The sequence below is a fragment of the Magallana gigas genome, chromosome 4, assembly GCF_963853765.1.
Source record: "Magallana gigas chromosome 4, xbMagGiga1.1, whole genome shotgun sequence".
Lineage (NCBI taxonomy): Eukaryota > Metazoa > Mollusca > Bivalvia > Ostreida > Ostreidae > Magallana > Magallana gigas.
In genome coordinates this window covers 45,624,223-45,746,118 of record NC_088856.1, presented here as the reverse complement: position 1 = coordinate 45,746,118, position 121,896 = coordinate 45,624,223, and the positions used below count along the sequence as shown (strand labels likewise).

General features: G+C 33.6%; 10 protein-coding genes across 13 annotated transcripts in view; 6 read left to right on the top strand and 4 right to left on the bottom strand.

Annotated features, from left to right (window-relative positions):
* Nucleotides 1–835: 835 nt before the first annotated feature.
* LOC105333331 (muskelin) lies at nt 836–15,064 on the bottom strand. The gene is made up of 21 exons (XM_034451677.2): nt 14,917–15,064; nt 13,153–13,222; nt 12,642–12,784; nt 12,364–12,452; nt 11,933–12,045; nt 11,410–11,547; nt 11,010–11,064; nt 10,709–10,783; nt 9,943–10,011; nt 9,185–9,297; nt 8,844–8,957; nt 7,829–7,986; nt 6,965–7,103; nt 6,585–6,711; nt 5,501–5,568; nt 4,950–5,026; nt 4,377–4,488; nt 3,341–3,418; nt 2,830–2,994; nt 1,932–1,992; nt 836–1,537 (listed from the first exon to the last, which is right to left on the bottom strand). The coding sequence occupies exons 1-21, from the start codon at nt 14,997–14,999 to the stop codon at nt 1,407–1,409; spliced, it is 2,178 nt and encodes a 725-aa protein (XP_034307568.2). The 5' UTR covers nt 15,000–15,064; the 3' UTR covers nt 836–1,406.
* Nucleotides 15,065–15,132: 68 nt separating this feature from the next.
* On the top strand, nt 15,133–25,858 carry LOC105333323 (carnitine O-palmitoyltransferase 2, mitochondrial). Its single transcript, XM_011436231.4, has 15 exons — nt 15,133–15,380; nt 15,471–15,511; nt 15,657–15,859; nt 16,354–16,413; nt 16,731–16,834; nt 17,505–17,638; nt 17,904–18,008; nt 20,163–20,260; nt 20,871–21,017; nt 21,549–21,669; nt 22,415–22,605; nt 22,872–23,041; nt 23,413–23,641; nt 23,977–24,168; nt 24,845–25,858. Exons 1-15 carry the CDS (start codon nt 15,324–15,326, stop codon nt 24,988–24,990), a joined length of 1,998 nt encoding a protein of 665 aa, XP_011434533.3. The 5' UTR covers nt 15,133–15,323; the 3' UTR covers nt 24,991–25,858.
* Nucleotides 25,859–26,941: 1,083 nt separating this feature from the next.
* LOC105343772 (histone-lysine N-methyltransferase SUV39H2) lies at nt 26,942–36,196 on the bottom strand. Its single transcript, XM_011451242.4, has 6 exons — nt 35,900–36,196; nt 34,311–34,390; nt 33,060–33,920; nt 32,550–32,702; nt 29,604–29,733; nt 26,942–29,100 (listed from the first exon to the last, which is right to left on the bottom strand). Exons 1-6 carry the CDS (start codon nt 36,072–36,074, stop codon nt 28,580–28,582), a joined length of 1,920 nt encoding a protein of 639 aa, XP_011449544.3. The 5' UTR covers nt 36,075–36,196; the 3' UTR covers nt 26,942–28,579.
* A 137-nt stretch (nt 36,197–36,333) lies between these two features.
* On the top strand, nt 36,334–43,563 carry LOC105340994 (kelch-like protein 24). 2 transcript variants are annotated; one of them, XM_011447268.4, is made up of 2 exons: nt 36,334–36,479; nt 38,207–43,563. In XM_011447268.4, the coding sequence occupies exon 2, from the start codon at nt 38,221–38,223 to the stop codon at nt 39,985–39,987; it is 1,767 nt and encodes a 588-aa protein (XP_011445570.3). In that variant the 5' UTR covers nt 36,334–36,479; nt 38,207–38,220; the 3' UTR covers nt 39,988–43,563. The 2 variants fall into 2 exon arrangements, with proteins under 2 accessions (XP_011445570.3, XP_019928029.3); XM_020072470.3 differs by having other exon boundaries at nt 36,437–36,558.
* Nucleotides 43,564–46,069: 2,506 nt separating this feature from the next.
* On the bottom strand, nt 46,070–47,140 carry LOC117682365 (uncharacterized). The gene has a single exon (XM_034449720.2). The coding sequence runs from the start codon at nt 47,138–47,140 to the stop codon at nt 46,070–46,072; it is 1,071 nt and encodes a 356-aa protein (XP_034305611.2).
* A 672-nt stretch (nt 47,141–47,812) lies between these two features.
* LOC105340992 (uncharacterized) lies at nt 47,813–69,110 on the top strand. Of its 3 annotated transcripts, none has more exons than XM_034451681.2 (18): nt 47,813–47,960; nt 48,654–48,862; nt 49,270–49,417; nt 49,680–49,772; nt 49,908–49,938; nt 50,950–51,004; nt 51,496–52,371; nt 55,403–55,643; nt 56,010–56,194; nt 57,451–57,525; nt 57,919–57,975; nt 58,624–58,682; nt 60,122–60,152; nt 62,520–62,595; nt 63,060–63,997; nt 64,218–65,572; nt 66,672–66,727; nt 67,441–69,110. In XM_034451681.2, exons 2-18 carry the CDS (start codon nt 48,743–48,745, stop codon nt 67,506–67,508), a joined length of 4,464 nt encoding a protein of 1,487 aa, XP_034307572.2. In that variant the 5' UTR covers nt 47,813–47,960; nt 48,654–48,742; the 3' UTR covers nt 67,509–69,110. The 3 variants fall into 3 exon arrangements, with proteins under 3 accessions (XP_034307572.2, XP_034307571.2, XP_065938648.1); XM_034451680.2 differs by having other exon boundaries at nt 47,824–47,972; XM_066082576.1 differs by lacking the exon at nt 47,813–47,960 and adding an exon at nt 48,139–48,243.
* An 8,018-nt stretch (nt 69,111–77,128) lies between these two features.
* On the bottom strand, nt 77,129–79,590 carry LOC109620319 (uncharacterized). The gene is made up of 3 exons (XM_020072462.3): nt 79,107–79,590; nt 78,760–78,900; nt 77,129–77,364 (listed from the first exon to the last, which is right to left on the bottom strand). The coding sequence occupies exons 1-3, from the start codon at nt 79,519–79,521 to the stop codon at nt 77,198–77,200; spliced, it is 723 nt and encodes a 240-aa protein (XP_019928021.3). The 5' UTR covers nt 79,522–79,590; the 3' UTR covers nt 77,129–77,197.
* Nucleotides 79,591–99,070: 19,480 nt separating this feature from the next.
* LOC105340991 (EGF-like repeat and discoidin I-like domain-containing protein 3) lies at nt 99,071–101,451 on the top strand. Its single transcript, XM_066082575.1, has 3 exons — nt 99,071–99,367; nt 100,251–100,391; nt 101,216–101,451. The coding sequence occupies exons 1-3, from the start codon at nt 99,145–99,147 to the stop codon at nt 101,368–101,370; spliced, it is 519 nt and encodes a 172-aa protein (XP_065938647.1). The 5' UTR covers nt 99,071–99,144; the 3' UTR covers nt 101,371–101,451.
* A 2,648-nt stretch (nt 101,452–104,099) lies between these two features.
* Nucleotides 104,100–106,921, top strand: LOC105323605 (transmembrane matrix receptor MUP-4-like). Its single transcript, XM_066082573.1, has 3 exons — nt 104,100–104,405; nt 105,294–105,428; nt 106,668–106,921. The coding sequence occupies exons 1-3, from the start codon at nt 104,183–104,185 to the stop codon at nt 106,829–106,831; spliced, it is 522 nt and encodes a 173-aa protein (XP_065938645.1). The 5' UTR covers nt 104,100–104,182; the 3' UTR covers nt 106,832–106,921.
* A 12,316-nt stretch (nt 106,922–119,237) lies between these two features.
* The window catches only part of LOC117682989 (uncharacterized), a 2,979-nt gene continuing 320 nt past the window's right edge, over nt 119,238–121,896 (top strand). The window contains exons 1-2 of the mRNA XM_066082574.1: nt 119,238–119,538; nt 120,998–121,135. Of these exons, the coding sequence (XP_065938646.1) occupies nt 119,316–119,538; nt 120,998–121,135 (361 nt within the window). The 5' untranslated portion in view covers nt 119,238–119,315. The remainder of the gene's footprint in view (nt 119,539–120,997; nt 121,136–121,896) is intronic.

Below are 121,896 nucleotides of genomic sequence, written 5' to 3'. Positions count from 1 at the left end.
TTGCCACTTACAAGCTGTGGTTGAACAAAACGACAATTTTTTTCTCTCAATATACAGTTGCCTTCATTGAACAATATGAATCAGTTGATGAGGGGGTGGGAAGGGTAATCGGGTGGATCCACCCCGCCCCCGGAAACAACTAGATCCTCGCATGCTATCTGGAGACCTTGAAATTTTTTCATTTTTTCCTGAATTTTAATGCACAAATCCAACTCATTCAAAATGAAGGTACACGCGAGCGTGACTCCAACAGCATTTAAAAGTTAAAAAAAAAATCAACTTCATTTAAAATACCATACATGTTAGTAGCAATTTTACCCCTAAAACGTGGGGAGTCATGAAGGTTAACTCAAAGACCTTAGTACCAGCACATTATCATACTAATGGGAAGAAAGTTGAACAAACACTTTATCACATGGATGTCATATTGTTATCATAATTATGTGATGAATTCCTCAGACCTGCATCTGTAAACGAGACATATAGGTACACTTCACATGGAATAATTGCATACATTGGAATGGCCAACTTGACCTTGAACTTCATGACCTTGAATTTGACGACATTTCTTTGCGATGTTAAAAAAAACAGGAAATAGTAGAGAAAGGACAAAAAAACATACTTTACATAGTGACATAATTTCCATGAGAAGGAATGCCCTGTATAAAGATATAGTCGAAACTTTCAAATCTTAAAAGTGAAATATTTGGAAATTCAGGGCTTAAAATACATGCCTTAAATTTTAAAGTAGCTCTGAGGGGGGAATATTGGTTGATTATCCAGCCTCCTTAATTAACTATAGTCATACTGAAAAATAAAATAATACAATGGTGTAGACATTTTTACTCATTTATTCGTGACATTAAGACACAGACACACATTACTGAAATCATCAGTAAACATTGTAATAAATAAAGCAGGACCAGCAAGTACAAGTACCTTATTGTAACAGTACATAGTACTTATTATATCGATGCAATGCCATCTAAGGGTCACTGATCAAATGTAACACTTAGTCATATGTACACATTTACATATATACATAATATTTAGATCAATGTCAATCAGCTGATTAAAGGAACACAACTATCCTCTCCCTTTACTTTTACCAGGGACAGGGAGTACTTAGCAATAAACTTCATAGCTTACTGTGATTTTACTGCCATTAAAATCTATACTATTTTTTTTAATTAATACTTCAACAAGACCTTTCATAATAAATTCATTTCAAAAATATTCATGCATGTCCATTTACAAGTCAATTTTTTTGGCACTTGCAAGCTGTAGTTGAACAAAATGACAATTTTTTTCTCTCAATTTACAGTTGCCTTCATTGAACAATATGAATCACTTGATGAGGGGGTGGGATGGGGTGGGGTGGGGTGAGGAGAGGGTGAGGGCTTTATTCATGTGAGTGGGATAAGGTCCACGAGGTTCCCCTTGGGCTGTGACATGTGTTCCGGGAAGAATGCGACCAGTTGATCAAAGAGTTCCGTCCGGGCCATGTGATGGGTACTGGTGTCCGCTAGTATGGTCTCTGTAAAGGAGTCGTATTTGAGTACTAAGCCTCTATGTTATAAATGATTAACAATAATTATGTACATGAAAAAAAAACCATGCATCTAGGCTTTTAAGCTTCCAGGATTTTTTTTATGGATTTAATGAACTTAAGATTAATTTTATTTACATCTGAAGTGTCATAAAAGTATCAAAATAATAGATTTATTCACAAATTTCATAGAATTACTAAATTCCATGTTTTTAAATAATTATACAATATTAAATGTAAAAAATTTACAAGTACATTATTATCATATTCTCAGCTAAAGTTTTTATTACCAATTAAATCTCAGCTTTTTATCGATTTATTTGCCAACAACATGTTGCAGCAATTGATTCAAAATCTAAGACTAACTTATACATGTATTTACCTTCTGTTCCTTCCGCTTCGTCTCCTGGAGATCGGAACAAAGTGGATGCTAGAGATTCAAACTAAAAGAAACAAAAAACAAGTGAAAAGCTGTCAATGTGACAGCAAACCGGGTTTTTTTTTATGTGAACTGAATCCTAATCCATGTCAACCCAGAAAGCTAGTTTTTTTTTCATAAATAATCAGAAATCAAAATCCTAGCAATATGCACACCTCTGATATATGTAAAATTAATCTGCAAAAGAACAACTTCCTATCTTGAAAACTGTAGGAGGAGTTATCCGTACAATGAGGGTACCCTACATGCAATATTTTGCCAAAAAATGACTAAGTTCAAAAGCTGGTATTTTTTCGATAAATTATCGGAAATCAAAATTCTAACAATATGCACACCTCTAATATAAGTACAATTGATCTGCAAAAGAACAACTTCCTATCTTGAAAACTGTAGGAGGAGTTATCCGTACAATGAGGGTACCCTTTTGGCAGCCGCCTACCCACCCGCCATTTTCACCATTTTAATAACCGGATTTTTCCGTTGGAAAACCCAGTTAATAAAAATTTTTATTTATTTCATCATCTAATATCATTTTAATCTTTTTCACCTCTGAGGTTCAAACGTAAACACACAAAAAAGAAAAGAATATCTCAAGTTTTTTTTTTTCATCTGTTAAAGTTTGAATAGTTTTGTCAATATATTTTATAGAATGACAAATTTTTGGATGCAGTTGTTTATAAACTGTAAACGTGTTTAGTTACACATGGAAGAAATTTATTTACATTAGTTAAATCTTACAGCTTAATAAATATGTAAAAAATACCAATGAGATTATCTATTTTTTTATTTAACTATCAAAAGTTACAATCAGAAAAAGAGCAGGCAGACACAATGTACTGACCTCTTCCCGTTCCTGAATATTTTTATGGTCAACAATACTGGCCAGGTCGTTCTGTAGATATAACATGGCGGCATGGGGGTCGCGCTCCGCTAACTCCTGGAACTTGTACTTCCTGAGAAGGTACTTGCACTGACGCAGCAGGTGCTCCGTAGACAGGCGACAAAGCTGTGAGAAAAGGGCAAAAAATATCATTAGGGGAAACAGCTGAAAAGAGATTTTTACATCAATTCATGGGTGCGGCGATCCCACTTCTGATTAATCAATACAAGTTTATCTCCAGATATAAAAAATTCATAACAATTCTCATATTTCTATTTAAAGTCATCAATACAAGGATTATCTTCAGTGGAAAACAAAAACAATACCAAATTATTTTAAACTTTTAATTTGAATGTTCACTGTTAGATAGCTTTGTAGGATTAAGTTTAATCTACCGTATAAGATTTTCAAAATCAGAGGCTACAAAAAATTTAAATTTCCTTGACAAGATACAATATGTATATTAACACACCTTGAGAACCCAGAAATCATCCAATCGGATCTTTGGTAAACTCTCCTTACCCGGGTTGCCACCAAACAAATAATGAACCTAAAAGGTTCATAGCTCATGAATTTCAAAGTTATAATTTTTTAGTTTTGATGTCTTGAATGATTAATTTGTGTATTTTTAATGCTTTATCAAAATCTGAACGTCAAATATCAAGTTACAAGCAAGATGCAGAGTAACATAGATCAAGTCTTGTTATTGTGTACATAAGCATTGCATTGCTATAACTTTTAATCATGACAAATGTTGCTTTCTTTTGTTAATAATAGAGGTTGAGATTTAAAACGTGTATGGGTACGCTTACGTGTGTTATAACTACACGTACAAGTACACGTTTTTGTAATTCATCAGTTGGGATTTCATAACTTGTAGGATATAATCGGGTTCATAAATTTCGACGCAGTTATTTTTACATGAATTTACTCAATTAACTCTAAATAAATGGTTTAATTTCTTATCAATTTGCATGCAAATGAAGTTTACAAATCTATGTAATGTATCACAAGAATATATTCACCCATCAATTAGATTATATTTGTTGTAAAAGTTACAAATTTGTACTACAGTCTACAAGTTTAGAGAATGTGTAGAAACTTTGTTGTTACAAAAACTTATGACGTAATAAGCAATGAATTTAGGTGATTCCCCTAGTACACGTACACGTACCAGTTTGAAATCTCAACCTCTCTAATATTAATTAAGAACACATTGAATCACTTTATCTTGTTTGCCACGAGTCATTTTGGCAGAGAAATGATATTGTAATTTCTTTACACTATTGGTATTTGTAAACAAATATAAGACTCGAGCTTTGTTTAGTACATACATATAACAATAATTATGAATTCTCGCTTGTAACTTGATTCTAAATCTTGATCTCAAATTGTGTCCAAGTCTCTTTTTAAAAAGAAATGATCTTTCATGAATATTCATACATGTGTGCTTAAGTAATATTAACTGCTCATACATAAACATTGACTTTTCATGAATAAACATTAACCTTTCTAATGTGATCGTACACCAGCTGATGGGCAAACCTAGGCACCGGTTCCAGGTTCTGCATCTTTGTCCAGTACTGCTGCCCTGTGTTCTCATTTCTATACACACACGACCTGAATAGATACCAAGCTAATTAACATATCATTATCATAACTCTAGCTATCAATGAATGAATATTAAAGAAAGGTGTCTTACAAGATTTTTGCCATGAAAGTACGAATACACTACTAAGAATAGGAGTCCAATAGTTTTGCAACACTCTTCCATGAATATTAAAGAAATCATATAACTGGTTTAAAAACCTTCTTTTGATACCTTTTCATTATAAAATAAATTTAGGCACATTGGATAAAAGATGCCAAATATAAATCAAGGTAATAAAAAAACCAAAATTACCAACTATTAGAGTAGGGTGTTCTGTACAGCCATGTACATTGATACTGCCCATGTATCAAGCATTTTTAAAGAACCAAATACTTTAACACAAAACTAACTCAATATGAATACAGGTACAGATGATATATGATTTATTGAAGAAGTCCCTAACAACTATTTCTATAGGTACACTACTCACCATCGGTTCTTTTTAATGCTGTATACCCAGAAAGAATTCTTGACGTTTTCTCTCTTCTCCTTTTCTTTATTAAGGCCCTATTTTTTAGTAAGAAATCATTTAAACATTCATGTTCTACAGTTCATTTTATAATACTGGTACATGTATTTACATTTACAAATATGTTTTCTAATATGAACCAATAGAATAGCAAAAATGTTCAATTCTGTGTGAACTTTTTAATGATGTCACATTGATAAACGCATACCCTCATCGTTGATAGTTGCATTATTGTTGCCATAAAAATACAGTGATGTTAATAATTCTGAATGAATGACCTTTCTTAAACGTAGTCATAAGTAAAGGACACAAATGTTAAAAAGTTCACCGGGATATGAATTTGGTTGGTACATGATAAAATCTTGATTGTTTTTTCTTTTTCATGCAATTAAAGTTACAAATAATTCAAAAATTTATAAGAATTAATTACAAAATGGCTGTTACTTGCAAAAACACAATAGAATGTATTGTTGAAGAATTTGAGAATTTTCAAGTTTCTTGTATATACTCACCGATAACACATGAATCTCGTCTTTATTAGGGTCTATCGTTGCTCTTTGAGTAAAACCAGCAGAAGGAACTAAAAATAAAACAACAAAACATGGCCGATTCTAATTTTCTTGGATAGTGTGGTGTGCCATGGATCAATTTGTCATAGCATCATATACCAAGAATCAAGATTGAAATCATATTGACTCTATCGAAGTCAATGTGAACAATGGAAATAAAATCCCAAACTGAATCGAGATAGAGTAACAGAGAAAACGGACCATTCTTTAACCAACATGGAAGCCATGCAAATTCTAATCAAAGAATAGGATGAAAGAAGTTCATGTCATTGATTAATTTTCCAGGAAACCTAAAGTAACTATTGTAAAGTGTAAAATTAAACTACCAAGGTTTTTTTTCATTTGAATTATAATTAAAACACATTTAAATTTCTTAAATAAATGTAATTAAAAAAATAAAGGAGAAAATTCATGCCAAAGAGTAAAAGTTGTCATTTTTGACACTAAATGCATTTAACACACATAAGCTAGCCTTCTTCTACTATCTTCATACCATAGTAAAAAGATAATACAATGTAGAAGCAAAGTTTTTTGACACATTCAAGTTATGAGGTCTGGGCGGTTCTTGCCATTTTTAAAACTTATTATTAAAGGAAGCTGGATGGTTAACAAATGAACCATCATATCTTCTTAAAATTTTAAGATGAGAATTGTTTAGCTATAAAATCTAAGTAAGCAAAGAAATAATCCATATCATTTACCTTTCAAATTTGGTATTTTCCTATATTTTTAAGTGGAGCTCTTTCTTAAAGGAGATAAATAAAGTTTAAAAACAGCCAACACCATTGAGCCCTCTTAATCTCATTAAGAACAAAATCTCTGCATAAAGAAATATTGAAATTTCAAAACTGAAATGTACAGAATTTTTCTTCTTTTTTTTACTAAATACATGTATTTAAATAGGTCATGGTTAAAAAAAAAATCAAATATGAAATTTAACGAGATCTGATGGGTAATTTGTAGACCACCCAGCATCTATAAATCTGTTCTACCTTACCCTATCATCTGTACAACACAAATACTCTACCTCCTGAATCCTTTTTGGTTCCATCTGTAATAATGTCTATCTGTCCTGTGTCTACATTATAGGTGAAAAAATCATTTAGATACTCTTTTGACCTCTGACCCGCAAACACATACAATAACCGTCTTTTCTGCAAGTAAAATTCACTGAAAATTTTAAAGATGCTGCCAAAAGTAAAAAGTTTGTTTCTTTTGCTAACTGTATATAAAGTGTTCATTTTACGATAACTTCTTTGATTCATATTTGAGAAAAACGGCTTGAATAAAGGTGATATGGGACCCCTCAATTTTGTGGTTACAGAAATGTCTAAAACTAATGATTTTCTTGAAATTTTGAAATAAATCATGTAAATAAAAACTTTCAATATTGAGAAACAAACTCACTGAGTGGAAGAGCATAGAGTGGCCTATCCTTGATTTTAAGGTAGGGCTGTCCTCCATGATACAGGACCAGGTGTTGGTGGGAATGTGGTAAGCATACAGTCCACTGAACGAAGGTTCTCCACTTCTGTCTGATCCTACACTGTTGGAGATAATTAAAAAGCTAACTGTATTTAAATTCCTGAATTCTACTGAGGCATGTTCAGAAATACTGTACTTAAAATTCCTGCATTCTATTGAACCTCTGAGACATGTTCAGCAGAGAAGGTGCTCGCGAGCGCTCGCCAAAATGTGTTGCAGGTACAGAAAATTTTGGCGAGCACTTGCGAACTCCTGCTCTAGCGATCATGCCTCAGGTACAATACCTTTATCATATCCTTCACTGTCACAAATATTTCAAAATCAGCACTAATAAACATCTCCATATGATCTCCACTTAAAAAAAAACTTTTTTGTATTTTTTTAAAAGATTTTCTCATGAAGAAGTTTGAGATTGCTTCTTTTTTCTTTGATTTCACATTCAGTATTGACATTAATTAATTTTCACTTGAAACAAAAATTGGGATCATGTTAGAAAACTCTGATATGTTGTTCTCAACTAAATCTGTACTATTATTTTTTTTACATCTATATTTATCTTCTTGAAATGTATATGTGTGCAAAATATACAAAGCGTGTACAGCAGTACTGAAAACCTGTACTTGCCAGGCATATTCAGAAAGTTTACACTCTAAGAAAGAAAAACTTTTGATTTCTAAAAGCAAAAAGAGACCAAAATTTATTTATAAGCACACATACATAAATGTACACTGTGTGGACTCCCCCCCCCCCCCCCCCCCCCCCCCAAACTAAGATTATATTAAATACCTGCTTAGTACCCGGCCACCAAAAAGGTAAAGTGTCTGTTTCTGGATGTCGATGACCATCTGGTGGTCGTAGATAAGTCGCGGTCCACCCATAGTATGCGTGTCCTCAGTAATCAGTGTCCACCGGCCAGACGTGATGTCGTACATGTAAAAGTCACTCTGTAAAAGAATAGCGACTTAAGAGGGCTCGGTGTTGATGGACATTTTTATACTGTATAAATCTCCTTTAAATTAGAAGAATTAAGGGCTCTGTATAATTTTAAAGGAAAATATTCATATTTCAAAGTTAGTTTATATGGAATGTTTTTTTAGTTTACTAAATAATAGTGAAGAGCTAAACAAATCATTATTTTTTTTTTAAAACTTCAAGGTAGATCTGATGGTTAATTCTTTGTCTTCTTGATGATGTACATGTTAAACTCCCTCTGTAAGATATTGGTGTCTGAAGAACATATTTTTTAAGTCACTTTGTAAAAGAAAAGTGAGGCAATGTCATATATAAAGATGTCACATTGAAGTTACCAGTACTCTGAAAAGGAAGTCAAAAGTGAGGTTATGTGGTACTGTGGTTTTATTAATATTCAAGGGTATCAATTTTTGGGTATAAAGTGAATATCACAGTTTCAAGGATATGTAAGTTCGTGGCTAATGACCCTACAAAAAGTAAATAGAAATTGCACTTCAATGAACATTTAATTTTGTTGATCAACTGAACAACATAATCCACGAAAATTGGTATTCAACGAATATTGATGAAACCACAGTACTTAAAAGAAACATTCTTGGTGATGTTGTTCTGTGATATTTTGTCCTTCATCAAAATATCAAAATTATAATGTCACTCCCCCCCACCCCCGGGAAAACAATTCTGGATCTGTTATGTGGCAACAAAGTAACAATAAAACAACAGTGCACAAAACAGAAAAACAGCTAGTATAAGCATATCATACAGAAATAAATATGTGCATGTATGGATATGTACTTTTGCTATGAAGGTACTCCAATGTTTTATATACCTTGAGATTTTCAGCAGTTCTCATAGAAGCATCTAGATATCTACCCAAGATGAAAATTTGTTTCCTTTCATAATCTAAACACATTTTGTGGCAGGATCTTGCATTCGGACCACCCTGAAAAAAGAAATTTTTGTAGACACCCAATTGCATCATGAGACTATCATAGAGATCGAAAAACCACTGTTACTTCTTGACAATTTGATTATTTTTAAGGGCTACTGTCAAGTTTAATGAATCAAAATAATACATAAACTTCCATCTCACAACTAAAAAAATTCCTTTAAGATTTTATAATATTTTGGTAATCATACTTTGATGGCATAAAGTCCCTTCATTCTTACCTCTTTGTGTGTATCACTGCTTAAACACATCCATTCTTTGGACGGGACAGAAAAGACCCAGAAATCGGACAGGTCTCGATTCCCGTCCCACCCCCCAAACAGGTATAGACTCTCTGAAACAAGACACAGAAAATTACTGTTACTGTACAGTCATGTATATTAGAACCATTTTCATAAGAGCTTCCACTATGGGCAGTCTGTATCAAACTCTGATTTGATGAATGCAGAGTCTACTCATGGTTAAATGTGCAGTCATTAGCTACAGATATGAATACATAGAACATAATGACACTTGTCCGACTTCATCCAGGGCTGTATATTTCAGTAGAAACAGCGCCAATTTCATGCAATTCATATTGCAGAGCTTCAGATTTTAATGGTCTATGAATATTTATGAGCTTCTCTAAGCGAATCAGAAAGAACGTACTTAAATTTTGACAGCTTGTTTTGATGAGTAAACTAGACTGTTCCATTTCACCAAAAGTCCAAGCTTTTGATAAAATGGATCTAACACATTATTATGTACATGTAATACTATTAGGTGAAGTACATGTAAAATACCTGTTTTGGAACCTATTTGCATATTTGTGATTTTTGTTGATTTTAAGTCTCAAATAAATTCCCAAACATTTTCCTCATGCAAACATTTCTTCAAGTTGACAATCATTAATATTCTTCACATACAATTTGTTTGTATGAGAAAAAATAATGAATCTTAACAATGGATTTGAATTTGGCGTGAGAGAGCTAATCATTACCAGTCTGTAGATCCAGACACATCTGGTGCCCCCCTCTCATCCCTGGCTGGTAGGTGCTGGGATTATCTCCTTTGAATTAAATAAAATTTGTGTATTTTTAAAATCATTAAAGAAAAAAAATGTATGTATATTGCTAAACCAAAAACTGTCATAAATGCCATTTAAAACCAACTGATTATAATAGCTAGTGAGGCTGCAGGATGCTTAACAAATTACCCATCTGATCTACCTTTGAATTTTAAATATGACACTTTTCATTGTAAAGGTAAAATAATATACAGTCAAACTTCGTTATCTTGAACCTGATGGGACTGTTTAAAAACTTCGAGATATCCGCGTGTTTGAGATATCAAAAATAAAATGCTTAAAAAATAAGTAGTTGGGACTTACAAATCACATCAACATATCCATTGTATTTGAGATATCAGTGTTCGAGATATTGAAGTTCAACTGTAAATATTTATGTTTAAATTTTGTATTTTTTTTATGCAGAACTCTTCATCTCAATGAGATCAATATAGTCTAAGAATGGCTTTGAACATCCAGCTCCCTTAAAGCCAAAACAGTATCAAGTATGCATGTTTACATTGCATATTTTGAAACAATAAATTTTTAATATGCATAATCAGCAAATGTTACCACTGGGCTCAAGAATGGACACAAACATTCAGCTCTCTTATAGTCTTTACAAAATCTATGTTTTTGACACTGAATATTTTGAAACTGGAAATTTTTGAAATCATTATGTATGATCTACAAACTTTACCATTAGGCAGTGGTTCTATCGGGGTCCATTTGGGTGTATAGTCTTGGTCGCAGATATACTGGTCAAACAGTCCCTCTGGAAGGAATATTCAATTGTACTTGTATTGAACATTGTACAGTACATATATAAGGAACAAAATAAATGTACAGAGTAAAACATTGGGAAAACATCACAGCTATGTTAAGAACAATTTGATGAATAGCTGAGAAAGTAGAGAATGCCACATAAAAAAAAATTGTTAAGCTTGGATTTGACTAAGGGGCAGTTTTGTTTGAGATATTTGAGGGTATATTAAACATACCCTCTGCAGCTTGCCATAATAAATCTTCACTTTTCTCAAAATCTCCGTGTTTTACCTTGAAAACAACAATTTGTGGACAAAATATATCTACAAATATCTACAATCTTCTTCCGTTAACAAAAAAAGATCCATTAAAATTATATATTTTTTTAATATCTCAATTAGATTTAAATGTTGAATCCAAAATTACCTTCATATTATCTGATCAAAAATCACAAAACTAAAATCTTTTAATTTAATATAAAACTAAAAACCACAAAGAGTAGTACTTTTATATATCTCTCCCTCCCCCCCCCCCCCCCCCCCCCCACCCCCATTATGCACTATATGTATCAGTTGAATTATTTGATTTCATCTACTAATATTTTAATTTTCCACATGATCAGCCAATAGACCTCACCAGCATGGAGTGTAGCTCGGTGAGAATGGGGTGTTCCAGGGACACCTTGGTCCTCTTCTGGAGCGCCTCATACGCCTCGGTAAACTGCCTCTGTCGGAAGTGCTTCAGACACAGCCGAATGGCCTCCTTCTCCCGGAACTGCAATAGGAAAATTAATTAAAATCCCTATAATTAAACATGATAAAAAGTTTAATCCTAAAAAAAAAGTAACAGAAATCTTAGAATGCACTGGCATTTGACAGGTAAGATAAAAAAGGTACATAAGTAACAAATACAATGTATATTATAGTACAGATATCAGAATGTAGTTGTTAAGAACCTTGAATGTTCATCACACTTGAAGTTTCAAACCTGCCATGCTTCAAAAAATATATAAAAATGAACACAATTGATATGGGGCTATTGCAGCAATTTTGCATTTCAAAATTTGTAAAGTTGAACAGACATATTACATGATTGTATGATTGCTTTACATTTACAGTTTAATTTAACAGTTTACTAAGGCAGATGTAACGTAACTTACTGTAACCAGCCACTGTAAACATGGTTGTACAACATCCCAGTTACTCTCTCCTCGTAACTTTACATACCAGATACTGAAGTTAAAACAGGAGGGGCCCCAAGCTTGGAGAGGGACTGTAATCATAGAAATGCAATACAAATGTAATAAAAATGTAAAACAATTTTTTTTTAATTTTTCATTTTTTTAAAAAATTTATGAATACATGTACATGTATTACTTCATTGCTGCCCCATCTCAAAGATTAATTACAATCAAACCCTGATACCTCAAACACGATGGGACAGTAATTACAAGTATGAGAACTCAAGATATCAAAGTTACAATACATAAACATTTGTTGAGACTTTAAACTCACTTTGACAAATCCCTGATATTCAAGATATTTTATTTTGACATTATTTTTCATTTTCACAATCTGTGATTGCACATACCTATCTTGATATATCTGCAGGGGAATAAATTATCATGAATTTCTTTTTTAAGTGTAAAAGATTCTGCTATATGGTCGTTTTTCAAACCCCTGAAAAAACCAAAAGGATTTGTAAATGAAATATATAGCTATTAAACATCAAACATTCTGAGAGTATTGCATAAGAAAAATTCACAGGTGGATTCAAACTCACGATCTGCGGTTCACAAGCATGACACTTTAACCACTGATCTATGATGAAATTCAACCACATCAATTGAATATTTAAAGTGAACTGACCCTTCAAATAACTCAATCATGTGTTCATCATTCAGACCTCCCAGGACTTTGAACTTCTTTAGGTTACACACGTGAGCCTTCTCATATTTCCCAAATGTGATGTTCTCCACAATGGCCGGTCGATCAAGCTTCAGGGTCAAGAACTATACAGAAACAAGATCATGTACGTTTAATTAAAACAAGAGTCACAGAAGCAATGCATACTATATATATATAATTGTTCTCTGGTAACAACATTACATTGTTTTATCATTTACAGTAAATTCCCTATTTTACACAAATAATTAATTCCACGATTTTACTGTTTTGTTTCAAATCGCAGAAATGTAAAATTGCAAGCACTAAATTTGACTTTTGTGTTTCGTATATGAGCTGACTTTTTGTGTACGAGATGACCTGTATACAATATGGTCTTTTTACGACTTGACCAATGTGGGTATATGAGTTGACTTTTTGTGTACGAGATGACCTCTTTTTACACCTTGACTGGACACCAATGTGGGTAACGTACCTGGGGAGGTTGGTTAGAGTCTGAGGACCAGCGTGAAGATTGATCCTTGGAATTGTCACTGTAAATGTTCCTGGAATATAGAAATGTTCAAATCCAAACATTTTGATTGCTAATTGATCAGAGTCAAAAGATTATCATTCACAAACATAGCAAGAATGTTAATATTAATATGTTTTACAGTGTGACTGCTGGGAGGGCAAATTTTATCCTTTAGCATATTAACTATTTTCTCACTATCAAATTCATTGGAAAACATACACAGTTGGTGCCATCGATGATAACTGTTTATTCATTACGCTAACTGTGGCCTGCTCAATCCACATAGTGAAGTCAACCTTACAAAAGCAGACTTGATTCAACAATAAATTGTCAAAGTACATGTAACAATGCTCTGCACAATTTGCCCACCTTGAAAAGAGAGGCTTAATGGCAATACAAATATTTAAGAAAATCACTGAAAAATAAAAGTTAAATCAAAGGCACTATGAGCTGAAAAAATTTCTTCCAGTTCAAATGGTTCATGGGCATTGCCATAGAGCACGCTTGCCATATTGGCCACTATTTTGTTTAACAAAGTTAACTCATGCATTAAATGGCCGGTGCTATTCAATATTTATTGCAGGGCTCAAAGACTATTAAAACTCCAGAATTTATTGTTTTGAGTGGATACGTAAAAGGAATATCTTGTCTGAAGTTCTTTCACATTGGCGTAACAAAATAAGTTTACCTTTTTGTTATGTTAAAGTGTTACATGTGACATTACTAAACATATTTATCTCATGCAGTTTTGCATATTAAACTTCCATTGGATGAAGTCATTTCTTCGTATATATATTAATATAGGACTGAAACATGCCATGCTGTTTAAATAGTCTGCCATTTTGTTTATTTTGAAAGATTTTTGACCCGATGTAAATTTTTTGAAAATGAATCGGGCGGATATTTTTGGTAACCAAATGGCGACTGGCTTTTGATTTATTAATAAGTCACAAAACCTGTATTTAAGTCACATATGCGACCTATTTAGTCGCAACTTCGAGCCCTGTATTGTCCATTAACTCTATTAAAATTTTTCCAAGGTTTCAACTAAAAGTAATCTAAATAAAATAATTAGACTATGCAAACTAGATAAGTTTCAACAGTGCTTTAATCAGGAGATAAGACTAGTTTCATGTACGTGTCTCTTATCAAAATTATTAGATGGAAAAGAGGAACCACTTTTAAATACTGAATAAAGTAATGATAGAAAAAAATTGTCAACTTATGAAATGGATTAACCATGTTAACATTAATAGAAAAAAATGAAAAATTCACAGAATTGTTTTTCTTCTGCTATTCTGAAAAACTTTTACATTTTATGCATGAAACATGACCTCATCATGTAGAGTGAGCCCGCAACATTTAGTTTACTTCTGGCTTATGGTTTGAGAAGGCAGGTGAATACCACTGTTTGCGTTTCAAACCATAAAAATCTGTTCTCCGCCCAATGGTCTCAATGTTTACAAATTACAGGACTGGTCTGATTTTTCTTTACATAAAATGAAAAATTCTTTACGTCTTCAAGAGTTTTAAGACTATATCCTATCCTGTTAAATAAATATTTATATCGACTAGAAAATCCTTAATACATCCATCTTCAAATGATGCAGATACACATACATCTGCATCATGTTCGTCCTAAAAACTCCTAATTCAATTTCAACAATACAAATTCCATTTAGCCGCTATGAGGAGAATTCATTGATGAGAATAAAAAACACTTACTCTGGGACATAGTTGTATGAAAAACTTGAATATTTGCAGATGGAATACGACAAAATATCCTTTTCTTCGCAGTTTTCTGCCATCTCTGGTGCTCAGTTTGTTTTTATTTTTAAAATATTTGACTCCCGAGCCCGATCGAGAGAAAGTTCACGAAGATTATTCGCATGGCCTGGTGAAGCTTACGTGGTTTTTATTTATGACCAAGACCTTTCCCGTCAAGAAAACCTGATTTTATGAGAAATAGCAAAACAGCGCGATGAATTACGTAATCTTGTTTAGAAGAAAAAAAATTATTTTCCCTACACTGCCTTTGTTTGCCGGAAAAATAGTAACGACAATTCGCGCTTTTGGTTTTTCTCGGCAAAGGCGATTTCCTGTGTGAGGTTTCCACCGGTCGACAGTTCAGAATGTTGAAACTTCACAGGCTAAACGCGTTGAGGAAAACAAAATTACAACTTTTACAGGTTCTTCATTGTTTTCCGGTTGGATTTTGCTATTTGATTTTATTTAATGCATTCAGTTGATTATACTTTAACTTTCGCTTATCTTTTCAGCATCTCACTGCTAATCAAGAAAACCTATCACTAAATTACAGGTACTATGTCAAGCATTTGTTGACTATATCAAAACTGATGGGTGTCAAGACTCAAAGAAAAACTTTTTTTGATTGTTTCTGAATTTTTCTCCTTAATGATCTAACTGGCATTTACTTTTATATGATTTTTTTTCTATTTGGACAGCACTGCCCCAGATGATAAAGATTTTCTACACAGAAGCATTCTGCGCACAGACCATTTTCAGGCCAGCCTTCCCAGGCTCCCAGTTCCAGAGTTGGAGGATACCTTAAAGAAATACCTGGAGAGTCAGCGACAAATCCTGACAGATGCTGAATATGACCAAACAGTCGACATTGTGAACAAATTTAAGGCCACAGATGGTCCAGGTACAATTGTCTGCTAACTAAAGAAAACAAGCAAAAATCTGATGAAGTAGAGCATGTACCTGTTTTTAATTTGAAAGTTGTACATGAATACTCAAGGCCAAAATGAGTGCATTCAGTTACATCATTTTATCAATGGTACTCGGCGAGAACTGGGATGCCAGTATCTAAATTATGTTTTTGTATTAATAATACTGAGTTTGTGTAGCTTTCTCATGGGAAAAAAGTTTGATTATCAGATTATTGTTATTAATGTTCAAGAAAATAAAAAAAAATGCTGTCTTACAGAGTACATCAAACATAGTTATATAAAATTATTAATGCTTGCCCTATATATGGAATGTACAAAAATTATAATTCATGTCTGAGAGGTCATAAAATTAAAAAAAATGGCCGTTTCTATTAAAAACACTTTTGCAGTGTTTTATAAACAAAGTTTTCTTTTCTTTTTAAGATACTGAATAACCATTAGTTTGTTCTTTTTCCTCCACTAACAGATCTTCAGAGGAGATTGGTTGCAAAAGATAAACAAAACAAACACACAAGTTACGTAACAAGTAGGTACCAGAAGTGAGACATATTATCAAAGTTATCTCCCTTCTAATTGTGTGCTGCAAAAATGCATAAACAATTCATAAATTCTTTCTACAAGCTTAATTTAATTTACAGTAATTCAGAATACAATTCCTTGGTTATACTTTGTGAAAAAATATATATATTCCAGGTTTGTTTTGTTTGTGGCCAGATGTTACTTATATCTCTTTATATCAAACAAACATTCCCATTTTTATACATCGCAACCAAATGAATCAAATTGAATCAAAAACTAATACATGTTCGTCTTCAAGACATGTTTTCTATCTTTGTCTTTTAGAACCATGGTTTGACATGTATCTAAAGTCTCGGCTGCCCATAGTCCTGAATTACAATCCCTTCATCTCTTTCCAAGATGACCCCCGTCCAGAATACCAGAACCAGGTATCAAATTAAGACACCTGTCCATGTGAATTAAGCTCTCTATAAATATGTATATCTATCAGTGAAAAAATCTTTTGGCTGTTTGTGTGCAAATAAAAACTCCTTTTATAATTATAATGGAAGGTTTGCCATTAAGATAAGAACAAACTTATCTGGAAAATTTAAAAATATCTTCTTTTACATTTTCTCCTCTTTGTGACTTATCGATAACAGTCTGAAGGAAGATGTTGCAAGTTTTGTGTATAGAAATATTGTATTTTACAAAGGATATTTATTAAGTGCTTAATGTTGAATAATTTAAATTCGTTGGGGTCAATTTTCGTGGTTTGTGGGTTCTTTGCTTATTGGTGGGGATGTAATTTTGTGGATTTTCAGCTTCAGTAAGAAAACGTACTCTTTCAAAATTCGTTTTCGTTGAGGATGTAAATTCGTGGCTATACCCCTGAATACCACGAAAATTGAGCCACCAAGAATTCTAATGATTCCACAGTACTTGAAGATGTCAAAAGAAAATTGACATATTTAACGATAGAGATAAGTTGGGTTTTTTGTTATAAGTTGATGTATGTTATACAGTGCGTGTGCATACAGGTCTCAATAATTTTGCAATAATATTATATAGAATTAAATATAATATAAATAGAAAGTTGTATGTTGTTGTTGATTACAGCTGATTCGTTCAACAAACATGATCGTATCATCTCTGAAGTTCATGAAGACCCTCCGTGCCAACATTCTAGAACCTGATATCTTTCATCTAAATCCGGCGAAATCCGACAACATGAGATTCAGAAAAGTCATGAGGTAAACAGATACTTGTATGTCCATCTTTTTTTTTGTTACAAAGGATACATGACTAAGTGTATAACAAGTAGGGATTTTTAAAAAGAAAAACATTATCTTTGTAACATCTGTGCACTGCATAATGACAATTTGTTTTATAAAAGTAGCTTTCTTTATAAAAAAAAATCTCCATGGCTGAAGCAGGAGAAGTTAAATGCATCATGTAAAATGCACAAGTCAGCCAATGCTAGTCATGCATAAGATAATTGATTCTTTTCTCTGACAGAATGATTCCCTCCTCCATTGCTTTCTATGGAGCCTACATGTATAAGGCTTTCCCCTTGGACATGAGTCAGTACAAAAACCTCTTTAATTCAACGCGCATTCCAAGGTAAGTAATACATGTACTCAGCATCAGGCTTGGGGTAATGCCAAATGTAATGGTAATGCATTGCAATGCATTACATGTTTTCAAAGTAATGCTAGTAATGTGTAATGCCACAAAATTAGCATTACAAGTAATGGTAATGTAATTCATTACTTTCCAAAATCTAGTGTAATGCTGGCATTACATGGCATTACTTTGCATTACTATGCTTATTTATGCATGTTCACTTTAAAAAAATGTGGTGAAAAAATGAATAGCTGAAATTGAATTTGATTAACTTTATTATAAAGAAGAATGAAATAATTCTTGAAATAAAAATGTTTTAGTTGTATTAAATTTTTTTTTATAAAATTTCATTTTTAAATTGTTCATATTACTAGATATAACAACACAGTTCATACCATTTTTAGAGTGTTGTTTTTAAGAGTTTTAAATCATTTAAACAATTTACTCCAATCAGTTTGCACTTCAATAAAGATGTGTCAACAACACACTATGCCCCCAGGATAACCTAAGTATAAAAACAATCTATTGTTATAAGAAGTGCTAAACACCCCAATCCCCTTCCCTATGCCATGTCCCAATAGAATAGGGGACAGACATGCACCTTTAAGGGCAAAATGAATGCACTGTCCATCCATGATGAAAATCAAAATCACTTCCAATATCATAACCCATTTGAAAATAATTTTACTCTCTGTCTGTCTCTCTCTCTCTCTCTCTGTTATACATGTATATTAAGTGCATTGGTTTGGACTGATAGAAAATACAAGATTCATGTATTTTTTTCTATTTTTTCACTTAATATATCCTAAGATAAAGATTGTCAAACAATCTTTCAGTCCCAGCTTCCACTGCACCTGTAGAACGTTTATTTATAGTATAGCTGGGAAGATTTTCAAACTAATAGGATGCAGTTAAAAGATGAAACCTTTGAAACTTTGATCATAAAATGCAACAGAAATCTTTTGTCTTAAAGTGTCGTCAGCATAAAGAAATCTGATTAAAATATATTAAGAAATATAACTGGGAAAAACCCTCTGTCTATAAATTAATATAATTAAGTGTCCAAAATTATAAAGATTTGTGTTATGTGGGAAAATATCTCGATTTAGCTTTTTAATACTTGCAACATTATTCCATAAATTGTTTTCTGTTATGCATGAATTTTGTGTCTCTATATCATATCTGATATTGTATCATGCTAAATGTCTGGAAATATCTTTTTACTTAATATGTAATATTTTGTTCATAATGCCACAAGATTATTATATTGAGCAAATAAAGAATGACTCTTGTATATATAGTCATTAAATTTGAACCCGATACTGAACATTTAACCTGTAGATATGATAAAGAGTGTTTTATATTTGAAACCTTTGCAAAAACTCTTTATTAGCTTTACTTTTTTAAAACAAAGTAATGGTAATGGTAATGCATTACTTTACTCATGTAATGGTAATGTAATGCATTACAGTTACTTCAAGAAAATCAAGTAATGGTAATGGTAATTTAATGCCCAAATTCATAAAGTAATGGTAATGTAATGCATTACTTTACAATGTAATTCACCCCAAGCCTGCTCAGCATAGGTCATATGCATGGAGAATTTTTCTGGACATTGTATGTTTATGTGAATCGCAAATTACCACATTTTAGAGTCATTTAATAAATGCACATTTTTACATGTTTGTACACATTAAGTGAATGCTGTAGTGTTCATAGTTTTTGAGTGAATTCACTTTGTATAATATTATACTCTGTGTTTGTTTTGTCAAACTGCAAACATTCGTGAATAAGTGAATTCAAAATCTAGACCAATCTTCCTATCCCTTGAGTAAAATAGTATCAAAATAAATTAGCACACTCCTATCCAATCTTCTGTATGTTTATCCATTGAATTCATTTTAAACTTATACATGTACCCATGTTTTTGTATACTTGAATCAGCTTACAAAAAGTAGGTTGGAAGCCACAAGAGGTAGATTGCAATTATTATTAGTACCATATGTTTCACAGATACAAATTCCTGGTACAGCAACATGGGCTTTATACATTATTGATATTATTATATATATTAGGAGCATAGATTTGATAAAAAAGGAGAAGTATAACCATAATTCTTGATGTCGTGTTTCGGTGTTTATATCTGTACAGACCAGGCAAGGATGAACTGGTGGTGGACAAAGACGCCAAACATCTCCTGGTCATGAGGAATGGAAACTTCTACATGTTCGATGTCTTGGACTCCAAAGGTAATTTTTATCAAAATTTCTTCTTAAAAAATAATTTCCTCTCATTTTTACTAATTTTCAAATTGATGTAGTTGTTGTATTGATAATGTGTATAAAGAAATTGGTGATTCATGTACATGTGCTTTATATATATGTATTATATCTTTTTAAAGTCAAAGTCACAGAGTAATTTGGGTATATTCATGCATACATGTATGTATTATGAGGTATGATATTATCCAATGTGTACATTTTCACATTAATCTATAATAAACAAAGCATTCTTTTTAGTCATTATTTTTAAAGTAAGGTTGTTTTTGAAAAATGACATTTTTGACCAGTACAGCAGTAGGAAATTTCAGTTTTTTTTCTGAGCACATTTCACTTACTGAAATAAATTTCAGTACATGTACTACAGTATTCAGCAAAATAAGTATTGATTTAAATTTTGCTGAGTAAGTTGCAACCACAAATTTAAGACATATATTGTAAATGTACATGTAGCAAGATTTGCTATATCGTTGCAGGCCACAGGATTTTTTTCCACTCTACTAAATCCCAAATTTAAAGTAAAAGTAAAAAAAAACATGGACCTTGCTACGATGGATTAACCTTGATATTGACATTGTAGGGAACATTCTGGAGCCGGAGGTCATCATGTCCTGTGTCCACCAGGTCATGAAGGACTCCAGCCCCCCGTCCCCTCACCCTGTGGGGGTATTCACAGCAGAGAACCGTGACACATGGGCCACCTACAGAGACAAACTCATTGCTCTGGGTAAGGTTCACGGAGCAACAGGCTGGTTCCATTATATAATGATCCTTGATAAACAAAATGAAAAACGTTACTGGTATGCACTTATACTTCTCTATACTAAAGAATACTCAGGAAGCTTTAGACTTCATACATACATTGTCCCTCATACCATATACTGTAGATTCCTAATTAAATGCGAATCTTAAAATCACACTTTCATTTTTCTGACAGGTGTAAACTATATGAAACTATGGAAAAAATTTGGCATTCGTGATTTTAAATTTTCATGATTTGATGGAAAACAGTTAAATCGTGGAATTAAGTACATGCACGTAAAATAAGGAATCTACAGTGTACATGTACATTGCATAAAATTGCTTTTTTTTTTTCTGATTGAGTATTGTATAATCTAAAGCCAATCTCGTTTTGTTTTCCTCCAATCGGTTACAGTATTACAAAGCAAGTTAAGAATTAAGGAGGTAGATTGGTTTCTTCAATAGTTCTTGAATGAAATGAATTTATATTTACATTATCCTCATATTGTGCTGACAGGGAATGAGGAGACACTCAAGCTGATAGACTCAGCAGTGTTCTCCCTCTGTCTGGAGGACGATCAGCCGACCGATCCTAATGATGTCACCAGGAAGTTCCTCCACGGAGAGGCAGGAAGAATGTAAGGCGGATTTATTTATTTATATACATGTATCTATTAAAGGTTATTATAGACATTTTAATAATATACAGATGAGAGAGAGAGAGAGAGAGAGATGGAGAAAATTTGGAGAGGGAAGAAAGAAACTATGAATAGATTCTTCTGCATGGTAGCAGTAAGCAGGCTACATGTATGTCAAATTGTATATTTGTACCGGTACTTGCAAAGGTTTGAAATAACAGTCTGTCCAACTGCCCAAGAAGACTTAATTTTCAGTTGGGCTGGGACAAAATTACATATAATTAAAAAAATAAAATTAAAGATATCAGAAGAAAAACTTACCAGAAAATTTAGTTAATGGGCGATTGATATCATTTAAATATGAAAAGTTATGATTGATATGGTTGAGAGTTAATGGTCAGAGGTTTTGGAACTCAGATTAAAAGTACAGCAGTAATTTATTTCTTTCCCAATAAATCTGGATATTGAAGCTTAGGGAGTCAATGGTGTCAATATGTCTTTATAACACATTTTTAATTTAATTTTATGAAATTTAATTGATTTATCAGAATGGCATCAAGGCATTTTATAGTAGAAACCACTTGCATTTTGTTTAACACATGCTTACATATAAAACCAATCAAAATCTTTATTATCAATCTTCATTAGGAAAATATTGAAAAACAGCCTAGACCATCAAACCTTTTTAGGTGTCTGTGACATGATCACAAAGTCTCACTGGGTAATATTTCTTGCTATTTTTCAGATGGTTTGACAAAAGCTTATCCCTGATCCTGACAGGAAGTGGCAACGCCTGCGTTAATTTTGAGCATGCTTGGGGAGACGGTGTTGCAGTTTTGCGTTACTTTAACGAGGTTTTCGCCAACTCCATAGACAAATCCGTAGTTCATCCATCCACTGATGTACCAGCCAATGCTGGAAATGTCAGGAAACTGGGTCAGTTATCCACACAGATAATTCTGGAAGTAAAGGTGTCTGTCTGTACATGTATTTGAAATGTGACAGATCTTGATCATCTAAAGTATGTGTTTTTCCTCCCAGCCAAATATGTCTAATAAATTATTGAATAAATCAGAGAAACATCTGCATATATAATGACCGATTCTTCTGTTTTAAAACTATGAAAATTTTGTTGCATAGATGAATAAATATTGGCCCAAAATTGCATCATATACATTTGAGAACATGTTATGTGTGTTTAGAATTCAAACTGGACCAAGAGATGAAGGATAATGTAGAACAGTCTTTGAAGAAGTTCAATGCGACCGTGCAGAGTTTAGATGTGGACCACTTAGAGTACCAGAAGTACACCAAGTCTTACGTCAAGAAGAGTGGGATGGGCCCAGACTCGCTGATGCAACTAGCTATCCAGGTAACTACATTTTATACATTTAGAGGTGAAAAAAAACTCAAAATTTTTCAAATACTTGAGTTATATGTAATACATGTACAGATTTGATTTCCAGGAAAGATGTACATTTTAATAAATATTTAAGGGTGTCCAAGCAATAAATATACATGTATTGACAGATATCTTACTTTGATGAACACTTAAATTCCTAAATCAGCTCAACAATGAAATCCACTAAAATTGGGTTTTAAATGAATTATGATGAAATGACAGAACTATTTGAATATTATAATAGTGTATAAACACATAAACGTAGAGATATAAATTTGCATTTGGCAATTCCATGTAAATTTGTTTTTTAACAAGTTAATTTACATCTCTTCCTGAAACAGATGGCCTACTACAGACAATATAAAGGAACAGTAGCCACCTACGAGTCCTGTAGCACCTCCGCCTTTAAACATGGAAGGACGGAAACAATCCGCCCCGCGACTGCGGAAACCAAGCGGGCGTGCATGCTGTTTGTGGATGATCATCCAATCCCATCCACGGAGGAGCTGAAGAACGCCATGCTGGCATGCTCCAAGAAGCATGGCACCCTCACCAGGAATGCTGCAATGGGTATTGATTCTATCAATCACTGCTGTCCATTTAAAACTTGAAATACTTATTTGTTGTTTAATTTTATACTTGTACTTTCTGTTCTTGGTCCGTCTTAATGTCTGATTGTTGCTCTGTCAAGTCCATGCAAACATTTTTTTCAATGTTTGAATTTTACATGAGAGGTCAAAGGTGAATAAAAGGTTATGATTTCAAATTTGAGGTCAGATTTATTAAACTGTTTCTATATGGTGAGGCTTTGTACTAAGTCTTTAATAAAAACCATTTGAAAATATATTAAGGACTTTATATACACTACCAGTTCATACATGTTCGGATTTTTGTCATTAACACAGGTAAGGGCTTTGACAGACACCTGTTCGGTCTGAAGACCCTGGTGGAGGAGGAGGGTGGGCGGGTCCCCGAGCTGTTCACTGACCCCGCCTACCAGAAACTGAACCACATCATCCTGTCTACCTCCACGGTGTCTAGTCCGGCCATTCTGATTGGAGGATTCGCCCCAGTCACCCCCGACGGGTTTGGAGTGGGTGAGTTTTCCCAACTTTCCATGTGCTCATTCTTATTTATAGTATGGTACATGTGTATACATGTATCCATAGAAACAACACAACAGCAGTACAGCATAGTGGGAGTCATAATAGCATAAGAAATAAGAGATGGAAAAAAGGAAGTTGAGAGAGAGAGAGAGAGAGAGAGAGAGAGAGAGAGAGAGAGAGAGAGAGAGAGAGAGAGAGAGAGAGAGAGAGAGAGAGAGAGAGAGAGAGAGGGGAGAGAGAGAGAGAGAGAGAGAGGAGAGAGAGAGAGAGAGAGAGAGGAGAGAGAGAGAGAGAGAGAGAGAGAGAGAGAGAGAGAGAGAGAGAATTACGGCAACAGCTAATAAAAGAATACTGGTCAAAAGTATTACTTATTCCATGTACCAGTATATACCTGCCTTTGATGCAAATTACTTTGAATGTGTGGTTGAAGTTCATCAATGTGAAATTTGCTCATGTCGTTTATAGGCTCATAACTGCACAGTATTAACCCCACTCCCCTCAGTCTTGGCAAACAGAACATTCCATTACAGATTGTATAGAATTTTATGTTACCTCTCAGCGTAAATACATATGCAATGATTAAGCTGCATTTTTAGCAAGAAATATTTAAAATAAGATAATAATTGTTTATACCCAAGTAAGAATCTCCCCCTTTTCATTTTGGCAGGTTACTCTATAGAAGACAGCAGAATAGGATTCAACGTGACCAGCTACCCTCCCGCGAGGAACGCGCCAGGATTCATCGAGTGTGTCACAAAGTCGTTAGATGACATGTATGAAGTTCTAGAAGGGCGAAATCCCAGGAAACCATAGTGATCAAATCAGGGACATAGATAGTCACTTGTTATTGTCATACATGAATTAATTTACTTGACTTTATTTATGTGATTGTTTTAATGTGATATATATTGAAGTGATTGTTTTTCTCTTCTTTGTCTGCAAATTATTCACTGTCAGACTTATTGAATTTTTTCTCAGATTTCCTTTAAAAGACCTGGAAAAAATGATCTTAAGTCTCTAATTGCTTTGGTTTGACTTTACACGAGATTTGAAGATGGGTCCATTCTGACCAAAACATGTGATTCATAAAAATGTTGAACAATGAGTAAATGAATAAATGTATTTACATGTAGCAAATGAAAGACGTTACATGTATTCCAATGTTATATTGTGGTAATATGATCAAGTTCTATATATATATATATATACATCTAAACAGAATTGTGCATGAGTATTATGGAATTCAAGATGTATTTTACACAGTTTAAAAGTAATAATGTTATTCTTTGATGAGATGCAATGTTTAGCATATAAAATGTGTACAACAGAGATTGTGAATTGTGATTTTTCCCCCAAAGTGAGATATTTTGTCGAAGAATAAAAATGTGATAATTTAAAAAATGAAACATATTTGTATATGTACATACTTCATTAGTGACCATTAAACTTCAGAATTCATGTACATGTACTTATATGTACTACCACAGTCTTATCCTTATGCAATCTTGAAAATTCCATTAACCATCAGTCGAATTCCTTTAATTTGGAAGACTGTTGTACATGTATATATCCTACATTTGTAACAAGATTGTGTCCATTACCCTTCAATCTGTGATTAAAAAGGACCTTAGATTCCAATACATTAATTTATGTGATTATTAAACATATTTTCTTTTTACAACATTTTCTTTGAGATTCTTATTTTCATGGGGACACAAGGGTTCAATTCAGGTCAATGATCTATAGCTCTGAAATTTGTACAACTACACGTATCAATCAATTTTACACGTCAACCAGGATTGACCTCACTGGCCAACATAGAAAAGCATATTGATAGTAGGTATCTATATACTTACGGTATTTATAATCTTAGTACTCACAGTTATAAAAACAGGTAAATTTCTAAAAAAAAAAATGCAAAATATAAATGCACAATGTCAAGGCAAAGTAAAAAGTCAAGGTCAGAAAAAATACTGTTGAATGTTTACGAAAAATCTTACGCAAGGTGTTTGAAACTTGCTATAATTCAAAATAAGTAGAGGTCAAGGACATGTGTAAAGGAAGAAAATGAATGTGACTGCTGAAATGCTCTTATCTTAATATCTAGTATCTGAAGGCTTAAAGTTTAATGGAAAATCTTCTTTGGTATCTTTGAAACTGATTTCAGCTCAAAATAAGAAATAATAACATCTGGTAATAAGAAAGGTCAAGGTCAGAAAATGATAAAGTTAAACTGATCTCATCCATGTGTGGAACTTGATGAATATCTTTCACAATGTCCTTGTGTTGAACACAAAGTGTGACTAATGAAAGAATTAAGGTAAAACAGACATGACAAATACAACATGTCCTTATCATATGTGTACAAAGCAGAGAAAATCCAGTTTCAAACCTTTCATTAGATCTTTATTTTTGTAGGCAAATTGAATTGATTGTATCACCAGAATTTGAAGATAATTCACCTAGCTACCATTAAGACCTTGCAAACCATACTTACGGTACTTGGCTGCAAATGTAGAGTGTTCAAGAATCCATTTTCTTGTGTAAAAACAATTCAAAAATACCATCTCACAATTTTCATTGCATCTTATACAAAATATATGGATCTTATTGCATATTTAAGTTTGCTGCGTTTATACTGTAGCGTTATACGCATACATTGTACATGTATGAACGAATCAATTTTTCTTCTCATTAAGTTACAGAAAGAATCCTTTCCAAGTGATCAAATTTATTCCCACCGAAATACCAATAGCACGACATCTCAAAGTTAAACAAGTTTTTATTTTAGAAACGTCATTCAAACATAATACATTTGGAATTGCCATTTAAAATAAGTTAACAGTCCATGTGTTCTTTTAAATACTTTCAATCTGTTGGTATTCTCAAAAACATTCCCATCATGTTATTATAATTGAAGCAACAAAAATACATGGGTGGGCCCGCAAGCTGTTACAAATATTACCCGGCATCAGAGATTGAAAAATAAAATTGTTATGCACAATAAAATGAGCCCAGTATCGAGCAGTTTTCACAACATTACATTATTACTTCTACCACATATACAATCAAACGTATATATGACTATCTAAGGCTATTTTTCATTCCAGGAAAATTGTGTGTACATGTTTACATTTACTTATCTACCTTTTACATGCAATTGCTCTGACACTTTCCTTTTGAAACATGCTTACAATATAATATGTTACAAGTACACAAATATCTCATATTAATTATAACTTTAATGAGAAAACTATATATAATATAATGAGCAAACATACATGTATTTCTTTAAATTCCCTGCCAATAAAAAAAATCCAACAAAGATTTTTCTCAAGATAGACGATACACAAGAGATGATGAATCTACGCAACAAGCAACATAAAACTGTGCTGTTTTCCCCTCTATGACATGACATTCTCAAATTACTAATAAACTACTTACACTAGAAATTGACACATTCTTTTAATGTGTTTTATCATGCAAACTTCTAAACTTCAAGACATGTTCTTTATTACAATATTCCAATATGCAGAGAGAAATAGAAAACACACTAAACACTTATTTACAAATATCAGTTATGGTAAACTTGCATCTTCATGTTTCACCTGTATTACATTTCCATGCACTTTACATCCACTTTACATCCATATGACAATCATATTTATAGTTGTATTAAACTTGCGTAATGTCTTCATGAATCTATCAAATTCATTTAAATTAATCTTGGAGGCTTTACAGTATCAGAACACAAATAGACAGTGATTGCAGCTACAAATGATTATTCACTATACATATAATTACATATCGATCAGACTGATGCTAGCAAATTTCATAATAAAATACAAAATAAATTTTACAACAGAATTTAGCCTTGAGCCATGATAAGAATTCCTTAATCCTCTGTTATAAAATTAACAAAAGGTTTCTTTTGAAATAAATTGTAAAATATATTTCTCATTAACAGTAATTTATTCTTAAAAGATCCTGTTAATTATGAACAAATTCCTCTTTTACTTTTAAGTCTCTTTAAATTCCATTCTTACAAATTTCTACCTTCAGATCACATATAACAGAAAAAATCTAATTTCAATTCTACAGGCACAGCTAAGTTCATTTCATCTTATCATTTGGTAAATATCTGTTATTGAATTGGCACACATTCTAGATCTCTCAACCCCTAGGACAATTATTTTACTTTTAAAAAATCTGACATTGAAACAACCATTCATCTCATAAGATCAAACAAAGATGTCTTTTTTTTTTTTTTTTTAGATCAAACGATTTCTCCGACAAAGACGTCTTTTTTCATTATTACATTGAAACCTTCTATGAAAATAATTAAATGCCACAATGAAAATTGACTAAAAAAAAGATGACTGCTACATTAGATAGTGGTCCATTAGAACAGGTACTTCCTACAGTTCTTGGCCCCACACTGACACACTATCTTATACTGGTCGGTAACAGACTTAGGGAGCAGTTTCTCGGGGGTCTTCTTTGGAGCGTTTTCCACGCTTTTCCCCACGCTTCCACTCGGAGCATCACCAGTGGCAACCATTTCTGGTCTACTAGTTTCACTTTCCCTTTCATCGTGGTTCTTTTGGCTTTCACTTTCCCTTTCATCGCGGTTCTTTTGGCTTTCACTTTCCCTTTCATCGCGGTTCTTTTGGCTGCTACCTTCGTCTTTTTCAACATCAGTGTCGGCGGTATCACATTCAGTTTCTGTTTCCACCGCGGTGTCGGTCTCCCCCTGAGTGTCGTCTGCGGTGTCTTCGTCCTCTGTGGCAGTGTTGTCGTCGCTGACCAGGTTGTTGGGGTCGTTTGACATCTCCACTGACTGGGCACTGGAAGCCTGCAGAAGTTTGGCCTGTTTTGTGATGTCCACATTGTCCAGAGTAGGGGCTGCATTTGTGGTGTCCCCTAAAACAAAGAATGTACAAGGGTACAATGAAATTGAGGTGTTTAACATTGTCCTGTTTGTAATTGCAAACTTATACAGCATCAACTATGGCTTAAAATAGCAATACTTAATATTCTGGTTATTATCTTCAATACTCTGTCAAAAATATGGAATAAAGAAAACCGATATTTTTCTGAAAAAACAAAAGGAATCAAATCTTGTGAATTTATTAATGGGACATGGTTAATTGCAATATTTAATTTAGTAACATTAACTTTCAAGTTTTTTAAACGAGAAAAAACACCCAGACGGTCACAGAATTTTCCATCAGATGTTTCTTAAGAAATTAGAGATGATATCTTTGGTCATCAAACTATCATTAAGTAAAGGAAAAATTCAAACTATTTTAGCTTTAAAACTTGACTATTTCCCATATCTTTATGTAGAACTCTTCTTCTTACGAAGATAAAAATATTATAAAAACCATCGAGCCCTCTTAAGCTAACAAATCTGTTACACTTACCTGTCATCATGTAGTCAAAAGTCAGCTCCTCTCCTTTCTCAATGTCTCTCTTGGAGAACAATGCTATACGAGGTAAGCGGGGGTCTAGAGTATTGATCCACACAGCAAACACTTCTAAGTTGGGGTCACACTATAAAATGGAAACCTTCGTATAAACCATATTAATAAAATTTGGCCAAGTTACATGTACCTTTTAATGAGTCATTAGACCTTGGGTGTTGAGACCCAAAACTGGTCAGGTTTTTTTATTTCATTAGGCCTAACCAAAAAAAATAGGTTTGTTTCCGCTTTCCCGACCGACCCTAACTTAAACCCACCGACCCCAAATTTTTTTTCGAGTTTTTTTCATAAATTTCCTTTTTTATCTGATTTTTGTTAAAATTTTGTTTTTATCCGATTAAAAAATTTATTGTGTCCTCTGAATTTAAGTCGTAAAAACGCTTATAGAACTTATGTAGATGTTTGTTATTTACAAATGGCAGCACATGTCGTGCCAGTTGAGCTCGAGAAATGTTCCAACCAGCCTTGGAAAAAGTTCATCAGATCATTTAAACAATGGCAACAAATATTTGGGTTGTTTTTTTTTTTATCTTACCCAGTTTAATAGATAAATGGTTTAATATGCACAATTGAACAGATGGAGAGGGAAAAAAAAAAAAAAAAAAAAAAGCCGACCTACCGACCCTATTTTTTTTTCAGCCTGAAAGCGGTAACAAACCTAGTTTTTTGTTAGGCCTTAGCAAGGACAAATAATTTAAGCACAAACAAATAATGCTTTAAACTTGACTTAGCACACTAATCTCATGCTTCCCTCATGATTACTGGCCATATTGTATTTTGTTTTTTGCCTAATTCAAATGATTTTGTTCAAAACCTATATACTCGTACATATATATGCTCATGAATTTAAGTTTGTTGATACATGTGTAAATATATTTGACAAATTCTTAGCTGAGGTTTCCATTTTTATTATGTGATTCTAGATATAATGGCATGTGGTGAAATCTAACTTTTTTTCCTACTTGTCCATTTGGACAAGTGACCAAGATATTTACTTGTCCGAACTTCAACTTCACTTGTCCAAAAATTTTTCAATATTAAAGATCATATATTGTTAACTTGAAAACTACAGTTCTGTATTACTAAAATAAAGTCATTTATTGATTATTCTTGCCATAATTAATAACCTGACTTCTTAAATGGAAACTTAAAGTGTCTTTCCTAAATGTATTGGTTCCATATAACATTAAACATGATTTGTCAGCTGTAGCTTTGTCATGGGAAATTACAAGACATTTTAAATTTAGCATCAGGTTTTAAAATACGTTACTCTTATATTGATTTCTCATCTGTTTTTAACCGGGTTTTCCAACGGAAAAATCCGGTTATTAAAATGGTGAAAATGGCGGGCGGGCGGCTGCCAAAAGGGTACCCTCATTGTACGGATAACTCCTCCTACAGTTCTCAAGATAGGAAGTTGTTCTTTTGCAGATCAATTGTACATATATCAGAGGTGTGCATATTGCTAGGATTTTGATTTCCGATAATTAATCGAAAAAATACCAGCTTTTGAACTTAGTCATTTTTTGGCAAAATATTGTATATACGGTACCCTCATTGTACGGATAACTCCTCCTACAGTTCTCAAGATAGGAAGTTGTTCTTTTGCAGATCAATTGTACATATATCAGAGGTGTGCATATTGCTAGGATTTTGATTTCTGAAAATTTATCGAAAAAATACCAGCTTTTGAACTTAGTCATTTTTTGGCAAAATATTGCATATAGGGTACCCTCATTGTACGGATAACTCCTCCTACAGTTCTCAAGATAGGAAGTTGTTCTTTTGCAGATCAATTGTACATATATTAGAGGTGTGCATATTGCTAGGATTTTGATTTCCAATAATTAATCGAAAAAATACCAGCTTTTGAACTTAGTCATTTTTTGGCAAAATATTGCATATAGGGTACCCTCATTGTACGGATAACTCCTCCTACAGTTCTCAAGATAGGAAGTTGTTCTTTTGCAGATCAATTGTACATATATCAGAGGTGTGCATATTGCTAGGATTTTGATTTCCGATAATTTATGAAAAAAATACTAGCTTTTGAACTTAGTCATTTTTTGGCAAAATGTTGCATATACATGTAGGGTACTCCATTTCACTGGATAAGGGTTGACATGGATTAAGGATACAGTTTACATAAAAGAAAACCTGGTTTGCTGTCACATTGACAGCTTTTCACTTGTTTAAACTAAACATGGAAAGTCATCATAGTCTATCAATGATGAATCAAACCTAATATAAATTACATTTCTTTCCATAATCTTTAAGTTTATCTTTGCTACCTGTTCTTCCTTTCTTTTTGATAACGTGTGTTTGGTACTGTGTAAGAACTAAGATCCACACCTTTACAGTTCAATATTGAAAGTTGTTTGTAATTAGTGAACTTCAATCCCGATCAAGAGTAACTCAATTGCATTTCAATTTGAAGTCGGGATCGAAATTCAAAATAACTAATCGATAAACTTATAACGGGACTACGGAAAAACTTATCACAAAACTTTCTTTACTTTTTAAAATGTTGGAGACTTCTTTACATAAAAATGCACTTGTCCAGTCGGACAAGTGGCCAGCAATATTCACTTGTCCGTATATTTTTTTAACTGGTACCGGACAAGCGTTAATGTCGAGCCCTGATGGCAAGAGGGTCGGGGAATAACTCAATGTTTTTTCAAATGAAAATGGGGTTATTCCCCTTTGCAATAAGGAATGAAGCAGCATTCTGAACATATTCTTCAATGCCTGAGAAATTTACATCAATTTTATTTTTTTTTACTAGAAATTCATCTGTGAAGAAGCAACCTGGTGCTAAATTAAACAATGTTACGCAGAGAGATTAAGGCAAACTAGGTCTCAAAAGGTGAACAAAAAAATCCTTACTGAATGATTAATGAAGTGAGACACATTGCCATAGTACCCGGCATCGACCGTGAAAGGGCAGTCCCCGGGGTTGTAATCTAGGTCAAAGAGGTAGGTTCTGCCCACAGCGTCGTACTGCTTCCCTCGCCGCTCGGCCTCCTTGTCAGTGATTACCTGTACAACACCCAACAAGTCTGTTACCAACATATTCTTGGAAGATAATATATTTGTAATCATATTCCTCAAACACCTACCAGTATGCAACATGAATACATGAAAAACATCACTAAGAGGTTTACTAATTGTCAAGTAAACCATTTTCAACAGGTGCAGTTTGTTTAAAATGATTTTTTAAAAGAATTTCATCAATTAAAAATGACTTGTTTTTTTTAATTCTTATCTTAAAGAATGCTAAATTCAAGACATCCAAATCATAAAAATGAAATTCTATTCATATTATTCAATTAATTTTCTGAAATGCAAATCACAAAATCTGGAAAACTTATTTAGCCAAAAAAAAAAGTTCCTTACTTCTCCTACATATTCCACCACAAAGGAGCCCTCCTTGATCTTCTGTAGCGTCTTGACACCCCAGCCCCGTCCGTTGGCCGTGCGGAACAGACACACCTTGAATTTCCTCCCCTGCTGGACGACGCGGTTCGGACACTCGGGCCCACACTTACACCTTTTGTTACATTCATAGATTGGGGTACCCCTGATGACCCGGAGTCTCTTTTTCTTGTAATACGCAAAAGTGGATCCGCATTGGGCCGGACAGCACGTCTTCTGGTTACTGTGGCAGTCTTCGCACTCACATCCAACAATCGGGTCGTCCGGGATGGTGATCCCCTCCCCGGAGCGGTAGTCATTTATGTACACAAAGTTCTCAGGGGGACCCTCCAAGTCGACCAAGTTTTCAACCACAATCCCCGCAGGATCAGAATTAATTCCATTCAAATGTCTCTCCCAGTCTTTCAGGGCTTTCTGCACCTCCACTCGCTTCTGTTTGTAGAATTTGGATCTTGGGTTTAGCTGCTTCATGCCCGGGGCAGAGGCCTTTCGGAGCACGTTCCTGGGTTCTCCGTAATTTCCGTTAATTCCCCTGTACACCGGACGCTTTCCTTTCTTGGTGGGACTAGACAAGGACATGAGACCCAGCGGAGACAAAGTATCTCGCACTGGAGCGAGTTTGTGGAAAATCTCATCTACTCTGTTGCGCTTGGGATGACGGGCCAGGTCATCTTCATTATCCACCATCCTGCGCTTTTTGCCTTTAGCTTGATACTCTTTGAACTCTGATAAAAGGTCTTCACAGGACAGATTGTCTTTGGGCTCCCAAGAATTGTAAGCATTGCTCCAACCTTTCCACTTTATGAGGTAGAAATCTTTACCCTTAAAAGAGGCATATTTGGTTGATAAATCAATGGATTGACACGAGTTTTCATAACACATACAACAGATAAATCTATTCTCTAGTCTACCATCAATAATTTTGAGGTTGCTATAATAATATCGATTTTCAGTATTGTCTTTTTAAGTTTGATATCAAAATAGATTTTAAAGTAAATGAATTCAACTGACTTTGATTTGCCAGCACTCAATACTGATAACTTAAAATCTGATGATATGAAACATGTGCAAAATATGTTAGAGACACATTGTGTACAGCAATTACTTCAATGCAACATCTGTACACTTAGGCAGATCAATATTTTAATTGAGCATGATGAGAAATTTCAGTATTCATTTTATTCAACAGGTGTCAGCTTGTAGAAATCTCACCTCCTCTTCTACATGATCCAGGATCTGTTCTACTTCCCAGTTATCATCATCATCCCACTTAATTTCACCTTTTTCCACCACTGCATGGAAAAGAAGAAAGATTTATTTTATTTTTAAAATACTGGTACACAAACATGAGGATGTGTAAGAAGGGGTCAGCTGAGTTTAAAGCGTACGGTACCTGTATATCTTCCTGCCTTACACTTCAATAGTTTACATGCTCACCAAAATGGGGGGGGGGGGGGGGGGGGGGGGGGGCAACTCCATGTTAGTTCACTTTAGGGTTGGATACCGGTACACGGTACCAATACCGTACCGAATACTTGCTTTAAAAATACCGGTAAAATACCGTTTCAGTTAATACCGGTACTAATAACGGTATTTCTGTATCTTTGAAACCTTTTCATACAATTAAAATGATTTTAAAAAACGATTACAGACTCGCTAAATTCGAATTCTCCGCGCATTAAAAGGATAGGCTAATTAACGAAATATGCGCTTTATCATTCTTAGTACGATCCTTGATTCGACTGCCTATACTTTAATAAATCAATGCATAAATTTAAAAAAAACAAACTAAAATACATTTACAATGATAGTGTATAATTTTATTCTGACAATAAATGTAAATTAAAAAAAGACAAACTAGCGCAAAAGTTTTTTATTTATTTCCGTTCTATTTTCTGATGTTTCGTCAATTAGTGCGACCAAACAATGGCTGACAACCGGGTAAACCGCTCGGCTGTTTAGTCTCATTTCAGTAGGAAATCAGATGGTGGTGTTTGCAACAATTGCCAGTTATTTTGCCTGGGAATAAGGGAAAACTCAAGGAACTTTACTAAACATTTGAGAATCAGATTCAATTTATTTGTCTGTTGATCTTTTATTAAACGATTGAAGCTTATACATGCATAAACATAGTTTGTAAACTCATATGTTATTGTATATATATTATACTATCTTTATAAATTATAACACTGAAAGATCAAAATCACATTTATTGAAAAAAATAATTATCATTCTCATTTATTGAGGTCTAGTACCGTATCGTTAAAAATACCGTATCATTTCAAAGATACCGGTATGGTATCGTACCGTTTCATCCTTAACGGTATCCAACCCTAGTTCACTTTTTTATATAGTCAATTTAAGAAAAATGTTGGCTGCAGAAAAAAGTGGGGGGGGGGGGGGGGGGCTCCTACTCCTGCTATTTGCCTGAGACATTATAATTTACTTGAACTGGTTGAAGGTTGTGCATGACAAAAGAGTAAAGCATGGTTTGTAATTCTTATCATTCAATATAAAAAAAAGAACAATGTTTAAATGATAATATAAAGACTCACTTGGAGCTGAAAAAGAAATCTGCATTGATTCATGGTTGTGAGGGTATGAAAATTCTTAATCAAAACAACTTGCTTTCTTTTAGAAACATTTTGTCTATACCACATACATTTCTTCTCAAGTGTGAACTGAATGTACAGTAAAACAGGTAGAAAGATACCTTTCAATGTTAATAATTAAATATTAATGAAACTAAACAAATGTCTATAATATATACAAATGCTACATTCAAATAGCACTGAACTCACATTTGCTAACTAATTTTTGTGCAACAAATGGCCCCACTTTTTTCAGGGTTAAATACAGCAAGTATCGGTTGGTGTCCGTGGAAAACTTCAACTGGTTCTTCTGACAAGTTCGCTGCAGATCCAGGATGTCCGACAAGCATGGTACACGAGATTCAAAGATTTCTATTATTCCCATTTTCTTTCCTTAACAATCATCGACAATACTGCATTCTATTGGGGGAAATATAACGAGAACATGTCTTGTGTTTTCCTCAATGCAAAAAATGGCGCGCATTTGAATGTTGTGGCTAATATCCGGTTTGTTATTTGATTGGCCAAATATTTCTACGAAAAAAATGTAGGGTCCCGCATAGTATTCGTTTTTCCACAATAGTATGAAAATGTTTTAGTAATCCTTTTTAATATTTTTAAACATTGTACAAAATAATCAGTCCATCTAATTTAATTTATTAATTATTATTCCTCATATTTCATCGGGCTCGATAATTGTTCTTATTTGTATGCACGAATCGGGATCGAAATGATATTGAACAGGGAAAGAAATATTCCACTGACAGTGACAGACTATTGACGTTACTTTGTAAGTAAGAAAATAATATCATCCCCTCGTGCAACTTGTTTCGAAGGTGATATAGCATCGCTGCTGTGCGCGTGTGTGTGTATGTATGTTCAGCTTATTGGCAAGATTTAAAAAAAAAACCCTCGCACGAATGTTAATCAAACTTATAGTACTTATAGTACACTTCTTTGGCATGGTAATTTACCGTAAAAGGACAAACACTATATGTTTTCGAGTATATTGGTTGACTATTTATGAAAATATCGTTAAAATAACACGTGTTAAACATTAATTTTATGTAGGACCTAACAACACTGATTTTCGGTTTCACTATTGTGAAAATAAAGTGAAAACAAGTAATAGCTTTCCAAAAAGCTTGCCTGACTAAACAAAATTATTTAATGGAAGCATGCATGTATCAATTAGGCTATCTAATTAGAAATGAATTTTAATTTTCGCTGCATAGATTTATAAACGGAACGTGCAAATTGAACATGTACATATATCACTTGAAATTCATTCATTTTATTAATTCAATTTTTTAGGAATGTACACATATCATATATGTGTGTGTAAGCTTGAAAGCTGGAGATTAAATAGTCATTCTTTTCTAAATTGTATTTGTTATATTAAGATGCAAAATCAACTAAAAGGCATTTTTTAAAATTTCCAACCATATGAAATATGATGGTATACAAACTCGTATTGTTTTTGAATGTGTTTGGGCAGTTTCATCAAAATCATCTTGACAGGCAAATCCATGATATTTCCATTTATCATATAAAGTTAAGAAAAGTGCCAGCTGCAAAAAAGTGGGGAGGGGGAAGCAGCCCCCCTCACCCCAACCCCCGATGCTACGTGCCTGTGATGTAAACACATGGTGTGCTCTGGGGTATTCGCATGATCTCAACAGACTCGTCAACTAATTGGTGCGCAAAAACTATGAATGAGACATTATGGCGCGAAATCCTGCTATTACCGTTCACGCAACGAATGAACTCATCCATTGGCAGAGATCCATGGGGAGGGGGTCAGATGAATGTTTTGACATTTGTCTTGTAACAGCTACATACATGTATATTATACTTTGGATCGGATGTTTTGGAAGAAATCTAACGAATTAAGAAACACACTTGATTAGTAATTGTTAAATGTAATAATGTACATTTAGTAAGACACGCGAGTTATGATCCCTTTTGAAGATGAATGAAATCGCCCAACTGAACGAAAATCGGGTCACACCCCGCTTTGGCGATTTAGTTCCTCCAGTAAACATTCCAGCTGTGTAAATATATATTTGTTTTAATCCAAACTGTCCTGAGCATGCTGAGATTATAGATTTGAGATTATAAATCATTTTTGCCAATAAGATTTACACCCAGGCAGATAAAATCTTACTATTGAAAAACCACAATCATTTAAGATACCAGTGAATAAAATTTATTGAAAAGTGTTCATATTTATAAATTGAGGCAATTCATCTAAAAGGAACTATAAACATATGCATTGGGATAAAACTACATGTATGTAATGATTTCCTTGTCTATAGGTCTATACATTCATTCAGTCATTGGATGTGTACATTTATAAGAACAATGAGAGATCAGACAACAATTGTTTAAATTGCATGTATGCGTATTAAACTGTTCAAAGTAACATTTTTCCTGACAACTTGAAACCATTAAAAGAATAAGAGATGAACTGTACTGACATACATTTTTACACCATTAGAAATTTATATATTGTAGATTAATTCTGGACCATGGATCGGTCGGAATCCCGGTGTTCGATGAATTCCGAAGAAGAGGAGGAAGTCTCTTCGTCTTATTCCAGTGAAAAACATTCCGGGAACCTCATCAAAAACTTTGAGTACTTCAGGCGCGAGGGAGGCTACAGTGATGTCATGCTCAAAGTCGGCCAGAAGTCGTTTCCCTGTCACAAAATCATTCTAGCCGCTGGCTCACCTTACTTCAAATCCATGTTCGAGTCCGGAATGGAGGAGAGCAGGAAATCTTGTATTGAGATGAAGGAGGTGGACGAAAACGTGTTTGAGAAGATTCTTCATTTCATTTACACTGGGAAGGTGGAAATCACATCCTGTATTTTACAGGAACTTTTCGGCCAGTCCTGCATGTTTCAGGTCACGGCGCTGGTTGACTTGTGCGTGAGGCATTTCCGCCTGCACATGACTGAAAATAATTGTTTGGCTGCGCTTACTCTAGCCGATTCTCATGCTCATAAAGATCTGTACAATTACGCGAAGGAGTACGTCTGTATGAATTTTGGTGTTGTGTCTCAAGAGGAAGACATCTGTAGACTTTCAGCCGATTGTATCAAAGACATTCTCTCCTACCCAAAGCTGGACTGTGAAGGAGAGGAGCAAGTGTTTGAGTTTGCTGTGAGATGGCTAGATTTTGAAGAAGAGAGAGAGAAGAGGAAACATCACATCTACAAGATTCTCAGCTGTGTGAAGTTCCCCCAGATGAAGACAAGCTATCTCACAAGTGTGGTAGCCAAATCTGCCTATCTGGCTGATGACGAGGGGAAAGAGTTACTAGAAAATGCCATGATTTACCACCTCCTGCCTTCCAGAAGGCCATTGCTGCCTTCCTACCAAATCACTCCGAGGTCCTCCAAACACATGGAGGTTGCAGTGCTTTTGGGAGGTCGCCTCGCCGATGGCTTGAGCAATGATGTGGAGTGCTACAAGCCAGACACCAGGGAATTCTTTGCACTGAAGCAGCTTCCGTTTAAGAAGAGAAACGAATTTGCAGCTTGTGTGGTTGGAAACGATATTTACGTTTCTGGGGGACTAAGGAGTGGAGAGTTCTGGAAATTTGATTACGACTTTGCGACCTGGATCCGTGGAATCACTCTTTTGCAGCCCAGACGACGCCACGCAATGGCCGCTGTGGATGAGAGCATCTACGTGCTTGGGGGCTTCGATGAAGACAGTGTCTTGGACTCAATTGAGGTCTGGAAACCTGGAAATAACCAATGGAAATTGTATGGAAATCTCGCAAATCCTGTGGAAAACATGGGGTATGTCGCCTATGGAACATGCATTTATCTCTTTGGCGGTAAAAACCAGGAAGAGGTTGTGACAAACACGGTCCAGTGCTTCGATACGCGGACCGGCCAAGCCACCATTCTGGAACAGTCCTTGCCGGCGTCGGACATGTGCGTAAGTGCAGCCGTACTCAATAACCTCATCTACGTAGTTGGACTGGAAGGATCGTTCAAATTCCACCCAGACAACAAGACGTGGGATGTTCTCCCGGACATGACGTGTCCGCGGGACTTTGTCAGTCTGACGGTTCTCGATGAGAAACTGTACGCCTTCGGGGGGAGGCGTAGGGGGGCCCAGTCTGACCTGTACACAGACATCATCGAGTTCTATGATCCCGTGAAAAGTGAGTGGAAGAGGTGTGGAACTATCCCGGTCCCCATGTATTCCTATGGGTGTGTCCGGGTCATCCTAGGGGAGAAATATCTGAATGCCAATTCAAGCAATCTTGCCGCAAGCTGAATTTGTTAAAAGAATTTTTGAATGTTGCTTGTTACTTAATGATATGAATGTTTACACAAAATTTTATGTACTTAACAAATCCTTAACTACAAATTTTCCTTATGATAAAAGAATGATATGATCTTACTATTTTTACATTTTACTAAATAATGTACATGATGTATACATCTACATTTATATGCATATAATTGTATATATGTGGCTAATGGTGGAACCAGTTCATATAGACACATGGGGTAATGCATTGTCAAAATATAAAAATAATGTAACTTGTAACAGCTGTAATAATACATTAGGGCTGCATGGTGACAGACGATGCTTTAAATATATTATCACCAAATGAAACTAATTCAAGCATCATTTGTTACCAGACAATGTGGGCTTATTATACACTCATGTAATTTTAGCAAAAATCCAAAGCTTTAAATAACAGTGTTCTTAATCACCATGATTTTGTTAACATGCTTCTACTTTGATTGAAAAAATTGAAATTATCATTATTAGTAAAATATATGTTATATGTTTATTACAGAAATTTACTCACTCATTTTTGTGTTCTATAGTAGTAAAATGTTCATGTATTGAGCATGTTGAATTTTGAAATTATGATATGTTAGGTGAAGTTGCTTTTACCATCAAGCCAGTAATTTTTGGGGCTGTAAAATAAAATTTGATTAACCCATTAGTTTTGACAAGTGAACAGAAGTTTAATTCCAGCAACTTAAATTTGGCAATCTGGTCTTTTCTTCTAAAATAAGACAAAATTTGTGCTCCATCAAATAACCTGCAGCTATTACAGGTAGATATATTGTTGATGAAAGTATTGTAAATGTAATTGTCTTAATCTACATCAGGAAATTGTTCAAGCATGTGCAGTATTTTTACAGCAAGGTTATTTTTTACTTAGTCTTCCAGTTACGTTGGTTACTATCCAAGCATTAGATTCACTTGAGGTGTATTTTATTTGCAAATTACATCCAAAGTTCCCTTCAAAAAAGAAAAAATCTACCTACGCTGAGGGATTAAATGAGATAAGTTACACATATCTTTGCTGTCAATTAAGTAAGCAATTATGTTCCTTTTACCCAGGGTCAAGGTTACCAAAGAAAGAATTTCATCGCTATTCTAAGATTTATACAAGATCGCATGTAATATGGAGAATTCAGTCATATTTTACTGCTAAATGACCGGTATTATATAAGTTACCAAAGATAAAATGTTTATGCAGTTCTAAATTCAACTAGGCAAATCAAGTTAATGATAATCTTCTAAAGATACATCTCAGAAAAAGTCCTGGCCTATGGATTGATATACCAATTTGTTACATGTATGAATAATTGTGTAGTGAAAATTTGAATTTTTTAAATTTAATATCCTGGGCATTGTATTGATAACTTATACTTGCTTGACAGTATTGATTTTGAATATGGTGTGTTGTATATCTGGAGCTCACAGTGTACATTCAGTTCTAGGTACCGTAGTCAGTTTTAAATGTCATTTACAAGGAATATGTCTGTTAAACGGGCACAATATACAGCTGTGATCCAAATTATTGGTGCAACATCCACTGGAATTAGATGTATATATGGAATTTTTTAATATTTGTTGAATGATGTAAAACTATAGTGAACCAGTTTAGATAAGTGTGTCATTGTGTCATGTAATCATGCATAAATTCCAGGTCGAATTTTTCATTAACAAATGCTAACAGACTTTTTGATCCATGCTATAAATCTTCCGTATTTTGAGTAGAGGTAATTTTAGGGGGGAGGGGGTGCTCGAGTAAGGGAGAAGTGCCACTTTCTTTTTAACAAATAGGCGTGCCGGATTGAAAGAAGACTCGCTGTTTATTCAAAACTTATATGGTTACAACTGTTAGATTGTACAGTTATCGTTAATGTTTCTACAGTCTCTCTATTTTTGGATGAACAATTTCTAATTTATGAATATACATGTAAGGTTATGTGAATATTCAACAGATTCAGCAGGGAGACTTTGGAGACTTTCATTTTTCATAAAGGGAATAGTGAATTCTTGTACCAAAGATTTTATTCCACTTGACTCCAAAATTATTCCATTAAAAGAGGTTTTACTGTAGATTGCCATAAAAAAAAATCAAAACTTATATCATGTGGGCAGTGCTATGAATTCACCTAATGTCCTTTTGTCATCTTCCTCTGTTATTTTCTTCAAACTTTAATGGTCAACATGCAATGTACATGTATCTATACATTGCCACAGTGTATTAAATTTACGTAATTTGTTTAATATTCATTATGTGTCATTAATTGTCAAATGTTCATCTTGTTACATGTACAATTGCAAATAAGACAATGTTTTTAAAATAAGAAGTCAGGGGAAAGTTTTTTATTTTTTGATAACAGTGTTAATAATTTCAATTTTATGATATTGATTATATTTCATTGGATATAATATGGATATGTTATAAACTTCTTGTTTTGTGATTTGTGCAATGAATGGTGCATTTTTAAAAAAAAGAAATCTAACAAAGTCATGTCATGAATTCTGGTATATGACCTTAGTTATATTCAATTTGGTCAAATGAGATCAATAATTAAAATAATTGATTATGATAATTTTATTCTTGCTAGCCAAGGGCCACAACCCTTACTCTCAGAAAGATGTTGCTATTATACATGCATAATGTATTTTCTCTTGGTGTTCGTATGTATTACATGTAATTGCATTCACCCTTTAGCTTCCTTTCTTAGTTTAAGCCAGTATCTAATATAGTTATTTTTGCCTCGTATTATTTTCGCCCTCCTACACTTCCAAATGATTTTGACCCTCTTGAATTCGCCTGGGCTCAGTAAGAAATATATACTCTTTGCTAATTAACACAGTGGTCCAAAAATTGTTTTGATTTTGCCCAGTCTAAAGTTTGCCCACTAACAGTAAGGGGTGCATTAAAAAAAAAAAAAACGAGCGATTATTTCCCTGCATGTATACAGTATCTATGAGATCTTTTTAGTTGTTTGTCTAGTCGTTTATTGTTGCTATATTTATATGTTTACATAGTGCTTGTATTTTTTATCAACACAGGAACCTGTTTAATTTTTCTCTGTTTCCCTACTTTTAAATGCAGTGTTACAGAGAAAAATTGCATGGATCCTGGAAATAGTATTTTAAAACATGGCTTATGAAGTCTTTTGGAATAAAATTCAAATTACAAGGCAAGAAAACAAATGCCTAAAAATCTAAATATATCATTGCTTTTATAAATACTAAATCATTTTATTGAATGATGAGATAAGTGAGAGGAAAGCATTCAGTTGAAAGTTAATAATGATAAATGCTCTAATGAATTTATATTACATTGTAATTTTTTTAAGTGATTTGCTCAAAACATTGATATTTCTTGTCTATAACTTATAATGCTTGCTTTGTATCTATTTACATGTTCTGTATACCTCTTGTAATGGTTCTATAATGTATTGTGACCTGTTGATGCGGCAATGAATAATTTACTATTTTCTTTGTATGATTTTGTCTTTTATGTAATAATTTATTATTTTTTCTCTATTGCATGTACCAAAATAAATCTTTGGTAGAAAAGTATAAAAATATATTTTGTGTTCCAAAATTTAGAGATAGCCAGAGTATAGGTGTGGTAACTCCCCTCTCACGATCTGCATTCTGCATTTCTTTTGATGGATTTTTTTTAAATGATTAACAAAAGAATACAAACTTTCTGTATTATTTTGGAAATAGAACATAAAAAAAAATTACTTGTGAAAGTCACTATCAATGTCTTAGAAATTGAAAAGTGTAATTTTACAGTATTGTATATTAACAATTGAATGAAATCTATATCCGTTACCAACATTTATAAATCGCTCAACTTGGTTCTCAACTCTCGACTCAAATCCTAAAAGCCAGTTGCAAAAATTTGAGGCCAATACACAGATTTATGGCTGAATATTTAACATGAGGAGAATTAGTGATTAGAGTGGGGATAGAGTGACTAATAATACTTGTAAATTTGGAAGGGGATACGTGTTCAACTCAGGATAATGTTATTCGGGTGAGTGATGTGGCCCACGGGCCTCTTGGCTTTTCATTTCTCTTAGATGTTGAACTCTGGTTTAAAAATGTGTTGAGTTTATTTAAGTTAATTTTTAGATAAAAATTCTAAAACAGAATGGGTTGAAAATAAGCTATCTTTGACACCATTATAACACCCCCCCCCCCCCCCGGGTAAATCTGGATTTTTTGGTAAATTGTTTATATTCTATATTTATCAATATTTATGTCCTGATTGTTAGACTTAAATTCTTTTATAGGAATTTCCTTTTATTTCATAGGAAATAATATTCCGCATTCGATATTCCGCATTCGAATTCGACAGGGTTTTCTACTCATTATACATGTACATCATAGAGGAAATTAACCCACCTTTGGAATCAGATTTTCCCCCATGAATTGTCCGATGAAGTTAAAATGTGTATTATAAATGTTTATCATATAAATGATTTAATCTTTTTTTCAATGCATAGGAAACTACACCAAAATAAATCTTGTATCATGCGCGGACCCCATTTTTTTTTTTTGGGGGGGGGGGGGGGGGGTCAGAGGGATATATGAGTTTGCCGGGGGTGTCAGAGGCATATCAAGAAATTTGAATTTCCCGCGCATGTATATGACTGTACAATTTTGTTGACCAACATTCGCAATGTGCAGGATAGATGTACACATTTCTACAAAGTTTCTTCTTCTGTGTTGTGCAATTACAGCCAAAAAGAAAAGTTAATGCAAGTGACTGGTAACAGTCTAGCCCCCCCCCCCCCCCAAAAAAAATATATATATCTGATTTATCAAAAGATAGATACAAACGCATGAAGGTGTTATATACTGGTTGATGTTTATGCATAACCCCAAAATTAATGTCAATTTTGAGGACCCCCCCCCCCCCCCCCCCCCAAACAAAAAAACACACTAAACAAACCAATAAAAAACCCTGCTTATCGATATAATCGTGTATTTCTCAAGAAAAACTTGAAAATCAAAGGCATATATTCAGCATTTTTCTCCTCCATATACACATGATACATGACTGTATATGTATATATACCATTAGACGTTTGATATGAATTTGTGTTGTCTCACAAATTAATTTTTCCCACGTGATGTGCAAATTGATTTTTCCGTGAAATTCGCGTGAGCGCTGTGTTTCTTCTCGTTCAATATTCACGTACATGATTGACTGCATGCGTGGCAATAAGAGGTACGTAATTAAGTCGAATCTCCATTGATTCGGGTACCTATAAAAGACTGAGTCAAATTTGACATCGATAAAGATTCACACAGATCTATCTCATATTGTATAGAGATTGTTATGTATAAAAATGTTAGTGATGTTCATATAATTTTAAGAATATCGGACGGAAGTTGTCGGGCCGGAATTTCTTAAAGAAAAACCAAAACAGAATATACATATCTGCTGTAGTTTATTCTTATCGTTATAAAATACATAAATCTTTTTACCAAGAAAAAAAAATAAATAAAAGGGCATGGCAATTTTTTTCTTCAAATTTTACTTTTTTCAAATTTCAATATTTACAATGCTTAATTGTCAATGCTCCGCCAAACTTATAGCGTCAGCTGTCGAGCGAGACACATGCATGTAGCTTACAATTCTTCATTATGTTTACAAACAATTAAGGCTCATGTCCTGTTTTTATTTTGTTCACATCTAGGTTGGTAAATAGAAAAAGCATTATTCAAAGCAGAATAAGAAGCAAAAACACATGAAACGGTTAAATTATGTTCATAAATAACTTACAGATAGAAAAATTTAAATGAACATCTTATAAAAACATAAAATATGGCACGAACTTTGTTTAGACAACAAAGAAATCTGAGCTTTGTATTTTGCACCTAACCTGAAAGCTGAAGGTAAACTTTTGGCCGACATTACTAAGTTAAGCATTAAAAAAATTGTAATTTGGAAAGTAAAATTAGACAAAAAATCGTGACCATGTCCCTTTAAAACTTTAAAATAAGATAATTTGGAGTTATTGAATGATTTGTGTTTGACAACTCGTGTAAAACTGAGATTGCCCTAACACACAAGCTGTAAATACTGGCTTAGGTGGTCCGTAAGACCAGGAAGTTTGGAAAATCCTGAAGGCAACTGGTCATTTTTCAGGAGATTATCTCGAATTTCACATCGACACAGTTGTTTCAGCTTCCGAGGCGATTTATAGTAGTCACTTGGCAGATATCTAGCGGCACTCTCCCGCATGTAGTAAATATGGGGGGACTTATTCTTCAAATCCGCTACGGTTTGACCATCGAAGTTTATGTGAAGGTTTTTGACCGCTCTCAGCAGGTATTCTAAACATTTTTCTAACATTACCATAGGATTATCGGATATGCCTTGCCCCATCGCTTCCTCGATAATCTGTTGGGATCCGAGGTTTCGGAGCACGTGTTCGAGTGGTTTTCCGTGTGGAGAGGCGCCATATTGGAGCAGAAGTAGAACTACTTCCGGTTTCAAATTTTCGCACGCCAAAGTAAGACACTGTGTTCCGATATGGTTATCGGATGAGGTATTGCTGGTCATCAGAAGAGTTGGGTGGCCGATAGGGACATCCATATAATACGCCCGACGCTGCTGAATCAGTTCCTTATACGCAGTCTTAGCCGGGCCCTTGAATAGTTTCTCACCTAACTCGTTGTTCGTGAAATCCACAACAAAACCAGCAGCCATTTTAATGACGTAGTAAGCTTTGTCCAGGGCTTCGTTAGACACCGCCAGATTATCATAGTACATGAAATCTCTCATGAACAGGCCCATGTCGATCCCGCGACTGTACTGAAGAAGCTCCAACAAAAATCGACGAATGGGTTTACTGTCCGTTACTTTAAGCTGGAAACACAAACCAAGTCCCAGATGAAGGGATAGCCAACAGTATTGGACCTCCTTAGGATTCATGTTGTGTGAACGTGTATAAGCCATGATATCATCAAGAGCTTGGTACAGAGTTAATTGTTCTTTGGTAATCATATCGTAGTATTTAAATCCAATCATTTCACACTTGCCTTCCAGCGTTCCATAGCCTGTTGCTGTCTGTTTCGTTAATCTCTCAAACGAATTGACCACTTTCTTCTTCGAAATTGCAACCCCCATTTTTAAAACTCCGAAATGATATGTTTTGAAATTGACGCGCTGCTATTTACTTTGCCTGTAAGTTTCTATGGTGTTGTTGTATGTTTATCGTGACGTCAATAATTTGTTTACTTATATTGTGATGTCATAATCGTTCCTTTCCCCCGCATCACGTTTTCTGCCGGTTTTCTAAAAGTCATGAAGCAGGAATGCTAAAAAAAGAAATAGATGTATAGATTTAAAAATATATATCTATCAAGAAAAAAATACGCAGAAACTAGGCCTTAAAGACATTTACATTGAGATTTACATTGAGACGGTTTGAATCACGTAATCTACATGTACTTGTAATTACCCCCCCCCCCCCCCCCCCCCCGAAACATAGGCGCTCCATCTAATCGAGTGTATAAAAAGTAATCCATACACTATAAGAACAATAAAGGAAGATATTTTTAGATGGGAATTTTATAGTTAGAGATGAAAATTTTTTGTACATCGATTTAGATTGGAAGTGCCTAATATATATACATGTACGTAAGTGTGTGTTAAAAATGGAATACATATTTTATTTTTAGAAAAAGATCCAACAGGCTTGTGTGATTTTTCAATATATCTGTGCATAAAATGACAATGTTAATGTTGCGTTTCCGTTCATAAACTTAAATTGCATTAAGTTTTGCACTTTGAAACCACAAATAGCAATAAAACACCGGAAATGAAATTCTTTCCTTTACGGTTCTTCATTTAGGAGAACTTCCGGGTCATACTGGAAATCCCCAAACCCAGTCTTAGAGACACAAAATGAAAATAAAGAAAGTGTAGACCACGGCAAGGAGGACAGGTAAATTAAACTGTATGTCACACGCTGAGATATTATAAAGATTTATATTTTAATATGTTAGCTAATTAATTTAAATGCGATTTCTTGTTAGAAGATTGGCGAACACGTGCGTTACATGTTTTAGTCAGTTCTAGGAATTAAAGACTCAAATAAAAAAATCAATAGTAGAAAAAAATGAACTATCGATTCAATTTTTTTGATCATTGTATGAAATTTTTATGGGCTTTTATATTGATCTGCAAGCCCGGATACAAGTCCGTTTCTGGAACTGAAGAAGGTTGAGGTGAATAGATTCTCCCCTTTCCCACAGCAATGTATACAATTATATTAAATTCCTTTCTCTGTAAGAAAATGGGGAAGGTGACATTTCTTTTGCAAATTAGTTTTACATTCATCATTTAATTTTCATTTTAAGATGCAACATTTCAATGCAGGGATAAAAATTGGTACTTGATAATAATTGGTCCTTACGGCCAGGAATTTTCTCTATCCCGAGTTTTTGCTTCCAACACTTTTAGCTTGATATTTTGATAATAATAAATACCTTTATGCTCAAACTACGTTCATTCACTTATATGAAAAATGTCCAGATTATCTGTCTTGAAATGCAATAACTTGGGACAGAGTCACAGACTATAGATTTCAAGGTAGCGTTATCAACATTTCAAGAAGAAGATTATTTTCATCTTACAGGTGCATGTATTAAGACCCTTTGTATACATAGTGATTGTAAGAAGAACCTAGTAAGTGACCTTCAGTCTGTGTAGCGAGTGAGGTCAACCATGAAGAAGATACGCTTGTCGGACACCGACTTTGACCTCTTTGATATGGAGATATCTCCGGGGGAGTTCATATTCTTCAGTAAGCACAAAGAAGCCTTCAGATGTATGTGGAAAGAACAGGTAAGGAATGCTATAATGGTACTTTTGAATAACTTTAATTTATTTGCGATGACTTTACTTTGTGGATAAATGGTGATGAATTGCTTTAATTACTATGATTAAGTCAATATATTTTTAAGCTTAAAAACAAGAGACAAAAGAAAACTGGTTCATAGTTTGAATTACTTGCAACAACAATGTTCTTTTGATCCCTGCATAGTTTGCTGGAATGCAAATAAAGTCCATTCAAATTGGTTTTCACTACTCATATGTTGGTGGTGTGTAAGCAGCTAAATAATCTTTAATGAATTTTTTACAGACCTGCCAAAGGTGTGCAGTCTTCACTGTAAAATTCATGGCTTGAAATTCTTTAACATGTTTAATATTACAAGTAATAAGTAATAAAACTGCTGGATTTCTAATTTCAGGGAGTGACATTTTGGAAAAAGTTTACCATAACCTTTCGCAGTTTTACCAATCGGCATGGCGTGATCAAGGAAATCTCCAACAACTCTCCTAAGTTCGAGGATTTCATAGACCAAGCATTCATTTTTATTCATGAAAACTTTGTAGAAGGTTAGTTTGATTGATTGATTTCAGTTTGTATTCTTTTTATTAGCTCACCTGAGCTGAAAGCTCAAGTGACCGATGTGGCCGATGGGCCTCTTATTATTATTTCATTCAGCATATCCAGTTCTGTTAGAGGAAGGTGAGCAGCTTATTTTAAGTTTCTGATAATGTGTTTATATTAAGGATGGTTTGGAAGGGGGGAGATTGTGATGTACTAAGTTTTTTTTAAAAAGATTTAATGGAACATTTTCATCTGTGTAATTTTCAGGCAGAGAGGGAAAAGCCAGAAGCTTCATTGATGACATCGCTAAACTGGCCCAGAATCGAGAAAGATTCAAAGATTTAGATTCAAAATCATTTGGCAAGTGTATATCCTTTATACTTAGAAAAGTTAAGCCTCTTTTCAAGAGGTCTACTTGGTGAATAGTGTTTTTGTGGTTTAATTTTTTCTGATAGCCAGTCATACGAATATTTGACTTTTATTTTATTTTTTTAGCCAAAGATCCATTCTACTTGAGAGATACAAGGTATGTAATGTGTTATTGAAATGAATGATTCAAATACAGTTACGAATTTCTTTTAAGGGGATTGGATGGTTGTGGCCATATTTAGACTACTGTAAAATCCTAATTAAATGCAAGGAATATATCTCGCTTCAAGCTTGTCTCACGAATTTTAAAATCTCGCTTTTAATTTTCGAACATATGTAAACTACATGAAACTATGATAAAATTTTGGCATTTGCAATTTTATGTTCTCGCGATTTGATGGGAAATGGTTGAATTTCGGAATTAAGTACTCGCATAAAATAAGGAATCTACAGTATTTTGAAAAGAAGAGCTTTGTGTAAAGATTTAAGAAAACAATAAAGTTAAAAATTTATGAAACTTAAAACTTATAATTACTAAATAAGGCAAAAATATAATTATTATTTTTTTGGAATTGCCTCCCGCCTCATTGAAATATCCCCTGCTGAAAAACTTTTATTAGCAAAAAATAAAGAATTTTGTTTTTATTTGGAGATTTTTATTTTTTACAAGTTTTTAATTAGTTAAATTTTTGAAAAAATTGGAAAAAAAAATCCCTATATTTCTCCTGGGTCTAGAAACCCCAGGCGGCAATTCCAAACAAACATTTTTTAAGGGTGGCCCAATACTTGATAGCTAAAAATATCAGGTCTAAAAGAGTTAAGGTTGATCTGTTTTATAGGGTCATATGTTGACCACTCCATCCTTTCAATTCTACCACAGATATGGTATTGTGGTTTCATTAATTTTCGTGGGTATCAATTTTCGTGGATTTTCTGAAAACCAATAGTTTCAAGGATACGTAATTTCGTGGCCAATGATCCTATCAATACAAAATGTTAGTTGAAATTGAACTTCAATGAACATTAAATTTCGTGGATCAACTTAACAACGAAATCCGCGAAAATTGGTATTCAACGAAAATTGATGAAAGCAGAGTATTGTGACATTCTCTGAGGAAATAATAAGCATGGACCTTTTTCTCCATCTGAGTTCTAATTTTATTTTCAGGGATCTATTCAGGAGATTCTTTGGTCCACCAGATCAAAAAAGTTCCTATCTAAAGGTATGAGTTTCATTAATTCCTATCTCAGCTATATAGGTCTCAAAGTTGACTCGGAAATGTGAATTATAAATGATATATTCGTCATAAAGACGGTTCCACTTTGTCTTTTCAACATCCCCAATATTTTGAATTTAAAACATACATGCTTATATGTATCTGGATATGAAGAATCTTGGCTATAAAGAAATAATGAATTTCAAGTCCCAAGGAGTTACCTTTTTAACATTTTTAACAGATTTATGTAAAAGTGAAAATAAGATTTTTAATGATTATTGTTATTATAACCAGTGCTGTTATTATAGCATCTTCTATATCATCATGGGGATTCCTACCTCAGAATTTTACACCTGCACATGCCTTGAAAAATGAAAAATGAATATCCTTACATGTTCTTTTTTAAGTTTACCATGTATCTTTTATATGAAGAAATTTATCAGAGAATTTTCCAAGTACAGGTATTGCTAAACTAAGCACTTTTTGTTGCTTTGAAGGTTTATGTGGTCAGCCCCATTTATTTACGATTTGGTGGATCGGCAATTCGATGTTTGAGGCGATGGTTGGATGCTCCAACTTTGGACGAGGGCGACGAGTCTTATTGGGTTCCGTCGGAAATCCTAATTAATGGAAACGGTAACAAATGCAGCAATGTGATCATGTGTGAAAAATGCCTGGACGATTGCAGCACCAAATATTTTCATGAAAAATTTAACGGCAAAAGAAACGGTCCAAGTTTTGTTAGCTACTGGAGACTAGGGGATCCGCGTTTTAATGACGAAAAAAATCCTCTTTATGCCCCCTTCATGGACGAGTTGTCGGATTGGAGAGATTCACTGACTGGGGATAATTTTCGAGACTTTTTGCATTACGCTAAGTTTGCATATGGCTCAGATTCAGACAAGTGTCAGGAGTGCTTGATCTTGAGTAGCCGGAAAGGTGACCCTATGGACAGCATTTCAGTTGCAGAGTGCAAAGCCGAGGGGCATAAAAAGAAGAAAAAGCGCAAGAAGAAAAACAAGGCAAAACTGGCAGGTATTGATGTGGATAATGAGATCGATGATCTGGTGGCGCACATCGAGGGTGAAAAAGAACTGGTCCACATGCCACAGTCTACGGTGGCCGGAGCAAGATGGCCGCAATCAGTAGTGCCACTTCAACAAGAGGAAGAGAGTGTTAATAACAGCCCCAGCCCGAAAAAGAAAAAAAATTCAGCCGATACGATCAAGTCCCTTGAAGACTATAGGGCTGGTATGATGCAGGCCAGAGAGGATTTACCAAAAAATAGCCGGTTTGGTGGATATAGAGCTCGTTTAATTGAAAACGAGGCTACAGGAGAACGAGAGCTGACAATAACTGTTCAAGCCTTAAAGGTAAGTTAATTAGTGTCATTTATGTACCACATGTAATCTGTAAGTTATAACCTAATTGCTTCACCTCCACAGATACAGTACTGACTGTTCATTTCATTTTCCATATTTGTAATTCTTTTAATGACAAGATATGGGCTTTACGAGGCCGTTTATTTGTTTGACTGAAATTGTAGGGTCAAGGGCATTGGTAGGGTCAAAGTTAATTTATGGAGCCAAGGTCATGGATGAGGTCAAAAGCAATTATATAGTGTCAAGGTCGTTGATGAGTTCAAAGTTAAAATAATATTTTCCTCCCTTGAATTTATTATTTTTTAACAAACATCTTGTTTCTACAGCATTTATAAGTTGTTTTTTTTTGTTGCTATAAAAACCATATGAATGAGAGCATTGATAAATAGAAGCCAAGAAACCTTTATTGATTATCTGGTATTCTATCAAAACTTAATCATGATGGCACATTGAAAATTCAGTACATATCAAACCATCAGTTCAATATCTTATGATCATGACCAATCTCAAAGTTGTAGGTTTATTGATTTTCAACAAGATGAATTTCATCAAAAATTAGTTAGTTCAGATTGATTGAAAAAGTTATGCAGGTTTAATTCGGTGCTGAAATAATTAATTTTTTTCTGTGAAGCTTTGCATTGACCTTGATCAATACAGCTGGTGACTATGAATGATTTATTATTTAAGTTTGAAGTTAATTTCCGCCATTACCAGTACACCAGTACTCAAATGAAGCCCTGTGCAATCAGTTCAAGCAATATTTTCAAATAAATCTGCTGAACAGTAATATTTACTTTCTATAGAGCAGTGAAATTTCTTTAAATAGTGTTAGCAGTATATATTCAACTTTAAAATTTATGGTTGTATAACTACTAGGTAATTTCAAGGCTATTTTACAACATGAAAATAACCATTACAACAACAAAAAATTTATATTAATTTCATGAAAATTTCAAAAAGAGATTTTTTTTACCAAACCTGAGAGATGATCTCTTTGAATCTGCCCACAGAATCTGTTCTCTGAATTATCCATAGAATAAGATTCTGTATCTGACAGTATCAGTCTGTAATCACGATCTCATGCTGTTGGTAATCGTTGCTTCTTAACTGACAACTGAAGGAGTCCATTGCCTTTGAAGCCTGAAATATTAGAATCATGGCACAGAGTTCATGTAAGGTCTGCAGCATGTTCTAGAAAATCCTGATTAATTGATTATAATGGGTACCGGTAATAATCCTAGTGGATTATGGCTTAATTCAAATTATCATATTGTACAGTCTACAAACCAGCCTCTATCTTTGAATTTTTCATGATTTTTAAGATTTAATGATAACTGATTAGGGAGGCAGGGCTTTTTAATTCTCTGTAGTAATCGGGGTCCGCTGTTTGTTTACATATTCCTAAAATCTAAGAAGAATGTCCATGGTTTTTCTCTGCATGCATGGTGATAATTGCATGAAGTTCATTACTGTAAGGAATCGGGGACACCTGCTCACTGCTTACGTGGGAGCCAATGTTGATTCATAAATACTAGTAGCCATTCGCAATGATATTAGTTTTCTTATTACCAATATATCGGCATAAGGGCATGTAATCCCTTTCTCATTTGTTACTCTCGATTGCACTCCTAGCACCCATGATCGATGTGTAGTATTTCTTATGTTGCCATAGTATTTACCAGTATGTTTTACTGGTTTGGTACATTTTGAGTTCATTTGTGTACATAATGCATTAACCGGTGTAATTCATGTTCCTTTTCTTTTTTTGTCAGGACATTCACAACCTTAATCATGTTCATAGGACTTTGCATACTGTGGAATCATTAGATTTCGTGGTGGCTCAATTTGAAATTCATGGAATTTGTGGTTACATTTCGATCATCCACGAATTAACATCCTCCACGAATTAATAAATTAAGGCAATGAAGTCATATTTCCTTGTGAAGGTATACGAGAATACACGAAATTACGTCCCCACGAACCTGTAAAATTAAAGCAATCCACGAAAATTGGCCCCCACAAATTTTAATGATTCCATCGTTTTATACATTTTAAATTTCATTGCAACTTAGTAAATGATAACAATGTAGGTTGTGTGTCCATACTAGCTGCAAGTGGGGTCTGTACTGCAAATTACTTTGAACTGTAAAGAGATCAGAGGCTTTCATAAGGGCTAAAGTAATAGGGGTGGATCCAAGAGAAATATGATGGACAACAAGGATGAATCTCCTCCTTAAAGGAGGCATGTTCAGCAGAAAATCAGCCTTTAAGTTTTATTTAGGGTCATGTAGGACATATAGCTTAAATATGGAAAAATAACATCTAAGAAACAGTACAGAACAAAAATAAAGCCCAGAAACCGATTAACCAATATATTTCTTGATTTTTTTTTAAATACATGTACTAATAGTACTTTGAGCCATCTGATTTTCCAAGTTTTCCCAACACATGTTTATTTTTCCAACATTGATTGTAACCACCCTGGACATAGTCCTAAAATTGGATTTATGGAGGAAAATTGTTTCAACTCTTGAATAGACAGTCATGTAATAATGTAACATTGCAGTTAGTTTATTTTGACCAACAAAAAAACTGAACTTTATTTATTTTACAACGATTATTTATTCTACAACTTATATAAATATCTCTCGTTGGCACGGGTGTTAGCGCGAGGGGGTCATTGGTGTGGGAAGAAGCCAGAGTACCCGGAGAGAACCCACGTGTCCAAGCGGGCGACCGCTATACCTTATCACATACAACCACTGTCGATCACGGGGATCAAACTCGGGTCGCAGCGGTGACAAGCGAGTGCATTGTCCACTACGCTACTTGGACACCCCTGACCAACAGTTGAAGTTGTTTATAAAATTAAAAAAAAAAACCCTGGGTATTAATAAATAACTGATTTAGGGTATCTGTAACAACTGCTTGTGTCATAATGTTTCTTGATTAAAAAAAATGATGTAATGAATTTCTGGCTTGATCAAAAATTAATATTATCAATTAATGAATTTAATCTCAGGGTGAGGAGGGCCGATCTCCAAGACCAAGGGTGGTCATTTCTCAGAACTGCTTCCCCCTTAGCGCTCAGATGATCCGGAAACATCTGGATAACCTTCCGGACCATATGGAGTGGTACGAGGGGGACTGCTGGTGTGCCAGTGTGCTGAACTACTCCGCGGAGGAGAAGGAAAATCCCAGTAATTTCACCATCAAAGTTACGGGCCCTGACGAAGACATCGCGAAGAGAACCATGTTTAAACGTAGGTGTCGTCATGCTAATTACTAGTATTTTTACTGTGTATACATGATGTTGGACTGCAAAGTCACCACAAAAAAATTTGTAAAATGTGCTCTAACTTTAGAACCCATTTTCAGTGCGATGCCTCTTTGTAAAATGCTTTAAGACATATTTTCAGTGCTGTTCTGTGAAGCTGCCATTTTGTACAATGCCCTATGACACAATACAGCGCTGTTCTACATGTACAAGATTTCCATTTTGTTATATACTATCCGATACGTTACAGTGCTGTTTTACATGATTTCCATTTTGTTAAATACTATCCGATACGTTACAGCGCTGTTTCACATGATTTCCATTTTGTTCAATACTCTCCGATACCTTACAGTGCTGTTTTATGTGGGGAGGCGTAAGACCCGCCCGTGCCCGGGCTGGGTGATGGAGGAGGATGATGTGGTCGCCTGTATCCTCCCAGACGACTGTCCCCCCCAGGTCGGGCTGACCATTGTCATCATCAAGGGCTTCAACTTCCAGGACAGACTCACAGACCAAGAGAAACAATCCATGATTAAGGCAAGATTTTACAGGCATTCATTGTTGGGTTTTCCCTCTATCAAAATTATTTATTTACAGTTTTCAGTGTAAGGTTTGATTTTGAAATGCACAGTATAATAAATTCTAGAGATGGGACGATCCACCAATGCACCAGTGCATCACGGTATTTATTTTGACGATATTTGGATCGATACATTTACCATTAATACAATGATACCTAAGCAAACTTTTTTTTACTTTCCAAAAATATCCAAGCTTCATATATCGGCTATTTTTAGTCGCGCGCCTAATATGAAAGTACAAAGATGGCGGAAAACCTCACAAAATTGTCAAAACTGTTAGGAAGCTAAATCTGGAGTGTGGAAACTTTTTGGATTACTTGTGTATGAAAAAGTAGTGTATATCAGACTAAAGTACTTTGTAAATTGTGCAACGCTCATTTTAAATATATCAAAATAACTTTGGACATGCGGTACTACATCAACAGATTGAATACATTTTTAACCCTTATTCATGTTTTCATTTAGTTGCAATGTATCGTGATATATATCATACCGCATCTCATGTATCATGATATATGTACCGAATCGAAAGTACAGTATCGTCCCAGCCCTAATAAATTCAAGTGACATATTGTTTTGGTGCAAGAGGAGTTTGCATAATTAAAAGAATTGAGAATCGATATTTAAACTATGTCAGTATTCTCACATTTATTTAATTGTACAATTGCTGAAAATTATGTAAAATTAATTAATAAGGAGTTTCTCTTTGAATATTATGACATGATTTTAAATTTCCATCGAGGCGTGATCAAATTTATGATAAAGCCCTTTGGGCTTTATTGGGTTTGACCACACCCTAACCAAAATTATCACCTCATAATACTCAAAGAATGATTCCTTATTCCGTAAGAAATACTGACCAATAACAGGGCTTTTGTCTGTTCACTTGTGTAACTGATGAGTTTCTGTTAAGTTAAAAGAATGCTGACTTGAAGTATCAACTCATATACAACATGAAGATTTTCCAATTTAAGGATAGGTTTTTCCAGTAAGGAGAAGTTCAGGTTTCTTCTGTAGTTTTTTTTTTGCAGGTTTTATTTTTTCCTTTTTACATTGTTTAAAAAAAAGAAATTAACCACAGTAATCATATTTTATGGATTCAGCAATTCCCTTCAAAGCACCCAAAAATGCTGAATAATTCAGAATTAACTTGATGTATTAAAAAAATCTTGACTTATGACATAACCTGAAGAGATTGTAATGAACTTTCAGGGAGAAGATGTCGCTAAACAGCCAGAGAGAGTGTTGATGACCATCAAAGGCGAAAACATCAAACGACTGATGAATGTTGGTAGTTTAAGGACAATTTTGTTTGTTGTTTAATAATACAGTGAAACTCATTTTCAAATTGTATAAACATTGATATTATAGTGAAATCTCAGATACAGCGAAATTTTGTGGCATTCCCAGGCAAAACTTTAAAGTTAACAAATTCTTGCAAAAATTTACGGTTACAACAAATCATGTTGCAAATTTTAAAATTTAAAAGAGAATTGCTCTACTAGACATTGAATATAGGCTAAGTAAGATGGCAAATTATGTAAAAAGCCATGAGAAGAATTACAGTATCTTGTAATAGAAATTTTGTTCTATAGAACTTTATTAACAAATAGTAAGCATATTATGGATTGGATTTTCATGCTATACATAATATATAATTTCTGTTTTTTCTCTCCACAGGATGAAAATGGAAGGGAAGTCTTCAGAATGTTACTGGACTTATCTAATTATGGCAATGTAAGCTTTGATTCAGATTATATTGTAACAGATCGAGGCTCTGTAAATTGGATAAAGACCTCAGATGGGAGCAGGCTAAAAGGGCTGGGTTGTTAAAGAGATATGGCATTTGAATTCATTCCATAACTTCCCAATCAATATGAATAATACTGGGCTGGGGCAGTTTATGTTTTATAAACTTTAAAATGTTTTATTAAAAAGCTTATTAATAAACTGCCCCAACCCAGTTTATATAAGATTAGTGTAGATTTAGTAGCTATTGAATTCATTCCTTATAATTTATTTCTCTGATATTGATTGTAGAAAAAAACCTCATTTAACCTTTAATTTAATTACGTTTAGCAGATTGATACGTTGACAAAGCCACAAACTTAAGGCAACATTCTTTACATGATATAAACTATTTTTTCACCCAATGAAAGAGCACTTTTCTGCCAAAATTAAACTTTATTTTGATAAAAAGAGAGAAAAGGGGTTGAAGATTGTTTTAATGATGAGGATAGTTGGCTGCATAGAGATAATTTTAGGTCCAGTCATATTTTGAGTCTGTTGGGAATTCTTGGGGAATTCTTGGGGATACCTAGCTTGCTCATCAAAATTTAAGGACGAGAATTGGAGGTTGAAATAGATCTTTTGTTTTCTCTACAGGAGTTAGCCAAATCAAATCCGGAGGGAAATCCGAGTTCATTCCAGCCAACATCATACATGTAAGTAGTTAACAAAATCAAGGCAGAAGGAACGGGTTAGCAATGAGAATGAAGTTTGTTGCACTGTAAACGTTTTTTTTGGAATGCCAAAAATTTTTTGCGAAATTTACAACCGCCTCGTCGTGGTGAATCTTTACTGTACAGGTGTTGGTATGATAACAACATGAGTGTGAATAAGGCTTGGTCATGAAAAATAAGTCGCTGTGAACCAGTTTATTTATCTGGTAAATTATGAAATGAAAGTTGTAGCGAATAAAACGTGGTTTACAGTAGTCATAGAAATAGGTTTTGATAGATGCAGTTTTAGGAGATGATTTTAATGTTGTCCAACAGTGTTGAAAATCAACATGCATAGATTTCTTTAGTATTCAACAAATTTGAAATTATCATACTCGGGCACTTCGACGAATTTTAATGAAACGGGTAAAATTGTTTAAGTAGTTTCAAATACTTTGCTTAGCTTTCTTGTGCTTATCATGTGCAATTTTGTCACAAAGTGCAACTGTTTTCCTCGTATTTTGTTCCAACTTTGTCATAGTTGTAGTTATATATTAATTTTACGCTGGAATCATTTTTATTTGTGGGGGCCAATGTTAAGGCAGAGACATCAATAATGTAGATTGGCAACTCCGCCATTAGCGTGTTTTGTTGTTGAAAAATGGTACGGGACCAACCTTACTTTGAGAACTACATTTTAGTGAACTGACATAATGATCTGAAAATCTTTAATGAAAAGTGTGCATATGTTTTAGACATTTTTGAAACAAAAAATTGAAAAATGAGATTGATATATAGAAAATATATTGGCCAGCTATAAAACATCTGCAAAATCTCAGACGACGGGTAGCCAACTGCCTCCTAAAACTCCTCTTTTAATATTGTTTATATGACATAAACTCATGAAAATATAATATTTTGAATGTTTTGGTAATAGGTTCTAGCTGTTTATATTTTGATATAATTGTTTATTAGAAAGATATACTGATTTAAACTGGGAACACTTTACAATAGGGACTGCGGGATTTCGTGAGAATTCGATCAGCTGCCAATCTCTGTTATTTATGTCTCGATCTGGTTAAGGGTAGCCAAAATTTTCCTAATTCGTGAGGACGTGCAAATGCTAGACTAACTATTTGTACGTTCATGGGGATGTAAATTTGTGGGGAAGGGTTTTCCACGAAAGTTACGAACATTGGTCCCCCATGAACAATGATGTTTTTACAGTACAGTAAAACACGGTTATAGCAAACACGCTTAAATTGAAATGACGCTTACAGCGAAGTGAATTTCATTCCCCAAGTCTTTATTTCATGTTGTAAACTTGACGGATATAACGAATTACGCTTATAACGAAGTTAAATTGGCCGTCCCTGGGACTTCGTTATAAGCGTGTTTTACTGTTTCAGTACCTTTAATCTAGGACCTATCTTTTATTGCAGAATTGATCAAAACGTGGTTCGAGCAAGTTCAGTAAGTATTTTTTTTTTTTATTACACATTTTATGACATTTTAAGGAAATATTATATATATCTATAGCAATAAAATTGTTTTGTTTCCCTTTTAAGGAGATAACAAATTAATATTTATAAAATTGATACATTGATTATTTGATACATTATCGAATATCAAGAAATTTTCCGGATAATCCAAGTTTTGCTTATTTTGTGATCACTTTTATTGATGGCAAAATATTTCACACACAAATTATAGCTGCTTTTGACACTATAAAAAAGAATGACAAACACAAATGAAACTAGATACGACCTCGTTACGAGTAACGAGTAGGTCTTCCGTCCGATTTTTTTTTTTTTTTAGATAAAATGATACCATGAGATATCGATACAATTTCAAAATTACCCCCCCCCCCCCCCCCCAAAATTTGAAGATAAAGAATAAAAACCCTAATTACGTCAGACATGGGCCTGATGATGACTCTTTCAAACCGATAATGTAGAGATCAACAACTTTGATTTTTATAATGCATAACAAAATATTTATCGTTTTCAAGTTATTCGTAATAGAATTTACGAGTCTCTTGGTCCCTAATTAAAGGGGCCAGCCCCTTTTTCTTGATTTTATTGGATAGGACTTTTGATTCTCTACTACTTTTGTTCTATATGTCTTGTCAAAATATCAACTGATAAAAAGATACTGATCAAACATATGGAAATTTTGATTCGAAATCTGTACCCCATTTTTGTGCCTAAGCGAGCTCCAAGGAATAGCGCCACTGGTGCAAAACAACTAAATAGTGCACAACTTCAAACCATGCTCTACCTATCCTGAAAATTTCAAAGTCATATCTCTTATAGTTTCTGAGATCAACTCTGCACAAAATTGGTCGTAAAAAATTACAAAATCGACCGTAAATCCGGACCGGAAGTGACGACGACAAAAAATTCAAAAACATATAAAATTCAGATAATTTCCCATCATCTGTGAAAAAATTGTTCAGATCGGTTGAGTAGTTTTCGAGAAATCGCGTGCACAAAATTTGGGAAAAAAAAAAAAAATAAACAGTACGAAAACAATAAGGTCTTCCGTTGGAAACGGAAGACCTTAAAAAGCTACACATTTTCCCAATTTTCCCAAACTTTGTGACAGGCGGAAAAAGTGGATACTGTAAAATGAGAAAATTTGGCGTATACATATTAAAGGTGATAATGATTTAATAAAACAATAAAATTAAACTAATTAATAAGTTTATGGACAGAGCTTAATTGATTACCCTGTAACACTGTTTAACTATGTATATATACACACAGAATCAACTGTCCGATATTAAAGGGGCATGGTCACGATTTTGGTCAAATTTCATTTTTCTGTTTTTATTATTTGCAATGCTTTAGGAATGCATTTCTAATGATCAAATGAAATTTGGGTGCCAGTCTTTGAGTTTTAAGCAAGATACAGGACTCACAATTTTTCGTCATGTAAACAAGGCTCGTGCCCTGTTTTTGTTTACAAAGGTTCAATATACCAGTAAAAAATCTTCTTAAAGCTGGTTTGTCTATCTTATTATTCATTTAAAGCATAAATAAACAGTTCCTAACGATTAATACATTTATTTTAGACATTCCAAATGAAAACAAACCCTTTGTTTACATAGTGAAGAATTGTAAGCTTTGTAACTCGCTTATAACTCATCAAATGACACTCAAATTTTGGTTGCCTATTAAAAATGCCTTACTGAAGCATTGTAAACATTAAAATCGAAAAAATAATTTTTGACCAAAATCGTGACCATGCCCCTTTAAGTAAAAGCACACGTAAGGACTGAAGTTTTCAAAATTGAAAAAAATGAATACAAATGGAATCTGTTGGCGCACTACTAATTTTAGAGCTCAAGAGCTATAGCCCCAAAGCACTAAAATTTGTAGTGTGCCATATTTTCTCGTTTTACAGTATACTGTATATGATACACTTCTGTAACGACACATAATTGTATGGTAGTCCTCTGGTGCCAACTACTGTAGATTCATTATTTTACGCGAGTACTTAATTCCGCGATTCAAAGATTTTCCATCTAATCGCCAGAACATTAAGTCGCAAATGCCAAAAATTTGTCATAGTTTCATGTAGTTTAAATGTGTCCGGAAAATTAAAAGCGAGATTTTAGAATTTGTGAGACAGGCTCCTCATGATTTTACGTGGATATTAATTTCTTGCAATTAATTAGGAATTTACAGTACTGGAAATCTGGTATATGGTGTTATACATCCAAAGTTTTGAGATAGAAAGTTCCTTGTTCTGTGTTCCATAGACGTGTTGTTCATGTAATTCAACAGTCAGCATAGTAATGATTTTATTATTTATAATTGATATGTATATTTATAGGAGCCCCCTGTCTGGAGTCAAATTGAAAAAGAACCAGAAACGTTTGAGCTCTTTTTCAAAATACCCAAGGAAAATGGTAAACTTTTCATTCATTCTTTGTTTTTTTGCAATTGATTCTTTATCAGAAATATTTTTCCCTCGATGTCTCAAATACTCAGATATCTTGAAGGTTTTTAAACAGTATACAGTTGTTGACACGGGTTGAGGGCAACAGTTGTTCTGTCGTACCGGCTAGCAAACTGTTGCTGAAGGCCGCGGGCAACAGTTTGCGAGCTGGTCCGACAGATCAACTGTTGCCCGAGACACAGTCAACAACTGTTTTGTTATACCCCTTCTAATCAATAACATGTTTTCACAGAATGTGACGTCACCGGTCAACAGTCTTTTTTAACAGTCAAAATGCTGGACTTTTTTTCATATAGAGTTATATAGTAACTGTTTTACAGGGGTATAACAATCCCATCTATTTCAAGATAATAAAGTTTGACAGTTTATTGGAAGACAATATCTTGGTTCACTGAAATTTTTTATCCTTAACAGAGGAAGGTCTCCAGTCTATAGGTTTTGAAACTGTTAACCATGGATTCTTTGACAAAGAACCCATGAACAACATAATGCCACGGGAAAGAGTGTTCTGCCTGAGGTGTAAAAAAAACAGGAGACTTTGTCAGTGTCGAGCCTTCAAGAGGTTCATCGAGCTCGACCGATGCGGAATGAAAGCATTTCAGATGTCACAAGGAGAAGACATGGATCTACGAGTCGGGGCCAGCGACAGGAAACCAGTTTTTGAAGAGGTTTTGTTCAAGGAGTTTGAGAATCACGCGAAATTAAAAGAAAAACACAAGCAGAGGCTGAAGGAAATCACAGCCAAAATGCACAGCGTGGAAGAAGTGAACGAGGCAAGGGAGGAATTGTACGATTTAATCAACAACGTTATGATAGAGGAAGATTTACAGGAAATAGTGTTTCAGAATGATGAGGAAGTGACAAGGGATTCAGAAAGAGCTGCTGGGTTTGGAAATGGTTGTAAAGTGAATGGTGTTAATGATATCGCTGCAAAGAAAGGGAAAGTTGAAAAAGAAAGAAATGTTAAAGTGAATGACAAGAATGAAGATAAATTGAAAGGAGATAGACCAAAAGATACGACAACACAGAGGAAGAAAGGAAAGGATTCAGAAAATCAAAAGAATGAATTAAGTCATGATATAAGGAAATCATTAGAGAAATCTGGAAATGAGAGAAAAGTGAAAGAGAAAGAATACAGTGTAGCAAAAGGGAAAATCTGTGGGAAGTCACAGGTGAAAGTTGAGGGCAAAAAATCAAAAGTTAAATTGACTGAAAAGGGTGCTGTGGACAATGCTAAGGCAAAAAGAAATGAAGGAAGGGAGGATTCAGATAAGAGTGGAATATTGGGAATGGAAGGAGTAGGCCTCGATACCATATACAACGATGATGATGATGATGATGACGACGAATGGGTAATTATAGTTATTTCTATTTAAAAAATGCTGAGAATTTTTATCTCTATCTATTTAAAAAAAAAAAGATTCTAAACCTTTTTATTATAATAAATCATCATCAATTTGTGTTTCCTACACAAAATGTGCATAAAATATTTACACTATATTTAATGTTTTCATTGAAAATTATTTCACACCTCTTTACCCTTACATAAATGTAGTTTCGTTTATTGAATAGGAGACTGAGGAAAGCACTGAAACCGAGTCAGCTGATGAGGAACTCGGCCATTGTTTTGTTGAAAAAAAAGCTACATCAAAGACTGATAAGAATCATGACTACAGCATTAAGAACCAAAGCGCTGGACATGAGGGACTGGGTAGGGTTCCTTCTGAAGCAGAAGTGGGAAGTCCTGCTAAATTAATGGAACAATCAGATGTACCAGGGCTTGAGGTCAAGGTCAGTGTTGAAAATGGGGCTACTAGGACAGAGGAGGTCAAGGTTGAAAAAGAGGCTACTAGGACAGAGGAATTCAAGGTCAAGGTTGAAATTGAGGCTACTAAAACAGAGGAGGTCAAGGTCAAGGTTGAAAGTGATGTTGCAAAGACAGATGAGGCCAAAAATCAATGGAATAAGAACATAGGTCAGGGTGAAGGTCATGTAGTAGAACAGTCAAGTCTGCTGATGAATGATAAACCCACCATGTTGGAAAAAAGAAATGAAAACAGGGAGTGCCAAGAGAAGTTGACTGCAGGTCATGAACAGGTTTCCATAGACCAGGATTACAAAGAATCACTCTTATCAGGCCAAGAGAGTTCAGAAGAGATACCAAAAGAAAATGGACTTGTTATAGGGGATCATGGTAAACCATCTTCCACAGAGAATGGAGAATTAGAACAAGGCCAGGAAAAGCTGGAGAAAAATGTACAAAATTTGAGATGTAAGGAGGAGGAAGAAGAGGAGAAATCAAAAATCTCAACTGATATCCAGCAACCTAAAGAGGAGGAGAAATCAGAAACTTCAAATGACAGCAAGCAACCCAAAGAGGAACAAGAGAAATCTGCAACTTCATCTGACATCAAGGATCCTAAAGTAGAAGAAGAATTGACAATCTCAACTGACATCAAGCAACCTGAAGAGAAGGAGGAAGAGAAATCAGATACTTCAAATGACATTCAGCAACCCAGTGGGGAGGAGAAATCAACTGACATCAAGGATCCCAGAGTAGAAGAAGAATCAGCAACAACAAATGACATCAAGCAACCCAAAGAGGAGGAAGAAGAAGAGAAATCAGATACTTCAAATGACAGTAAGGAAAACAAAAGAGAAGAAGAGAAATCAGCAACTTCATCTGACATCAAGGAACCTGAGGCAATAAAAGGAGACAAATCAAACTTTGAACCAGTAAACAGTTCAATTAATGGTGGACCTGACCTTGAAAATAAAAATAAGGAAGACTCCAACAGCAAAGGAGAAATCCCTCACCCTCTGGAACCCAACCCTGAACAATGCGAGAAATCCAACAGGAGCTTAAAAAGGTGTTCATGTTGTGGATCTGAGGAGCCAGCCCCCAAAGCCTACAAAAAGTGCCTCAAGTAAGACCATTATCTGCTTAAGGTGCCTCACTACACCTAGAAATAGTTTCTCAAATCAGCAGAAAATTACTTGATTATGATAGAAAGCATGATGGATAAGAAGTATATATATCAAATAGGCAAAAAAAATGTGCAATTTTACATCTTGTGACGTAGTGTCTTAAAAAGTAAAATTTTGGGTGTAGTGAGTACCTTAAATGTAGCACTCTCCCTTTTTATCTATTTTTTTTTGGTTGAGAAAAGTCAGATAAAACAACCAGAGAGGGCTACATTATTACAGCTATAGTAAGACCAATTGTAAAGTCTCTCAGTCGAATGTTTCTGTACACATACTGTTAAGTGATAAAATGAAATAAAAGATTGTTCAAATTAGAATCCCAATGTAAATTAATACTTACATATACCAATTCATAAGATGAATTGTTTTTTTTGTTGGATTTGCCTAATTAACAGTGCAAAAAAAATTTAAGTATTCATGTATTTAGATATATTTACAGTCATGTAGCTCAAAAAAAGATGTGAAGAAAACTCTGTATATGATACAGTAAAACATGCTTATAAGGAAGTGCCAGGGATGGGCAATTTTCCTTTGTTATAAGCTTAATTCCTTATATCCATTAAAGCAATATGAGCTGTATTTTTTAGACTTTTATTTTGCTGCAAAACCCTGCTAGTATGATAAGTCTGCATATAACTTAAACTTTTATGATAAGATTTGAAAAAATCATTAATTTTTTTTCAAAGGAAATATTTCTCTTCTAAGGAACATAGCAAATCAATTTTTGTACAGGACGACAATAATTCAATTTTGCTCCAACTAAGGCTTCTTAACGGCCTTTTTCACAAAAATATGGCTAACAGAAATTTAAAAACCATTATATTTTTGTCATTTTAGTAGAAAAGAACATTTTAGTAGAAAAAAAAATCAACATGAAAAATGCAGCTCATATTGCTTTAAGTTAACAACATCAAATAAAGTCACGGGGAATAAAAATTCCTTCACTTTAAGCGTCAATTCATTACAAGCGTGTTAGCTATAACACTGTTTTGCTGTACTGACATGGCCCGTCTTTAATCCACGTATTCTGTTCGGTTGTAGGTGTAAGCTGGAAGGAATCTCTAGTGCAAGGTATTACTGTGGGAAAGTGTGTCAGAGTAAGTATAAATACATAATGCTGAATATTCTTATCAAGTTATCAAGGGAGAAAGATTTAGTAAAACTTCGTAACAGCTAACAAACTTATAGAAAAATAACAATTTTAAGATCATAGTGGATTTTTTTTCCTCAATGCTTTAGTTTTTGATCTTCTGTGCATGAAGGTGGATGGTCGAAGTTTTTCACATTAAATCTGTCTAAAGATTTCAGACACCAGTGTTTCTCATTTACCATAATCTATTAGTTGAAATAAATCCTAGCTTTGAGATTTGAAAACTATTCTTTTAATTATTTTAGTACAAAACTCTCCCTCTGAGTCCCTCTGAGTTTTTGTGTGCCATAAATAACTTTTGAAAGTGTAAGGAACTGTTGCTCAGAGGTTGTCAGTCCACATTTTTTCAGACCTGGAGCTACATTGTATAGACCTGCACTTACTTTTTGTTACCCCCAAAATTTTCCGGGGTAGCATCCGACCTAAATGATTGTAGCAAATGACAGTTTCAAGTTTTGTAGGCTTTTTGTAGCAATTGACAGTTGTAGGTTTTGTAGGCTTTTTGTAGCAATTGACAGTTGTAAGTTTTGTAGGCTTTTTGTAGCAATTGACAGTTGTAAGTTTTGTAGACTTTTTCTTCTAGTTCCTCATTTTAACTAATAAAGCAGTTCCATCGGAGTTGCATTGTTTACTAAATAAAAGTGACTTTTTATATTTCAGCTTCTGATTGGAGAGTTCGTCACAAAGAAGAGCACAAGAAAAACTTGTTGGATCGAGTTCTCCAGTGAATTGTGCAGTAGATTTTCTAACACAATACTTAAGACTTACCGTACATGCATCAAAATTTAAGGACAATTTTTTTGCGATTCCAATTTCTTTTTTCAAAAGGAGATCTGGGATGATTTTGGTTTTTACTCCAGAAGTTTGAATTTTAACTATAAACTAGACTTTGACCCGTGCGTGCACGGGTTGACATTGCATATCGGACACTTACGAATAGGTACATCGACACAGTTTATTATTGAAATTTGCATAACAAAGCTATAAGCCTGCAATAATGGTATTAATTTCACTACACTTTCCTTAGTTTGGTAAATCTAACTGTGTCTCGGGAAAGGCACTCCCCACAGTTAGAATGCATCCGTTATACCCGTAATGTAGCAGAAAATTGCAGAATCGCTCCGGAACGATTATGGAGAAAGTTAATGAAGTTGCCTTGAAAATAACAGTCAAATTCATCACAACAAACCTTTTTCAGACTGCAAATACCTTTTATCTAAAAATTTTAATCCACAGAATGGAAGAATTCAACACCTTTTCACCAATGTACACGTATTCTCTTTGTAAAACTGGGTCCGTAGGACATTATTCATTTTTACGATAAAACATATTCTATCTTCACTCTAACAAATATAATGTAACTTTTTCGCATGTAATCAAATATTTTTTGTCATCACGAAGACAAAAGTAATTAAGTAGTTACATGTACTTGAAATGTATATTTGTTATTTTATACTTTCTCTCATAAGAAATCATTAATATATATATGAACAGAATACATAGCAAAAGTCCAATGAAAATTTACCCGTATATGTATTATCATTTCTGCAGATGTGATATTGTGGAAACGTAAACTAAAGATCCCGTTAGCGTGAATGTATTGCGCAAGTGCAAGATTGTAAAATCCGAAAAATCCAAGTGATTTCCGGGAATTTTTGAGGAATTTTCGTTGATTATTAATTAGCGAAGCTTAACTGAGAAAAAATAAAAACAAATTGGTAATCTGCAAGTACCAATTATGTTTAAAATATATAAAACAAAAGACAGTATTCTTCCGATTTCTCGGTATTAAAGACAAAAAATTCGAGTCTATTATTTTAATATAGTAGTATAGATAAGAAGAATTTGAAGTGTTAAACATGTCATTTGATTATAATTATGTATGTTTTAAATGATAAATTTTTTTTATGTTAACCTTAATAATACATTTTGGACATAGGAGATTGCAGTAGCAGTGTTTCTACATGTGTATTGAAATTCATTTGTAGTAACTGTTCTATATTCTATTTTCTGTGTTTTTTTATCAATTATTTGAGTATGATTTTTTTTTATTTACAAGAAAAATATTCCAGTATTAACAACTTTTTGTATTCAAGAGCTGATATAGCAAATGTAAAATACGGTAGATTCACTTGCTCAAAGTGGCTTAATATATGTAACATAAATAATGAAAAAAGTTTTACTAATTTGTCATTTTTGTTGAAGTAAAATATACTGAGATGGTTCTCTACTTGTATATGCCTTTCAGTACTGTACTCACTGTCCTTTCATTACTGTTGACATTCCACTCAATCAGTTTTGAATTTGGAATAAATCATTCTTTGATATCATTTTACGCTTCTGTTTTCTGTACATATAATCGCCAGACACCGATAGTCAGACCACAGGCATCGGACGTTAATATACATTTTTTTTTCATAATAAAAGTGTATCTCTGTATCGGGGGTATAGTATAAATCTTTTATTACTTAAAGAATGTATAACGATGTGCCTGTGGGTCAGACATGGATTTTAAAAAATTACTAATGACCTTTTCCGAATAGCTCTTTTATATTTTTATCCTTGAATAAAAAAAAAATAAATCGTGTAAATGCTTACGCATGCATCTAAATTACGTAATTATGATGATTTATTTGTGTAATATATGCAAAGAAAAGGTTGCGTCCTCTCATAAAATAACGGTAAGAAATTCACGAAAACGAGAAAAATTCAATCAGTTGACCCGCGGTCCGACTCGGCCAATTTCAACTCGGCACAGCATCGTTGGATGAGGGTCTTTCAAGTTTGTTCAAATAGAGGACCAGTCCCCACCTTCACCAACTTTCCTCAAGTCAATACTCAGCCTCAAGTCGTAGTTTTTACCTCAAATGTAAACACTTTTCTGTTAAGGATTTGAGTTGAGAACGTAGTTGAGTGATTTGAAAATTTTGGTGACGGTAGAGCCAGGCCTTCTTTAAAGTGAAATATTGGGGGGAAAGAATTGAAGTAAATGTGGGGTGTTTTTTGCAAATCTCTTAGCAAATAACCTGTAATATCTCTGAAGTTTTACATAATCTACAGTGGCAGATCTGCCACCTCTTGTCAGATGAATATGTCGACTTGTCAGATATTTATGTCAACTTGTCAGATACTTATGTCAACTGATCTTTATGTCAACTTAACCGATCTTTATGTCAACTTAACCGATCTTTATGTTGACTTGTCAGTTATTAATCATATTGGCTCGAAATATTTTGTTGTCAAAGCATGTTGGTGCCACTAACTGCCATTTGCTTGTCATCATAATATCTGACAAGTAGACAAAGATATAACAAGTTAATATGATTATCTGACAAGTCGTCATGAAGATCATACAAGTGAAAATAATTATCTGACAGAAAAAACAAAATGGCCACTATAGTTTGAAGAAAAAAATCATTCATATTATACATCGACTTGTCAAATGTCAGATAATTATGCCAACTTGTCAAATAATGATGTCGACTTTGAAAATGATTATGTCGACTTGTCAGAAAATGTCATGTCAACACGACAGCACAATTTTGGCATGTAAATGTTTTGGTGTTGAATTTTTAAACACGTGAAAAAGTGACAAGTCGGCATAAAGATCTGACAAGTCGATATCAAGATCTGACAATGATGGCAGAACTATGCCACCATAATACTCTTTCCAGTATTTAGTTTTATTAAGTTCAGTGGTAATAGATAGAAAATATACCTTCAACCTTTCTTTTGAATAACAGAGACTTTAATTTGAAAACGATTTTATACAGAATTCTAAAGTTTAATCAGATTCATATATATAAGGGTTGGTTGTTCCAAAATCACGTGGACAGAACACAAAACTTGTCAACCCCCCCCCCCCCCCCCCCCCCCCCACAATGAAAACCAATAAAAACCATGCTATATTTATTTATTTTATTTTATTTTTTTTTTTAGAAAAAAAAAATAAGTAACGAGTTTTGCCATGTATAACATGAGGTGGTAGTGTATTTACAGGGAACTTGTGCACGTACAGATAATAACATTTACTGTTACATATACAGGTTGAGAAAACAAAAGACTACAATTATGATATACAGTTGTCCCTTAATAACATACTTTTTGAGATGAATTTGCCAAGATTACAGAGATCTTTAACATTGTCAGTATTAAAAAGTTGAATTAATTTAAACATACAAGGTTTTTTATAATAATATTCTTTCATGTATAATCTGCGCAATGTTCTGTATAGAGGACAAACAAATAAAAAATGGAATTCATCTTCAACACTAGATTTGCAATGTGGACAAAATCTATTTTCTCTATTTGTGTTATTATATCTACCAGTTTCAATAGCCAGGCGATGTGACGATAGTCGTATTTAGTTATATATTTCTGTAATTTAATGGGAATAGATTTTCTTAAACAGTATTGAAGATGTATACCATCGATAAGATATTTGTAAAAAGAACATTTTTTTGAATTTTCAACATTTGCAAAAATATCTTGTTTTGCCTGATCAAAAATTCTTTGTTTTACAAGTTGTAAAATACCATTGTTTATTTTTTGGTTAGACCATATATAAAAAAAACCGAGGTCAGTGAGATTTTTCTTTACATCGAAAACCCAGTTTTTATAACCGTGTTCTTCACAATTAATATACATAACTTCGTAGCAATGTCTAATTATACAATTGTCACTAATTAAGACATTTTTCCAAAACTTAATAATGTTAAACATTCTATAATGTACAAGGGGCACACGGCCTAATTCAGCATATAAGTAAGCAGTATTTGTACTTTTCTTCACTCCGAGAATTTGTTTACAGAAGTCTGTATGAAGTTTCTCGATATTGCAACCTATATTATTTCCCCATATTTCTGAACAGTAATTAACAATTCCACCAATAAAACAATCAAAAAGCGACAATAAAGTTTCTATATTAAATGACTTTTCCCGTATATTCTTTCTAAGCGCAAACAATGCTTTTCTACCTTGTTCAGATAATTGTTTTTCAGCTTTGGTAAATTTGTTGTTAAAGTTGAAAAGTATTCCTAAGTAAGTGAATTGTTGTACAATTTCTAAAACATCATTACCAATATGCCAACACTCACTATCTTTTACTCTGCCATTGTTTCTAAAAACCACAATTTTTGACTTTTCCGCATTAACATGCATTTTCCAAGTATTACAATAGCTATGTAGTTCATTCAAAAGACATTGTAAACCTTCCACAGATTCAGAGAACAGGACCATATCATCAGCGTACATTAAAAGAAACAGATTTAGGGAAGATAACTCGTAAGCTAAACAACCGGCATTTAAAAAAACTAATTTCGAAATCGTTAACATATAAATTGAATAAATTAGGTGATAACACTTCGCCCTGCATTAATCCTAGGTTATTACAAAAATATTCACTTAAAAATCCATCAACACCAATACAGGATTTCACATGACTATATAACGCTTTAATAACTGACAATAATTTTCCTTCAATGCCAACCTTTGAAAGTTTAAGCCACAAAAGTCGTCTATCAATAGAATCAAACGCTTTTTTAAAATCGATGATTGCACAATATAACCTCTTCTTTTTACATAGACTGTTACTAATAATAGAATGCAAACCAAAAATAGCATCACGTGTTCCACAGCTTGGTTTAAAACCAAATTGCGCATCCGTTATAACATCATTATATTTTGACCATTCCAATAACCTTTTGTTTAAAATTGAAGTAAATAACTTACACATATTACTAACAAGACTTATACCCCTGTAGTTGTTAGGGTCTGTAGAATCACCCTTTTTAAACACTGGAATAATTATTGAGGAAGACCACGTACTGCGAAAAATACCAGTATTTAATATACAATTAAAAAGATTATGTAGTATAGGTAAAAAATAGTCTTGAAATTTAATAAAATATTCGTTCAAAATTCAATCTTCACCGTGGGATTTTCCAGGCTTTAGATTACCGATAGCCTCTTTAATTTCTTCAATACTAATGTTGTTATCTAGCTCTTCAAAAATACAATTAATATCTAAACCTTCATTTCCACTTTCGATGTAACGAATTCGTTATTTAACTTAATTAAATATAAAGGTCTTGAAAAAAAGTAGAATTTATTTTGAAATTGCATGAAAATATACATTTTTTTTTTCTATACGACTAACCGATTACTGATTTGGTAACCGGTTATCGTTGTTCCGACCGGTTAATCGGTTAGAGATTGTCATTCCTAATATTTATTATTTATCATTTTTAGGTCAATTGAGTCACTCGTGTGACCTTTGCAATTGGTCTTTGTGTGCCGTCCGTCGTGCGTTAACAGTTTTATATTTTTAACTTCATGAAAATCACATGGCTTATTGTTACCATTTTGGTGTGAAGCATCGCTATGGTAAGGTGAATCTAAATTGTGAAATTTATGGCTATACCACTCCCGGGCGCCATTTGGGGGGAGGGGGGCAATGTAGAAGAAAAAACAAAAGGACTGGTTATGATAAACACGTAGACCTCTTCCAAAATTGTGAAATTTATGGTCCCAGGGCCAGGGGTTAAGACCGCAGGACGGGGCAAGTATGGTTATATACATGTAGTAAAATGTATTAAATCTTAGAATTTTTTTTCCCTACTCCTATAAATATATCTGAGAAAAACTATATACATGGTTATGATATCCGTGGAGTCCTCTACATAAACTGTGTAATTCATGGTTCCTGTTACACGGACGCATGTCTTAGGACGGGGCCAATGTGGCCACACAGTGAAAATGTATTGATTTAATTTTTTTTGTATGATCATAGTTGCGGGAGATAAAGCCATGCATTGTTATTATGTTCAAAATGTCATGTTCTTTAAATGTGAAATCCACTTCCCAGGCCATGGGGTAGAATTTTTTGTACGAAGGGTAATTGCTGTGTGTTATCCATATTAACAATTTTAGCATCATTTTGCAAACTATATGGTAAATTGTCAATTGGCAGTATGGAATTAAATATGTGTTTTGTTTTAGGAAATCTTTAATATCCTGTACATTATATAAATAGTGCCTGCTTGGGAGGGTAACTGTTGAAATTGACACCCCGAGAAAACCATTGTCAAGCGACGTTCATGTAACAATTCGTTGTGTTACCTGTTGCCAAGTGTGTTGCTAACGCTGAGGGTATTAGAACGGATTTTCAACTGCGTCTAAACCAATCAGATTTCAGTATCTAACATGAAAGTATAATAATATATATTACTTCTAGAAAATAGCTGTATGCGTTTTATGTGAATTATAAATTGAACTGTATATATTTATAAAGACGGACCATTAAAGGTCTGCGGGTCTCTTATTACCAAAAGTTTACATTTTTTGTCCCTAGAGCTAAGTTATATAGATAATCCGAGATTCCTCAGACTCTTTATCCCCCACTCCCCCTTTTCATGAATGAATGTTTTTAAAAGTGGGGTAACAATCGGAGAGCTATAGTCTATCCCAAGTTATTGCTTCCATCGCTTTTTGATGATTTTTAATAAAATTACACATATCTGTGAAAGAAATACAGATGAAATCGTTAAAAGGGAATATATCCAAGATATCTTCATTGATCAATTATCCCTTTCCACTCAGAAAAATTCACAGGAACGAAAACAGATTCCTTACGGAGATTTATAATGGGGAATGTTTACATCTTTTCTCCATTCGGAATACACTCGGAATACATCGCGCAATTTTTTAACGTTATCATCCGGGCTTAGTAATGGCTGTTGCAATGCAAAATCTCCGTAGACTTTCAATTTTGGGCTGTGTATTGAAACCTGAAGCGGTAGAGGGGGCGTTTCAAAACAGATAGTCTGGATATTTTTTATATTAGTGGATGAACGTAGTTTGAGCACAAAGGTATTTACTATTATTGAAATATCAAGCAAAAAGTGGTGGAAGCAAAAACTCGGGACAGAGTATAGAGGAGTCTTAGATTAGGGCTGTGTCTTCTAAATGATGCGAAGCTTAAAATGCAAACAAACTTCTTTGACATGTCGGTGTAAAGGCTATGGTAATCAGGTGACCGTCAATGCCCTTGGGGATCTTGTTTTTGTTTATTTTATTTTTAATAAAATACACTGTACACAGCCTTTTATCTGTTAGTAAAACTACATATTTGGTAACCACACCTTCTGAACTTTTAAAGACTCGCTATTTACTGGGAACTCTTTGTGTTAACTATATGATGATCCACACAGCGGATGCTCATACCAGAGTCCCAGAGTCTGGCTTGATTGGACTGCAATAGCAATTGCTCTTTGCTTTTGTTTTGGATTTTGGCATACGTTTTCCCACTTGAATGTCGTTTATTTGTTGATATCAATCGGGCTTTTCCATGAAAAAAAAAATAATTACATTAGTGTGGTACTGGAATTGTATCAATCGCTTCTTGTTTATCTGAAAAGATATTTTTTTCTGAGCTTGCTATTATTATCTATTAGTATAACTGTAAGGAAAGCTAGGTATTTATCTTTTTTATATCGATGGATATGGGTTTTTTTAAATGCTGGTAGTAGGTAATTTTTCGGAACAAAGGTATAAATTAGTTTAGAAATATATCATAAAAGGATGATTAAATGAGGGAAAAAAATGAGTAAAGGTCGAGCCTGTCCTTAAGCATCTGGGATGTTAGAGAAGATGTTTTAGAATTATTCGTATTTTACCATTTTTAAGGGGTGAAATGGGAGTGCATGTTTCTATATTCACATTATAGAACAATTAATTCAAAAGTAGAATATGTTGAAAGCAAAATGAGGCAGTGAATGGGACATAATTTACCTATATATGTATATGTATAATGCAATTATGGTTTGTTTATTTTTAATCTCAATTTAACTCCTCTTCTTTTCTTCAAAGTTATCGCTGTTCTTTATTTTTTAAACTTTAACAAAATAGAAAAAAAAAAATTGTTCAAAGAAGCTTTTGTTTGCCCACTGGGCATCTATATCATGGCTCTTCACCAATTGTATTAATTTTTCCAGAATGATATTTTAAAAGTGATTTCGAATTGGTTTCCTTTTTTGAAAGTTATGAACTAAATATTGTGATAGTTTACAATCATAGTACAGGTTATTGTGGTATAGATCTCAACCGGTCTTTATACCTGTATTCGGGGCATACCACTTTTCTAGCGCTTCTTTATGTAGATGTAATTGATAAACACTCTCATCCTTTGTGTTTCTTTAAGGAATAAGGAATCATTCAAAGAAACCATTTTACTTTTATTTGTATAATTTTATGCTATTGTACGATTAAGGTGGCTCAGTACACCTTGAAATATTTTCTGATATCAGCAAAACAATTACTTGATTATGATAGATATCATAATGGATACGAAGTATTTAAGTCAAATAGGCAAAAAAAAATGTGCACTTTTGGATGAAAAATTACATTTTCGAAAAACATGAACAAAAGCTCCAGGTGGGTTCGAACTCATGATCTGCGGTTCAAAAAGCCCAAGACTTTAGGCACTGATCTACGACGATATACAACCGAATATAAACAGCTTAACAAAAGATTTAAATCGCCATCTTGTAGCGTAGTGTCTTTAAAAGTATGTCTGGGTGTAGTGAAGTACCTTAATTATTTAAAATATAAATAACCAAACCCCGCTGGTGCATCATTTATACGTCATTTAATGTTATGGGTTTTATAGTACAACATCAGTACATAGTGTTATCACAGGCAAAGACACTGGAAAATGTAAATATTTAGAATCATTGACTTCTTTTAGTGGAAACACAGAAGAAAGCAACGGGACATAACTCTATACTGATAAGAAAATTGATGATTCTTTCACATATACGGATAAGTACTTCTATCAGAAACCGGAAGGAGAACACCACACCGTATGAAATTGGACATGGTAGCTTTTAAAACTTTGATAGATGAATAGAACTGGTCGTGATTGAAGAATTTGTCGACCATATCCTCAAGAATTTCAGAAAATATCGTTTAACCTTTTTTCTGCATGTGTAAATTCGCGTTTTTGATTCCAGTTCCATTAAAATTACATTTGAATTTTCGGCTTTCAATTTTCTTCAAAGATGACTCTATAAGCAATATATAATAAAATAAGCAAAGGTGCATTATAATTATTTTTTATATTATAGATGATACCGGAAAATTAAGCAAAATGTAACATCCAGCAGATTTAATGCATTTCTATCAACATTTTGGAGCTTTGGCCCGTTTGGGGAAATTATTTCCGAAAAACTTTGATTACATAAACCTGTAATTCATGTAATTACATGAACATGTAAATGCACATAACACTACAATTAAGAACAGAACATTTTATATTTTTCATGAGTTTAATTTTCTTTCAGTGACAGAAACAGAAGAAAACAGTCGCGTACATCGTTTGTTGCAATTTTAGCAGAGTGATCTTTCTTGAGTTGGGCATCTAGCCAGTGGAGGAAGCTAGGGCGGCGGCCCCTCCGGCGAGTAGAGCCAGCAGAAGGATTCCCCCTCCAATGGCTGGGATGATGGCCCCGATGTTTGATCCCGGTCTTCTGGTGGTTACAAATGGTCGCCGGGTAGTAAATATAGGGGGCAAAATAGTTGCAGGCCCTGAAAAGTTTGAAAGCAGCTAGTGTTGCATGTTTTATTTTTTTTAAGTATATACAGTATTTAGATATATATTTTCAATTATTGTATATGTGTAATTATTATTATTATTATTATTATATATTTACATCTACCGAGTATGCTTTCCCCTTTTCTTACGGAAAATTATTGTTAATTCATTGCTCTACAGAAACTCAGAGGACTGGAATCTACACGCCCCGTTTATCGATTGGTAGAAACCTACAGCGACTCTAGAAAAATCACGGACTGCACGAAATAAGACCCAAGATTCCCTTAGGAGACGATTTTGCTGTTTCTTTCATCTAACGTACTGTTGTACATTAGCAATAATATAGTTAATTTAATTTACTTTTTTACAATCAATGTATATTTTTTTTTTTTTTTAAAAAGAGAGCAGTAGATTTAAACAATAAAATGCTTTCTTTGATGGTTCATGCGGGTTATGAAGGCGGCAATCATTGCAGAATAACATTAACATAGCCCGCTCACGCGGGTTTTGTATTTTTTTGCAATGCCGATCTTCATATCCCGCATAATTCACAAAAAGCTATTTATTTTGGTTTAGATAAATGTTAGCATGTTATTATTGAATGTTCCTGCAATAAATTGATTATTATACCGAACGACGGGGATTATTTATAATACATCGGGTTCTATAGTCTGTCCCAAGTTATTGCTTCCATCACTTAATGTTGATATTTAATAAAAATACACATACCTGTGAAAGAAATACAGTTGAAATCGATGAAGGGAATATATCCAAGATATCTTCATTGAACAATTATCATTTTTCACTCATAAAGTTCACATGAACGAAAACAAATTTCTTACGGAGATTTATAATGGGAAATGTTTACATCTTTTTTCCATTCGGAAGTTCTCGGGATACCTCGCGCAATTTTTCAACGTTATCATCCGGACTTATTTATGGCTGATGCAATGCAAAATCCCCGCGCGTAGACTTTGTATTTTTGGATGTGTATTGAAACCTGAAGCGGTAGAGGGCCGGGGGCGTTTCAAAACGGATAATCTGGACATTTTTCATGTTAGTGTATGAACGTAGTTTGAGCACAAAGGTATTTAGGATTATTGAAATATCAAGCAAAAAGTGGTGGAAGCAAAAACTCGGGATAGAGTATAGTCGTTTTACGACTATTGTAAAGCAATAACGAGATGCGATGAAAAGTTGATGATGACAGGGAAATAGGAAGTTTTATTGCCCTGACACGTGATTCTCTAGAACCAATCAGATAACGCGTTGAATACATGTAAACTTATTTTTATGAGACATGACAATAAAATATATATTATAATACGAATATAAATGTTTCTAGGGTATTTAGGTCCATGTTTTGACCTTTGACCTGCGATACGTACTTTCGCAATTGATTCCGGTGTAGCCGACTGCACACTTGCATGCGGCCCTGACTACGTTGTTATCATCCGAGTATGTTACACATCGTCCGTTTGTGCCACAGTCTGTCTCTTTGTTGTCATATGGCGAACAAGGCCCAAGGTCTGAAATAAAAAAAGACAGCTTCTTGACTTTATACTAAAACATCCGCAGTTGTACATAATGTATCTTGTTTTACTCCACGTACTTCAGACTATTAAAAAAAATAAAAATAAAAGTTCGTTATTTGCAATTTTATAACATCATGATTTGATACAAAATGGCAGAATCGTAGAAATGTACAGAATGTATAATATGAAATATCAGATACCTCTGCACTCAGTCACAGCATTCCCGACCGAAGTTATTATTCCATCAATAGCATCAAAGCCATCTTCGCATCGGCATTGGTTTCCAACACCGCCAGTATTTTCGCATTGAGCATAATCGGGGCATTCTTCATCGTTAGTACAAGTACCAAAGAATTCTACAACCTGCTGCGAGGAGTAGTACTTCAGCTGTACACATAATATAGCACATACTAAAAGCCACTGGAATCCCCTCATTTTTAATTGCGCGGGTGGCTTATTTTTTGGGTGAATACTTTTTTCACGGTGCAGTTCGCCAACAAAAGATTCACCTCTAAATCTTACGGTACTCCGTTGCATGGTTTTTTGTACATATATATACTTTTCAAGTCTCAGCAGCCAGCCAATTATTCGTGGCCTGTTCCCAATAATTTGCATTTCCTATTCAAAACAGACGCAAAAGATACCTTTCCTTCTTTCTGTGCGGGGCTTTGCCATGCATCCCGATCAAACCGCAAAGATATATGAATTATTCAAAAACTACGCAATTCTTCTATACACGTGAACAATCTACGCACGTTGGTCTAATGTTGTTTCATAAGAAATGTGACAATCGCTTAGATATAAGGGCAGATTGTATTTTCTTTATATTCTTCCCATTTCCCCGACGTAGACTAGAGTTAGGTTTGTACGAATTAAGTTTCTATAAGTTAATTTGCTTTAAAACTCATTTTTACGTTTTTTTAGAGAACAAATTCCAGTGGATGTTTATTTCCCTTAAAGTTCAAATTTGTTAGTCTTTATTTCATCAAAAATTGTGTAAATTTCAGAAGAAATCGTTACTATTTTAATGATATTGTATTGAAAATGCTGTATTTTTCGTGTGTTTGAGTGGGGGTGGGTGCGGTAATTGGGTTAGATTTGGGGTGGGGGGCTAAAATTGGATTTGAAATGCAATGGTTACGTAATAATAGTCTTTTTTTTAAACCCTACTTTCTTATAGTAAATTAAATTAATCGACATTAGGTGAATAAAAATTGAACTGAATAGAGGCCGGGCTGGATGGTTATAGCCACATCTAGAATTTTTCAATATCTAAAATTAAGTTCTGTAAAAAGATATAAGAATATACTAGATACTTAGACACAGAAAGAAGGCTTGGAGAGGCAGTAAAAGTATTGTCTTTATTTCAAATAAAGATTATTATGAATTATGTCAAACTAATTTGTAATAAAAAGTTAAGGTGATAATTTTTAATAAACTTGAATTTTTTCTGTAATTTTCTTCTTTCCAAGGAGTTTTAACATCATTGGGTGTTTGAATTTTGTACTAAATGTAGCCCCTCTCCCCCATCCCATCAATTTGAAATATTTAATAACTAGAGGCGTATAAATATTTCTGGAATATCTTATTTATTAATATTTCATTTAATAACATTTCCAATTTTACTTTTCTATCCCTCTTCCATTTCCTCGGGAGAAAATTAAAATTTCTGGATCCGCACATGTCTGTGGTATGTTTTAATCTGTATGATGATGTATAATGATGTTTATCTAGCTTTTACCTCAACATATATTAAATCAAGTTTATCTATTTCAATGTCCGTGAAGAGAGTTGTCCTGTACATTTTTCCGCCTGTACGAAAACCTCGAGAAGTTCCGATTGAAAGATTCATTGCTCTGGGGGGAGGGGGAGGGAGGGAATACTTTCATTATAAAAGAGATTATAACAGGTTGGGGTAAAATAATATTGGAGGGTAACCAAAAATAGTCTTCCCCATGAAAAACTAAATTATCCCTCGGATCAATCCCCTCCCCCCCCGGGAAAGGTTTTTTTTAATGATTTAGAGGGAAAGGTAGATTTTGAAATATTGACAAGAATGACCCCCCCCCCCAAAAAAAAAATCTTCACAGATTTAACATAGTCCTTGTTTTAAAACTTTCATAATTTTCAAAATTCTTTCAAAAATGCATTTCAAAAACTGAAGGTAAAGTACAGTGAATGTAGACAATGCTTTTTTATTTATATTTTATTTCTAAATCTGCGTCATGTCATTTGGACGATAAGACCGCATTGAATTTTAAATTGTGCTAAATTTCTGGAATTTTAAAAAAAGGAGTATTCACAAAATAGAGGTACCTAATTTTCCTTAAATTCAGTAGAGAGTTTCAAATGTATGTAATTCGTGAAAATTATTGTTTTCTCGTTAATTTGAAAATTTCCTTTCTTTTTTTTCCGTCTGGGTTTCCCTTTATTTTTGAATTTCAAAACTTTTTTTTTTTTATACAAACATTACAGATAATAGATATTGCAAGAATTTTCGAGATATCTTGAATGAAATTACTTAAAGGATACCCAGTCACTTTGAAATACATGTACTTATATATGCACAGGTATCGAATAGCTTGTAAGATCTAAGTCTATTATCAATACTCTAACTAGTATGTATTTACCTGTGCTTTAACATAATCTAAGTCTATTATCAATACACTAACTAATATGTACTGAGTATTTACCTGTGCTTTAACATGATATTCATTATTAAGTGTGTTTGTCGACAATAAAGACACAGCTTTAATAATAATATTACATTTAATATGCATCAAGTGCCGTATTGCGAATATTCATTGTCAACCTTGTTATAATTTTGACATAGTTGATTATTTGTACTATATATAGTTTGAGAATAAACGAGCCATAAAAGTATGACACTATCTATGCTTGAAAAATTGACCAAAAAGTAACAGTTTTTGGTACTTCATTTCGTTATTATGAAATCTTTCTGATTCCTTTGTTTTATTTTCCACTAACTTTGATTTCACGTCAAGATCTATATATATATATATATATATATATATATATATATATATATATATATATATATATATATATATATATATATATATATATATATATATGAAGCAGTCTTAATTTTTTTTTAGTGAAAATCAAAATTCAATATTTTGTAAATAATGGTTCCAAGGCAAAATACAAGTACTATAGTTTGCTGTAAATGATGCACTGATCTAGAGGAAGGAGTCAGTGGGTCCGGACCCCCCTCCCCCTTTGGAAAATTCAAATTCCTTAAATTGTCATATTTAAATTACCGAAATATGCCTCCGACCCCCTCCCCTCCCCCCGTCTGGAGCAAACTTAAATATCCCTCGGAACCCCCTCTTCGGAATTTTTTTTTTCTGAATCCGCGCATGTTAATTGTTAGCTGTTGAAAATCATTGCCTTGTAGATGTTAACCACCAAATCATAAGTTGGGTTGACTTTCAAGATTTTAACATATTTTCATTGGTTTTTTTTTTTTATAAGTGAGGAATTGAAAGCAAGCTTTGGAACTTCTATCGTCCTCTAATTAAATCTAAATTGATGCAATATTATGGTACATGTACGTTTTTTTTTAAATAATCATTATCAATATATCTAGGTGAAAAGTAAAACACGTCATCTAATTCTTAACAAGAGAAATTAAGCGATCATTTTCTTTGCCATTGGTGTTTCATGGCCCCCTTTCCCGAATTACACCTTACAAAATACGTTGACGTTGGTTTAAATGGGTTGGGAACTTTTCAAGATTCCGCAAAGAATATTGTTGAATATAATGGTGCAAATGCGCATTGAATTTATTGTAAAAATCGGCCTAGTAGTATTTATGTTTGTGCTGTTGTTTAATTTGATGGCTTGGGTGCGAAATTTGTGCTGTAATTGTGTATATTTGTTGACATCTGTGATTCACCTAAAAACGGCAAAATGGTCGACAAATTAACCTTCAGATGTACCTAACAGTTTAAGATATGGTTTGTTTATCCTAAACAAATCATTAAGATAAAGTCCGTAAATTTTTCCTTTTAAATCCGGGTATTTACCTATATTTTTATATATATATATAGAGCTTTTCTTCTAAAGCTTGCAGATCAATACAGTCTAAATATGGCCTCGACAATCGAGTCCGCTTAAGGTTGCATAGGACATGCGCCTCGACTTATTCATTTGCCCGATAGTACATCTTGTTCATAATGCTATCACCCGTTTAAAAGTCTCAATTTGTACAATATTTGAACACGAAAAATTAATTCTAAAGGATGTCATAGAGATAAAATTAAAGAAAATAAAAACTTAAAGAATACCATCGAAGTAAATTAAAAAAAAAACCCACAAAAACCCAAAATATGTAAAGTTTTGGTTAACGCCATAAGAACAGAGTAAAGTCATTTTTTAAAGTATAAAAAAAATGTTTTTAGACGAAAAATTTAACGTAACAAATTCACAATACCGTGTCTAGAATCATGCAACATTTTTATTTCCATAATGTACTTTAAAAAAAATCAACATCAACAAAAAACCCAACACACACACACTCTCTCTCTCTAGATAGAAACCATCGCGTATTTATATGTAGTAGGAGGAGCACAAGTGCTGTTATGCAAATCACATTTGCAAGTCCTCGGACCCTCCCACTTGGAACTCGGTCGAGAACTCCCGATCGCGAATTTGCATATGATGTAATACTGTTCCGTGATTTGTTCAGAAGTGTAATAATATCGGTAGATCTGCGCCTTAGAGAATCATTTTACATCACGAAATTCATGTTTACATAAACTAATTTATGGAAATATATACAACCCGCTATATACCCTGTTCTTATTTGTTTATTAACCTAATTATTATTTTACGTATTAACTTATTAATCAAACGCGACCCTTGCACCCAACATACCCCTTTAGTGAATTAGAATAAACAACATTCTTCGAGAAAGGTGTATTAGTACAAACACCTGTATAGGTAAGGTTGTAGAGGAAGAAAAAGGTTGTGTACAATTTTAGGTTCAATATAACTCCATTTATGTTCAATATTTTCAGACGTTCTGACGACAAACTTTCAAGATACCGGAAGCACGAGTCACGTTGTTGAAGCTTGATCCCTCTACCAGGAGGATGACGTCATCATTACTCACCACTTCTACTTTTAATTGATATTATGCAGTGTGATATCAAGCCAACAATACCCCCCCCCCATCCCCCCACCAACACAGGCACTTACACACAGACGCACACACACACATATTAAAGTGACGAGAAAACTTTATGCTAAAACCAAACACTTGTAAATGTATACCAATCAACCGACACCGCTTTTATATGCAGCCAGCCTCAGAGCTAGAAAGTCTTTGACAATTTTTTTTCAGCTCAAAGACCGTCGGCCAACATGGAGGAATTTTTAGCTTAGGATTGTTCTTTATTACCTGTGTACTTGAAGATTTATATACAAACCTTTGTACATTATCTGTTGACCATTGGTTATTTCAAGGGGAAAAATGCACATTTTAATATTAAACTATGTTTGTTCTCACAATGAATTTTTTAAATGGCATCGTCTAAACATACAAAGAAAGATTAAATAATCTTTTGCTTCAATAACACGCATTCAGATTTACAAAAAAAGTCTGTTCACAAAATATGTTATCGTTCTGTCCTTTCTGATATATTTCATTTTATCAAATAAATATATTTTATAAAATGTTATATATTTTATATGAAATATATCAGAAAGGATAGTTCGTTCTCGTCAGTTTAACTCGGTTTTTGTCGTGCCTCTTCGGCAGAACTCGGAGAAACACCGCGAAAGATTTACCTCACCGGATGTTATACACATTTGGAACAAAATGGAGTCTCCACCTGACCTCCAGTTTTGGCAAAGTAAGCTCGACAGGGTCATATGTTTCTTCTGAAGTATATGTTTTATTGCAATAAATAAAGCTTAGCTGAAACATTTACAGGGAGATGGTTCTTCTATCTTGATTTTAACGTTTATAGCAATACGTATGATATCTGAGGTTGTTTTTTTCAAAGTCAGAAAGCCAGTTTGCATTTTATTGACAATTTTTGTCTGTGTCTTTTACTAATTAACAATTTTTAATTACCAATGAGTCCATGACTAATTAATTAGCCAGGAACGTATTGACAATTATAGCTTGTTAATTAGCAAAAGACATTTGTTTAAAAACGTTGGTGTAAAGAAGAAGGAAATGAAATTAAACGTCGAGATTCCACATTTAAACCGACAAAGATTGTTTAGATAATTTTATTATCACTGAGTGATTTTGAGTGGATGGCAAATATTCGATATTCTAGATGAATTGAAGACACAGTTTGCGGTGTTTTTTTTTGCATGTTTGTATATCATATAACTCGAATTTAAGAAATGACGTCGAAACTACTATGTACTTTTTGTTCGTTAAAACAATAGGCAAAGAAATTGATATTCAAGTTAGTATGTGCATTGCTTTCTGTTGGGAAGTGACGTGTTTAGTGGTGAATTAGGCATACTTTGTATGCACACATTGTTTGTTTGGTCAGCAATGCATTTGAGCAATATAAGAAAAAAGATACATTTGTATCTATAACGAAAGGTAGCATCTTCAAACTTGACTTTGATTTTTCTCTCCTATTGAAAATATTCATTAATGTAACTGAAAGAAGAGGATATGAAGTGAAGGATAAAGTGTACACAAGTCTCGGTGGTATATTATGAAGAGATATTATGTGTAATTGGTTGATCTGCTCTGTTAAAAACTAAAGTGTGTAAAAGACTTTATTTGTTTGTTAATACTTTTACCAATTCAATCGAAATTTTTTAGAGCCAGAACTTGACTCGGTCATTATTGCTAGCGTCTTCACATATTGACTGTTTTCGGGCAGCGATGAAGACCAAGGGAAGTTACTCATCAGCGATATTGAGCTTGCATGCGCGGATCTAGAAACCCTCCCCTCCCCCGGGAAATTGGATGGGGGGTGGGTGGGGGTTGTCGTTCCGATGGATAAGTTTGTTTGCGGGAGGTTCTATGCTTATCTTTGGTTACTTTACTATGTAGATTTAAATATTGTGAATTATTCAGGGACAGGAAGTTGGTTCCGGACCACCTGACCCCCTCCTAATCCTCTAGATCTGCGGATGGCTTAGGTGTAAGCTATTGACATCAACCCCCCCCCCCCCCCCCCCACTCAACAGACGTTATATGTGCAGTTTTCTCTGGAAGAGGACTAGTCTACTTATGCTGTTTTAATTTTATTTTTGCAAAATGAGATTAGAAATATGTAACAAATTAAACAAAATACGAGAAAAAAAAAAGAAAGACAAAGTGGCCTTTAGAGAGAGAGAGAGAGAGAGAGAGAGAGAGAGAGACAGAGACAGAGACACACACACACACACCAGTCCTATACGAAGAGGTTAGGACAGTCTGACTACCTTTCATAATGTACCAAGTATAAGGGTATGAGGATGATCTTACGCCGATCAATCACTCGTACACGATTATACAATAAACCAACACGATTTCACATCAATCATCTTTGTGGTGGCCTGCTCGACTCGTTTTTTTTTTCCATTCCTTTGCGTGCACCCCTTTTTCTGCGCAGTCGTTTTCGATGGAAATGTTTTTTTCTGAGTGAGTCAGATAGATGAAGGCAATCGCACCGCCTTACCTTGACGTGATATTGTAGAGTAGGATAGGGACCTGTGGAAAAGAAAAATTTGTAACATCAGATGAATCATTTGCATGTATTTAATGATTACTATTCGACTTCACGACTATTACAATACAGGAAAGCTGGAACATTTGCGAGTACATTGCATTTTCAAGACTATGAAGTGGATAAAATTCCAAAATCTATAGTGAATTCAAACGAAAGTTTAATGTTGATCAATCCCCCGATTTAAAAATATATGACATTGTGTTAATTGTTATGAATACCTGTTCAATCTGACACATATCTATAACTGTGTATGTAATACGTCTCGCATTCTCTTAAGATATGCATTAAAGGTCCGGACCGCCCTGGTAAATTACTGAAAACAGACCACCATACCCTTGTAAACAGTATACTAGCCATCCCCAGGACTACATGTAAATTCCTAACCCCGCGGGGAGAAACCTTTAAGTCCTCGCATACAATTACTGTATTATATATCATATTTGACGTGTATTTAATCACATACACATTTAAACAACAATATTCTTTCTTTGTTGCTTTGTGCGAGTATGTAGGTAACTATAATAAGTTTATTATAATTGTTTATTGAAACGTAACAGAGGAGGAACAACCAACTTTCCCATATTTGTGAAAGTTACCATGGTAACTACAGCCAACCGAAAGCTTATAAAATATAAACTCATGTACATATAATTTTTTGAATGTTTTCGTGATATGTTTTAGCTGTTTATACATGTATTTCGATATAATTGTTAATTATAAAGATATACTGATTTAAACAGGGAATAATTTACAATAAGGACCGCGAGATTTCGCGAGATTTCTATCAGTTTCCAATCTCTGTTATTTATGTCTCTGACCGCACGGACGACAGCGATATTCAAACTTTGCGTTGGTCCCTTTGTAAAAAAAATACTTAGTAATCCCCAGTACTAATTACCTCCCACACTACAAAACATCTGAGTAGAAAATGCCCCGATTATTTATTTTCCCTAAGATTTGCGGAATCTACGGAAGACGTTCAAAATGCCCTCAACGAATTTTACAGTTATTGTACTCGATGGAAGTTTAATGTCAATGTTAATAAAACAAAAATAATGGTTTTCTCCAAAGGTCCATCATCGAAAAAGCTTTTTTATTATAAAGGAGAAGTTATTGAAAAAGTTAAAGAATTCAAATACCTGGGTATCGTTCTGTCAAGAACTGGTTCATTTATTAAAGCAAACAAGCATTTGCGTGAACAGGCTCAAAAGGCTATGTATGGTGTTATAAGAACAATTAGAAATTTTAATTCACCAGTAAATTGTCAATTTGATTTGTTTGATAAGGTTGCTTTACCAGTTTTATTGTACAGCTGCGAAATTTAGGGCTTTGAAAATCTAGATATTATTGAACGTAGATACAGGCAGATGGTATAACATTCCTTTGAATGAGAGGTTATGTCTTTTGTGTAATAAAGGTCTCATTGGTGATGAATTTCATTATATTTTAGAATGTTCGGCACTAGAAGAAATAAGGAAAAATACCTAAACATAAAATATTGGAAAAGACCAAATTTTTTTTAAGTTTTCTGAACTCATGACTAATTGCAATTGTAAATCGCTAAGAAAATTATGTGTATTTATTTCAAATATTTTTGATGCTGTCTGCTCCTCTTAGTTGTTTTCCTATTATGATCCTTTATACGAAAAATCTTACATAAGTATTGATTCTATAGTCTGTCCTTTTTTATTTATATTTTTTCCCTGTATGAAAATGTACCTGTTTGTATGTACCTCTGGCGATTTGTATTTGTGTGTATTATATATATGTTCCTCGTGTACCAAATAATTTGTTTTGAGCGAATAAACTGAACTTGAACTTGAACTTGTTAGAATTTAATTATGGCACTTACAAGGATGAGCATTTATTCGACTGTTTCAAATGTCTGTAACCCAAAGCAAATCGTACATTTTACAAATCAGGCATATTTTGACCACTTGATTACCGGGGATTTAAAATCTGCTAAATATAGTTTCGCAGGGTTTGAGACTACTAGAGGCACTTGGATCTATGATCAACTCAAAGTTTGATTATCGTTGTTTTTGGTATATATGTTTTGAAAATTGTTTTAATACCTACACAAGGCGGGTCCTGAATACCTACAGTCTAAAGGGCGGGGGAAATTGACACCTCTATCACTGGAATCGACTCCCCCATACGTTGGAATTGATTCCCCTATATGCTTCAATCAACTCCCCTAAAAGACGGAATCGACCTCCCCATACATTGAAATCGACTACCCCATACGTTGGTCTCAACTCCCCCATACAAAGAAATCGACTGCCGCATATGCTGGAATCGACTCCCCCATAAGCTGGAATTATCGACTCCTCCATAAGCTGGAATCGAGACCCCCCCCCCCCCCCCCCACGCTGGATTCGACTCCCCCATACGTTGGAACTGACTTCCTCATATGCTGGAATCAAGGATGTAATAATCTATTTGTAACGTCAAAAAAAGTTTAAAATGACGCTGGTTTCAAACGAAATATACACCGACTGTGTAGTCTTATCTCAAAAGCCAGACAAATCTCGTTGATTTCAAAGAGTCATGGCTGAGTGGCCAACAAGGAAATAGACAGGCCTACGTCACAAATACTATTTGACATAGCTACCTAAAGTCCAAGCTCTTGTTAAAATGGTTCTAATATACACAGTTTCTCGGTGTAGGTTTCCGTAATTAATTGCAATTCTGTGATAACTTTCTCCATTATAAAATTGAAAATTAAGAAGCGACAGGTACATGTGTTTGTATCTAATTTTAGTTTAAGGTACTTTCCGTTCAAACACGGTTGCAAGCAAAGTGATGGGAAAATGCGCTTCATCTCTTAAATGTCGCTATTAATACTGTTCTTCTGTCATCTCAATGTGAATACGGAAGTGACGTAAAGTACATGTACACCGTATTCATCACTATCCGAACTGATCAGTATGCAACGCAAAAATAACATTGCTCATTAAAGGACAAGAGCGTACAAGGCATGACAAATCCCCCGTACCCAGGATTTTGAAATGGCATATGAACATATAAAAAATCTTTATATTTGAAACTGTGTATCAGTACATGCACATGTATAATATGTAACTGCATTCTCTTACAAATACATAATATACAATGATGCATGCACTTGTTACTTATCTCCTTTGTTTTATTTGATGCTTTATAAGTATTACAGCATGATCTCACATCAATGCTAGCGCTATTTTTATCCGCCATTATGTGTACAGGTTATGAACATTACGTAATTGTTGTCATTATATAAATGGTATTTAATATTTTCTTTCATAATAATCCAATAAAAAAGCAAAACATGTTTTACTTAAAAGCAAACGAATTAAAAATAAAACGCCGTCTATACGATTCGAACACCCTCTCCATGGAGAAAGATGGACTATGAGCCTCCGCTTATCACTGTGAGCTACGTTGACACACTAGAGTACGTGTGAATAAATTAAACTCTGACAATTATTAATAAAGTAAAACGTTTTTGTGAAAATCACATATTTGACCCATTATGGGTCTAGACTCCATTCTAATAAATCAATAATAAAAATCAATATACACTAATTCTTTGAATAAAAGTACTTTTAGGATGGAGTCAGGACCCATTCATACCTACTTTTGCAATTAAGAACAGTGAATGGTTCAAGATTTAGGCAAAAAGCGATGTGCAGCTTAGTTTTGAAACCTATATACCTGTCGTGTTAATAGAATGAAATCACAATATTGACTTCCATCGTGTAATTCATAATGAAAACAATGCATAGAAGTCAAAAATTAATATTCTAACTTGAATTGAACTTCTGTCGTCTTCATTGCTCCGAGTGGGGGATTTATAACGCCTTGTACGCCCCTGTTCTTTCCAGAACTCACTCAAATCAAATATTAGTATCCACTACAATATGATGTTTATTTGTTTTGGCCTGGTTACCCCCAATTCAGATAAATTTCTATACATTATGTAATTAGTTATATCTACCCGCTGGTGTCAACCCGGGTCCCTGCATTTAAACCTGATGGTGTCAACCCAGGTTCCATTCCTTAAATCCCGATGGTGTCAACCCGGGAACTACTCTTTAAACCCCGATGGTGTCAACCCGGGAACCATTATTATCCCGACGGTGTTAACCCAGGTTTCTTAAGTTACAGCTAATCATTTCCTGATGGTGTCAACCCAGGAGTTTTTCAGTTTTATATGTGAGTAAGCCAATGAAGTCAAAAACAAATAATGTCAATAATAAATAAATTCCTTACAACTAACAGGAATTCATTTAATTAATATTTACATGTAATTGAACGACCCTCATAAATGTAGATAATCTTATCAAGCGGCCATCAAAGATAATATTTGATATTGAAACCCTCACAAATTTTCTTAATGAGCGGCCGCCAATTCCATTCAATTCACGGTACAGGAGGAAGGTGCAAATATACACATATTTGCAAATTTAGATACAGTGTCAGAGGTATATGCACATTACAAATCAGAGGGGGAAAATGAGAAAAAAGTACAAATGTCAAGAAGACTGATTCAAACATTTCATGTATGAATAGAGTTTTAAAATTTTTAAAGTAGACAATAATTCACAAAATTTAAAGGTGTTTGTCCTTTCAAAAAATCTAGATTCCAAGTATTTTTATTTGATACTTGAAAGAGCATAACATTCCAATAAAAATGCATTTTGATTATTATTACATGAGGTACTGCATTAAGAGGAATGCCTAACCATTTATCAATTTCTACTGGAAGTCGGTGATTTTACTTTTATTTTTTGAAGTTTTGATGGTGAAATACACAATCAGTACTTCTCATAATCAAAAGTTAATTTAAAAGTTTTATATATGTGACCTTTGGAAGAATTTGCAATATCAGCCGAACATCTCTACACATCTCTACACAAACTGGCCTTTGAGTCTTTAACACTGTGCCGGATAATTATGCCAGTGCCAAGGTGGCATTTTTGCACCCGCTTAAGCTGCATATATCGAAAAATTCAAATATGCCATATGATAGACCATTGCTTAAAGAGTTAACAACCACCTTTGTTATCAGTGTATCTCACCTGTCAGGTAAGATATTTACCTTTCAAAAATAAATTCCTATAGGAAAATAATTTTTCCCATAGGAAAATCGATATTCCTATAGGTAATTTGAAATTTCCTATCGGAATACAAGAACTTCCTATAGGAATTTTAATTCCGATAGGATTTGATAAAATCCGATAGGAAAACTTAATATCCTATAGGAAAACTACATGTCTGAATCAAATTCCTACAGGAATTACCATTCTCCTATAGGAAATATAATTCCTACAGGACTTTTAAAAAATCCTATAGGATTGTTAATATTTCCTGTAGGAGAGTCAATTCTCCTATGGGATTTATCATTTTCCGATGGGATATTAATCTTTAAAGGTAAATATCTCACCTGTCAGGTAAAACACACTAAAAACAAAAGTGGTTATAGACTCTCTAGACAATGGTCTATCATTTGGTATACAAGGATTTTTCCGAAACTGGATCTAAAGCGGGTGCAAAAATGCCACCTTGGCACTGGCATAATTATCCGGCACAGTGTTCTTTGCTTGAGAGCATTTTGTAATCCAATTCACATTTACAATATATGGTTCATTCTGTATGTTCGAAAACCCCCAGTTATCAAAACTAGAATGTATACAATCAATCCATGGGTTCTTAAAAATTTCATTATTATATTGAGTCAACAAGTCTTTGTACAGTATATGAACACTTTTATTTTCTTAACCGGAGAACAATTTTGCCCAGTATGAAATCATTCTAGAACTAGTAGGCTAATTGTTCTCGAACAATTAGAGGTCTTTCCACCTTATTATTTTTTATGTTTTGTTTCAATATAATTAATAAAACATTTTCTCTGCGTTACTTTTTACAAAAATATCAAAAACTTAAATATGCAATTTTTTTGCTTGACCTTGACCTTTGACCATTATGTCATATTGACTGGTAAAGGTTAACATTTCAATTAAAGGTGGTTTGAAGGCCCTACGATGTAAGGTTCAAAAGTTGTAGCCAGGGGCGATAACTGCTAGAAGGGGGCCTCGGGCCCTTTCGGTATGAATAGATTGAAGAATCTCTAAGTGAACTGAAGACATTGGTAAAATTTATAAGTCTCTACCTCTATTCGTTTATGAGAAGTAGCGATAACAATCATTTTGTACAATAGGGGCAATAACTCTATAATTGATAAAAGGTAGAAGCTGAAGGGTTATATTTGAAATGTCTGAAGAAGTCCTATTACATCCATGAAAAGGTTTTTCTGTACTACCCTAAACTAAAAAGATCTAAAAACTCATTAATTAACGGATTTCCAAATGACATTGACCTTTGACCTTTATGTCATTTTGTTTGGCCAAGGTAGACGCTCCCATTCTAAGTGGACCGAAATTTCAATGACAAATAAAAAAAAAAATTTGAAGTGATTTTATAGAAACTTATTAAATACTTTCAAGGCAATAACTACTAGAAGGGAGCCTCAAATCCTTACGGTATACATAGATTAAAGAATCCTCTAAGTGTAATAAAGACATTGGTAAAAGTTTATTCCTTATGGTTTCAGAGGAGTAGCGATAACAAGCATTTCGTACAATAGGGACAATAACTCTGTATATATTTTCAGGTAGGAGCCAAGGGGCTATATTTTAAAATGTCTTAAGATGTTCTACTACATCCATGAAAAAGTTTTTCTCTACCACCCTAAACATAAGAGATCTTAAACTCATTAATTAACAGATTTTCAAATGACCTTGACCTTTGACCTTTATGTTATTTTGTTCGGCCAAGGAAGACGCTTCTATCCCAAGTAGTCCGAAGTCTCTATGATAAATAATAAAGAAGTTTGAAGCGATTTTATGGAGGGGCAATAACTACTAGAAGGGGGCCTCAGATTCTTTCGGTATGAATAGATTGAAAAACTTGAAATTGAAGAAGAAAGAAATTGAAGTGTACAAAAGACATTGGTAAAAGTTACAAGTCTCTATATCTTATGGTTTCAGAGGAGTAGCGACAACCAGCTTTTCGTACACAAGGGCAATAACTTTGTAAGTTCTGAGAGTTTTCAAGCAGAGGGACATTTGGCATCATAACTTTTAATGGTCAATAACTTAAAGAAAAAATTGTTTCAATATCTCTAGGAATAAAAAAGATGTCCCTGGAAAAAAGAGAAAAAAAAAATAATAAAAACATAAGAAATACAAAAGGTATTTCACCTGAAAGGTGGAAAGACCTAATAAAGGTAAGGCTAGTATCTACATTAGTAGACTAATTGTTTAAGGAACAATTAGAGGCTTTTCCACCTTTTAAAATGGTTTTAAAAATACTTAAAATGTTGATAATTAAAGAGTTATTAGAGAAAAAACAATTTCTGACTCAATTTCAAGAGGAAACAAAAACGGCCACGACGGGTTTCGGACCCGCGACCAATAACTTTCAATACCTGTACACTAACCACGAGGCCCCGGCAATTTTTAACAAATGCGTGTTTTAATTACTATAGGCTGTCAGTTGAATGTGATGCGATGCAAAACAATACACACCCGTATGGTATAGATCCGCAGTGTTGTTTACATTCCGGAAAGTGTTAATACGACATTGAGAAGAGTAATGAATAGATAGGCGCTAAGCGATTGGTTCAGATGCTTATCAAATTGTTAATAAAAATCAGTGCTGCTTGTAAACAATGTGGCCGGATAGCATCGACTAAGAAATCCTTTTTCGAGGTCAAAATCTTGTCGCGAGCGGCTATTTGAAGATGCTGGAAGGCCACGTCGGATTAACTGACACGCATTCTACTGACACGCATTCTCCTGTTGATTTGAAATGCACGTGCTCAGAAATCTATTTACTGTCCTGCATTTGTGGATTAAAAGTACGGAAAATCAGAACTGAATTAAGGCTAGTCATGTATTTCAGCCAAGTCGGGAAATAAACAAACTGAAAGAAAATGTAAACTAAATTCATATATTTACATTTTCCAGTGTCTTTGCCTGTGATAACACTACGTATCGATTTTGTACTATATAACCCATAATACAAATGACGCCAAATTGAGGTGCTAGCGGTGTTTCCTTATTTATATTTAAATATTTAATCGTACGATGGCTTAAAATTATATAAATATAAGTAATAAGGAATCATTCTTTGAATATTATGAGGTGATAATTTCGGTCGGGGCGTGATCAAATCTATCATAAAGCCCTTCGGGCTTTATTGGATTTGATCACGCCCCGACCAAAATAATCACCTCATAATACTCAAAGAATGATTCCTTATTCCTTATATAAAATCGGGGTCTGGGAAGGAAGAGTTATCTTTCGTAGAACTTCAACACATATCGTCACAGGTTGCTGATAAAAAAGTAAACGCAAATTGTCAGTAAAATTTGAGCATGAATTTATTAGATACAAATATAGAAGCGTTGAAATTTCGTTTCCCGGAATAATGGTTTGATGCCGATGGAGTGGATAACTTTCTGAAATATGGTTCATTTCGTTTGAAATTTGGCAGGCACTTAGATTCAGGTGTGCGGAACAATCCCATGGATTTTCGCCAAGTTCTACTTAGAGAATTACTGGAGCTGGAATTTTTATTCGGAGGCGTAGTCTTAAACGTTGTCTGCAGTCAAGTCGCAGTCAGAGTTTCAGACTTTTAAAAAATTCTGTCGAACGGTTGTAACACTTTGTTAGGTGTTATTTCAGAAAGACATATTAAATTTCAAGTTCAATTATCGAGGGTCAAGTTCAAATAAGAATTCAATCCTTGTATAAAAGAAGGGAAGGGGGGAGGGGGCTAATTGTACATATAACTGAATCTGATATATATGTTGCATATACTTATAACACATCAGTTCTAAGTGGTCAAGGTAAAAAATCAAGGTCAGGTCAATGGTCAAGGTCAAACCTAAAAATAAGGGGTGTAGGTTTATGGGTGTTGTTTGAAAGAGCTAATTATTCATACACATCAGTACTTAAAGGTCAAGGTCAAAGTCAGGTCAACGGCAAAGGTCAAACCTAAACTTAAAAGGGGGGGGGGGTTGTGTTTGAAAGAGCTACTTGTACATATAAATGAATCTGATGTGTGTGTGTATATATATAAATATTATATATATATATATATATATATATCTATATATATATATATATATATATGTATATATATATATATATATATATATGTATATATATATATATATATATATATAGATATATATATATATATATCTATATATATATATATATATATATAGATATATATATATATATATATAGATATATATATATATATATATATATAGATATATATATATATATATATATATATATATATATATATATATATATATATATATATATATATATATATATATATATATATATATCTATATATATATATAAATATATATATATCTATATATATATATATATATATATATCTATATATATATATCTATATAAATATATATAAATATATATATATCTATATATATATATATATATATATCTATATATATATATCTATATAAATATATATATATCTATATATATATATATATATATCTATATATATATATATATCTATATATATATATCTATATATATATATATATATATCTATATATATATATATATATATATATATATATATATCTATATATATATATATATATATATATATATATATATCTATATATATATATATATATATATATATCTATATATATATATATATATATATATATATATATATATATATATATATATATATATATATATATATATATTTTGCAGATACCTATAACACACCAGTTCTAAGAGGTCAAAGGTCAAGGTCACACATAAAAAAGGGGGGGTTATTCGTATGTGATTGTGAAATCAATGAAATTTAAAGGGGAATTACTGCCAGAAGGGGACGTTGGACCCTTTTGGGATCAATAGATTGAAGAAACTTCTAAGTGTACTGAAGACATTGGTAAAAGTTTCAAGTCTCTACCTCTTATGGTTTCAGAGGAGTAGCGATAACAAGCATGTCGTACAAAAGGGGCAATAACTCACTAACTATTTCAATGTGGGAGCTGAAGGGCTACATTTTGAAATGTCTTAAGACGTCCTCCTAAATCCTTGATAACATTTCTCTATATCACCCTAAACAAAAGAGATACGAAAACTCATGAATACACAGATTTTTAAGTGACCTTGACCTTTGACCTTTATGTCATTTTGATCGGATAATGTAGACGCTTCCATCCCAAGAGGTCCGAAGTCTCTATGACAAATAGTAAAAAAGTTGGAAGTGATTTTATGGAAATTCAAATTTCAGGGGCAATAGCTGATAGAAGGGGGTCTTTGACCCTTTTGGTATGAACAGATTGAAGGAGCGTCTAAGTGAACTACAGACGTTAGTAAAAGATTCAAGTCTCTATCTCTTACGGTTTCAGAGGGGTAGCGATAACAAGCTTTTCGTACAAAAAGGGCAACAAGCAAAGGGTCACTTGGTACAATAACTTTTAATGGTCAATCACATTAAGTAAAAATTGTTTCAATATCTCTAGAAATAAAAAAGCTGTCCCTGGAAAAAAAGAGATAAAAAAAAATAAAAAACATAAGAAATACAAAAGGTCTTTCACCTGAAAGGTGGAAAGACCTAAGAAATATTTAAAGATAACGGGAACCTTCCGGTTTCTCCACAAACCATGCATGACATCGATGGAGTACAACTTTTTTTAATTCAGTAAGTGTTTCAACAATTTCAAATGAATACGTTCTATATTTTCCATGTTTCGATAGCCGCATACTTCACATCCATATAATAATACAAACATTATTACTTTATCAAAATGGTCTAATTGACAGTCGACAGGTAAATTAAATTGCTTTTCCTGGTGACCCCATACATGGCCTTCTGTGCCAGTTCACATAGATGTGTTCTTGCTTTTTTGAAAAACCCTGAACGTAAAAAAAAAAATCCAAGGAATTGAAACTCTTTCATATTTTCAATTATATTTCATTTCTGAAGTGAAATACCCATTTTATCATTGAACCTCTAGGAAATACCCTTCCATTGCTCACAATATAAATACAATCTTAATTCATTCAGAACATTTCGTAAATCATCAGACGTTTCAGCAAGATTTACAGTGTCGTCAACATAAAAAAGAATACATATTTCAAAATACAAAAACAGTTCATCATCTATAGGTTTAGTGACACTATGTAACCCAATTATATTTTTTACCAATCAAGAATTTTTTCTAAGTAATTAATATATTCTAGATACAAAAATAAAAATGGCGTCAAAATTTCAGCGTGATGTACTCTAACATTACAGCTAAAAGATTCGGAGGATAAGCCATCCATAGTAATTTATGACTTAATTGTCATATACATATTTTTGATATAATTAAAACATTTCCCCATTTTTTCATAGATGATCTTATTAGAAATCTAATCATGCGACTATTATTAGCTATTTGAATAAAATGCCTTCACAAATGATTTAACTGTCGCTTCATGGCTCCAAAAGATTACCTTAATAAACGATCCCCATAAATTATCTTATCTAGTGGCCACCATGGATTATACATTGATCAGCCATCATTGATTATCTTGTAAAACGACCTTATAAATAACCATATTAAGCAGACTTCATAGCTTATCGTATTGAACAGCCGTCATAGAATATCTTATTGAACGACCCTCATGCAATATCTTTTTGAGTGGCCTTCATACTAACTTATTAGTTAGATTAACTTATTGAGCAACCACAACATATTTTCCAACTTTGCGGTCACCATAGATTAACCTGAGGATTATCTTATCAAATTTTTCTAATAGATAATCTTGTTGACTGGTCACCACATATTACCCTTTTGAGCGAACAAATGTATTATCCTATTGAGCAGCCACCACAGATTATCAATTGTACGGCTCCCATGGACTTGCTTGTTAAACGGCTCTAGTAGATTATTTTATTAAGCGACCCTCATATTGATTATTTAATTGAACTTCATATCGCATAATTTCTTTTTCTCTCTTCAAAACTTCTTTATTATACATGTTACAGGAAAAAAATCAATTTTACTCCTATGAGGATTTTTTATTTTTTTTTTTCACAATTTTTTTGCACTTCCAAAAAAAAAAAACAACCCACCCAACCGAAAGACATTTTGGTTGATAAAAACTTTTAATTTTACCCTTTTATCTCTGACATTATAAATGCTACGTATACTCATTGCAAAACAACATAAAGATTACGTTTACATAAGCAGATGAATATGTACTAATACGTAGAAATGTACACTTAATGACAGGTAAAATGGGTTGGTTTATGTGCGTTTGTAAAAATATTGCATGCCCTTTTGGAGAGAAACCGAGTTAATATTTCCCTCCAATTATCGCTGTGGTGACATTTGTATATAAATGCACGTACAGCACAGTGTTACAACAGTGCATCGTGGGGTCTCTTTGAAATTACTAGCAAGGCTGACAAAATGCGAGGATTTCAATGTCTCCTACTCTGCGTTTTGCTTTACTCGGCTTCCGTTGACGCGTTCGGTGAATGTGATAGTGCTGATGATGATGGAAGCTGTCCAGACAATGCCACATGTGAGGATGAAGATGAAGACGAAACTTTTGAATGCGAGTGTAAAGACGGTTTCGATGAGATCGATTCTAGCGTAACTGTTGGTGGAACCGCATTGACAATTTGTGTTGGTATGGAAAATATAAATTTTTTGCTAATATATTTACATTCAATGTACATTTCCTCTTATGTTTGCATTGGATATCTGCGACGTTCTATTTCATTTGAAAAGACTTTAGTAATTCATGCACCACGAGCACAAATATAAACGTCATCACGCGTTTTGAGTATATTTATTATTGTAAGACAAAAGGAAACGTTCCAATTTACATAATCAATTTGATATGTACTAATGGAAAATTATTGCTAAATTTTATTTATTTTTCAGTTAAAAAGATTTTTTTTTTCGATAACGTTTATAGCACCATATTTTCAGTCGCGGAAGCGAACAAAAAAAATGTTAATATGGCTGTTTATATGGATTTCATATTCCTGCCTATGAGCGTATATTATGGCTTTAAAGCGACAATGCACGAAAATTTCATATACGATAGACGTTAGTATGAATATAAATATAAGTATTGCGTGCTTAGTTTTGGATGTCATCGGTCTAAAAACACACCAAGCGGTGCAGACAAATTATCATGACGCGCTTACGCGCGGTGTTTAATTTGTTTGCACTTCTTGTTGTGTTATAGGAGCATTAAATGCCTAAGTAGAAAATTTTGATGAACTAACGTTTTTTAGTAAATATTTTTACATTTATTTATTGACAGTTAACAGTTTATATAATGATATGGAATGAATAGGATATTGAAAGTCAAAAGAAAAACACAAATCAAGTTTTCCTTGCTATCAATATATTCTGACTTTGAATAGGATAAACAATTTTCATTTCCATTCACGATGTATCAGTAACGTTAATTCGCTCTACTGCTTTTCATCGATAAATTATAAAAGAAAGCGATAAAGATAAAATAAATGTATATATTTTTTGTCTTCATTTGTGCGTAGATCTCGGCGTTTGCAGTCCGTTAGACAACGAAGTGGATGACTGTGGTAAGAATGGAACATGTAAAATCTTCCAAAACGAGTTTGGAATAGTTGAAGCTGCCTGTATATGCGACAAGGGATACTACGGAGAAAAATGTGACAGTAAGTAAACATAATAATAAAAAAACCTAACAAATCAAGCAATTCAGAAGTTTAGACTCTTCATCATTCAGAGGACTGGACGGTGGCGACCATTTTAAGCTATATATTGCCTCCAATAAAAAAGAGCTTTATTTTGTATAAAGATTCCGGAAAATGTTCAAAATTGAAATCTAAAACGTTTGGATATTTTGAAAAGTTTAAAACAATATAATGGTTATTTTGTTGATCATTCAGCCAGCTTAAGCTTCTACATCCCAGCTTATAAATTGTTACCTTTAAAAAATTCGACACTCCAGCATGTGCTGTATAAGAACAGATCGCACAGTTGGGTTTTAAAAACATTCTACACATCGTATTAGGTGTTTTTAAACAAGAAATTGCTACAGTAAATTATGATATAAGAATATTCCAAAAGGAAATCCTTTTGCATGTGATGAAAATATTTATTCTTATTAATATAGACCCTTCCTCTGTAAACGTCTTTGAAAAATGGTAATGTTTACGTTTATGTTATATTTAACGAGGAAATGATTCATCATGAACATAGTTTGATTAAAACCATCATTGTTTTCCTGTATACAATTTGACTGCGTATAAATATATTGGCATAAAACACAAGCAATTCACAAGCAATAATTCAATTAAATGATAATCAACTTTCTTTTTCTTTATTCATAATGAAAATAGGAATATATTACTTAATAAAGAATTTTAAAACTTCAAAAAAAATCGAGCAGAAAACAAACAATAAATGCATTTAGAAAAAACTGAAATCTCATTTGATGGTAAGAAATGTAACGATTTAGAATGAATTTTCACTTCAGAACTAATAACAACAACAACAATGCCTACAACTCCTACTACTGGCACGACTAAGCGGTCAGGATATGGACCCCTCATTCCGATCATTGGGGGAGGGGCACTTCTGCTAGCCCTACTGGCTGGAGGAGCTGCAGCGGTGGCGTCCTCATCTGGATAGATGTCCTCAAGATCCTCAAACTACAACAAATGATTCTGATTATGTCACTGAATGGAATTTGAAATAAATGATTAGGCAGTTTTTTGTGTAGATAATTTTTTGTATCGCTTTGAATATCGAATGATAAAGGCATGATGTATGAACACCATTTTTTATTATTGAAATGGCGAAAAGGGTTTAAAATCTTGAGATTCGGCCTAAAACGCCGATAATTGCATTGAGAAGCAACCTTCTAAAAGGTTTTAAGAGGTTTACCCATATACACAAACAAATCTTCAAGCTCTCAAGAACTGTATGCATGGGAGCATATAAGGTAACAAAATGCTGCACATAATATCGGTTTTAATTCGAAAACTTATTGGCCAAAATTCTTTTAAAAAAATTCAGACGCAAACAAAATTGAATTCATGAATATCTAGTAAGAAAGAGATGTTGTTTAGAAATATAATTAAAAGCCGAGACATTTTTCGACATCGTAGGTTATTCTGCAACATTCACGATGACAAGAACTTTTTTCTATTCTACTAACAGCTCCGACTATCAGCTGATCGGTTTATCTATGGAGAGAGGAAGTAGATCATATTTTAAAGCGAGATGAATCTGATTCGTAACCCCAAAGGTTTTGTTTGCAATGTTTCTAACTCATTCCGAAATACGGTAAATTTAACCGGTTACCAAAGAAGCAATAACATATTGCCGAGCAAACGAACGAACAGGCTTATGATTATCTATAATGTGTACCCGTTCTGATTTATAATGAAAACGTTCTCCAACAGGTGGAGGGACAACTTGTTTGTACATCGGCATGTTTGTTTACAAGTACATGGATCGCAGACTATCGATCGGAATCGAATGCAGACGATATATTTTTCGATGAATGAAATATACACTAAAATTATTATTATTATTTTTTTAAAATTTAGATTAAAAAAATTGATAATTAACTAAACATTTTTTTTATTTGGACGAACAAGCAGTGAAATGTGTTGGATGAAGGTCTTGGAACAGCCGCGATTAACTCTTTGAAATAATCACTAAAGGGAATACACATCACCCAACAGGACACTTAAACGTGTTATCAATTTGTTTTATAAAGAGCAAGTTTTTAAGTTTTAAACTCATGATCGACTCAACTTTGGTATTTGTTTAAGATCTGATAATTTATTGATGACGTTCGTGGTACATGGGAGAATAATGTCCGTGGTATCTATTTGATCTCGGCAATAACTGTAGTAAAATTCTATACAGAGTTCTTCGATTACAGAATGAAATAGCTTATGATACTCTATCCACACTATAAACACCTTATATAGCTAAAAATCCAACATTTCATAACCCATTAACTCTCTCCTCCGCGTCAATCCCCTATAAATTACCAAAGAAAACCCATTCGATGTATTCACAAATTGAAATATAACGCCCAGTAGCTTTAAAGTGATGCTTTTTACAGAATAATAACCTTATTTTAAAATACTGATTTCAATTGTTTTTTTGTTTATAACGAAATTAATTTTTGATTATTACGGAATTTTTGTATTGTTTTTACCTCTTTCCCTTTTCTTTTAAACACTAGTAAACAATAGTCCTTCTAATGGAACGATTACCGCATTTCGTGCTATTTTCAAGTTTTGCAATCAATCACTGAATATATATATATCGATAGTAAATGCGATTTGAAAAAAAGAGTGTGACTTATAGCTCTATAGAAATTGACAGGACTGATTTCTGCATGATCCAAGTCAAACAAGTTTATCGAAAGGTTGAAACCTTCAGCAACCATAGAAAAATTACGGACTGTATGAAATAATCATGATGGTGTAGGACTCCAAAATTAATATCCTATAGGAAAATAATAATTTTAACAAACGACCCTCATAGATTATGATTGTCTCATTGAGCGACCCCCATGGATTATGAATTTGAGCAGCCAACATAGATTACATGTATGAAACTGAACGGTCCTCGTGGATTATCTTATTGAACAGCTATCATAGAATATCTTAATAAACGAACCCCATGCAATATCTTTTTGAGTGGCCTTCATATGTTAACTTATTGAGAGACCACAAAAGATTTTTTACTTAGCAAGCACCATAGATTAACCGCAGGATTATCTTATCAAACTTTCGATTTAGATAATTTTGTTGAGTGGCCACCATAGATTACCTTTTTGAGCGAACAAATGCATAATCCTATTGAGCAGCCACCATAGATTATCTTATTTAACGGCCTTATGGATTATCCTGTGGAACATCCGCCACAGATTATCAATTGAACGGCTCCCATAGAGTTGCTTGCTAAATGGCTCTGGTAGATTGTCTTATCAAGCAACATATATACTGTTTATTTAATATTGAACTTCATATTGCATAATTTTTTTATCTCTTCAAAACTCCTTTATTATAACAGGAAAAAAATTATTTTTACTCCTATGAGGATTTTTTGAATTTTTTTGCACTTACATAAAAACCCATCCGACCAAAAGACCTTTGGTTGATAAAAACTTATATTTTTATCCTTTTATCTCTGACATTATAAATGCTACGTATACCCATTGCAAAACTACATAAAGATTACGTTTACATAAGCAGATGAATATGTACTAATACGTAGAAATAAACACTTAATGACAGGTAAAAGGGTTTGGTATATATGCGTTTGTAAAAATATTGCATGCCCTTTGGAGAGAAACCGAGTTAATATTTTCCTCCAATTATCGCTGTGGTGACATGTGTATATAAATGCACGTACAGCACAGTGTTACAACAGTGCACCGTGGGGTCTCTTTGAAATTACTAGCAAGGCTGACAAAATGCGAGGATTTCAATGTCTCCTACTCTGCGTTTTGCTTTACTCGGCTTCCGTTGACGCGTTCGGAACATGTGTGGATGGCGATGATGATGGAAGCTGTCCAGACAATGCCACATGTGAGGATGAAGATGCAGACGAAACTTTTGAATGCGAGTGTAAGGACGGTTTCGATGAGATCGATTCTGGCGTAACTGTTGGTGGAACCGCATTGACAGTTTGTGTTGGTATGGAAAATATAAATTTTTTGCTAATATATTTACATTTAATGTACATTTCCTCTTATGTTTGCATTGGATATCTGCGACGTTCTATTTCATTTGAATAGACTTTAGTAATTCATGCACCACGAACACAAATATAAACGTCATCACGCGTTTTGAGTATATCTATTATTGTAAGACAAAAGGAAACGTTCCAATTTACATAATCAATTTGATATGTACTAATGGAAAATTATCGCTAAATTTTTATTTATTTTTCAGTTAAAAAGATTTTTTTTTTCGATAACGTTTATAGCACCATATTTTCAGTCGCGGAAGCGAACAAAAAAAAAATGTTAATATGGCTGTTTATATGGATTTCATATTCCTGCCTATGAATGTATATTATGGCTTTAAAGCAACAATGCACAAAAATTTCATGATAGACGTTAGTATGAATTTAAATATAAGCATTGAGTGCTTAGTTTTGGATGTCGTCGGTCTTAAAACAAACCAAGCGGTGCAGACAAATTGTCATGACGCGCTTACGCGCGGTGTTTAATTTGTTTGCACTGCTTGTTGTGTTATAGGAGCATTCAATGCCTAAGAAGAAAATTTTGATGAACTATAGTTTTTTAGTAAATATTTTTACATTTATTTATTGACAGTTAACAGTTTATATAATGATATGGAATGAATAGGATATTGTAAGGGGAAAATCAAAAGAAAAACACAAATCAAGTTTTCCTTGCTATCAAATATTCTGACTTTGAATAGGATAAACAATTTTCATTTCCATTCATGAAGTTTCAGTAACGTTAAATGTATTCTACTGCTTTTTCATCGATAAATTATAAAAGAAAGCGATAAAAATAAAATAAATGTATATATTTTTGTTTAATTTGTGCGTAGATCTCGGCGTTTGTAGTCCGTTAGACAACGTGGATGACTGTGGGAATGGACAATGTGTAATCTTCCAAAACGAATTTGGAATATATGAAGCTGCCTGTAAATGCGACAAGGGATACTACGGAGAAAAATGTGACAGTAAGTAAACACAAAGGCGTCGGAAACGGGGGGGGGGGGGGGGGTGGCTAGGGGGGGGGGGGGGGGCTTAGCCCCCCCTCTCACTTTTTTTGCCAAGTTAGACCTAACTATTAGGCACATAGCAGAATAGAGGGGTCAGCCCCCCGACTTTTTTTCGCAGGAAATGTAATTGTTCCTTAATGTACCTTTGAAAGATTGCGAAGTTGGAGTCAAAGTCATACTAGCCCCCCCCCCCTCCCCCCCCCCCATGGATTAGGAATTCCGTTATAGTTGAAAAAGGAGAATTTGGAAGGACAGAATTTTTTTTTATAGGTTTACTTGGGAATTATGTTTTTTTCTCTGAATATTTCTGAGAATCAGTCTAGCCCCCCCACTTTCAATTTGCTTCCGACGCCAGTGAAACATAATAATAAAAAAAACCAAACACATCAAGCAATTCAGAAGTTTAGACTCTTCATCATTCAGAGGACTGGACGGTGGCGACCATTTTAAGCTATATATTACCTCCAATAAAAAAGAGCTTTGTATTGTATTAAGATTCCGGAAAATGTTCAAATTTGAAAGCTAAGATGTTTGGATAATTCTTACTTTATGCAAGTTTATTGGCACAAATATCTTTTGGAAAGGTTAAAACAGATATAATGATTAATTTGTTGATCATTCATGATCAGCCTGCTTAAGCTTCTACACCCCAGTTTATATATTGTTACCCTATAGAAAATGCGACATTCCAGCAAATGATGTATAAGAACAGATTGCACAGTTGAGTTTAAAAAATCTACACATCATATTTATTGTTAGTTGGCTTCAGTTTTAAACAAGAAATTGCTACAGAAAAAATTGTTTTTAGAATATTCTAAAGGGAAGTTCTATTCCATGTGATGAAAATGTTTATTCATATGAATATAGACTCTTCCTCTGTAAACGTCCTTGCCAAATGGGCAAAAGATATATATACGGTATACATTATCTATCGATCGATCGATCGATCGATCGATCGATCGATCTATCTATCTTCTCTTAAAACAAAAACAAATTGTTAGCAATAATTCAAACAAATGCTTATCAACTATTTTTTTATTTTCTTCATAATGAAAATAGAAATATAATGCTTAATAAAGAATTTTAAAACTTCAAAAAAAAATCGAGCAGAAAACAAACAATAAATGCATTTAGAAAAAACTGAAATCTCATTTGTTGGTAAGAAATGTTACGTTTTAGAATGAATTTTTACTTCAGAACTGATGCCACCAACAACGATGTATATAACTACTACTACTCCTACTACTGGCACGACTAAGAGGTCAGGATATGGAGCCATCTTCCCGTTCATTGGGGGAGGGGCACTTCTCCTAGTCCTACTGGCTGTAGTAGCTGCAGTGCTGGCCTCCATATCTGGATAGATGTCCTCAAGGTCCTCAAGATCCTCAAACTACAACAAATGATTCTGATTATGTCACTGAATGGAATTTGAAATAAATGAATAGGCAGTTTTTTGCTTAGATGCTTTTTGTATCGCTTTGAATATCGAATGATAAAGGCCTCATGCAAGAATGCCAGTTTTTATTATTGAGATTGCGAAAAGGGTTTAAAATCTTAAGTTTCGGCTTAAAACGCCGATAATTGCGCTGTGAAGCAAGCTTTCAACGTTTCAAAGGTTAACCTATACACATGTACACATACAAATAACTATTCCTTAAGTTTCAAGTGCTACATTCAGAGGAGCAATGGGAGCAAAATACTGCACATGAAATTGTTTTAACTCAAAACGAATTGACATAAACTGTCACAAAACAGTCCCAGAATCAAACAAAATTGAATACATGAAAAATTACTTTTTAACAGAAAAGCGCACTTTCGCCTTTGGCTCAGATGAGCTAAAAATTAAGCATATGAATTTATACGTTTTTTAATTAACAGGTTGAATTTACTAAATGTTAGATGGCTTGATTCTTATTCAACTGTGTTGAATGCTGGCGCAAAGTCCTCATCTGAGTAAATGTTTTTACTGAAAGCTTCAAAATGTCTAACCAATGCATATAATACATAACCACTGGACATGAGAAGATCAGCGCCATCATTCCAGCTGTTTTGCCAAATAAATAATGCCAGTCGTTGCATAAACGAGAAGGAATTGTTGTAGTGTAGAAGATTAAAACACTCTCTCTCTCTCTCTCTCTCTCTCTCTCTCTCTCTCTGGTCTGCATATTACACGTCATATCAGACTTTAACTTTCTTTTATATAAGACACATTCAGAAATCTAAATATTTTGGTTTTAAATTTTGAATATTTTCTTATATCTACATGCAAAGCTCCTGGTCTAAAAGGAGGTAAATTATTCTTAAAACTCGGCCACAACCATCTAACTCTCTTAAAGATAAATAATTTAATTCTGGTTGTAACGAACTTTCTGATTGGCTAAAAAATTATTTTATATCGTATAAAGAATGTTGCCTACGTCATAGTAAGACTAACGTCAAAAAAGTATCAATACGCCTGACGTTACGTTTGAATTTTGTACAATTTTACCTCATTTTAAAGGTCAAATGACCGTTTTTATCTGCAATTAAGAATAAAAAAAAATTAAATTATAAGGAATGAATTCAATATTTATTAGTTCTTTCCGATATAAAATGGTTTAAAACGTATAAAACAAATAAATATTGAATTCATTCCTTAAATAAACCCAACAAGTTGACCCCCACTTCGCTAAATTACTACAGAAAACCCATCAGATGCAACGATTTTTTTATGTTTTACATATCAATATCTGCAGATGTAGAAGCAACCAGACTATTGGTATATAAGCTAGCTTACATGTTTTCAAAAATTGAGATATAAGAAGCTTTAAATCACACTCACGACAGAAAGATTGACTTCTTATCAAAAAAAAGATTGTTCATTTATTGTTCATTTCCGTTTATTCAAACAATAAAATGCTTTCTTTGGTGATTCATGCGGGATATGAAGGTGGCGACATTGCAGAAAAGTATTTAACCCGGTAAACCTTTTTTCTGCAATGATCACTACCTTCATAACCCGCATGACAATATTACAACACATTACACGCAACATTCAAGGCTTCGAAGCATTCAATTCCATGTTCTGAAGAATGTTCATTTATGAAATTGTTTACTCATACTCAGTCTCAATTACCAATAGTCTTTCGACTTAAAACGCTTGATACAAAACAATTGAAATCGATGAAAAGAATAATAATCTATCAAATTTTTTCGTTGATGGTAACCCTAGATAATTAGCCAACGTATGTCAAAGGGGCAAGGTCATAGCAATGTCAGGTCAAACAAGGTCAAGGTCAAGCAAGTTCAAAGTAAAGCAAAAAACAAGGTAAGGTCCAGATCAGGCAAGATCTTGGTCAGATAGACAAAACCAGTCAATGTTTATTGTGACTTGCGCAGTACAACATGCTTAAAGCACGTCTTTCAAGAAATACACTAGTTTATAGCTCCTGGTATCAAATAGCGCTGCGAAAAAATATAAACATAAAAAAAAAAACATATGCATACTTGTTGATAAAAAACCCGGTAGTATTGAAAAAAAAGTGCGTTTTTTTATCATATATAAATAAATTCACAGAGCTATAAAATACTGAATTTGTTTTTCATCATTTTCGGCAGTGGCTGAATGAAAATTGACATCATGCTATATGCATTTGCAGAATTACGCTGTAACCAGCAATTTTTCTCATACCAACTACCCCAAGAGCATATCCTTCTTTCTCTGAATGCAAAAGCCAGGGATATCAAGAATGAACCCGAAGAAGATGACCATTTGCGAGAAATACTGCAGTCAATATATGAGGAAAAAGAAAGAGACAGCATCAGGAATGCCATTACCTTAAAATTTGAAAGTACAATTTAAATGTATATACATTAGTGTTATATTTTAATGATTGTTGGTTTGTATAGATAAAGTATGTATGTACATGTAACATTCATGGAATCATAAATAATATGGGGCAAAATTTTCATATATTTTTAGATGGATTCTTTCAGATCCTTTGATTTGTCGTGGAAATTACAGTTGTGATAATGCATAGATATGTAAAATGTAATAGTTTTCTAAGTAGGTAATAAACATGCGTGTTATTTTTTTTTTTTAAATTCATCAATTTTAAAGCTATAGAATTTAGATGGAAAAAAAGCTAACATGCAGTTTAATTGCTCATTAGTATAATAACTACCTAAGGGAATTTTTTTTTTGAAATATTCCTATTATAAACATAATTATAAGCACATCATTCTACTTTGATTTACGTAGAAACACCTGTAAAATGTCATTTCTGCTTTAACTATTTATTTGGTCATTATACTGCTATGATAACGGAAATTTACCATTGATCTAACAAAATTGAATTGTGAGGAAAGGCATTATATATCCTGTAAATTTGAAATTAATGAATGTCTCATCATTAATTTTTTAAATATTTGATAAAATATAACTTTAGTCATATACAGAGTGTTGTGATATTTTGTTACTATGATCAGGGATGGGGTAATCATAATCAGTTATCGTAATCAACTGTAATAGATTACAATTTCCTGAGTAATGATAAGTAATCAGTGAGTAATAATAATCAATAATGATCCAGTTTTCTGATTACAAGTAATCGTAATTTAATCGGTTATTATTTTAAGAAAGCCTGTAATCATGATTAATATTAGATTACTTTTATGATAACAAGTCTTTATAGTAAAACTAAAATGCTTGAAATAAACATTCATCAGAGTTTTAAGGTGAATAAGCTAAGATATTGTTTCAGTAAGGAATGGACATCATTAATGTAATATGTTTTTAGCAGCTAAGATAATACAGTGTGTTTTAAGTCAGCTTAGGTACCATTGAAACCTATTATATAATATATCAAAGCATGCTTAGTCAATCATTGTGTTGATTGTAGTAATAACATATGTTAACACATGTCAATATGCTCAATTATGTGTACTAAACGGTTTTCATTTTTGTTATATAATTTAAAAAAAAATTGTGTATCATTTGATAGATAAAGGCACGTCTTTCTTTTTAGACTATAAAATAATTTTGTTTTATACTTTATATGCAAACAAGCAGGATAGTCACTCTGTAAGTAGTTATTTTTAGTTCAGACAGTCCCTAATTATTGCTGATACCTAAATTCCATGTCCAAATTAGGTAATGCATTGCGTAATGGGCAGCTACATCGCTGGTGGTCAGCCACCACGTGATTCTCTTATCTAAGCAGTATTAAGTTTCAGCACCATTCCTTTGTCCGGACCCTAGATAAGCAGACGCATTGTGATTTTAACTATCCCACCAACCATCCCCATGCTTCACCTTTTGTATGCATTAGATAAGACATTTCTATTTTAATTTGTTCTCAATGCAGTCGTTGGGGCTCTCACAATCAATTGTAATAACTTTCTTTTTTAATCTGGCCTGGTTACCCCAAATTCAGATAAATTTCTATGCATTATGTAATTATTTATATCTACCAGCTGGTGTCAACCGGGTCCCTGCATTTAAACCTGATGGTGTCAACCCAGGTTACATTCCATAAATCCCGATGGTGTCAACCCGGAAACTACTCTTTGAATACCGATGGTGTCAACCCGGGATCTTCTCTTTAAATCCCGATGGTGTCAACCCGGGAAACATTATTAACCCGACGGTGTTAACCCGGGTTTCTTAAGTTACAGCTAATCATTTTCTGATGGTGTCAACCCAGGAGTTTTTTAGTTTTATATGTGAGTAAGCCAATGAAGTCAAAAACAAATAATGGCAATAATAAATAAATTCCTTACAACTAACAGGAATTCATTTAATTAATATTTACATGTAATTGAACGGCCCTCATAAATGTAGATAATCTTATCAAGCGGTCATCAAAGATTATATTTGATATTGAAACCCTCACAAATTTTCTTATTGAGCGGCCGCCAATTCAATTCAATTCACGGTACAGGAGGTAGGTGCAAATATACACATATTTGCAAATTAAGATACAGTGTCAGAGGTATATGCACATTACAAATCAGAGGGGGAAAATGAGAAAAAAGTACAAATGTCAAGGAGACTGATTCAAACATTTCATGTATGAATAGAGTTTTTTGAATTTTTAAAGTATACAAAAATTCACAAAATTTAAAGGTGTTTGTTCTTTTAAAAAATCTAGATTCCAAGTATTTTTATTTGATACTTGAAAGAGCATAACATTCCAATAAAAATGCATTTTGATTATCATTACATAAGGTACTGCATTTTTCATTAAGAGGAATGCCTAACCATTTATCAATTTCTACTGGAAGTCGGTGATTTAACGTTCGAAATTTTACTTTTATTTTTTGAAGTTTTGATGGTGAAATACACAAGTACTTCTCATAATCAAAAGTTAATTTAAAAGTTTTATATATGTGACCTTTGGAAGAATTTGCAATATCAGCCGGACATTTCTACACGAACTGGCCTTAGAGTCTTTGCTTGAGAGCATTTTGTAATCCAATTCACATTTACAATATATGGTTTATTCTATATATTAGAAAACCCCAAGTTATCAAAACTAGAATGAATACAATCAATCCATGAGTTCTTAAAAATTTCATTATTATATTGAGTCAACAAGTCTTTGTACAGAATATGAACACTTTTATTTTCTTGGCAGGAGAACAATTTTGCCCAGTATGAAATCATTCTAGAACTAGTAGGCTAATTGTTCTCGAACAATTAGAGGTCTTTCCACCGTATTATTTTTTATGTTATGTTTCAATATATTTAATAAAACATTTTCTCTGCGTTACTTTTTACAAAAATATCAAAAACTTAAATATGAAATTTTTGCTTGACCTTGACCTTTGACCATTATGTCATATTGACTGGTAAAGGTTAACATTTCAATTTAAGGTGGTTTGAAGGAGCTACGATGTAAGGTTCAAAAGTTGTAGGTTTTAAACAAATTTAGGAAACTTCCAGGGGCGATAACTGCTAGAAGGGGGCCTCGGGCCCTTTTGGTATGAATAGATTGAAGAATCTCTAAGTAAACTGAAGACATTGGTAAAATTTATAAGTCTCTACCTCTATCCGTTTATGAGAAGTAGCGATAACAATCATTTTGTACAATAGGGGCAATAACTCTATAATTGATAAAAGGTAGAAGCTGAAGGGTTATATTTGAAATGTCTGAAGAAGTCCTATTACATCCATGAAAAGGTTTTTCTGTACTACCCTAAACTAAAAAGATCTAAAAAATCATTAATTAACGGATTTCCAAATGACATTGACCTTTGACCTTTATGTCATTTTGTTTGGCCAAGGTAGACACTCCCATCCCAAGTGGTCCGAAATTTCAATGACAAATAAAAAACAAATTTGAAGTGATTTTATAGAAACTTAAATACTTTCAAGGCAATAACTACTTTTAAAAATCCTTACAGTATAAATAGATTGGAGAATCCTCAAAGTGTAATAAAGACATTGGTAAAAGTTTCAAGTCTCTATCTCTTATGGTTTCAGAAGAGTAGCGATAACAAGCATTTCGTACAATAGGTGCAATAACTCTGTATATATTTATAGGTTGGAGCCAAGGGGCTATATTTTTAAAATGTCTTAAGATGTCCTACTACATCCATGAAAAAGTTTTTCTCTACCACCCTAAACATAAGAGATCTTAAACTCATTAACTAACAGATTTTCAAAATACCTTGACCTTTCACCTTTATGTTATTTTGTTCGGCCAAGGAAGACGCTTCTATCCCAAGTAATCTGAAGTCTCTATGATAAATAATAAAGAAGTTTGAAGCGATGTTATGGAAATTCAAATACTTCGAGGGGCAATAACTAAATGTATTAGAAGGAGGTCTCAGATTCTTTCGGTATGAATAGATTGAAAAACTTGAAATTGAAAAAGAAAGAAGTTGAAGTGTACAAAAGACATTGGTAAAAGTTACAAGTCTCTATCTCTTATGGTTTCAGAGGAGTAGCGACAACAAGCTTTTCGTACACAAGGGCAATAACTTTGTAAGTTCTGAGAGTTTTCAAGCATAGGGACATTTTGCATCATAATTTTTAATGGTCAATAACATAAAGAAAACATTGTTTCAATATCTCTAGGAATAAAAAAGATGTCCCTGGAAAAAAAGAGAAGAAAAAAATAATAAAAAACATAAGAAATACAAAAGGTCTTTCACCTGAAAGGTGGAAAGACCTTATAAAGGTAAGGCTACATGTAGTTTCTACATTAGTTGACTAATTCTTGAAGGAGCAATTAGAGGCTTTTCTACCTTTAAAAATGGTTTATAAAAATCCTTAAAATGTTGATAATGAAAGAGTAATTAGAGAAAAAACAATTTCTGACTCAATTTAAAGAGGAAACAAAAAACGGCCACGACGGGTTTCGGACCCGCGACCAATAACTTTCAATACCTGTACACTAACCACGAGGCCACGGCGACTTTTAACAAATGCGTGTTTTAAATACTATAGGCTGTCAATTGAATGTGATGCAATGCAAAACAATACACACCCGTATGGTTTAGACCCGCCGTGTTAAAATTGTTTACATTCCGGAAAGTGTTAATACGACATTGAGAAGAGTAATGAATAGATAGGCACTAAGCGATTGGTTCAGTAGCCCTTTTCACAAAAATTCTTACGATTAATTTCTATCGTAAGAGAAAACGTATGATTTTGTCGGGTTTCACAAAGATTCTTACGAGATTCTTAAGTGTGAAATCCATCGTAACTGGGTGCCTGTAAAGTGCGAAACGAAATCGAAACGAAACGAAATCGAACGAAACGAAACGAAACCAATCGAAACGAAACGAAACCAATCGAAACGATACGAAACCAAATGAAACGAAACCAAAAATCGAAACGAAACGAAACGGAATTTAAACAAACCTAATACCAATTTTGACTACATAAAAGTAAAAATAAATTCATTGAAATAAATTTTTGAACCATAAAATATAACTACATGTATGTTTCAGATGGCCGCTGTAAATTTTTTAGCCGAATACCCGAAATTTGCAAAAATTATATAATTATGTAAATAACTGATGTACATTCCTTTACCTTTTAATGTTTTTAATTTGTTTTATTAAGTGATATTCAGACATTTAGAGAGAAAGAGAGAGAGAGAGAGAGAGAGAGAGATTTGTGATTGTGATTGTGAAATCAATGAAATTTAAAGGGGAATTACTGCCAGAAGGGGACGCTGGACCCTTTTGGGATCAATAGATTGAAGAAACTTCTAAGTGTACTGAAGACATTGGTAAGTTTCAAGTCTCTACCTCTTATGGTTTCAGAGGAGTAGCGATAACAAGCATGTCGTACAAAAGGGGCAATAACTCACTAACTATTTCAATGTGGGAGCTGAAGGGCAACATTTTGAAATGTCTTAAGACGTCCTACTAAATCCTTGATAACATTTCTCTATATCACCCTAAACAAAAGAGATACGAAAACTCATGAATACACAGATTTTTAAGTGACCTTGACCTTTGACCTTTATGTCATTTTGATCGGTTAATGTAGACGCTTCCATCCCAAGAGGTCCGAAGTCTCTATGACAAATAGTAAAAAAGTTGGAAGTGATTTTATGGAAATTTAAATTTCAGGGGCAATAACTGATAGAAGGGGGTCTTTGCCCCTTTTTGGTATGAACAGATTGAAGGAGCGTCTAAGTGAACTACAGACGTTAGTAAAAGATTCAAGTCTCTATCTCTTACGGTTTCAGATAAAGGGGTAGCGATAACAAGCTTTTTGTACAAAAAGGGCAACAAGCAAAGGGTCACTTGGTACCATAACTTTTAATGGTCAATCACATTAAGTAAAAATTGTTTCAATATCTCTAGAAATAAAAAAGCTGTCCCCGGAAAAAAGAGATAAAAAAACCCAAAAACATAAGAAATACAAAAGTTCTTTCACCTGAAAGGTGGAAAGACCTTATAAAGGTAAGGCTACATGTAGTTTCTACATTAGTTGACTAATTCTTGAAGGAGCAATTAGAGGCTTTTCTACCTTTAAAAATGGTTTATAAAAATCCTTAAAATGTTGATAATGAAAGAGTAATTAGAGAAAAAACAATTTCTGACTCAATTTAAAGAGGAAACAAAAAACGGCCACGACGGGTTTCGGACCCGCGACCAATAACTTTCAATACCTGTACACTAACCACGAGGCCACGGCGACTTTTAACAAATGCGTGTTTTAAATACTATAGGCTGTCAATTGAATGTGATGCAATGCAAAACAATACACACCCGTATGGTTTAGACCCGCCGTGTTAAAATTGTTTACATTCCGGAAAGTGTTAATACGACATTGAGAAGAGTAATGAATAGATAGGCACTAAGCGATTGGTTCAGTAGCCCTTTTCACAAAAATTCTTACGATTAATTTCTATCGTAAGAGAAAACGTATGATTTTGTCGGGTTTCACAAAGATTCTTACGAGATTCTTAAGTGTGAAATCCATCGTAACTGGGTGCCTGTAAAGTGCGAAACGAAATCGAAACGAAACGAAATCGAACGAAACGAAACGAAACCAATCGAAACGAAACGAAACCAATCGAAACGATACGAAACCAAATGAAACGAAACCAAAAATCGAAACGAAACGAAACGGAATTTAAACAAACCTAATACCAATTTTGACTACATAAAAGTAAAAATAAATTCATTGAAATAAATTTTTGAACCATAAAATATAACTACATGTATGTTTCAGATGGCCGCTGTAAATTTTTTAGCCGAATACCCGAAATTTGCAAAAATTATATAATTATGTAAATAACTGATGTACATTCCTTTACCTTTTAATGTTTTTAATTTGTTTTATTAAGTGATATTCAGACATTTAGAGAGAAAGAGAGAGAGAGAGAGAGAGAGAGATTTGTGATTGTGATTGTGAAATCAATGAAATTTAAAGGGGAATTACTGCCAGAAGGGGACGCTGGACCCTTTTGGGATCAATAGATTGAAGAAACTTCTAAGTGTACTGAAGACATTGGTAAGTTTCAAGTCTCTACCTCTTATGGTTTCAGAGGAGTAGCGATAACAAGCATGTCGTACAAAAGGGGCAATAACTCACTAACTATTTCAATGTGGGAGCTGAAGGGCAACATTTTGAAATGTCTTAAGACGTCCTACTAAATCCTTGATAACATTTCTCTATATCACCCTAAACAAAAGAGATACGAAAACTCATGAATACACAGATTTTTAAGTGACCTTGACCTTTGACCTTTATGTCATTTTGATCGGTTAATGTAGACGCTTCCATCCCAAGAGGTCCGAAGTCTCTATGACAAATAGTAAAAAAGTTGGAAGTGATTTTATGGAAATTTAAATTTCAGGGGCAATAACTGATAGAAGGGGGTCTTTGCCCCTTTTTGGTATGAACAGATTGAAGGAGCGTCTAAGTGAACTACAGACGTTAGTAAAAGATTCAAGTCTCTATCTCTTACGGTTTCAGATAAAGGGGTAGCGATAACAAGCTTTTTGTACAAAAAGGGCAACAAGCAAAGGGTCACTTGGTACCATAACTTTTAATGGTCAATCACATTAAGTAAAAATTGTTTCAATATCTCTAGAAATAAAAAAGCTGTCCCCGGAAAAAAGAGATAAAAAAACCCAAAAACATAAGAAATACAAAAGTTCTTTCACCTGAAAGGTGGAAAGACCTAATAAATATTTAAAGATAACGGGAACCTTCCGGTTTCTCCACAAACCATGCATGATATCGATGGAGTACAACTTTTTAAATTCAGTATGTGTTTCAACAATTTCAAATGAATACGTTGTATATTTTCTATGTTTCCATAGCCGCATACTAGTACTTCACATCCATATAATAATAAAAACATTATTACTTTATCGAATTGGTCTAATTGACAGTCGACAGGTAAATTAAATTGCTTTTCCTGATGACCCCATACATGGCCTTCTGTGCCTGTTCACATAGATGTGTTCTTGCTTTTTGAAAAACCCTGAACGTAAAAAAATCCAAGGAATTTAAACTCTTTCATATTTTCAATTATATTTCATTTTGAATTGAAATACCCTTTTTATCATTGAACCTTTAGGAAATACCCTTCCATTGCTCACAATATAAATAATATCTTAATTCATTCAGAACATTTCGTAAATCATCAGGCGTTTCAGGAAGATTTACAGTGTCGTCAACATAAAAAGAATACATATTTTAAAATACAAAAACAGTTCATCATCTATAGGTTTAGTGACACTATGTAACCCAATTATATTTTTTACCAATCAAGAATTTTTTCTAAGTAATTAATATATTCTAGATACAAAAATAAGAATGGCGTCAAAATTTCACCGTGATGTACTCCAACATTACAGATAAAAGATTCGGAGGATAAGCCATTGATAGTAATTTATGACTTAATTTTCATATACATATTTTTGATATAATTAAAACATTTCCCCATTTTTTTAATAGATGATCTTATTAGAAAACTATCGTAAGACTGTTATTAGCTATTTGAATAAAATGCCGTCACAAATGATTTTACTTTCGCTTCATGGCTCCAACATTTTACCTTAATAAACGATCCCCATAAATAATCTTATTTAGTGGCCACCATGGATTATACAATTGATCAGCCACCATTGATTATCTTGTAAAACGACCTTATAAATAACCATATTAAGCAGACTTCATAGCTTATCGTATTGAACAGCCGTCATAGAATATCTTATTGAATGACCCTCATGCAATATCTTTATGAGTGGCCTTCATACTAACTTATTAGTTAGATTAACTCATTGAGCAACCACAACATATTTTCCTACTTTCACCATCATATTTTCACCATAGATTAACCCGAGGATTGTCTTATCAAACTTTCCCAATAGATAATCTTGTTGTCTGGTCACCACAAATTACCCTTTTGAGCGAACAAATGTATTATCCTATTGACCAGCCACCACAGATTATCAATTGAACGGCTCCCATGGACTTGCTTGTTAAACGGCTCTCGTAGATTATCTTATTAAGCGACTCTCATATTGATTATTTAATTGAACTTCATATCGCATAATTTCTTTTTCTCTCTTCAAAACCCCTTTATTATAACAGAGAAAATATCAACTTTACTCCTATGAGGATTTTCAGATTTTTTTTTGCACAATTTTTTTGCACTTACAAAAAAAAACCCACGCAACCAAAAGACATTTTGGTTGTTAAAAACTTATAATTTTACCCTTTCATCTCTGACATCAGGCACGTAGCATCGTTTTTGAAAGTGGGGGGGGGGGGGGGGACAGACTCATCCAAAAAATCTTGACAAGCAAAAAAAAAAAGAAAAAAAAAAAAAAGAAAAGGGAAATTTTAAGTTTCCCAAAATCTTCAAAATCCTAATGCATGGGGGGGGGGGGGGTGTACTTCAATTACACATTACACTCCTCATTTCCTTACTTTCATATCAATTTTTTACATACTCCAAAAAAAGTGGGGGGCCAACTTCATGATAATTCTACTTTTTATATGCAAATTTTAAAAAAATTGGTTGCTGCGAGAAAAAGTGGGGGGGCTAGGCCCCCCCCCCCTGCCCCCCCCCCCCCCTGATGCTACGTGCCTGGACATTATAAATGCTACGTATACTCATTGCAAAACCACATGAAGATTAGGTTTACATAAGCAGATGAACATGTACTAATACGTAGAAATGTACACTTAATGACAGGTAAAAATGGGTTGGTTTATATGCGTTTGTAAAAATATTGCATGCCCTTTTGGAGAGAAACCGAGTTAATATTTTCCTCCAATTACCGCTGTGGTGACACGTGTATATAAATGCACGTAGAGCACAGTGTTACAACAGTACACCGTGGGGTCTCTTTGAAATTACTAGCAAGGCTGACAAAATGCGAGGATTTCAATGTCTCCTACTCTGCGTTTTGCTTTACTCGGCTTCCGTTGAAGTGTTCGGTCAATTGCCGGCATGTGAAAATGATGAAGACTGTCCAGACAATGCCACATGTGAGGATGATGGCGACGGCAATTTAGAATGCGTGTGTGAGGAGGGTTTCGATGAGGTCGATGTACCGGGCCTAACTGTTGGTGGAAGCGCAGTGACAGTTTGTGTTGGTATGGAAAATATAAATTTTTTGCTAATATATTTACATTCAATGTATATTTCCTTATTATGTTTGCATTGGATATCTGCGAAGTTCTATTTCTTTTGAATAGACTTAGCTGTTTCATGCACCATGAGCACAAATATAAACGTCATCACGTATTTTTTGAGTATATTTCTTATTGTAAGATTAAAGGAAACGTTCCAATTTTCATATGATTTCAATTTGATATGCGTGTACTAATGGAAAATAATTGCTTAATTTTATACATTTGTCAGTTAAAAACATTTTTTTCTATATAGTTTCTAGCACCATATTTTCAGTCGCGGAAGCAAACAGAATAAATTTTAATACGGCTGTTAGTATGGATTTCATATCCCTGCCTAAGAGGGTATATAGTGGTTTTAAGCTACGATGCACAATTTTTTTTTTTATATATAAATGATATCAGTATGAATATGAATATAAGATGTCGTCGGTCCTATAACACACCAAGCGCTGCAGACAAATTATCATGACGCGCTTACGTGCGGTATCTAATTTGTCTGCGCCGCTTGGTGTGTTAAAAAACCGACGACATCCAAAAATAAGCATTCATTGCTTAAATAGAAAATTTTGATGAACTATAGTTTTTGAGTAAATGATTTACATCCATTGAAAGACAGTTTACAGTTATAATGATGTGGGTTGAATAGGATTTTGTAGGGAGATAATCAAATCAAAGTACTGAAAGTACTAAAAACCGCTAACCTAGCTTGGTTCTAAGAAAATTTACTGTGTGCAAGCGTAGGCGGAAATGAGCCTTATTGAAATTTTGGTTTATGTTTAATGAATATCAATTTAAAGTATCGAAGGCCAGATTTCTTTAAATATATGTTACTTTCTGAAGATAATGTGAATTAAAGCTGAACACGACTTGTATATGGATACTTGCCAGAAAAAAGATATGTTAAAATCACAAATTATACCTTTTGAACAGTAATTTATCACAGTTTTTGACATTTTCTTGCAAAGAATCGATTTTATTTTTCTATATTTTAGCTTCTGATCATGAATACGCATTATATTTTTTCATCATTGCGTAGCTTCCCGTGCTGATGTACGTAAGCCCCGCAAACCAATCGTATCTACTCGGCCATTTCCGTCACCCAGATAACTGGTTCCCTATACCTCTTACCAGTTTAAATGATGTTTATTTCTGCTCATAGAGGGCAGTTATTCCTTGCACCGGAAATAGAAGTCTAACGACAATAAAGCGCTGAGCTATGCTTAGCGCTTTAAAAAGAAAACGAATCAATTCTTCCTTGCTATTAAATATTCTGACTTTGAATAGGATAAACAATTTTCATTTCCATTCATGATATATCAGTAACGTTAATTCGCTCTACTGCTTTTTTCATCGATAAAATATAAAGGAAAACGATAAAGATAAAAGAATTTAAATATTGTTTGTCTTCATTTGTTTGTAGATCTCGGCGTTTGCAGTCCCTTAGACAACGAAGTGGATGACTGTGAGAATGGACAATGTGTAATCTTCCAAACCGATTTTGGAACATATGAAGCTGCCTGTCTATGCGACGATGGATACTACGGAGAACTATGTGACAGTAAGGATATATAATACTAAAATCCCAAACAGATGAAGCAATTCAGAAGTTTAGACTCCTCATCATTTAGAGGACTGGACGGTGGCGACCATTTTAAGCTATGTATTGCCTCCAATAAAAAAGAGCTTTATATTGTATAAAGATTCCGGAAAACGTTCAAAATTGAAATCTAAAACGTTTGGATATTTTGAAAAGTTTAAAACAATATAATGGTTATTTTGTTGATCATTCAGCCAGCTTAAGCTTCCTTATCCCAGCTTATAAATTGTTACCTTTAAAAAATTCGACACTCCAGCATGTGCTGTATAAGAACAGATTGCACAGTTGGGTTTTAAAAACATTCTACACATCGTATTAGGTGTTAGTGGGCTTTAGTTTTAAACAAGAAATTGCTACAGTAAATTATGATATAAGAATATTCCAAAAGGAAACCCTTTTGCATGTGATGAAAATATTTATTCTTATTAATATAGACCCTTCCTCTGTAAACGTCTTTGAAAAATGGTAATGTTTACGTTTATGTTATATTTAACGGGGAAATGATTCATCATGAACATAGTGTGATTAAAACCATCATTGTTTTCCTGTTTACAATTGGACTGCGTATAAATATATTGGCATAAAACACAAGCAATTCACAAGCAATAATTCAATTAAATGATAATCAACTTTCTTTTTCTTTCTTCAGAATGAAAATAGAAATATAACACTTAATAAAGAATTCTAAAACTTCAAAAAAAAATCGAGCAGAAAACAAACAA

Bases quoted from the DNA above. Each gene is read 5' to 3' on its own strand.
- LOC105333331 (XM_034451677.2), bottom strand. From the start codon at position 14,999: ATGGCAGAAAACTGCGAAGAAAAGGATATTTTGTCGTATTCCATCTGC. The intron at 9,298-9,942 runs GTAATGATTAGC...GTCTTGTTTCAG, and splicing joins GTGTCTGGATCTACAGACTG to AGAGTCTATACCTGTTTGGG. The intron at 7,104-7,828 runs GTATTTAATATA...TATCTCCAACAG, and splicing joins GGTGGCCGGGTACTAAGCAG to TGTAGGATCAGACAGAAGTG.
- LOC105333323 (XM_011436231.4), top strand. From the start codon at position 15,324: ATGTTGAAACTTCACAGGCTAAACGCGTTGAGGAAAACAAAATTACAA. The intron at 21,018-21,548 runs GTAAGGTTCACG...TTGTGCTGACAG, and splicing joins AGACAAACTCATTGCTCTGG to GGAATGAGGAGACACTCAAG. The intron at 24,169-24,844 runs GTGAGTTTTCCC...TCATTTTGGCAG, and splicing joins CCCCGACGGGTTTGGAGTGG to GTTACTCTATAGAAGACAGC.
- LOC105343772 (XM_011451242.4), bottom strand. From the start codon at position 36,074: ATGGGAATAATAGAAATCTTTGAATCTCGTGTACCATGCTTGTCGGAC. The intron at 32,703-33,059 runs GTAAGGAACTTT...GGTGTTGTACAG, and splicing joins TGGTGGAATATGTAGGAGAA to GTAATCACTGACAAGGAGGC. The intron at 29,101-29,603 runs GTAAGTGTAACA...TCTTTGTTTTAG, and splicing joins TTTTGACTACATGATGACAG to GGGACACCACAAATGCAGCC.
- LOC105340994 (XM_011447268.4), top strand. From the start codon at position 38,221: ATGGATCGGTCGGAATCCCGGTGTTCGATGAATTCCGAAGAAGAGGAG.
- LOC117682365 (XM_034449720.2), bottom strand. From the start codon at position 47,140: ATGGGGGTTGCAATTTCGAAGAAGAAAGTGGTCAATTCGTTTGAGAGA.
- LOC105340992 (XM_034451681.2), top strand. From the start codon at position 48,743: ATGAAGAAGATACGCTTGTCGGACACCGACTTTGACCTCTTTGATATG. The intron at 51,005-51,495 runs GTATGAGTTTCA...GTTGCTTTGAAG, and splicing joins AAAAAAGTTCCTATCTAAAG to GTTTATGTGGTCAGCCCCAT. The intron at 52,372-55,402 runs GTAAGTTAATTA...ATTTAATCTCAG, and splicing joins TAACTGTTCAAGCCTTAAAG to GGTGAGGAGGGCCGATCTCC.
- LOC109620319 (XM_020072462.3), bottom strand. From the start codon at position 79,521: ATGCAAATTATTGGGAACAGGCCACGAATAATTGGCTGGCTGCTGAGA. The intron at 78,901-79,106 runs GTATCTGATATT...TTTTTATTTCAG, and splicing joins TGCTGTGACTGAGTGCAGAG to ACCTTGGGCCTTGTTCGCCA. The intron at 77,365-78,759 runs GTACGTATCGCA...CAAACTTTTCAG, and splicing joins CACCGGAATCAATTGCGAAA to GGCCTGCAACTATTTTGCCC.
- LOC105340991 (XM_066082575.1), top strand. From the start codon at position 99,145: ATGCGAGGATTTCAATGTCTCCTACTCTGCGTTTTGCTTTACTCGGCT. The intron at 99,368-100,250 runs GTATGGAAAATA...ATTTGTGCGTAG, and splicing joins CGCATTGACAATTTGTGTTG to ATCTCGGCGTTTGCAGTCCG. The intron at 100,392-101,215 runs GTAAGTAAACAT...TTTTCACTTCAG, and splicing joins CTACGGAGAAAAATGTGACA to AACTAATAACAACAACAACA.
- LOC105323605 (XM_066082573.1), top strand. From the start codon at position 104,183: ATGCGAGGATTTCAATGTCTCCTACTCTGCGTTTTGCTTTACTCGGCT. The intron at 104,406-105,293 runs GTATGGAAAATA...ATTTGTGCGTAG, and splicing joins CGCATTGACAGTTTGTGTTG to ATCTCGGCGTTTGTAGTCCG. The intron at 105,429-106,667 runs GTAAGTAAACAC...TTTTTACTTCAG, and splicing joins CTACGGAGAAAAATGTGACA to AACTGATGCCACCAACAACG.